The sequence below is a fragment of the Saccostrea cucullata genome, unplaced genomic scaffold, assembly GCF_032062105.1.
Source record: "Saccostrea cucullata isolate Sc308-1 unplaced genomic scaffold, CSIRO_AGI_Scuc_v1 ctg5431, whole genome shotgun sequence".
Classification (NCBI taxonomy): Eukaryota; Metazoa; Mollusca; class Bivalvia; order Ostreida; family Ostreidae; genus Saccostrea; species Saccostrea cuccullata.
Window position 1 is genome coordinate 1 of NW_026934070.1, and position 112627 is coordinate 112627.

The 112627-nt window shown below is 32.7% G+C and overlaps 3 protein-coding genes across 8 annotated transcripts; 2 read left to right on the forward strand and 1 right to left on the reverse strand.

The window, feature by feature from the left end:
- The first annotated feature begins 21582 nt into the window (after positions 1-21582).
- On the forward strand, positions 21583-65256 carry LOC134239893 (natural resistance-associated macrophage protein 2-like). 2 transcript variants are annotated; one of them, XM_062722024.1, is made up of 15 exons: positions 21583-21656; positions 31778-32024; positions 32339-32464; positions 33105-33270; positions 33994-34054; positions 40637-40775; positions 47519-47674; positions 48936-49094; positions 49211-49258; positions 50634-50666; positions 51332-51451; positions 57165-57388; positions 59669-59825; positions 61818-61868; positions 63270-65256. In XM_062722024.1, the coding sequence occupies exons 2-15, from the start codon at positions 31794-31796 to the stop codon at positions 63402-63404; spliced, it is 1806 nt and encodes a 601-aa protein (XP_062578008.1). In that variant the 5' UTR covers positions 21583-21656; positions 31778-31793; the 3' UTR covers positions 63405-65256. The 2 variants fall into 2 exon arrangements, with proteins under 2 accessions (XP_062578008.1, XP_062578009.1); XM_062722025.1 differs by lacking the exon at positions 21583-21656 and adding an exon at positions 62133-62182 and having other exon boundaries at positions 31594-32024; positions 63270-63395.
- Positions 65257-67663: 2407 nt separating this feature from the next.
- LOC134239896 (uncharacterized) lies at positions 67664-79046 on the reverse strand. Of its 5 annotated transcripts, none has more exons than XM_062722028.1 (6): positions 78697-79042; positions 76042-76127; positions 70309-70443; positions 69054-69168; positions 68443-68586; positions 67674-68217 (listed from the first exon to the last, which is right to left on the reverse strand). In XM_062722028.1, the coding sequence occupies exons 2-6, from the start codon at positions 76078-76080 to the stop codon at positions 67892-67894; spliced, it is 759 nt and encodes a 252-aa protein (XP_062578012.1). In that variant the 5' UTR covers positions 76081-76127; positions 78697-79042; the 3' UTR covers positions 67674-67891. The 5 variants fall into 5 exon arrangements, with proteins under 5 accessions (XP_062578016.1, XP_062578015.1, XP_062578012.1 ...); XM_062722029.1 differs by having other exon boundaries at positions 78693-79042; XM_062722027.1 differs by having other exon boundaries at positions 67675-68217; positions 76042-76130.
- Positions 79047-81975: 2929 nt separating this feature from the next.
- On the forward strand, positions 81976-108025 carry LOC134239895 (mitogen-activated protein kinase kinase kinase 20-like). The gene is made up of 18 exons (XM_062722026.1): positions 81976-82040; positions 84146-84370; positions 86973-87060; positions 87408-87506; positions 87764-87829; positions 88269-88297; positions 88671-88754; positions 94020-94073; positions 94419-94505; positions 96052-96181; positions 97270-97321; positions 98110-98245; positions 98740-98784; positions 99150-99177; positions 99647-99783; positions 100214-100276; positions 101000-101095; positions 107955-108025. The coding sequence occupies exons 2-18, from the start codon at positions 84215-84217 to the stop codon at positions 107970-107972; spliced, it is 1368 nt and encodes a 455-aa protein (XP_062578010.1). The 5' UTR covers positions 81976-82040; positions 84146-84214; the 3' UTR covers positions 107973-108025.
- The last annotated feature ends 4602 nt before the right edge of the window (positions 108026-112627 follow it).

Below are 112627 nucleotides of genomic sequence, written 5' to 3' on the forward strand. Positions count from 1 at the left end.
TATACTTATTTATGTATGTACAACTTCGCGGGTCTGTTAAGGCAGCACATGGATCAGAATTCGGCGAATTAACACTTTTTTAAATAATTATGTAACACTAATAAATCGGAAAAGTGAAGGATAACACTTTTACTATAATTACATGTATGCATTCTGTAGACTTCAATGGAACTTATACTACAGGAGGCACTTCACCTCGAAGTCACCACGTGACGTCTATAATTAGAAAATATGCCTTAATGAAAAAGTGAAAAGTTTAACACGATCCCGGGGATAATTAGTTCCAATTTATATAAATAGTTATATAAAAATATCTCTGTACCATGAAAAGTGCTGCTAGAATCCTACTACCCTCTTATAGAAATAATTATTCAACAATTTAGGACGAAACCTTCCCCAAATTATTACATTTTGTTCATAACATCAAAAAAAAATGCAACAATTTCCTTAAACCTTATGATTCTAGGAGCACTTTTCAAAAACAAAAGAATAAGAACTTTAGATAGAAACAAAAATTAAATATCAAGGTATGCGGCATAACTGTTAGTGTTGAACTTTTGCATCTTTTTGGTTACGAACGACAGAGGAAAGGCTGATCGGCAAGTAAACACCCTCCCTGATTTAATGTTACGAAGAAATTGCAGAATTATATATACCAAACTTTTACAAATATATACGCTTCATTGGATATTCCCACATCATACATTTTAAGTACCGGTACTGAATAAAAGTACTCAGAGAGCTACTTTGAGTTGATGGTATTGTTTTGTACGTTAACATCCCTCTCGAGAATTTTTACTCATATGACTAGGCATCACCACTTGCCAATGTAGAGCTGCAAATTTTGCCCTATCATACTATGCTCTGCACTTTACGGCCACTGATCAGTGATGGATCTTTTTTTGTGCCCGCACATACTGTGACAAAGGACCTCTATTTATACGTTCTCATCTGAAGGACCGGTCGCCGCACCACATAGTGGGATTCGAACGCACGATGAAGGATCAACTTCTTACTGTTAAAATGAGTTGAGGTTAATGATACAAATGTGTTATGGCTTATGAGTGTTATGTGCTCTGATGAAAAAAAATAAATAAAGCAGCTTTTCACACAAATATTTCAAGACGTTTCTAAGGAAGGCTAAACCGAAGATGTATTCAATCAACAATATTAAAATAGGGAATTATAAATTACAAAGAGCGCAAATGAATAAAATCATTAATATGCACATCAAATATTTTCATTATTTTCATAATTAAATTGACATATAATTTGACATTTTCAGTGCACATCAATATGTTTTATTTCTCGTGATTAAGCCACTTTTAAATTCCAAATCCTCTATTTTCATTGATATGCATATTACAAAATTCAAAATTTGGATTTGTTTAATATGGGTATTGAAATTCGGCTCCTCGTCTTTCAAAATTTGCATGTATATTTGATATTTTCTTGATTTTACCACTAGTGAAATTCAACTCCTTGCCTTGTATGCTCTTTGATATGCAGAATAAATTCTTATTATATAAATTCTCCCTTTTTAGATGCTCTTAAAATTCAACACTTTTTGACTTTTAGTTGAATTGAACATTTTACATTAATTTTATGGGTTTTTTTTGTTTGGTTTAGACACTCTTGAAATATATCTACTTGACTTCACTTCATTGATTTGATCATGTAATATTGCATTTCTTTCAATTAAGCTCTTTTGTAATTCAGCTATACATGACTTTCATTGATAAATTCACAAAGGATTAATATTTTAATTCTTTTTGGCTTTTTGACTGAAAACTAAAACTTTATCACAATCATGACAATGGCATGGTATATTTATCGTTTATATTATCTATTTTACTATTGAATATATTTGATTTTTTAGTCTCTTGATTAACATTAAATAGACAAACTTTTCTCATTTTATTTATGAATAACACCCGATTTAATCTTTCTGTATTTTTGTTTTGGTTATTTTTTCTACTGTTTTCTGTACTTTAAATTCACTGTATCACATTGCCAGCATCTGATAGTAAGACACAGCTGGATGTAGTAAAGGAACTCTCTTTCCAGAGTAGCGCAGACAATAAGATAAGAATCAAAGACATGTTAAGTGACATTTCCTTTATTTAAAGCTTGTTGTGATGCAGATCTAAATTTTGGAAGACAGTGGTTCTTTTATTGCTTGCACAAGAAGTAATTGCATTTACATAAATTAAAATATTTTATCAACTGATACGGCTCATTTCTTTCCTCTCAAATTAATAATTGATTTACTTCGACTATCTTAAATAGGTGTTTCTCGCTTTGTTTACAAACATAAGTAGTGTTCTATATATAAACACTTCATCACTATAGTTATCGCGGGAAAATTGCACTGGTCACTAGCATAATGGATCAGCGCAAGGATTAGTTTATCTATATACCACTAACACGTCAGTCTTGTAAAAATAACCTTGTTTGTACAATATTTAATTGTGTAAATTTTCTTTCAAAATCTATTTCAAATTACTTAAAATAGGTTGAAATAGTTAAAGATACTAGTATCTATTGACTTAGAAATCAAAACTTTGTTTGCACTATATGTCACAATTTTTTACTGCATGCATGCCCCTTGCACTATTTTCTCTCGCGGATTGACACAAATTCCAGAAAAATAAAAATAGTAAGTATTTAAGCTTATAAACACTTCAAATCATATCAGGAAACATATTCTGTAGTACATGAATATTGTAAAAAAGCCAATATTATACAAGAATCTGTATGCAAAATACTCAAACGAAAATGTGATTAGTGTCAACACATGGGGAATCCCTTATCAGTAACATAACTTGAGTTGATGCCATCAACTCGTAAAAATCACACATGATATACATTCTAAATGCTTTTAAAATCCGATTTCTTGTGTTTGTTTACATCAATTCTCGTTACTTTTCACTTTCACTCTGCTACTGCATGATCAACAGTTATGACGTCACGGGTTTGGTATGTAACCCCTGTGATAACTACAGAGGCCCAGGAACGACAAAATTCCGTTGATATTATTCCTCTGCATATTTTGGTTCATTTTTACGACCTCAAATCAATCCTAGATATTGATTTTAAGAAATTGTTATTTCTAAATCTCACGTCATATAGCCTATTATGACGTCATATCATATAGGCAGGTAGAATATTTGGTTGTAACCTTAACCTACCTGCGTTGATTAAACATAATAATTATAAACTGCAATATTTGTCTCGAATATGTGTTTTTAGCGATATTTTGAGAAGAAACTAACATCCATAATTCAACTCATTAAAGATTACTAATACCCCAATCTCGATTACTATTTTGTTTCAGACTTACTTACTAAAGACTTACATCTAAATTTTATCAAATATGAAATTAATTGCATGTGTAAATATTTTGCACGTACTCTGTTTAGTAGGACCCCCCTCCATATTTTATCAAATGCAGGCTATATCAAGAAATTTAAATTAATTTGGCGATACAGCATGATAATAATGGGGGGGATAAAACATTTTAAAACATTTAAATTCTCAGGTTACTGTCACCTGATCGACTCTTATTTGGTATTAAAATCAGTGCTTTTTTTAATTATTGGTAAGCTGTATTTTCAATGTGGTTGCTCATTGCTCTTTAAACATGCTAAATTTATAAGTACACGATAGACATGAAAGACAGAGGAAAGTCGAACAACTGAAAATTTGCCAGCGTCGTTTACTTACAAAAACACTTTTAAAATCAGTAAAAAGTGTTACAAAATGACTAATTTAATCACTGCAACAAATTATCAATCACATAGATGTTTTAATAAGATTAAGACTGTTTGATTTGTGGTCTGGCTGAAGCTCAAAGTTGCTCAACTTTGATTTGAAATTAATAACTCTTTGCACAAGAAATCAAAATTCTAACAAATACATTCTCTAGAAACATTTATTATTAATCATTTCTGAGAACTTACATTATTGCAAGGTAATCCAATTTTTTGAAAAAGCACTTTTTATAAGAGCACACTTTTCACGATTTTTTTTAACCGTTTTTTGATATAACTGCGCATGCGTGGACTCGTTCTGAACTGAAATTCTCACTTCCGTTAACGCCATTTTTGGAGTTCGTCTAGACTGGTGACTCACTTTACCGACCATGAAAAATCTTTACCATACTTACTTTCATTATCAACTACAGCTGTTAATACATGTACTGTGTAGTTCCCACAATTATCATAATGTCGTTTTTCAAAGTCAAAAGGCCAAGATGGTTTCGTTGTCTTTACTTCGATCTTGCCTTTCATGCAACGACTGTCAATGTAACGTCTGCGTGGGTTTGCACTAGGAATAACTCGGATGTCTCTCGCACCAATGGATACACCAGGTCACGTGATCCTCACATCAACCTAGTATTAGCTTGACGCGACCTCTAAATATAGAATGTCTCGCGAGAGCTCGCCAAAATTAATTTGGAGATATAAGTAGAGAATTTTAAAATGCTTACCGTCTTTAGCAACAATCGTTCGCTCTACATTTAACAGGCCGTATAATTCTTTTGTAATTCAAATTAGCTTTTTGATGACGCGACCTCTAAATATAGAATGTCATCTCGTAAACTTTGACTGGCTGAGAGTCAATTTGCAAACAAGTAGAGCTTTTCTAAAATGCTTACTGTTCAAACCAGAAATCTGAAAAGAATAATAACAAATTGTAAAGCATTTAACATAACTATTAAATTTTTTTGTAATTCTAAAGAGACCTTTTTATCTATTGCTATAAAAAATATCATATTATTAAGAAATAATTATTGCTGATTTTGTTGTTATTTTGTCATTTTTTTAAGATTGGAAATCTTGCAAAATTGTTTCTACGAAAAATAGATCATCATAAAGTTATCTCCCTTGCCTTCAAAAAGCATTTCAACGAATTGAAATAATTGAAAATTTTTATCATGCAATTTCTACCAATCACAAAAGAGATTTTTGCATATTTCATGAAAATTAAAAAACTTTAATATATACCAATACCTCTTCCAAGGAAGACAGTCTACTAAAAGCTTCATCTTTTAAAATGATTTTTAAACACAGAAATAAATTCGTAATCGAGTGATTTATTTTGCTTAATTCTTTGATTTTTATCGAGGCTGGAGAGTGATCAAGTTATTATTGTTTTGTAAAGTATATTTTATAGACACATATTAAGTAAAGAAACAAGGGGTGCAAACCTATTCGAGTTTTCAATCAATATTGACCTTTACTGGAAAGCAATATAATGAAAACGATTAAGACATTGCATATATGAGCTGATTTAAAGAAGAGAATTTCTTGGCAATTTAGCAAAGAAAATACACGGGAGTTGAAAGGAATAGTAAATAAATCAAAGTGTATGTTGTGTAAAGAGTCCAGAGAGTTTCAACGCATGTGAAATAAATTTTCCTTAGTCATCTTTGTCAAGATATGTTAGGTTAAAAGCCATACACATCAGAATTTTTTAAACACATATTCTTGCCTCTGTTTCGAGAATTTGTAAGATTGGCTGAATTGACCATTCCAATTAGAAATTAGAATCTATCTTTGGTTGTGCTAAATTAAAAAAATCCCTTGTCATTGTTTAAACAATCAGATAAAAATCATTTCCAGTCAGAAAAAAAAACCCAGAATTTGAAATATTATAAATATGAAGTTATCTTTAAAGTGTAAGTTACACAATTAATAAACAGTTATTTCATGCTACAACATGATACAACGAAATTGTTATTATCGTATGGTCATCTGTAGTAGTTTTCACAGTGTACCAAACACGAATATTGTGCAAAACTGATCATGAAATTAATTTTCCGAACAGCAGAGTGGTCGGAATTTACGGAGACATTTTTAGAGGGTCTGGTTGACAAAATCTCCTATTTACTCAGAATGCACCACCATGGCGGCCGAGCATGCGCATTCAAGGAATTTGGACTAACGTAGTTGCTAGCGCTCGAGAGCGCTAGCAATAAGCCAATTCTCGGTTAGAGTGCGAAGTTATTAAAGGTATACTTGCTTGGACACAGATTTAAAGTTATTATTTTCTCTATAATATTACCACTTATATATTTGAATAGCATTTCACACAAATATTAATTGAAAATCTTATTTCGTTTAAAAGATACTGAAATTTCAAATTTTTCGGCGGGTTTGATTGACATATCCTTGCACTCTCACAAATTTGATTTTATTCTTAATTCTTAGGAAAAGTGCAATCTCGTTTTGTATAAATGAAAAATATTAATACTATAATCCAGAAAATTCAGAGTAGACACGTTCGAAAGCAAAACAAACACACAATATATTGTCAATCCGTGCAGTTGTGGTAAGCAGACTGTGACGATTGAACGCATCCGGTGAATTCTAAATATAAACAATAACAGAACTCGAGCCATGTTTACAAAAACTGTGTACATAACACGAGTGTGCTCGATTTGCTAAACTCTGTACGCATCTCTTAATTAGTTCGGCTGTATAAATAGCGTAAAAGGGATGCATATTACCAGATGTGTGTTTAATTGTTAGATTTTTAAATTGTGTCATTCCTCTATCATTGTCTATATAGCAATTTCTTTTGAAAGTGTAAAACATTGATATAGTACAGGTCTTCATAAAAATAATAAAAACAAAAATAATAAAAACAACATGTGATGTAATACAGGGCAGTAAACAACAAATCAAACTCTTCTCCTCCACCACCCACTGTGTGTACGTATGTAATAATTAAGGATGTGGATGCGTGACCTTTTCATGTAGAGAGAACCCTCCCTGCTGGTGAAGGAATGAAAGACACCTGTATGCTAATCTATTTATAGTTATTTGATACATCAATAATACCTTTTGATTAAGGATTACTAGCAATTCATACAGAGATTTTAAAGCATTGTTGCGATCATCTGGGTTGTGGAATTTGACAGAAGACTTTTGGAAATAAAAATAACAAATAATTAAAAGAAATTGAAACAATCGAATATAATTATTATTTTTTTTAATGTAATTATGTATGTGACAAAGTAGAACATGTAGGCCTAGTCTTTAATTTTAAACAATGTGTAGTAATTTCATAAATATCCATGTAAATGTAGAAAATTGTACATGTATGTAAATTGTAGTCGTTTTAGTTATGTGAATTTAAGCTTAATATATAATGTTTTATCGAATTTGCTTTATGTAAAATGCATATAAAGGAGTTAAAACAATTTAAAACAAGATGTCTTGTAATTTTGGCAAAAGCAAAGATTGTTTTCTTGAATGCAAATTTAATTAATTGGTACAAAAAATATCTCATGTACAAATGTGAAATTTGAAGTAAGCTAATTGTTTTCTTAAAAAGTACAAAAATGTATGTCAAATTGTAGTCAAATTTTGCCACATAAAATATGTGAATTTAAGCTTAATATATAATGTTTTATCAATTTTTGTAGGTCAATTTGAAGGTAGGTCAAAATTATTGTTAATGCATATAAAAGAGATCAAACAATTGTAAAACAAGATGTGTTTGAAAGCACTAGCCCTAATTCTTTAAAATTTATGGTCAAGGTTTGCATGTCACAATGATTACATATATTAAGTATGAGAGACCTATCCCTTACCGTTCAAAAGTTATTTCCAATGTTATAGTTTTTTCACAAGTACGGAAATCTCCAAGGTCAAGGTGAAAAGGTCAATGTAATTAGTATCAAATGAAAGGTCTTGCCACAATAAAATACTTACGTAGAGCATGAAAGCCCTAGCCCTAACCATTCAGAGGTTATGGTCAACGTTCAATTTCTTAAAAAGTAGGTCAAAAACAATTGTGATTAATTTGAAAATCTTGTCATTAGGATCACATATGTAAAGTATGAAAGCACTGGACCTAATTCTTAAAAATTTATAGTCAAGGTTTGCTTTTTTAAAGTAGGTTAATCTCAAAGGTCAAGGTCAAAAGGTTAAAGTTCTTGGTATTCAATGAAGAATCTGTTCTCAAGAATTACATGTATGAAGTATGAAAGCCATACCCCTAACCGTTCAAAAGTTATGGCCAAGGTTAAAGTTTTTTTTTTACAAGTACGGAAATCTACAAGGTCATGGTCAAAGGGTCAAGGTTGTTGGTATCCAGTGAAAGGCCTTTTAACAAACATTGCATATGTGAAGTATAAATGTCCTGGTGTATATTGTTCAAAAGATATGGCCAAAGTAAAATTTTAAAAGTTCATGCAAAAGTGGGTCAAACTCCAAGGTCAAAGTAAAAAGGTCACATTTAGTGATACCCAAAGATAGGTCTTGTCACAAAAAATAGGCATATGAAATATGAAAGTCATAGCTTCACTAAATCAAAAGTTATGGGCAAGGTTAAAGTTTTTGCGGACAAACAGAGAGACAGAGAGACAGAAAGACAGACAGAGAGACAGACAGAAGATACAGCCCTAACTTCTTTAAAATTATGGCACATATACACATATAATAGGTATTGCATCACTTTTAATATGAGGGGGTTAGAATTTTTTTGACAAATTACCTGAAAAGTCTAATTGCATGACAGGCGAAAAAAAAGGGCGGGGGCGCGGGGGGGGGGGGAGGGGGGTGTCCAAACTAGAAAATCCTACATGTATTTCGTTGAGGTAGTGAGGCACCTTCAATAGTCCACCTTCTTTTCGAAACACATAAGCATATATTACTTAGATTTAAAAAAACAAAAAAGGGGATGAGGCTTTTCAGTTGATATGTTAGGGTTATGATTTTTCAAAGAAAAGAAAACAAAAGGGGGAGGGAATTATGCCCCAAAGTGCTATTGGCTGAAATAATTTTCTATGAAAAGGTCAATCGAAATCAGGATTGCAATTCAACCTAAAACTATAACGATAAATATTTTTAATTTACCGTTCATATCTTGGAATTTGCGCTCGACCTAACATCATTTAAAAATTGAAGGTTAGGGGATCAACCAGGATATAAGGAATATTTACTGTTGAAAAGTGTATAATACTCAGACAAAAGTAAGGAGGAGGGGGACTTCTACAGGCCCGTTTGCCGATTAATTTCATTTTATGATTTTACAGTCATTTCCTTGTTACACTGTATAATGGCCATAGATTTGGGTTGAAAAGTGTTATTACAAAAAACTTAAATTTAGTGTTTGGGAAATAATAAATTATTATTAAAATTTTATAAATACGAATTCTAAATGTAAAGAGAATTTGTTTTCTTTGAAAATATTTGCAAAATTGTGCTCTGTTTGGAACATGATTTATTTGCATTTTTCAAGAATGATAAAAAAGTTTTATATTCTTTTCATTTATTATCAAACTGCAGTATCCATTCCCCTTTTATTCATGACATTGTATGTAGATGTATTTATTAATTCACAATGTTTAAAAAGTCTTGGTGTGTCATTATGGTAAAAATTTATAGTCAAGAGCTAGGTCCGCCACTGATCATGTGTTTTTCCATAGCCAGGATTATTTGTCATTTTGAGTAGAGTTTTGTTATTTCATTTGGACAAATTTAATTAACAAAAAACAAAAGCGCATGTACAGAGAGTATATAAGTATATTCTCCGTATATCTGCTACTTTTTATTAAAAACGAAAACATTTATCAAGTAATCGCCATTGCAAATGAGGCCAACGCTTACAAGAAATATCTTGTTTTTATTTCGAAGTTTATAACTGAAAATATGAAATATTATGGAAAAAATCAAAACAAAAAGTAGGCTACAGATATCCAACCAAAATTGATATCGGATATTTTATAAGTTTGGATACATATGTAAATAGAAATAAAATATTTTTATGTTTAACATTAAAAATACGTTGTGTACATCTAAGGTTATCCTCACTTTTTAAATTTAAAAATGTACACATTTGTATACTCGTATATCCAGCCAACTGAATATTTAATTTCCTATTTGAAATGGGGAAAAAATCTCAAATTATCTTTTTTAATCAAGATCCTTGTCAGCCGTACTGTAGTTCATTTCATATAAGAAATTCATAGTATTTTCAAATTCAAAGCTTTTAAATACTCTCGCATAGATCAGATGGAAACACTTCATTCGAAATCGGATTGAAAAAAGCAACTTCCATTCTCGATAACATTCAGCTTAGCATACATGGAGAGATAAAGAGTACAGAAAACCAAGAACACTATGGACATTCTATGTGCATGGTAATGATATGCGCAGCTGTATGCGCAGTAAAATTGTTTGTGTAATTTTAAGTTTCCTCTGCTTGTGCAATTTTCGATTTTTGTTTGTGCATATTAAACCCTTTAATCGAGTAAAAAAAATCGGATTCGCGTATTTTTCGTTATGTTTGTGTAAAAATCTTTTAAACTATGTGCAATTTTTACCGATACCTGCATTTTTTTTTACTCGTGTATATTTTTCTTCTAGCTCGTGTATAAAATCGTGATCGTTGTGCAGAAAATAATTTTGAACCAATCGACGTGCCATACGTTGGCCCAAAAATTTTTTCGCCCTTTATGTGGTTCGCCCAATACTTATATTCACTTGTATATATAAACTTATATAAATTAAAAAATAACATAATTATATTACTTTTTTTCTATTTATTTCCTTAACGAGCATGGGAAATTTTTTCTCAAATTCTAGGTGCAATAATGTAGCCCTCTCCGATTTTTTTTATCTGATATTTTTCTGGAGAGGGCTACCGTTCCATCGCATCTCCGTAATGGTGCAAATATATTTTGTTGATTCGGGTGATTGGAGGCAAAATAAATTATTTTTTTTACATTAAACTTACTTCTTATAAGACGGAATTTTTATTCACTGTCAACAACATAGCCTGTTAAACTCGAAAACCATGTAAAATAAATCTGTGTCTTTCCCAGCTGCAATATTCAGCAGCCATGACGTTCACGCGTGACGTAATGAGACTTTCGCTTGAAATTTGGAACAATCAAATAAAGCAAATGTCGATATTTATAAACGATTGTGCTATTATATATTACAAAAACATAGATAAATAAAACCATTTCAAGTGTTATTTTTGCACAAACAGTGATACGTATGCTTAAAATAAGGGAATTCCTAGTAGATCCGCTCCTATAGAACCTAAATTCTCATTGACTGTCCCAAATACAATCCATCAAGGTCAGTAAACATGGTGGATAAATTTAAATTTAGCTGTTGACACACACGAAAAATAACCGATATATTGATCGTTGTGAATATTTTTGGATCGATTGATGTTTTGCATAATTACATATTTGGATTCCAGGTAAAAGATGGTAATAAAATAGCCGTTTACTGATAATTTGAGCCGAAATCCGTGCGGGAGTGATCCACTGCCGCATCTGCACCATTATAGAGATCCTAAGGAGTTGTAGCCCTCTATCCCCCCCCCCCCAAAAAAAAAAAAAATCGGAGAGGGCTACATTATTGCAGCTACTCAAATTCTGATACGAGGAACGATAGGGGTAACTGTCGTTTCACCCCAAAACCTGAACGCCCCATGCATGAGCGCCCCTAAGATTTTTACCGGCGCCCAAGTACAAATATCAGCGCCCCAGATATTAATAACGAGTGCCCCAAACGTATTTCATGAACGCCCAGAATTAGCATTTCGAGCGCCTCAAATAATATGCATGATGGTCACAGTAACACATGCAGGTGCTCGTCTAAATATTAATTTGTTTACTTTTCCTTCTTCAAAGAAATCTGGTGAAATATTCTTTTAAAATTTCAAGTTTAGTACATTTGTATTAAAGTCAGAGCACGACCGTAATCCCAAATAAAAGGAGAACACCACAATCCCCCGCCCGGGTACTACTAAACAGAGCACGATAGAGTACTATAGAGTACGCTAGGAACATAATGTTCTTTAAAGCAATTCAATTGTATACTTATTTATGTATGTACAACATATTTGAGGATCAAATTTTAAAACTAAACGGAAAATGTATGAATTTTTTCTGAAATTAAAGGCAGCACATGGTTAAATCTGGTGGTTAATTTGTGATTAATTTGTTGACCCCCCAGCCTCCTTAAAGCAATTAAATTGTATACTTATGTAACAACTTTCTTTAAATAATTATGTAACACTTTTTTAATAAATCGGAAAAGTGAAGGATAACACTTTTACTATAATTACATGTATGCATTCTGTAGACTTCAATGGAACTTATACTACAGGAGGCACTTCACCTCGAAGTCACCACGTGACGTCTATAATTAGAAAATATGCCTTAATGAAAAAGTGAAAAGTTTAACACGATTCCCTGGATAATTAGTTCCAATTTATATAAATAGTTATGTAAAAATATCTTTGTACCATGAAAAGTGCTGCTAGAATCCTACTGCCCTCTTATAGAAATAATTATTTAACAATTTAGGACGAAACCTTCCCCAAATTATTACATTTTGTTCATAACATAAAAAAAAATGCAACAATTTCCTTAAACCTTATGATTCTAGGAGCACTTTTCAAAAACAAAAGAATAAGAACTTTAGATAGAAACAAAAATTAAGTATCAAGGTATGCGGCATAACTGTTAGTGTTGAACTTTTGCATCTTTTTGGTTACGAACGACAGAGGAAAGGCTGATCGGCAAGTAAACACCCTCCCTGATTTAATTTTACGAAGAAATTGCAGAATTATATTACCAAACTTTTACATACGCTTCATTCCCACAATCAAAGTACCGGTACTGAAAGTACTGCTACGAGTTGATGGTATTGTTTGTACGTTAACATCCCTCTCGAGAATTTTTACTCATATGACTAGGCATCACCACTTGCCAATGTAGAGCTGCAAATTTTGCCCTATCATACTATGCTCTGCACTTTACGGCCACTGATCAGTGATGGATCTTTTTTTGTGCCCGCACATACTGCGACAAAGGACCTCTATTTATACGTTCTCATCTGAAGGACCGGTCGCCGCACCCCATAGTGGGATTCGAACGCACGATGTAAGGATCAACTACTTACTGTTAAAATGAGTTGAGGTTACTGATACAAATTTGGGTTATATGTGTTATGTGCTCTGATGAAAAAAAATAAATAAAGCAGCTTTTCACACAAATATTTCAAACTAAGAGGACCAACCATCAACAATATTAAAATAGGGAATTATAAATTACAAAGAGCGCAAATGAATAAAATCATTAATATGCACATCAAATATTTTCATTATTTTCATAATTAAATTGACATATAATTTGACATTTTCAGTGCACATCAATATGTTTTATTTCTCGTGATTAAGCCACTTTTAAATTCCAAATCCTCTATTTTCATTGATATGCATATTACAAAATTCAAAATTTTGATTTGTTTAATATGGGTATTGAAATTCGGCTCCTCGTCTTTCAAAATTTGCATGTATATTTGATATTTTCTTGATTTTACCACTAGTGAAATTCAACTCCTTGCCTTGTATGCTCTTTGATATGCAGAATAAATTCTTATTATATAAATTCTCCCTTTTTAGATGCTCTTAAAATTCAACACTTTTTGACTTTTAGTTGAATTGAACATTTTACATTAATTTTATGGGGTTTTTTTTGTTTGGTTTAGACACTCTTGAAATATATCTACTTGACTTCACTTCATTGATTTGATCATGTAATATTGCATTTCTTTCAATTAAGCTCTTTTGTAATTCAGCTATACATGACTTTCATTGATAAATTCACAAAGGATTAATATTTTAATTCTTTTTGGCTTTTTGACTGAAAACTAAAACTTTATCACAATCATGACAATGGCATGGTATATTTATCGTTTATATTATCTATTTTACTATTGAATATATTTGATTTTTTAGTCTCTTGATTAACATTAAATAGACAAACTTTTCTCATTTTATTTATGAATAACACCCGATTTAATCTTTCTGTATTTTTGTTTTGGTTATTTTTTCTACTGTCTTCTGTACTTTAAATTCACTGTATCACATTGCCAGCATCTGATAGTAAGACACAGCTGGATGTAGTAAAGGAACTCTCTTTCCAGAGTAGCGCAGACAATAAGATAAGAATCAAAGACATGTTAAGTGACATTTCCTTTATTTAAAGCTTGTTGTGATGCAGATCTAAATTTTGGAAGACAGTGGTTCTTTTATTGCTTGCACAAGAAGTAATTGCATTTACATAAATTAAAATATTTTATCAACTGATACGGCTCATTTCTTTCCTCTCAAATTAATAATTGATTTACTTCGACTATCTTAAATAGGTGTTTCTCGCTTTGTTTACAAACATAAGTAGTGTTCTATATAAAAACACTTCATCACTATAGTTATCGCGGGAAAATTGCACTGGTCACTAGCATAATGGATCAGCGCAAGGATTAGTTTATCTATATACCACTAACACGTCAGTCTTGTAAAAATAACCTTGTTTGTACAATATTTAATTGTGTAAATTTTCTTTCAAAATCTATTTCAAATTACTTAAAATAGGTTGAAATAGTTAAAAATACTAGTATCTATTGACTTAGAAATCAAGACTTTGTTTGCACTATATGTCACAATTTTTTACTGCATGCATGCCCCTTGCACTATTTTCTCTCGCGGATTGACACAAATTCCAGAAAAATAAAAATAGTAAGTATTTAAGCTTATAAACACTTCAAATCATATCAGGAAACATATTCTCATTCTGTAGTACATGAATATTGTAAAAAAGCCAATATTATACAAGAATCTGTATGCAAAATACTCAAACGAAAATGTGATTAGTGTCAACACATGGGGAATCCCTTATCAGTAACATAACTTGAGTTGATGCCATCAACTCGTAAAAATCACACATGATATACATTCTAAATGCTTTTAAAATCCGATTTCTTGTGTTTGTTTACATCAATTCTCGTTACTTTTCACTTTCACTCTGCTACTGCATGATCAACAGTTAGGACGTCACGGGTTTGGTATGTAACCCCTGTGATAACTACAGAGGCCCAGGAACGACAAAATTCCGTTGATATTATTCCTCTGCATATTTTGGTTCATTTTTACGACCTCAAATCAATCCTAGATATTGATTTTAAGAAATTGTTATTTCTAAATCTCACGTCATATAGCCTATTATGACGTCATATCATATAGGCAGGTAGAATATTTGGTTGTAACCTTAACCTACCTGCGTTGATTAAACATAATAATTATAAACTGCAATATTTGTCTCGAATATGTGTTTTTAGCGATATTATGAGAAGAAACTAACATCCATAATTCAACTCATTAAAGATTACTAATACCCCAATCTCGATTACTATTTTGTTTCAGACTTACTTACTAAAGACTTACATCTAAATTTTATCAAATATGAAATTAATTGCATGTGTAAATATTTTGCACGTACTCTGTTTAGTAGGACCCCCTCCATATTTTTTCAAATGCAGGCTATATCAAGAAATTTAAATTGATTTGGCGATACAGCATGAAAATAATTGGGGGGGATAAAACATTTTAAAACATTTAAATTCTCAGGTTACTGTCACCTGATCGACTCTTATTTGGTATTAAAATCAGTGCTTTTTTAATTATTGGTAAGCTGTATTTTCAATGTGGTTGCTCATTGCTCTCTAAATATGCTAAATTTATAAGTACACGATAGACATGAAAGACAGAGGAAATTCGAACAACTGAAAATTTGCCAGCGTCTTTTACTTACAAAAACACTTTTAAAATCAGTAAAAAGTGTTACAAAATGACTAATTTAATCACTGCAACAAATTATCAATCACATAGATGTTTTAATAAGATTAAGACTGTTTGATTTGTGGTCTGGCTGAAGCTCAAAGTTGCTCAACTTTGATTTGAAATTAATAACTATTTGCACAAGAAATCAAAATTCTAACAAATACATACTCTAGAAACATTTATTATTAATCATTTCTGAGAACTTACATTATTGCAAGGTAATCCAATTTTTTGAAAAAGCACTTTTTATAAGAGCACACTTTTCACGATTTTTTTTAACCGTTTTTTGATATAACTGCGCATGCGTGGACTCGTTCTGAACTGAAATTCTCACTTCCGTTAACGCCGTTTTTGGAGTTCGTCTAGACTGGTGACTCACTTTACCGACCGTGAAAAATCCTTACCATGCTTACTTTCATTATCAACTACAGCTGTTAATACATGTACTGTGTAGTTCCCACAATTATCATAATGTCGTTTTTCAAAGTCAAAAGGCCTAGATGGTTTCGTTGTCTTTTCTTCGATCTTGCCTTTCATGCAACGACTTTCAATGTAACGTCTGCGTGGGTTTGCACTAGGAACAACTCGGATGTCTCTCGCACCAATGTGTACACCAGGTCACGTGATCCTCACATCAACCTGTCAGAGGCCTGTTCAGCAGAGCGAACGTTCGCGAGAGCTCGCCAAAATTACTATTGGAGATATAAGGAATTTTGGTGAGCGCTCGCGAACGTTCGCTCTGCTGAACAGGCATCTGGTTAGTGTTAGCTTGATGACGCGACCTCTAAATATATACTGAAAGGATTAAGAAACGCACAAGAACATGATATGGGAAAATTTTCTGACTATGTGACCGAAAAATATTAGAATTGGTGAGATGTTCATTTTGGTTACTTTGCACTTAAATCACTACTCAAAACTGCTCAACCATGAAATGTATGGCATCACGTAGGGGAAATGATAAAAAGTCAAATACACGTGCATTTTAATGATGATAATTTTGTTATAAAATTTTGTAGTACCATACTATGCATTAGAGTTATAGACATCATTTTTGCATATTTGCAGTCAGTATAAATTTCTTGCAATTGTGGTATGGCTGACGGAATCTACTGTGGGTTTAGTAATTGAATTAAATATTGCACAAGTGAATAAAAAGGCAAAAACATGCTAATGTTCAGATTTTTTTTTCAACTTTTCAACCAAGTAAGTGTTTTTTGGTTGTCAGAGAGTGAACTTAAAATGTTTCCAATCAACCATGACGGTGACGTTGGCGCGTACCAACGTCACAACAAGATAGGGCTTTTCATCACGCCACCTCGGTTATTGTCAAGGCATTATCACCAAAACTGATATTTATACAGCAGACAAACATACTCACTTTTTTCACCCTAAACTGACAGAAACTCTCCACTCTATTTTGGGCCGCGAGCTTTGCCAGCCTACATCGATTTTACTCTCAAACGCGCACATACGCGTGGTTTGCGTAATGTTTTCAGCATGTTTACACTGGAAAATGTAGCTAATATTTGTCGATATTTTGTTTACAAACATTCACAAGTACCAAACCTGCTTGGTTCTGTATATTCTTTTTTTCATCGAAAATTCGCGGGATTCGATTGAGCGGGGGGATTGGTTGACTTTGGAATAGTACAGCTAATCTCAGCCATTATAAGACTACCGTCGAAAGGGTTGAATAATAATGCTTTGAAAAAATAAATGCTCTGGTAAACGCAATGCACAGGAAAATCAAGTTTGTTACTGATGCGAAAGGGAGATTATGAGAATTTTTAGTTTTATTTTTGGGGGCTGTCACCATATTGATATCAATATCTCAGGAACTATCACTCAAAATTGCACAAAATTTTGGTAACTTGTTGCTTAAAGATGAATTAAAATGTATGATAAAAATGCTGAAAAACATATCTGAAATAATTTTTTTAATTTAACTCAAAAGTTTAATATGCGTTTCTTAATCCTTTCAGTATAGAATGTCTCTCGCACTTGTCGACGAGTCAATCGGCAAACAAGTAGAGCTTTTCTAAAATGCTTACCGTCTTTAGCAACAATCTTAAACAGTAAACAGATCTACATTTAACAGGCCGTATAATTCTTTTGTAATTCTAAATTAGCTTTTTACGGGCATTAGCCCTACCACGGTTGTCGTTCGGTCATCTCCGTAAACTTTGACTCAATCGGCAATCCTCGGCTGACTCCGCTCCGCTCCATTCAAACCTCGGATGTGATTGGTGGAGGAATACGCAACTCCTTACATTTCTCGCCGGAAACTGCCTTATCACTCATTTCATATTTCGCTCTGCATAACGTTCTTCGAAAATGTTTCTTAATTTATGCAATTCTTTATCGTAAACAGGTTTTGATTACATCCTCATATTAACAGGCTTTGAAATCAAGAAAAAACTATTGAGTGTGTCACAAAATAACTCCGATTTCAAATGTATGACATTTGAATGAAATTCAAATAAGATCACATGACTGAAAGCAAGATGGAAGATCACCGTTGACGTCCGAGGTTAATAATAACTTTGACTGGCTGAGATCGGCAAACCTGTAATTCACTGTTCAAACAAGAAAGGTGAAAAGAATTATAACAAATTGTAAAGCCTTCAAGCTATAACTATTAAATTTTATTTATAATGAAATGAAAGAGACCTTTTTATCTATTGTTATAAAAAATATCATATTATTAAGAAATAATTACTGCTGATTTTGTTGTTCGTTTTGTCATTTTTTTAAGATTGGAAATCTTGCAAAATTGTTAAGTCGTACGAAAAATAGATCATCATAAAGTTATCTCCCTTGCCTTGAACAGCAATTCAATGAATGAAATAATTGAAAATTTTCTCATCATGCAATTTCTACCAATCACAAAAGAGAGGAAGTGCATAGTCCGAAGACTGTAAAAAATTTAAATTATACAATACCGTCTTCCAAGGAAGACGGTAACAAGTTTATCTTTTAAAAAGATTTTTAAACACAGAAAGGAAGATCCGTAATCGAGTGATTTATTTTGCTTAATTCTTTGATTTTTATCGAGGCTGGAGAGTGATCAAGTTATTATTGTTTTGTAAAGTATATTTTATAGACACATATTAAGTAAAGAAACAAGGGGGGCTGACCTATTGGAGTTTTGGCGCAACGGAACTTATATGACCTTTACTGGAAAGGGGGGCTCTATATAATATGGAGAAGATGCCGATTAAGACATTGCATATATGAGCTGATTTAAAGAAGAGAATTTCTTGGCAATTTAGCAAAGAAAATACACGGGAGTTGAAAGGAATAGTAAATAAATCAAAGTGTATGTTGTGTAAAGAGTCCAGAGAGTTTGGAACGCATGTGAAGTAACTTGGTCCTCTTGTCATCTTTGTCAAGATATGTTAGGTTAAAAGCCATACACATCAGAATTTTTTAAACACATATTCTTGCCTCTGTTTCGAGAATTTGTAAGATTGGCTGAATTGACCATTCCAATTAGAAATTAGAATCTATCTTTGGTTGTGCTTAGATGTAAGAAAAAAAAATCCCTTGTCATTGTTTAGAACAATCAGATAATGACTCGGGCTTTTCCGTCAGCAAAAAAACCCCAGAATTTGAAATATTATAAATATGAAGTTATCTCTAAAGCCTAAATTACACAATTAATAAACAGTTATTTCATGCTACAACATGATACAACGAAATTGTTATCGTATGGTCTATCTATGGCACGCCAAATTCACAAAAATGAGCAAATCATAGTTTCACAATCGATAAACTAGGTTTATCGGTTGTAAACTATAGTTTACGGACTGTAAACTATAGTTAACAACGTTAATCTATATTTCACATCTGTAAACCATAGTTAACGCGATAATCTATGTTTCACAACCTTAAACTATACTTAACACCGAAAACAATCATTTGCGATTGCAAAACATAGATTTTCTGATAAATACAGTTTCACGATTTGTAAACTATAGTTTACAAACCGTTAACTATAGTTAACGATCTGATAAATATAGTTTCACGATTTGTGAAACTATGATTAACAACTCTTAACTATAGTTAACGATCGTAATTTATAGTTTACAGACGTGAATCTATGTTTATCAACAAAATCTATTGTTAACGTTTGATTACAGACAGATAAACTTAGATTATCATTCGTAAACTATAGTTAACAAACGTTAAATATAGTTTTACAGATGAAAACTATACTTAACGAATCGTTAACTATAGTTTACGGTTTGTAAACTATAGTTTACAGTCGATAAACCTAGTTTATCAATTGTGAAACTATGATTATCTCATTTTTGTGAATTTGGCGTGCCATATCTATCTGTAGTAGTTTTCACAGTGTACTCAGATAGTCTCGCTCAACCAGACGCTCGGCTGTCTCCGTGAACTCCGAACAGCAGAGTGGTCGGAGATTTACGGAGACAGCAGAGGGTCTGGTTGAACGAGACTATTTACTCAGAATGCACCACCATGGCGGCCGAGCATGCGCATTCAAGGAATTTGGACTAACGTAGTTGCTAGCGCTCGAGAGCGCTAGCAATAAGCTAGCAATAAGCCAATTCTCGGTTAGAGTGCGAAGTTATTGAAGGTACTTGCTTGGACACAGATTTGAAGTTATTATTTTCTCTATAATATTACCACTTATATATTTTAATAGCATTTCACACAAATATTAATTAAAAATCTTATTTCGTTTAAAAGATACTGAAATTTCAAATTTTTCGGCGGGTTTGATTGACATATCCTTGCACTCTCACAAATTTGATTTTATTCTTAATCCTTAGGAAAAGTGGCAATCTCGTTTTGTATAAATGAAAAATATTAATACTATAATCCAGAAAATTCACAGTAGACACGTTCGAAAGAAAAACAAACACACAATATATTGTCAATCCGTGCAGTTGTGGTAAGCAGACTGTGACGATTAAACGCACCCGGTGAATTCTAAATATAAACAATAACAGAACTCGAGCCATGTTTACAAAAACTGTGTACATAACACGAGTGTGCTCGATTTGCTAAACTCTGTACGCATCTCTTAATTAGTTCGGAATGACGATACTTATATATGAAGGTGTTTTGCTTTCTAACATTTCTACTCTGAATAAAATTATTTTTCTTGATAAAAGTTTTTATATTTCTCATTAAAACACATCAAAATTGCCACTTTTCTTAAGGATTATGAATAAAGTTAAAATTTGTGAAAGTGCAAGGATATGTGTCAATCAAACCCGCCAAAAAATTAAAAGTTTTAATAACTTTTAAATGAAATAAGATTTTTAATCAATTTTTGTGTGAAATGCTATAAAAATATATAATTCGTGATATTATACAGAAAAAATGAGAAAATATTAACTTCAAATCTGTGTCCAAGTACCTTTAAGCGAACGTCTTTTAAAAGTCGGGATCGTTATTCACAAAATTGCGTACATGTAACTGTCATTCAGCCAATCTCTCACCAGAGGGCGTTTTTACGCTCCGCTCCAACACCTCTGTTATCGTCTAAATTACAAGAATCTTGTAAAACGAAAATAAATTATAGATTCACACCAACTTGGTTATTATATAAAATGAATCTAGAAACATCAATCTTTAGCACTTCTTCTGTACTTTTAAAATCTGGATATATATTAAAATAGCTTCAATATATACGGCACTATTTTGTTTAGAATTTTTTAACACATTTTCATTTTGAAATCAAGGAGTCAAAGTTAGAAAATATTTACTACCAGAGAGCTTAAAACACATAACATCATTGGTAAAACATACAAAACAATCAATGTTTATACAATTTTTGTTGACATTTAATTATTTGACAATCCACACTACTTTTTAGACGACAACAGAGGTGTAAGCGGAGCGCGCCCTCTGGTGAGAGATTGTCATTCAGCAAAAAGTTTCGTCACTCACCCACTCACTGTTAGTGTTATGTATTCATTGTGGATAATATTGCGGAAATAACTTGAAATATAAAGGTATTGTGAAGCTTTTATATAGAGTACACCTACCAGGTCCCAAGACAGATCAAGTTAAAAAAAATATTACGCTGGGGTCCTATGGTATCGCGGTAGTTAACCTGTTTTGTAATAATATCTACCATACCTGGGATATTTCAAGAAAGTAATATCATTTTCAGTTTCTTCTATTATTTATCTATATTTCTTGTTCTGATGTTGAATTTTCATCTTGTTGTTTATTTACTAGGAGCTATCGAAAAGAAGTACCACTGTTTACCTTACTACGCAAAAGAGTTCTATGGTATCGCGGTATCCGGTTGACAATAGACTATGGCGGCCTAGCAGTGTCATATTTGAAAAAAAAAATAAAAGTGCAATTTAACTATGATATGCCTATAATTTAATGACTTTGTTGTAATTAAACTTTTATGATATTGTACTTCAAAGTGAAATAAAAGATTATCAACCATTGAAGTATATGTAGATTTAAGAATGGGGGGGGGGGGGGGGGGGCAATTAGAAGTACTGTACTTCCCCTCCCACCCATTTCTACATTGAAGTGGAGATATAATTTATTTTCTTACTAATAGGATTTTATCCCTTGTTTTAACTTTTATAGGGTATTTAAGAACAAAATAGATTATAGTTGCTTTATAGACAGACATTCTTCATTTACAAACATCACATGTTCTCTCCAGACATGCAAAACTCTTTTGAAGTCTTTATAATAATATCTTTCTTTTTTCACTCAAAAATTAGGATATGAAAAGTAGTAGTAGTAGGCAAATTTTGATACAATGAACAATAATCTTTCTTTTAAATATAAAAAATGCAATAAAGAGAAAATTGACACAAATATTTAGATAGAAAATAAAAAAATTATAAGTAACAAATTGTAAATATTTAACAAGTATCTATCGGTTTGATATTTTTCCGGAATTTAAAAAACCCTGCTGATTTTTTTTATTTTTATTGGTTAAACTTTGAATTTTCAATTCTTTAACATTTCTTTCTCTAGTGAAAAATATTTTTATAAAGAAAAAAGAAAAAAAAGCTATGTTTGATAAATAATTCGTAATGTTTCAGGTCAAACTGCAGTGTTCAATTTTTTTTTTACCAGCGAAATTTTTGTTAATTTTTTACAAAAACTGTTTTCCATACTTTTTAATTTTTTTTCCACTTCCATAAAAGGAAATCACGTGATCTTCGAAGCCTCGTTTTTATAGTAAACACCAAACTATAGCATGTTCCGATTGAACTTTGTTATCTTAGTTTTTTCATCGTTTTCATGTTGGTATATATCACATAGTTTTCGTAAAATTTATCAATGTCGACCAAAGTGCGAAAATATTACAGAAATGAAGTAAACAAATCAAAGGATGCGAAATTCTGCTAAAAAAAATTGTCAGGGAATTCAACATGGCTATGTTTACAATGTATAAAAATATCGGGCTATCACGTGCCGTTTTCAGCGCGTGCCAGCTCATAAACAGAAATACCGCGATACCATAGAACCCGCGATATCATAGGAAGGGAGTATACATCTCTCATTTCCTACATCAAAATTATCAGATTATTATATTAAGTCCAGCACAATACCCCGGTAAAGGTATATAGCTTGATAAAGCTATATAGCTTTATCAAGGTATTTAAAATACCTTGATCAAGGTATTTTCTGTAATGAAAATTGAAAAAAATTTTGATTTGCTTTGATCAAAAATACAATTTATTGTATATGAAATGAAATGAAATAAACATTAAGGGATGGTATTTTATATCTTGCTTTTACAGTGTTTAATCCGGTTAACTAAAAAAATACTTATTGGTTGAGTATAGTACGCACAATTACAGCCAAGCCCCTTATCCCAATTTTCTTTCATGATTGATATACATCGGGATCGTTTTACTCGTCGTTTTGACTCTTTATTTTTGATGTTTAAGGAGGCTGGAGGGTCAACAAATTAATCCCAAATTAACCACCAGATCTAACTTATTTTTTCAGATACGGTTTCTTTAGCTGTGAACTATCATTTGACGAAGAAAAAATTCAAAAATTTCAGTTTTTAAATTTGATCAATTTCTATATCTTTATATGGAGCTCTCCTTTGAAATGAGATTGAAATAGTCTAAAAATGGCTGCCACCCTCAAGCCTCGTTAACTCGATGTCACATCAAACGTTCAATTGAAATCGCAAGAGTTATCTCCCCCAGTGTGTTGTACGTCTTTAAATTCACCCATGCACAAGTACAAACACAATGAAATCAGTAGAAAAACATGTTGTGTGAGGAGACATTATTTTATGCTTTCTTTTTTATACCAGAGTGTTTTTATGCACGAGTAGACACACTGACAAAAACTCAGAACTCAACTTTCAGTATTTGGGTAATTTTTAAAGAATTTTTTCGAATTTTCATTACATAAAATACCTTGAACAAAGGTATTTCAAAATACCTTCATAAAGCTAAATAGCTGTTTATCAAGCTATATACCTTTATCGGGGTATTGTGCTGGACCTGTATATAGGGCCAAAATAAAAATTACTTTTGTTTCCCCTAACGCGACCGACCCAATGAAATCGCGCCGACTGAAAAGATTTTTCAAATAAGATGATTTAAAATTTTTTTTTATTGTCAACCAAGTTTTATAACATACAATTCTATCAAAATCAGATTTTAAGAGAATGGCAAACATTGTTCTACCGTGATTTTCAAGTATTTGTTGGAAATAAAATGGCGAGAATTAGTTCTTCATAAAACAACGGCAACGCCTCAATCTTGTGCCTTTAGATAACAAGAATTCTTCACTCTTGAAACAATTTAAAAATAAATTTTACAATGACTAATTTAGAGTGTTTCGGTGTCTTGGCGTCTCCATGTGAGTAAATAAATTTTCGAAAGGGAGGGTAAACAAGGAACAAACAATTCTGTCTGTTGAATTCAAGATACGTTATACATGGAAAGGCCAGCCTCATGAGCAGATGAGGGTACCACCTATTAAACACAACATTCAATTTCACTGCATTTTATTCAATTTGAATTTTGATCTAATTACCAATTCATCTATGTTCCTGTGTTTACTATATGCCATTATGGAATCATAGGAGTTAATGTAAATATGTCTCGATATTCATCCTGATATAATTCAGTTGTCCTTTTTCATGCCTTTATTTAATGGTTAAATTTCGTGACTATGACATTGTATATAGCATTTTTATCATTTATAGATTCTGTTTGCTTCATTTAAATATTGTTGTTTACATACTCTTTCCAAAAAGTTTTGAAATCATTTCAATTCAGCTTCCTTCGACGTCCGGTGTATTTTTCTTTAATTAGGCCCTGGAAGATTGGCTGTTTCTTTGCTTATAACCCCTTCGAAATTTGTTGGGACTGCATTTGAACACTTCCCCATTGCTCCAAATTTAGACGCACTACGCTCTTTTTTTGCCATTAAGCAGTTTGGGGATCTTTTTTCAGCCAGCATCTTCTGCGACACTGGACACTTATGGTACCTTAATTTTGAGGGACCGTTTTCAACCTTCCTCATTGGTATTTTAACCCGTGGCTTAAAATTAGCCACTTAATTACGTCTCAACTCCAAAGCAAAATACTCCAGAATCACTGCAAATCTCACGGCCCTCAAAAAGGTACATTGATTGTATATAAGCACTGGAGGCTGATTGAAGGTTTGAAAAAATATACTCTGATGTCCAGTCTTTGCGTAGTTGAGAATCTTGTCTCTTTTATTCGACTTATATAAATGTACTCTTGCGTGAGATATTTCACAAGTTCAACTAAATTACAGTTGTGAATTTATTAATCATGAGTTTTGCTTTTAAAAGGCATATGCATGATACCAGTACTTAGCACTTTGTTCACAAATCAATTTGTTTTGTACTTTTCTTATTTTTAAATGTAACTTTCCATTAAATTTTACAATGTATTTTCAAAGCTGCTATCAGAAAATAAAATTGTTTACCTACCTACCGACCCAACTTGAGAATTTAGGGTCGGGTTAGGGGAAACAAAGATATTTTTAATTCCGGCCTAGTATATCAAATTGCATGATCAAGTCTCTGACCATGCATAATAAAATGGTGACTGTGTACATATGTGTTACTGTGTATATTTATATATATACATTAACATGGTGCTCTAAAACATGACAAATATTAGAGCTTTGCAATAAAGCTATGACACCAAACCAGAACTGTGCGTGATGTGTACAGCAGTACAGGGTGTGATATGAATACAGGTTAGTCATATTATGCTTTACTCATACTACTGTAACATTGCCTGAATTGTGTACGTGTAGTCCTTTATCAGTCTACCCTTACCAAAATGAAATCCATTTAGATACCATTTAAAAACCATTTCTTTTCCGACCATTTAAAGACCATTCAGAAGCCATTTATTTTGTCAAATCTTTCAAGAATTCTCAACAGAAAGAATGACCATTTAAAAACCATTTTTCATTTTATCTCCATTCAAACTCCATTCAAACCCCATTCAAACTCCATTTTTTTAGGCCCTGTAACATGCAAATTAACCATTCCAAAACCATTTATGCAAATGAGATAAAAAATGAAAAATAAATGGTTTTTGTTTTAGCCATTTAATATCCATTTTAAACACATTTTATCTATAATTGAAAAATGGAAAATTTAGCTGGGTCCTTAATTAATCCATATGCAAAGAATAAGCACTTTAAAAATCCATTTTCTTAGTTGTAGATCAGGCTGTGAGTCACAAAACGAGGTCACTTGCTTATGCAATTTTTATAATCACGGTTTTCAATCCTGGGATGTTTTTGTCAAAATCCTAACTTATTTGGTCTGAATATTGTGGTAGTCTCCATCTTTAAAAAAATTATATTTTGAATCCTGCATGTCCATTGTGGTGCTCCAACATGTCCAAAAGCAACCAGTACTCTAAAAAATAAAAAGAAATGCCAAAATATAGTTTATTCCTACAATTTACAATTGAAGTTCAATCAATAAGAATTTACAAAAGTAGAAATCCAAGTTCCCTCAGTCTGACCAATTGTAAACAATTAGGATTAATTAATTGGTTTAGAGATTATTGCATCAGCATGTTTAATGGGCATTCCTTATGTGTTTTCTTTGGAAAAAGAACATTTTTCTTTAGCTGACATTGATAAAAATATTCACTGATATTTATACTTACCACTCAAAAAGAATAATAAGGTCCTTTCTGTGTATGGTAAATGTGCTACATAAATCTTCTGCCAACTTAATTCCCAAATGTTGGAAATATGAAAAACTGTCACATATATTATATCCTCCTAGAAGTTAGTAATTCTTTTTCTGCTTTGACCATCAATGTACAGTTTTGTCAGCATCAAATATCACTAAAAACCTAAATACTCCTTGAAGAATAACTTCAGCCACCTAAACTCACTACCAGCTAGGTCAAAGTGCTCTTGTCCAATATTCAAACTTACGGAAAAGGCGGTCACTACAGAGCATTGGAGGAAATCTGATATCCAGTGCCCCATTATAAAAACCTGGCACATGGCATCAATTAAACACCAACAACAAATTCTACCTAAAGCTAACATTTTTTTCAATTCTCCATTTCTCAGAAAATAAATGGGAGAAAAATGGTCCACTCAAGCAAGTTTGATCACCAAACTGGCATTTCTTTTCCATTTACTCAAATAAATGGAAAGAAAATGTTGCATGTTCACCATTTATAAAGCATTTTCTAACAGAAATGGTTTTTAAATGGTGCTGAAAAAATGGCTTTCGAAAATTGAACGATAGAGAAATGTAAGAAAAATGCTTTTGAAATGAAAAATTGAAATAAAATGCTGAATGAATGGAAATAATTAAAATGGAAAAATACCATTTCTTTTTGCTATGGGTAGACAAACTCCAAAAATGAAGTTAACAGAAGTAAGAAATTGAGACTGAAAAAGACTCCAAAAAAAGAGTCAGCGCATGCGCAGATACACAAAAAATCTCGATTTTTTATGGGTCTACAAAAATTGTTCATGTAAAGTTTAAGAAAGTTAACAGCAATTATATCAATACATTGAAATAGTACATTAAAGACGTCTGAAGGGATCGTATTTGTTAGATTTTTTATTTTATTTGCAAAAAGAGAGATATTTACTTTCAAATTTCACCTTTCAAGTCTGATCAATTACAGAGAAAATTAAACATTTAGGAATTAAATATGTGTGATAAAAGGGAACAAGCAAATTCAAAGAATTGGGGTCCCCCGCTCTCGGTGTCTTTGTGGGTGAGATGTTATTTTTTTTATAACATAATGTGTGTAATATGAACATCTTATCATATGTCATTTATTTAGAAAGTTACATTGAAGTTGATTTATTTAAGTATGAAAACCCTAATCCTGACCGTTAAAAGTTATGTCCAAAGTAATTTTTTTTTTAAAAAATAAGTCGGCTCCAAGGTCAAGATCAAAGGGTCAAAGTTGTTGATATCCAATGAAAGGTTTTCTGAAAAGAATAACATATGTGAAGTATGAAAGCCCTAGCCCTTACTGTTCAAAAGTTATGGTCAAGGTTAGAGTTTTTTTCATAAGTACGTAAATCTTAAAGGTCAAGGTCAAAGGGTCAAAGTTGTTGATATGCAATGAAAGGACTTGCCACAAAGAATACATATGTGAAATATAAAAATCCTAGTATCTAGCGTTCAAAACTTGTGATCAAAGTTAAAGTTTTTTTTAAAAGTTGTTAAAAACTCCGATGTCAAAGGGTAAAAAGGGTAAAAGTTGTTGGTATCCAATCAAAGGTCTTCTCAAAATAATTACATATGTGAAGTACGAAAGCCTTAGCCCTCACCGTTCAAAATTTATGGTGGTCAAGGTTTAAGTTTTTTCATAAGTGCGTAAATCTCCAAGGTCAAGGTCAAAAGGTCAAGGTTGTTGGTATCCAATGAAATGTCTTGCCACAAGGAATAAATATGTGAAATATAAAAGTCCTAGTATCCACTGTTTAAAAGTTGTGACCAAAGTTAAAGTTTTTAAAAAGTAGATAAAACTCCAAGGTCAAGGTCAAAGGGTAAAAGTTGTTGGTATCCAATCAAAGGTCTTCTCACAAGGATTACATATGTGAAGTACGAAAGCCTTAGTCCTCACCGTTCAAAAGTTATGGTCAAGGTTAAAGTTTTTTCATAAGTACGTAAATCTCCAAGGTCAAGGTCAAAAGGTCAAGGTTGTTGTTATCCAATGAAAGGTCTTGCCACAAACGTGAAATATGAAAGTCCTAGTACCTACTGTTCAAAAGTTATGGCCAAGATCAAAGTGTGGCATTTTTTGTAAAAGTATGTCTAACTCTAAGTTCAAGGTCAGTAGGTCAAATTTGGTGGTACCCAACGAAAGGTCTTGTCACAAGGAATACAACTGTGAAATATGAAAGCCATAGCTCCACTAAATCAAAAATTATGGTCAAGGTTAAAGTTTTTTCATAAGTACGTAAATCTCCAAGGTCAAGGTCAAAAGGTCAAGGTTGTTGTTATCCAATGAAAGGTCTTGCCACGAACAATTAATATGTGAAATATGAAAGTCCTAGTACCAACTGTTCAAAAGTTATGGCCAAAGTAAAAGTTTGGAATTTTTGTATAAAAGTATGTCAAACTCCAAGGTCAAGGTCAAAAGGTCAAATTTGGTGGTACCCAAAAAAAGGTCTTGTCACAAGGAATACACATGTGAAATATGAAAGTCATAGCTCCACTAAATCAAAAGTTATTGGCAAGGTTAAAGTTTTTGTGACGGACAGACTGACCGACTGACAGACTGACGGACAGACGGACAGACAGACAGACGAATGAGATTTAATGTCCCCTCGCTTTCGCGAAAGCGGGGGACAAAAATCTGTAATTATAATGAATAATATACAAGATATATGTTGTAACTGTTAAAAATTGATCACATTTTATCACCATCATTATTTAATTTTTATGTAATAGTTATCACATATGAACATTGTGAACAGATATCATCATGAAAACATTTTTAGAACTTTAATCTATTTGCTAGCTTGTGCATTTGAACAGCCAACTTGTATTTGCGGTTAGGGGGGGGCATGGATAACTTTGTTGAGGCAAGGGGTATGGGGGGCAGCCTGAAGGCCCCCAGTGGGTCCAGGGCGAAGCCCTGGTGGGGGCCCAGGGGGCAAAGCCCCTGGAAGCTCCTGGGTTTTTGTGTATTTTAGAGTAAAACCAGGCACAATAATAGTGCTTATTTTTTATTTATTTTTAGCTCACCTGAGCCGAAGGCTCAAGTGAGCTTTTCTGATCAAAATTTGTCCGTTGTCTGTCGTCGTTGTCGTTGGCGTTGTTGTCGTTGTCGTCGTTGTCGTTGTTGTCGTCGTAAACTTTTCACATTTTCATCTTCTTCTCAAGACCACTGGACCAATTTCAATCAAACTTGGTACAAAGAATCCTTGGGTAAAGGGGAATCAGGTTTGTTCAAATGAAGGGCTGGACCCTATTCCAAGGGGAGATAATTATGAATTAGAGAAAAATTAATGGCATATTTAAAAAATCTTCTTCTCAAGAACCACTGAGCCAGGAAAGATGAAACTCATGTGGAATCATCCTCAGGTAGTGTAAATTCAAGTTTGTTCGAATCATGACCCCTGGGGTTAGGGTGGGGCCAAAATGGCGGATCAAAGCTTAACATTAGAATATATAGGAAAAATCTTTAAAAATCTTCTTCTCAAGAACCACTGGGCCAGGAAAGATGAAACTCATGTGGAATCATCCTCAGGTAGTGTAGATTCAAGTTTGTTCAAATCATGACCCCCGGGGGTAGGTTGGGGCCATAATGGCCGATCAAAAATTTACATAGGAATATATAAGGAAAATCTTTAAAAATCTTCTTCTCAAGAACCTTTAGGTCAGGAAAGATGAAACTCATGTGGAATCATCCTCATGAAGTGTAGACTCAAGTTTGTTCAAATCATGACCCCCAGGGGTAGGGTGGGGCCATAATGGCCGATCAAAAATTTACATAGGAATATATAGGGAAAATCTTTAAAAATCTTCTTCTCAGGTACCACTGGGACAGGAAAGATTAAACTTATATGGAAGCATCCTTAGATAGTGTAGATTCAAGTTTGTTCAAATCATGACCCCGGGGGTAGGGTGGGGCCAAAATGGCGACTAAAGTTTTACATAGGAATATAAAGGAATGATCTTTAAAACTCTTCTTTTCAAGTACCACTGGGCCAGGAAAGATTTAACTTATGTGGAATCATTCTCAGGTAGTGTATATTCAAGTTTGTTCAAATCATGACCCCCGGGGGAAGGGTGGGGCCAAAATGGCAGATCAAAGTTTTACATAGGAACATATAGGGAAACCTTTTAAAATCTTCTTTTCAAGTACTTCAAAGCCAAGCTTCATTATATTTATAAGGAATCATCCCCACGTAGTGTAGATTCAAGTTTGTTCAAATCATGACCCCTTTGGTGGGAGGGATGTTAAATTCAAGCCCCCCCCCTCCCAGTTTACTTTCAGTTCTGATCTGATCTGTGCTTTTTCCTACCCAATTGCTCAGGTGAGCGATGTGGCCCCTGGGCCTCTTGTTGTTTTAAAAGTGGCGTATAGTTTCGGGAGTTTGAATAATAATTGTATTTAATGTTTCTCAATTCTCATTGTATTGTAACCATGCCATCATAATAAACGATTTACTTACTTATTACTTACTAATAGTGGTATTGGTTAGCAATGTACCAAAGTACGCCGAGTTTAATACTAGTTATATCATACTTTGTAGGGGGGGCCAGCCCCTGGAAGCTCCTGGGTTTTTGTGTATTTTAAGAGTAAAACCATGCGAATAACATGGGTTTGGTTGGTTTTCTACCAAAATGTGGCATTATAAATATTAGTCACACCATACTTTGAAAATTTTAGGGGGGGGGGGCTTGGCCCCTTATGCCCCCCTTAAATCCGCCAGTGCCAATATTCACCAATATAAGACAGTTCAATACATTTAACCCTTTATCATATAAATTAACATTGATTAACGAGGTCGCCAAGGCTAGGAGATAAAAATCACACAACTTGTTGGATAAAAATCATATCCAACCAACTGCAAACCACATGTAAGATCATATATATGTTATATACACATTTAATATATTTGTCAGAGATAAAAAGAAATTCATGAATGAAGAGGCGAGAGAAATGGAAAGGACAAGTAAGGAAGAGGGGGATTCCAGGCCCAGAAAAGTTGAGATCTCGAGGTCACAGGTCAGGCCTGGTGAAGTTGAGGGGTCAGAGGTCGGGCCTGGTGAGGGGTCAGAGGCCCTGCCAATAAAACCCAGCAGTGCCAGCAGTACGAGTATAGCCTCTAGTTACTTCAACAACAAAATCCCAATACCAGAGGATGAAGACGTAAGATTCACTCAATCAGTATACAGAATGTCTAGTCCATAAACAAAATGTAAACAAGATTATCCTATTTTTTGACTTGTTTTGCTGCTTTTTTTTTTCAAACACTACTTTTTACTTTTGGAAATATTCATCCTTCCTTCCCCCATCTTACACCCCTACTCCCCCACCAAAATAATATTTTTCCACCTTTTCTTTAACTTTAATGAGGAAAATGTTCTTTCAAATAAAAGATTAAGAGATGAAATATGCATTTCTCAGATTGGATTATCATCTCTGAAATATTTAATCCTGTTCATAATTTCTTTGATTTTCAGCATCCAGTGTTCAGCTTTAGAAAACTCTGGGCCTTCACTGGTCCAGGGTTCCTTATGAGTATTGCCTATCTGGATCCGGGAAATATTGAGTCGGATCTCCGGTCCGGATCTGTCGCTCAGTTCAAGGTCAGTATCTCATTAGTATTAACGAGCTTTGGAGTAATTAGTGGATCAATTAGATTTAAAGATATGATTAATTATTTTATAAATATCATTTTAATAAGATTTGCTTATAACCACGCTATTCATGCTTTTTACTCATCTAAAATATGAAATTGATTTGAAAGCATTTTAGTTAGTGTAAACTCACATGTAGAAGTATACATGGAGAAACTTGGGCTAATTTAAAGCTACTTGACAATGAAGCTACAGGGAAGTTAATAATATATTAAAATATAACCAAGGGTGAAATGCAAAAAAGTCATATTTGCTATGGATACCAATGTCAACATATCTGTTTTAGTTGCTATGGAGACTGACATTGGCCTATTTTGTTATAGTTACTATGGATACTAATGTCTGTATATTTTGTTATAGTTGCCATGGATATTGATGTTGGCATATATTGTTACAGTTGCTATGGATACTGACGTCTGTTTTTAAAATTTTTAAGTTGCTATGGATACTGACGTCTGTGTATTTATGTTATAGTTGCTATAGATACTGATGTCTGTTTTTTTTATTTTACAGTTGCCATGGATACTGACATCTGTTTGTTTATGTTACAGTTGTTATGGATACTGATGTCTGTTTATTTATGTTACAGTTGCTATGGATACTGATGTCGGCCACGTTTCTGGGTCTCCTGATGCAGAGGCTGTCGGCACGCCTGGGGGTGGTGACAGGAATGCACCTGGCTGAGGTCTGCTACAGAAGCTATCCCAGGATTCCACGCTTTGTGCTGTGGTTCATGGTGGAAATAGCCATTATTGGTAAGGTGCTGTCAAGACTTTTATGGGGGTGTGGTTTGTCAGAGACAACCAATCAAATTCATCATTCTTGAGATACAATATCATACAGGATTCAAGGACATATCAAAGGACAGTTTCTTCAAGGTCGTTTTGATAATGCCTGAAATACTTGTCGTATATTACTTTATTAAAAAAGTGTCTAGTAAGTGAGTTGCAGTCAACTGAGGTTTTTCCAACAGACTTGGAATTGGAAGGAAATGGAGTCTTTATTGTTCCTAGACAGTAGTTGTTAAGTCAGGCCAAGCTTAGAAAATTCTTTGTTTGCAGTTGCCGACCTATAATTTTTAGTCTGGGTAGGTAGATAGGCAATTTTTTTTTTTTTTGAAAAAAAATTGTTTCCAGATTTTTGTTAGGTAACATAAAATAGAGTTTTTCATAGGCCTACTATACATGAATAAGCTGCACACTGGTATAAACTAATGATTGATGAAGACAAAAATTGAAAATGAAACAGTTTTAATATCCTGAAAAATTGGAGAAAAAATAATATTACAAAATGGCTAAAAAAAAGTTTGGGTCGGGTGCATTTTCAGTGAGCCGGTCAGCAACTGCAAAGAAACAATATTTTATTTTAGGCCTCATTATAAAAATATAATTTTACGATTTTTATTCCAAACTGCATGATAGTGCACTATTAATACACTGTACCATCATAGCAGTTTTATATTTTTGATTTGTTTACAGGATCAGATATGCAGGAAGTGATTGGAACAGCTATAGCATTTTACCTGTTATCTGACGGAAAGTAAGTTTTCCTTATTTACAACACTTAATCTGATTCAATCATATAAAAGATTTCTACCAGTTATTGACAAACAAAACTGATTCAGTCATGAAAACATTTCTACCAGTTATTGACAAACAAAACTGATTCAATCATGAAAACATTACTACCAGTTACTGACAAACAAAACTGATTCAATCATGAAAACATTACTACCAGTTACTGACAAACAAAACTGATTCAGTCATGAAAACATTTCTACCAGTTATTGACAAACAAAACTGATTCAATCATGAAAACATTACTACCAGTTACTGACAAACAAAACTGATTCAATCATGAAAACATTTCTACCAGTTATTGACAAACAAAACTGATTCAATCATGAAAACATTTCTACCAGTTATTGACAAACAAAACTGATTCAATCATGAAAACATTTCTACCAGTTATTGACAAACAAAACTGATTCAATCATGAAAACATTTCTACCAGTTATTGACAAACAAAACTGATTCAATCATGAAAACATTACTACCAGTTACTGACAAACAAAACTGATTCAATCATGAAAACATTTCTACCAGTTATTGACAAACAAAACTGATTCATTCATGAAAACATTTCTACCAGTTATTGACAAACAAAACTGATTCAGTCATGAAAACATTACTACCAGTTACTGACAAACAAAACTGAATCAGTCATGAAAACATTACTACCAGTTACTGACAAACAAAACTGATTCAGTCATGAAAACATTACTACCAGTTAATTACTGACAAACAAAACTGATTCAGTCACGAAAACATTACTACCAGTTACTGACAAACAAAACTGATTCAGTCATGAAAACATTTCTACCAGTTATTGACAAACAAAACTGATTCAATCATGAAAACATTACTACCAGTTACTGACAAACAAAACTGATTCAGTCATAGAATTATTTGTACTACAGACATGTCTTGATTCAATCATATCACTACTAAGTCAGAAACGTACTGACATTCCCATTTTTTACTGACAAACTTAGAAAATTACTGACAATGTGCTGTCGTTACTGTAAAACTTAGACAATTACTGACCCTTTTACTGCCGGTGCTGATAAACTTAAAAAAGTGCTGACAATCTTAGTCGGTACTGAAAAACTTAGACAATTACTGACCCGTTTACTGTCCCTGCTGAAAAACTTAGACAAGTGCTGACATTTACTGATAATTACTGTCCCTATTGTTCTCGGTCTCGGGGAGGCTGCAGTGGTGTGAAAATGACTGTGTGTTATACTTTGTATTTAAAACAGTCTTATTTTAATTTTTGATGAAAAAAAATCCCTGGCAGTTATTATTTTTTTTAAATCTAAATATTTTTGTTATCTGTAAAATAATTCAGAATATGAATTGAAATTAACTATGCGTAAATCAAGTTTAAATTTATGTGTTGAATATATCTATCCCTGTTCAATTAAAGAATTAAAATTAATTAATCATCAAGTTAATTTTCATCTATTTATTTCTTTGCAGACAGATATCTGACTTTAATGTAAAGTCCCCCCCCCCCCCCCCCCCCCCCCCCCGTTTTCACGATCGGAAAGTTGTATCAATTTTCTTTTCATAAACAGGACAGATGTCTCTTGCTAAAAAAGGAAATCTTCTAAATATTGAATAATTACTGATAGGTAATTCAGTTTCCTAATGTTCTCGGACATATCTGTACAAGTCATATAATTAATGTAACATGAATCGGTCACCCATCCAAGGGTTAAACAGGCTCGCCGTTGCTTAACTTGCCTGAAATAGAGGGAGACTCTACCGCATTACCAGAAAAGCTAGCTCACTAGCAAAGCAGTATAAGTTCCCTATATACTGTCCGCTACAATTATATACCCCTGTTTAAGATTTCCGGTTTCATTTGCTCATACGGGAGTTCCCCTATTGAACAGTGCAGTGTTCAATATCTAAACTTAATTTTGTCACTTAAAACATTATATCTAAATGAATGGTTGGTTGATCGATTACGCAGGGTTCATAAATACTCAATATCTGTAAGTCCGAGACTAATAAATAATTATCAGACTAGTAATAAAGATTCATGTACTAGCAATTATAGTAATCTTATGGAAAATATTTATATTTACTAGGTCAGCGGTAAGACTAATATTAGCAGTAGCACCATTTTTCTCCAATATTTTTCTTGTCTCTCTCCCTCCCTCTCTCTTTCTCTTAAAGATACAAACAGTATTGACACTTTAAGTTACTTAAATACTTGACAAGTGCTCCGTTTATTCACATTGCCGAGGGGGTTAGATCACTATTTAGTTTTTGAACTTAATTTTTAAGTATTTTTTAATCATGATTCAATTTTAACAAAAATATTACATGTTTCATAACTTCCAATTTCCTCCTGTAGCTATCGGTGAATTGGAATTAATTTAATTTTATGTGCTGAAATTAAATTTCATCTCATTAAAGTAGGTAGGCATAGGGGGTGTTATGATGTTAACGTAATAAAAAGGCAGAGGGCGGACTTGTCTAGTAAACTATTTTACGAAGTAGTGAAATTGGAAGTCATTAGTCCGTCGAACCAGTGCTCACAAATATTTATTCTGAACACTCTAGCATACATGTATAACCCCCCCCCCCTACACACACGTTACATGAAAAAGTATCTAGTACACCGGTACTTGAATATGAATTTTATAAAAATGTGCAAGTTTTGTGAATGATGCAAATTTCTTTGTCCATTTCATCAATTTATACCCGTAATCATTATTTATTTGATTCATGTTTCATTAACATCTTTCCTTTTCATAAGAGTAAGATTATTCGCTAACTGTAGGTGCCCATTATCTTCCGTGTTGAGTAACCATTCATCTCTCTTTCTCTCCCTCCTCTCTCTCTCTTTCTCTCTCTCTCCAAAAAATCAATATCGACCCAGGCAAAGTTTAAAATATATTTAAACTCCGGCTGTTTTTTTTTTTACTGTCATAATATTCTGCATATAAATTGTGTTTGATTTTTAATTATTCTTAATTACTGATAAAAAGTTGAGGAAATATACTATGAACTATTTTTTTACTTGATTTGATAATCAAACAAGTTCCTCACTCAACTGTCCCACACACACACTAACACGACTTAACAAAAAATATTAGGAACCAGTAATTTTTACAAAACTTTGGATGTAATGTATCCCTTCTCATATTTATTTTTGCTTACATCTTTAAACAATATGTGCCTTTCCCCGGTTGGTTTTTACATGAATCTTCTTTTTTTCATTAATCGTTAATTTTTTCTTACGTCGGTATATTAAAAAAAATATTTATTTAATCTAAGAAGAGGTTGAAGGTTTGTAGATTGCATATTACGTATGTGTTGGTGTTGAATTTCTCAAATTCAGACTGTCTTGAAGAAGAGTCTACCTGTCGCCGTATTGTTGCATAACTAACTTCCAGTGAAATCCGGCGAGTGGTCTTCTGTATAATGCTGCAGTGACACCTATTGTCTTCTTTACCCGCTACCGTACACACTCGGATCGCCTCAGGCGATTTCTTTTACACACAGGTGCTTCACCAAGTTTCCGATTGTATGTTGAATGATTATGTAATTCGGCTGGATACCAGCTAAACGACTTGAATAATTTTTGACGAATAAAAAGCACAGTGTTACTGTAAAATCATAATACTGGTTTCGATACCGAACAAAGCTATGAAACGTCGATTTATTAAGTTAATTTATTATGTTTACTTTAATTAAATTTATTAATTTTTTTTTTTACCTAAACAGATAAAAAAGAGTACAAACTAAACACGACAGTATTAATTGTGTGTTCTACTTAAGTAAAATAAATAAGTACATGTTCATCGTTCTACATTTTGTTCGCACGTGCCCCCCCCCCCCCTTTTAATTTGAAATGTGAACGTCTACCGACACTCTAATTGGAAAGAACATTGATATTAATTTCTATCAAAGTTTGTTTCAGGAGTATGCATTAGACGAATGATGATAATATAAAATGTCATAGTTTTACATGTATTTGAATTAAAATAACACTTTCAGGTGGGGTTCCAGAAAATCCAGATTCGAGAATCAGCTAAAAGATGTACATTATTTCAAAAGAATAGTGCGGACAGTAACTAAATCAATGAATGTCAAAGGATCAATGATCAATCCAGGCACCCCTCCCCCTGCCCAATAAATAAAAAAAATATTTAAATCCCCCGTCTGTCTTTTAATTGTCCAGTGGTTTCTTCTTGCAAATGCTTGGATTCGGGTACTATGTTTGACTGCACAAAAACAAATGTGGGCGCCCCCCACATTATTAAAAATTTTACATAATATGAAAACTTTAACAAACGCCTTTCCTCAAAAGAGGGCACCCACGGCCTCACCGCGCGCTATGAGTTTATTAAAATTATTCAAACTAATTTAAATAAATCAAATTAAAATTGAATAAAACACATCTAGCCTAACAGTTTAATTCTTTAAATTAATATTAAAGAAAGTCAGGGAGTTAATGTTAATTTAAAAAAAAAATAATATAAAATGCAAGTCATGTAATAACATTGTTTTATTATAAAAAGGAAAAGACCTCCTTAAAATTTCATATCTCACTACTAAACGAAGATTTTTATTTTTTTTTTTAATTGCTTATCTTTTTGAAGGTTTTGAAATTTTATCCCTTCTCTTGCAAATATTTTTTTTAAATCAATTTTCTATAAATCGATCAAATAAGCTTCTTTTTTTCAAAGACATCACCTGGACATAGTTTAAAATTATATGAAAAAACAAATAAATAAAATAATAATCTATGTTAAAAAAAAAAATCGATTCAATCAATTCCACACCACTGCAGCCTCCCGGAGAGCAAGAACAATAGGGACAGTAATTATCAGTAAATGTCAGCACTTGTCTAAGTTTTTCAGCAGGGACAGTAAACGGGTCAGTAATTGTCTAAGTTTTTCAGCACCGACTAAGATTGTCAGCACTTTTCTAAGTTTATCAGTACCGACAGTAAAAAGGTCAGTAATTGTCTAAGTTTTACAGTAACGACAGCACATTGTCAGTAATTTTCTAAGTTTGTCAGTAAAAAATGGGAATGTCAGTACGTTTTTGACTTAGTAGTGTATAAATCCGTGTGCTACTGAAATACAGTATTTACTATATGTTTTACTTCAGAATCTATACAGCATATTTTTAGCTAACCTAAGCAGAAAACTCAAGTGAGCTTTTCTGATAACCCATTTTATTATATACCCATCAATTTCCTGGTTTTTGTTACTGTTAATTTTACAGAGTTTGATCCGATTTTCCGGATCACCACACTGTGGTTTTCAGAATCCATATCACCACTCTCTGAAACTGATGACGTAGTACGCAAAAACATGACGTTATTTTTCTTGCGCGTTAAAAAGTCCCTTGTTATTATGCTTTGTTTTATGGATAAAAATTATACAATTGAGCTCTAAAGTTTTATTCTGTTATATTTAGCTAGTTATAAGGGGGTATATAATAAATGTATCATTATAACAGTAACTTGATCCGAAGAGCCGTATCACGTCTCGTTGACAGGGGCGGATCATCAGATCAAACTCAACGCTTCGCGTCTCGTTAGATCTGATGATCCGCGCCTGTCAAATCGACGTGATATGACCCTTCGGATTAAGTTACTGTCATAATAATATATATGTCTGGCATCCATTTGTCAATCTGTTTAACTATCCATCCATTCAGCCGTTTGTCTGAAAATATTTTCAACTTCTTCTCAAAATTGTGGGGAAATATGACTGAATAATTGCCGACTTGGCATATAAACAATAATCATGCAATCAATCCATTTTCTAAAGAACCACTGGGATACATTTAACAAACTTACTACTGTAGCACAATATTTCTGGGTAAAGAGGACTCTTAATTTTAAAGATGAAAGGCCAAGCTCCCTTACTAGGGGATCAAGATTATAATAAAAAAAGGAAAAAAATGGGTAAGGTCATTTAAAATCTTCGTTATCTTCTCAAACACCACTGGGCCAGAAAAACTGAAACTTATGTAGATACATCCTCAAATAGTGTTGATTCTAAATTGTTGAAATCAAGGCCCACAGGGGAAGGGGGGATGGGGGTGCAGATTCAGAAATTCAGTGTTTTCATTGAAATATGATGGGAATAAGGGGAGAATCTCATGTGAACATGGTGAATTATGTATTTATAGTTTATTTTTCTTCAGGGATTCCCTTATATTTTTCCTTTTGGATTTCCCACATGAAATATTTCAAATAAGTTTCTGGGTTTTTTAAACTTTGGTCTACCGGATCCCCCTGTATGCGGGTGTGCTGATCACTATCGTAGACACGTTGTTATTTTTGTTTTATTTCGTCCTACAGGATCCCCCTGTATCTTGGCGTACTGATCACTATTGTAGACACGTTGTTATTTTTGTTTTATTATTTCCTACAGGATCCCCCTGTATGCGGGCGTGCTGATTACTATCGTAGACACGTTGTTATTTTTGTCTTTTTATTTTGGCCTACAGGATCCCCCTGTATGCGGGCGTGCTGATCACTATCGTAGACACGTTGTTATTTTTGTTTTATTTCGTCCTACAGGATCCCCCTGTATGCTGGTGTACTGATTACTATAGCGGACACCTTTACCTTCCTCCTTCTGGACAAGTACGGTCTACGTAAACTGGAGGCTTTCTTTGCATTCCTTATTTTCATCATGGCTGTCACTTTTGGATATGAGGTCAGAGTTGTATAAATGTGAATACTCTAGTGTACTTTTTTCCACGGTGTCACAATTCGGTGGAATCTCAATTTCTGTTGAACCCGCAGGTAGAGAATTACGCGGATTTCTTAGACTGTCCCTATGTACCTTGCATGTATTTTAAGTACGCTTAGACAATTAATACCACACTGAAAAAAGTATTTCTACAGTATTTTAAAGGTACATGCTACAAAAAAATTTTCTTATCCCCCATACAGAAGAGTTATACACTGGTATATTTTTCAATATTTCTATTCAGAATTTTTTGGCTTCAAAATTAAAAGGTAAAAAATAACTCAGAAACTCCATAGTGAGAAAACTTCATACATTTCTAAATTTTCTAAAATAAGAGAGGCACCTTAATTAGCAAGGATATTTGAAATTCAGAGGAAAAAAGTTTGTATTATATGACAAAGCTAAAGATAAGATTACAATATTTATTTAAAGTCGGGTACATCAACAGAAAAATACATTAGCTTTGAACATGTTGAATAGCTATATTTTTTGACTACATAAAAATGTTACATATAATACAACAATCATACATAAAAAACATGAACATGATGAAATGGTACAATGTATTGAAATATTATACGCTACTAAAATATCGATATGACTCTTGGATGCTTTACATTGACAGATGTCATTATTCATCACATTAAGAACAACAGGTAACAGCTTTTTAAAAAGCTTGCCTGACTAAATCAATCGATATCTGCATGAGAAGATTTTGAGCAATACTTTTGTGAGCTTATTAATAAAATATGTCTTTACTTTATATTTTGAGAACCTTAAGTAAATGAAATCTTGATTTTATAGAACTTGTTGAAGAATCATTTCTACACTACAATACTGAAGAGTTGTTATTCGTGGATTGAATGCTAGATGGAAAACTGAGATTTCAATAAAAAAAGAAGCACTTCATAAATTACATTTGTGAAAAACTTCTCAGATTTTCTAATAACTTTTGAGGTAAAGCTGAAATAAACTATAGTTACAGTCTATTGAAGACATGTACATAGTTACACGTCTGTTCAGTTTAGGTCTATGGTTTTACTACGCAGTTAAATTACCGGGTAAGGACGTCAAGTCTCAACTCTGATATCTTGACACGTTGGATATCTCAACATATTCCGATTTTCAATGACATGCAGTTGGTCACATGATCAGACTTAAAGCAAATAGCCGGAGACATTTGGAAAGTCTAGATTGTGACGTCATATGAAGTCGCTATGTTGCACTTCAATAACAAAGTCTAAATTGTGCATTTTTCTTTGTAATGTGAATAGAAATAAAGATATAAATATAAGAAATAAAATATCATATTTTAGAGTGTCATTGGGATATGACATGAACATGATGAAGTTGGTACATGATCAAATTTACTAAAACGTCATACGGGCGTTATAGAATTTGATCACTTAACTGACTTCATGTCATATCCCAATGACACTCTAAAAATGAAATCTTATTTCTTAAATATCTGTATAAGGAATTCATCAAATTCATATAGTTGGGGATCCAAAATAACTTCGCTATATATCCATGAATTCGCGATATCCGTGTGTTCATTCTAAACAAGTTTTACCGTACTTAACCCTTTGTGTGCGGGAACCCAATATATTGGGTCTGACGTCACAAACGCTTGCGTGCGGGAACCCAATATGTTGGGTCTGAGTCTGAAATTAGCGCTTCGTCACATAAAACGTCGTATAAAACGTATAAATGAGCTGTGAATTATTCAGAATCTATCAAAATGTATTATACAACTACAACACATTGAAAAATAGGTAATTAAGATGTGAAAATATGCGAATTATTTGTGAAATTGTGATTTAAAGTGAAGGTGTTTGGCGTTTGTTACGATGAAAGTCAGTCCGCTATTTTTGGAAACAGGGAAAAAACGCGCATGTAATAAATATCTACCAACTTGCTCAAATATAAAGGAAAATAAAGAAACAAATCCAAAAATAGTTAAATATCAATAATTCTAATAAATGTGTGTTAGTAGACTTAAAATTACTTAGAAATTTTCGATATTTTTGCAGAAAAACTCTGGTTAACTTGACTTGACCTTAACCTTGCGAAGTTCTTCCTGTTAAAACGAAAGTAGGATGCACATGCTACTGAACTTCAGTCTGAAGCATATCGAGAGCTTATATATGGTCGCCAAAGTTCTATATTTTGGACATACCGTGGTTATTATTTGTTTATTTGGTGTTTTGTAAGTAGACATACATTACATCGTCTAAATGAAAACAATAATGCGCGAAATTGAACCTGGAAAGTCACAGACGTTTTTCTTTTCCTCAGTGGCCGTGCACGTTGTTTACATACGTAAATCAAGCTTTGCTTTGAAATAAAGGTTTGCAAAAAATAATTTTAAGCATCTTGTTAATTAAAAGCATTTGTTTTTTAACAATAAATAAACAAATAAATAAGTAAATAATTCTTTTTTTAAATCTAAAGACCCATTTCAAAAATGTTGAAAGATAAAAAAGGTTCCACCTAATAAAAGTAATAAATGTGGAGGACCTTGAACATTGTAGAAAATTTTCCAATGAGTTATTGCATTAATAAGTGAGTGCAAAAGAGATATATAGAGAATATATATCCATCAACATATTTTTGTGATCAAGCAAAATTAATTCATGATACAGGTATTCGAAATATACACAATATGAATTTTATAACTGACAATCATTGAGTCAATTAAGTGGCCCTAATTACACCTAAAAATTCTGGTTTAAAGCTGTTTGATGTTCCATCTATTTGGGAAAACTTTCAAATATTTTCTTATAACAGTATATGATCAATTGTAAAATTTTTAGCACAATTAAAAATTTAAAATAAACTTGATTTTTTTCTATATAGTGTCTTCAAATGTAAGCTAGTTATCAGAAAAGATGCATTGATGCATTTGATATTGTGCATATACATGAAAATGGTAAAAAGTGATGAAAAAAATTTGAAGTGCTGATTTTCCCTGAAATGACTGTCATTTGTGTAAATTGTGGTATTTGTTTTATTTAAGTATTGAGTAAGTAATAAAATACCATTTTTATTTCCTTGATGAGGATTATATAGACTCTCAATAATTTCAAAACCAAATTATGTTCCAGGATCTTTGGTATCTTAGAGTTAGATTTCTTCAAGGCATTTACATACTCTAGTTTACATGGGACCTAATTAGTAAGTGAAAATAATTGGCACTACATGTATCAGAATTTTTTTAAACCAAGTTTAAGAACATGTATCAGGGAGAAATTTTCTTTTTCTTTAAAATAGACTTTTGCCAGAATAAAGCATGCGGATTAAATTGCACGTTTCCTCCACTTTTTATTTTTATTTTATAAAAAACCAAAAACAGTGAGACTGCCCCAACCTATACATCCACACACAAAATTATAAAATTCACTGGTTAAATAAATGGTATCTCTACAGTTTAAAATTAAGATGAATTGTCATTTTTGTAGGCATAAGAAGGAGATCAGAGTCTTTAGAATGAGTAATTTGTAAATTGTATGGACTTGCATGTACATCTGTTCAATAAATTACAATAAAGACTGGGTAATACAGCAAAACTCCTTTAGTACGAACACGAATATTGCCAATATACGGATATAGCGAAGTCAATTTGGATACCCAGCTAAATAAATATATGCCTGAATGATTGAATGAATACAGAAAAAAGGCTTAGATTTACTGTGAGAATTTTTTCTTAATGATGGTCAAAATTTTTTTTTCAAAAATGCAAATTCCTGTACAATTACTTATCAACAAAGATTACATTTTAGTCTCCAAAGATATGTTTATTTTTAAATATGAAAATATGAATAGTTACTAAGAATACAAAGAAATCCCATAGTGAAATGAAATATAAATTTCATTACTGTATACAGGGTTATTTTTGCCCCATGTTATTTTCACCCTTTTGAACTTGTGAACAATTTTGCCCTGTTTTAATTAAATTCACCCAGTCATAGTTCTGTTTAAGAAATTATGAGGTGTAATTTGAATTCGCCCCATTTTAAATTCGCCCAATCAAGGAGAGGGTGAAAGGGGCAAAAATAAAACGGGGGCTAAAATTTCCCTGTATACAGTATTAGGAATAATATTTTATGTTGAAGTAAAAATTCAGGCACATTTAAAACTTGTGTAACAGGAAAGGAGAAAATGTATGGTAACTATGGTTGGACCAGAAATTGAACTCAGGAACCCAGCTTCACTAGTCAAGTGCTCTACCGAATGAGCTACCCAGGTTGATACCCATAGCACAACCATAAAATATCCCTCCTTAAAGTTATCTTTATCCTTGCAGACACAACCCAAATTCTTATTAACCCCTCACAGGACTTTCACTTGCAAATCCAGAGGGGTCAATAGCATCGAATATGTAACAAGGAAGGAAAAATGTACGGCTGGACCGTGAATCTATGAAGGGGCCCCTGCATCACCGGTCAGATGCTCTACTGACTGAGCTTACATGACCCATACCATTAGACTTGCATAAACTTAAAAGTATTTCATAATATATTGATTGATATTATGGTACATATCTGTCAACCATCATTAACTAAAATCAATTGAAAAAAATCAAAACTGTTATTCACCAGTGAACACATTGAACAAAGTCATTTTTGAAAACATTATAAATGACTGTTAAAGGTGCTTAAATTTCTAAAATTTAAAACACTAGTTTTCCTGCTGGCAATTATTGTTGCCAGCCAGGAATAAAACTTCTAAAATAAATGCCACATTTCTTACAGAGTGAGAAGTACTGTGGGAGGAAAGTTGATGAATATGTAAACTTTACAAATAACAGGAGAAATGCATTTTCTTCAATAAAAGCAAAATAAAAAAAGATTTGAGAATTACTAGAGTATATTTAGGGCTGTTAGATACCAGTCATTAGAAAATAAGACCACTAAAACTTAGTGTAAATATTATTTTATTTTTTTTTTCAAATTTATTTAACATATTGACTGCTTTAATTTGAAAATGAATACTAGTACACATGTAACAGCAATTAGTTCATTGTTGTGCCAATTTGCTCCAAGATTTCCCAACCTCGAAAACTGCATATTCTTTGAGGATCATACTTTCTTATATGATTGCCAATATTTCTTAAAATAATCACTGGTTTTATATTTACAGGCTAATTGAATCTTCAATTTATACTCTTTTTAGTTAAAATCTGAAAAAAAAATCCATTAACGTAAATCAGAATTCACTTAAACCTACATGAATATATCCCTTACTAAGATAAGTATACAATGACTTTTCACAACATAACGGTTATATATAACTTCGACTTTATCATAGAGTTATATATATTGTTTAAATTAAATTTATTTTTAACATAATATTAAACTAAAATTGAATTTTTAAAGCAATTGATATATAATTTTTTTCATCAAAGTGCAATATTTTCTCTGAAAAATATAGTTAAAATGCTAAAAAGTCATTTTAAAATATTTTTTTTGAAAATTTGGTTTCCATGGCAACATAAAATGTTAGATTTTTTAAAAAAAATAGTATAGATTAAAAAACGCAACATTTGCTATATATTTGCCAAATTTCAAGCAAATTGGTTTTCAACAATTTGAGATATTTGCATTTTAGTACACCATTGTGATAATTTTGTTGATATTACAAAACAACTCAGTCCTGAGGTTACAGCACACGTAAAACAAGTCAGCACACAAAGGGTTAATATATAGTTACTGCGCTAAATTTTGAATACCGTGGTATTAATTTACACTATGTACGCGATCTTGAATTTTCCACGGAAATTTGTCCAAGTGTACTTAATATAATTATAAGGCATACAGTAACAATCTAGGAAATCCTCGTAATTATCTACCTGAGGATTAAACAAAAATTGAGATTCCGCAGGATAATGACCCTCTGGAAAAAAGTATGTCTACAGTACTCCAATTTATGTACATGTACAGTACTCAACTATAGGCACATTTATTTATTTTTATTTTGAACATTGGTTTTGTTGTGTCTATTAATGTTTTTGACTGTTTACAGTTATTTTAATTGTTAAGCCTGATCAGCCTACATTACTTAAGGGTATGTTTATTCCATACTGTTTTGTCTGTTTACAGTATGTAATAGTTAAGCCGGATCAGCCCTCATTACTTAAGGGGATGTTTATACCGAACTGTTTTGTCTGTTTACAGTATGTTATAGTTCAGCCTGATCAGCCCTCCCTATACTTAAGGGGATGTTTATACCGAACTGTTTTGTCTGTTTACAGTATGTTATAGTTCAGCCTGATCAGCCCTTCCTATACTTAAGGGGATGTTCATATCGAACTGTTTTATCTGTTTACAGTATGTTATAGTTAAGCTGGATCAGCCCTCCCTCATTAAGGGGATGTTTATACCGAACTGTTTTGTCTGTTTACAGTATGTTATAGTTAAGCGGGATCAGCCCTCCCTCCTTAAGGGGATGTTTTTACCGTACTGTTATATCTATTTACAGTATGTTATAGTTAAGCCGGATCAGCCCTCCCTATACTTAAGGGGATGATTATACCGTACTGTTTTGTCTGTTTACAGTATGTCATAGTGAAGCCTGATCAGCCCTCATTACTTAAGGAGATGTTTATACTGAACTGTTTTGTCTGTTTACAGTATGTTATAGTTAAGCCGGATCTGCCCTCTCTACTTAAGGGGATGTTTATTCCGTACTGTTTTGTCTGTTTACAGTATGTAATAGTTAAGCCGGATCAGCCCTCCCTCCTTAAGGGGATGTTTATACCGTACTGTGAGGATTGCGGGCCGGAGCAGGTTCTACAGGCCGTGGGGATTATAGGAGCCATCATCATGCCTCACAACATCTACCTCCATTCTGCCCTCGTCAAGGTGTGGATCTCTTCATTAATATCTTAATAAACATGGCACAAAGTTTATGCCAATTACATAGAAATTTCCTTGTCAGTAACTTATTAGTTTTCAAGATTTAAGCACAGAATCTTAATATTGATCCAGTTGTACATGTAGAAACAAGGCCCAAATATAATTGGAAATGCCTTTTTATAATAACCCATACCTTTATCATGGTGAGGGATATATTTTTTGCATTTTGCCTCTACTCTAACATTCAAAATATAAGAAATTGATGCACATATCTGTCATATTGCCTACTCAGTATTTCTCAGTCATCATACAGTATGTAACATAATTATCTCATCATACAGTATAACATAATTATTTCATCATACAGTATGTAACATAATTATCTCATCATACAGTATGTTACATAATTATCTCATCATACAGTATGTTACGTAATTATCTCAGCATACAGTATGTTACGTAATTATCTCATCATACAGTACGTTACGTAATTATCTCATCATACAGTATGTTACGTAATTATCTCATCATACAGTATGTTACATAATTATCTCAGCATACAGTATGTTACGTAATTATCTCATCATACAGTACGTTACGTAATTATCTCATCATACAGTATGTTACGTAATTATCTCATCATACAGTATGTTACGTAATTATCTCATTATACAGTATGTTAAGTAATTATCTCATCATACAGTATGTTACGTAATTATCTCATCATACAGTATGTTACATAATTATCTCATTAAACAGTATGTTAAGTAATTATCTCATCATACAGTATGTTACGTAATTTCCTCATCATACAGTATGTTACGTAATTATCTCATCATACAGTATGTTACATAATTATCTCATTATACAGTATGTTAAGTAATTATCTCATCATACAGTATGTTACGTAATTATCTCATCATACAGTATGTTACGTAATTATCTCATCATACAGTATGTTACATAATTATCTCATCATACAGTATGTTACGTAATTATCTCATCATACAGTATGTTACATAATTATCTCAGCATACAGTATGTTACATAATTATCTCATCATACAGTATGTTACGTAATTATCTCATCTTACAGTATGTTACGTTATTATCTCATCATACAGTATGTTACGTAATTATCTCATTATACAGCATGTTACGTAATTATCTCATCATACAGTATGTTATATAATTATCTCATCTTACAGTATGATACGTAATTATCTCATCATACAGTATGTTACATAATCAACTCATCTTTTTTTTAGTCTCGAGATGTAGATCGATCTCAGAGGGATCACGTCCGAGAAGCCAATAAGTACTTTTTCGTTGAGGCAGCCATTGCATTGTTCGTATCATTCCTCATCAATGTGTTCGTGACTGCAGTATTTGCAGAAGGATTCTATGGGAAAAATGTCACGGAAGTGGTAATGGTCAAATATTTAATTTTTTTTCACTCAATTGAGGAATTTTGTTGTATGTTTTGTTTTAAAATAATTTATGGAAATATCTATTAATGAGTGTTGTTTAATTTTGTTTTCAGTATGATAACTGTTTAAAAGTTGGTAACCCTCATGCGTCCATTTTCAATGTAAGTATGACAGGGTGTAGCTTCCTAACATTGGGAGTTAAAAGTCTTCCATGTTCATGATGTCGCTAATGTTGATCAAATTTGAATGATTCATGCAATGGTTGAGATCTGACAACTTTTCTGCTTTTCTTTCATTCAAACTTTCTTAAACTAATGGCAGGAATATTGTAGAATAGATTTGGGGATATAGGGACCAAGTTTTACATTTTATTACTCTTTGTGTTGATTATATTTGATAATGTATATTAATTGTTATATAATTATAATTCCAATCTTAATTTTATTTATTGATTTCCTGTATTTTGATTGGACGAAAACAAATTCAAGAAAAAGTTTACACATCGATGAATTCTTCGATCAGAACTACTTTCTTGACTGTTGTAAAAACAATGAAAACAGCTAGATACTTCTAGTCTGTTTTATAGTTAAATTATGATTACAAGAAACTTGAAATAAAAAAAATGAATGAATGATCGAATGAATGAATGAAAAAGAGATAAACAGGACTGACAGACGGTAATATCATGTTTATGTCACTGTCGGATCACGAGTGTGAATTTTAAAAAAATCGCTGATCATGCTGTCATTTTCTCGACGTTCCATATCAGCTCAGTTGGTATGGTTGTGATAGGGAAAAGAAACGTACCTCAGACTCTTGCCTTTTTAGCATCATATTCATATGTTTACATCCCTACAGATCCCATATTCTCCCTAAATCTTTGAACGAACCAGAGCAAATCGAGGACGTCGTCGGTCTGCTACTTTCGTTATGACGTTGTTGTTTATGTCAACATGGCCATGGTCAAACACGAATTATTCTGGAGATGCGCATATTTACGATATTTGTTGACTTAAACAACAATCAATGAGTTTTTATAAGTTTATTTATTGATTGTTTTGAGAATTTAGGTTGGATTTTATCGATATTCATCTTGTATACGTTTCTTTGCAGCATAAAGTATTCCTAGGCCGTCCAAAATAACGGATTGTATGGCGGCCTTAAAGGGAAATAATTTTAATAATTTAAAAAATTCGTAATTGGAATTATAAGAATTAAACGTTCTTTTTTTCAGAATTTATTGATGTGTAAACTCTGCCTTTTTACTCACAAACTTTACTTTTGTGAGTAAAAAGGCAGAGTTTACACATCGATAAATTCTGAAAAAAGAACGTTTAATCCTATAATATCTGTATTATATTACACACTGAATTGTCCAAGAATTTTTTTCCTGATCGTAAACAGGAGCACACGGCCAGTGTGACCAATTGGCAGGAGATGCTCACTCCTCCATGGCACCTGATTTTTTGGAGGTCTATGTTTGATCAACAAAATTCAATAACTTGTTTTGAGTTTTTGTTTACAATTTAATTTCAGACCACTAAACTGGATGTTGATATATTTCGAGGGGTGAGTATACAGTAGTCTGCTTGAATATAAGAACCCATAAATCTAAATTCATTTTCTTATTTTTTTTTTCAAAAAGAGACATAAATATTAAATTTTTGAAATAAAAGAGAATTATTATTAATGTGACACAAGAAATATTTTCTGAATCTTTATATTTTATGAAATCAAATTGAATGTTATAATTTCTTGTTATTCATGTGACATTTATTTTAGCGCTCTACTCTGTGGTAATGAGTTGAAATACGTATATCATTCTGTACCTGTCATGTATTTTAATTGCATTGACTGTCTGTTTTCATGGATATGAACATGTTACTAAAACTTTTACCAAGATCTAATAATGAAAAAAGATTAATGAGTGATCAATGATTCTCCAAAATATTGCTGAAATACTGCCAATGTGATTTTAAACATTTATTCAGTTTCATAATCGCACTGAAATTGTAAAATTCATATACTACATGTAGTATTCAGTTTCTGGGATTTGTCATATTGAGGAAGCTGTAACCAGGCATGTAGCATCGTATGCCCCCCCCCCCCCCCCACGTTGCAACATCCCAGGTAACATATTAAATCTTGTCTGTCAACTAAAATGGGATGAATTGCTATCAAAGTGAAAAAAAAAACTGAATTCCAATTTCAATAAATGACTTTTGTATTATTAGGGCGTGTTTCTGGGTTGTCAGTTTGGGTTGGCAGCTATGTATATTTGGGCAGTTGGAATTCTAGCAGCAGGTCAAAGTTCAACAATGACTGGAACCTACACAGGACAATTTGTGATGGAGGTATATTGCACAATTACTTCATTTTAAAAGGAAAGGATGATGTGACATAACTGCTATCTGGGGCCCCTTTTTCCACGACGAATTATATTTAATCTACAACGATGTTAGTTTTCAAAAATGAGTGAATAAATACGACGCCTTTTGAATAGTTTCAATAGTTCAGAAACATTTTAATTATAAGGAATACTGCATTATCTTTGATTTTTTAGACCCTATCACAGCTAAATTCGGCCAGGTTTGTGATAATAGAGAGGTTGAGATCTTAAACTTGTACGCGTACGTGTACTTGTAGATATTTTGACGTACACGTTATTTTTAATTTGTCTGTTGAGATTTTTATGACGTGTAACATGTACGTGTACACCACGATCGGTGTCTCTGTTTGAACTATTTAGAAGGTTTTTCGTCGTCAGTTTGTAAACAAAACTTAATGAATATAAGTGCTCATGAAAGTAAATATTCTATATAATGTATAACAATCACATTTTCACACTTAAATTGGCTAATTTTTATTATTAAAGCTACACGTTTTCACTTACGTGTAGATTCCATTCTACAAGTTTTACGAACGTGTAGCAATCTTGACGTCACTAAAATTGATGACGTAATACACACAGAATTTCGGTTATTCCCCTACTAGACGTACCCGTACACGTACACGTTGGAAATCTCAACCTCTCTATTATTTTCTTTTATGGCAAGAGAATGGGCAGGTCTTAGTACAATAGAGGGATATGCGTGTCCGAGAAGACCTTATATGGCTGTTGTTATTATTTCGCACTTAGTCATTGTCCAATCCGATGACGGAACAACAAAACATGCTGGTTTACTACGTGTACATTTTTTCGCAGACACGTGGTTTAGGGAAAGAGCTAAAGCCACGAACCATCGAAATACGCCTTAACTAAAAAATCAATGAGAATTTCAATAAAGATAGTGTAGACTTGTAGCTTTTCATAACTGTTTTCCTTTTTTAGATATCTATAATACTTTTTCAAGAAGAGATTTGACAGTATGGCATTGTTTTGAATGAAATTTACATGAGGAACGTCATTATTTGTAACGTAACGTCATAACATCGTAAAAAGTCCTTTGCCATAGAACATTCAACATTAACTGCTTACTTTTGTACACCCGAGCGATACAATTATAGTTCTTTATCCAAAAATATAGTTTTAAAAGTATGTAATACTCTAGACATATGTCACTGCATTATATGACATAATTATTATCTGATATACATGTAATAAATTCTGAAAAGTTCAAATTTTGTGACTGGATAAATATAACGTGAAGCCCGGCGCAGTAATCGTTAAATCTTTTTCTAAACAAGAATCTGGGCCTATTATAACGAAATAGAATTATCAAAGTAGGTACGTATGTTTTTGTCTATGTGACGAACCCCGATTATTCGTGCAATTTGACAATGAAATATATGTCTTGCAGAATTCTTGAAGCTTTTAAGAAAAGGGGGGGGGGGTGCAAGTAGCATGAATTTGATTTGAAAGTTGAGTATATATAGAATGTAGCCCTAAATTCGAGTTTCTCTAGTTATATTACCAGGTTTGTCATAGTCCGCTAGTTAATATTGATATCACACGTATTTAGATTTAGATTTTTTTCTTTCAGGTAGGTATCTTTTCCTGTATGAAAAATTATACAGTGTATCACTTCTACTTTTTTTTGGGGGGGGGGGGGGGGGGTGACGTAAGACATGCGTTTTAATCCTTTAATCTTATATTATTGTGTACTGCATTAAAAAAAATCTGCGCCTATGTTTATTGTTGAAAAAATCAAGTAATCAGCAAAGGAGTGTTGCTTGTCTCCAATATTACACTGAGACTCGTTTGTATATAAACAAAAATTTCAAATCGCCATGCACACTCAGCATGGTTATAGAATAGTACTACATGTACCCGGTAATGGGACGAATTTTATTTCGACCACTTCCTCTACTTTTCCAGATTATTTATCGCCGTTTTTTTCCCTCTTCCTGCTCCTTTATCCGTGAAAATCACTACATTGCCACAGTTTTTTTTTTATATTTGAAGCGAAACCAATCTAACTACCAGTCATAGCGGAGGGGCATCCTAAGTAACAAAATTATATGTCCGAATTCGCGTTCACGGTACTGAGATATATAGGTGTTATGTATATAAAATGGAGTGAAAATGAAAGGTTAATTTTTTTTGTAATTACTTAATTTTAATATTTGTCTTCCCCGAGTTAACGCTTTACTACGTCGGCGTATTCGTGCCATTTTAACAATGTAGAATTTTTTTATTAAAATCGTTTGTACGATTTATTGAATCGTTTGTACGATTTGATAAATCGTTTGTACGATTTAATAAATCGTTTATACGATTTGATAAATTGTTTGTACGATTTAGTAAATCGTTTGTACAATTTAATAAATCGTTTGTACAATTTGTTTGTTAAATCGTTTGTACAATTTCTTAAATCGTACAAACGATTTATTAAATCGTTCAAACGATTTAATAAATCGTACAAACGATTTTTAAAAAAAGTTATACATTGTTAAAATGGCACGAATACGCCGTCGTACTTTACATCACTTCTGCAGATATTTTCTTCTATCTGTAGATAATTCAGTAATATGTCAGATCACTAGATGTGATTAAGAAAGCTGCAAGGCAAACCAATTACTACTAGAAGATAAATTAGGTTTCAAAATCCATGTTTATTTTTATTCATTAAATGTGCGCAAATCGTGAGTCTGACACCTTTTTATTTTAATCGGATAACCTTGGTATTTCCCTGAAAATGCATTCAGATGTTACAGAATTTCGGACACATACGACACTTTTTAATTTTAATCGGATAACCTCGGTATTTCCCTGAAAATGCATTCAGGTGTTACAGAATTTCGGACACATTTGACTCCTTTTTATTTTAATCAGGTAATCTCGGCATTTACCTCAAAATGCATTCAGATGTTACAGAATTTCGGACACATTTGACTCCTTTTCATTATAATCGGATAACCTCGGTATTTACCTCAAAATGCATTCAGGTGTTACAGAATTTCGGACACATTTGACTCCGTTTTATTTTAATCAAGTAACCTCAGTATTTACCTCAAAATGCATTCAGGTGTTACAGAACTTCGGACACATTTGACCAGTTTCTATTGTAGTTACGAGACGTACTTCTTCTATGATGTATAGTTGTGCAGATAGATCATCCCGAGTTATTCAATTTCAGAGTTATTAGATTATCAATAAATTTCTTTTTCGTTCGAGAAAAAAAAATCTGCGTCGTATTATTTTTTAAAGGTATGCCAAAGAAAAAGTTCTAAGACATCGTAAAAGGTTAATAAAGAAGGGAAAAGCTACGGAGAGAGAGAGAGAGAGAGAGAGAGAGAGCATGCGTTTTTGAGCTTCGAGTTTTAAAATAATGTTAGCTAACTAACATTTACTGTAATCTTAAATGCATAATATTCATAAATGCTATATATTTCTTCAATTGAAATATCAGTGTGTAAACTAATAAAACTATTTACTTTTCATGTATCCTAGAATAAACATAGAGTTGCGTGAATTTTAGATGTCAACTTCGGATTAGGCATTTTTTTTATGTTTATAAATTAAAAAGATTTGAAACAAGTATTACGTTCAACATCTAGTGCTGGCAACAAATTGGAAACACGACACAAATAAATTCTCAACACTTTTTTCTAATTATAAAATTATTTTGACTAACTTCTTCAAATTATTTTTGCTCAGATGCAGTAGACCTCACGGTCAAATTATGACGTCATCATTGTATCATGTACGTAAGCATGAAAGAAAAGAGCGTAATTTTAAATTTTATATGAAAGAACACACATTAAATGACAATTTAAGATATTCTATCACAAAATTATTGACAAATATTGGATTATATAATTATCAAGAATAAATCTGATGTACTAATAACTAATTTAGAGTATTTACGCATATAATGAACTTATAAATTACTACTGAAATGGAGGATCCTGCTTCAATTTCTGAAAGCTCAACATTCATAAATTGTAAAATTCATATTGGCCACACGCGAGTACCTCTGGGATATTTTGCATGAAGGTGCGTATATGTAATATTTTCATGCATGCAAATTTTGGAAAGGGTACTTGAGTGTGGCCACATTCAAATTTCGAAATAACTGCCGTAAAATCGGCGTTTTTAGACAGTTTTTAACTTCATAGGTATATTTGCTCCTGTGCATGTGCTAAGGACGGTGGCCTGTGTGACAAAAAATTATATGTAGCGTACCATGACATTGTGCTCTACAAGATAACATATGAAAGGCTTCTTGATTTTAAACTTAAATTTTGTCTAAAATTAAAGGCGGATATTGATAATTCGTGGCTTTAGCTCTTTTCCTGTTGTCCTTTACTACATTTCAAACTTTTATAATGATCAGCCAATCCTGTTTATACTTAATAATACGCATGGATTTTCAGCATTTACGGTTTTTAGGACAAGAAATGCATATGAAACTTGTATTCACCAATACTCGGGAATACGTGTATATAGACCTAGAGCGAACTGCTCACCAAACACGCTACAAAACTAAAATGTATATCATGTATATTTTCTATCAATTGTTTGTAACTGTATATAAATTTTACAGTGGTCTCGGAAATGGTACATATGTAGATGCGTGTCTAATCTGTGACTCAAATGCATAAAAAAAATATCGGAAAGCAGTAAAATTCCTTTTATGTTTCCATTCGGTAGTATTTTTGTGTTACTCACTCGTAACAAATTTCATTTAGCTGATTGGTCAGTAAGAAAGTATCGCCTGTACCTCGATTAACATATGAATTCATTCTTGCGTCAGAAAATCTAGTTCCGTCGATCTGTTTATAATGGGAAAGGCCAGCTAGATTTTACATTTTTTTAAAAAATAGCATGTGAGTGCAGTTAGGTACAATTTTCTCCTTTCACATATAGGTAGATTTCAATAAAATACAGTGACCAGCCAAAGGAGAAAATTGTACCTATCTGCGCTCGTATATTTTAAGGGCTTCAAAGAGTGGGGCGGGGTTAAAATGCAATGGGAATTGAATGTAAACATGATACCCCTACCCCAATAAAATATTTATATCTTTCAAATCACGTTGCTACAGTGTATTTTTGTTAAAAATAGTATTCTATCAAAGTAAACATATCAGTGATTAGTTACATACAAAAATTTGAGTAAAATTTTGACATTTAATTTTTTGTCAGTATACGAGGGGCCGCAAGTCACCTCATCCTTTATTATACACATATATATAAGAGATAATCAGTGAATAAATAGGGCATTCTCTTAGTACCATTGCGCCAGTTTTTTTTTTCAAGTTATCTACATTGCCCTAATTGACTTCCATGGAGAATGCACCTTTGGTACATGTACATAAATGTGCACATAAGATAAGAGTTGCATTGTATGCATATGTTACATGATTGTATGATATCTAAATAACTTAAATAGCCGTGTACATGTAAATGGGTTTGAATTCAGTCTATGCCTAAGAAACTGTTGCTTGAACCACTTGTACTTAGAACATTAAAACATTGTCATATTAATGAAACTACTAGATAAGTGTTTTTTCTTTAATATCACTCGATATAGGATCAAGTCTCATTTAAAAAGCACATTTGCTGAGATTAGCTTTACTATATCTTACCCTGTTTTTTACTTGACAATTTGGAATTTTTTGCAGGGTTTTCTGAATCTCAAATGGAAGCGCTGGATGCGTGTGTTATTCACTCGGAGCATTGCAATACTGCCTACCATTTTTGTGGCTACATTCTCGGGGATTCAGGATTTAACAGTGATGAACGACATGTTGAATGTGTTAATGAGTCTGCAGCTACCTTTTGCCCTCATTCCGATTCTCACGTTCACAAGTTCCGAAAATATCATGGGAGAGTTCAAGAATGGAAGGTATATACCTAGTTTATGTCTGTATACAGGTAAACTTCAGTATCTCGACATCGGATATGTCTACAACCTGGGATATGTCAATGTCGGTCCGCGGTACCGTCATTATTTACTATATAGATGATTTGCAAAATCTCGGATATGTCGACCTCGGTAATGTCGACTACCCCGCTTATCTCGACGTATTTCACAGCCCCAAGAGCAAAATTTACCTGGTATATGTCGACATCGGTGCAATTTTCTGCTCTACTTAATCTAATTGTTTGTCAGCTGGTTGCTCATCACGCTCGGACAACCTCGTTTATCTCGACATCGTCAGAAAATCACACCTTTCACACCCATGTTTTGACAACATACTGCTCTGTAAAAATGTATTTGTAGAGGAGTCCCAAGCCCCCTCGGCGTCTCTAATACATTAATTGTTCAATGTTCAGCGTGGGTAATTATCATTGGTAAATCTTCTCAATTCTGCTTAAATGTACAACGGTTTACCGTTTATTTGTGTCGAAATCTAACAATACTTCAACATTTTATTAAAAAAAAGGTAACTGAATAACAATAAATAATATACACATTGGATTCAATTTAACTTAAAAATTGTGGTAAAAATGCATTCAACATGAAACAATCAAACTTACGACATGCACGACTATTGCATTAGCCGTAATATGGATGCATAGGTAACGTTTGTTAACTGCCCAATTTCATCTAAATTTTGGTTTGAAAATGAATTGAAAATTAATGATGAATGATTATGAAATAAAAAAGATGTGAAATGAAATAATTGAAAAAATGTACGCATTAATTTTTAGCTCACCTGAGCCGAAGGCTCAAGTGAGCTTTTCTGATCACATTTTGTCCGGCGTCCGTCTGTCTAGCTGTCTGTCTGTCTGTCTGTAAACTTTTCACATTTTCGACTTCTTCTCAAGAACCGCTGGGCCAATTTCAACCAAACTTGCCACAAAGTATCCTTGGGTGAAGCGGATTCAAGTTTATTCAAATGAAGGGCCACGCCCTCATTCAAGGGGAGATAATTGGGAATAAATGAAAATTTGGTGGCATATTTTAAAAATCTTCTTCTCAAGAACCACTGTGCCAGGAAAGATGAAACTTATGGGGAAACATCCTCAGGTAGTGAAGATTCAAGTTTGTTCAAATCATGACCCCCGGGGTAGGGCTGGGCCAAAATGGCCGACCAAAGTTTACATAGAAATATATAGGAAAATTCTTTAAAAATCTTCTTCTCAAGAATGACAAAGCCATAATTCATCATATTTATATGGGAGCATGCTCAGGTAGTGTAGATTCAAGTTTGTTCAAATCATGACCCCCAGGGGTAGGGCGGGGCCAAAATGGCCGACCAAAGTTTACATAGAAATATATAGGAAAATTCTTTAAAAATCTTCTTCCTAAGAATGACAAAGCCATAATTCATCATATTTATATGGGAGCATGCTCAGTTGGTGTAGTTTCAAATTTGTTCAAATCATGACCCCCCGGGATAGGGTGGGGCCAAAATGGCCGACCAAAGTTTTTGAAGATATATATAGGAAAATTCTTTAAAAATCAATTTCTAAAAAAATAGCAAATCCATGATTGATCATGGGACTACTTTTGGATTTAAACTTTACAATAAAAAGCCATTTTTTACTTTTTCCTACCCTTAGTGCTCAGGTGAGCGATGTGGCCCATGGGCCTCTTGTTTTTGCGTATCTAGGAATTCGACTTTGCACCGTTCCGGTTCGGAGTTTATAAAGCGCATTTCGTATCCTGTTCTGACAGAGCTAATGGCTGCTATTTATGGCACGCGGATCGAATGCTGGATGGAAAACGGTTTTTAGTGAAATGAGAAGATTTCGATAAAAAAGAAAGCATTTCATAAATAACATTTGTGAAAAACTTCTTAGATTTTCTAATAAATGTAGAGAGATAGCTGAAACAAATGAGCTACAGTCTAATTGAAGATATATAGGTACCTGTAGGTACACGTCTGTTCTGTTTAGGTCTTTGGTTTTACTATGCAATAAAATTACGGACGTCGAGTCTCAACTCTGATATCTCGACACCTCGGATATCTCAACATTTTCCGACTGTCCCATCGATGTCGAGATAACGAAATTTACCTGTATTTATATTTGTACATGTACTTCATAATAAGTTTTGATAAACTTTCAATGCACTAAATTTTGAAGGAGAGTTGGAGTCTTGTTGAACATTAAAAAAATTTCAGGGTTTTTTGGTCAGACACTGAACTATGATTAAAGGCCACTTGTCCTTTTGCAGGTTTATGTCTATATTCACGGGTGTGCTGGCCATCGTTGTGATAGGAATAAACCTGTTCTTTATATCGGAGTACATTCAGGGCCTGCCTGACCATTGGGCCGTTTATCTAGCAGTGTCTACTCTAGTCCTTGTTTATATAATTATTATTCTGTATCTGGTAAGTTTTCCATTTTTTTATTTCACTTGATTCATGCAGGAAATATGCTAGGCCACCTTTAAAAATGTATTTGCTTGCTTGTCCTCTCCGAACTCATGGTAAAATTATTCAGTTGTTAGGTAGGTACATGAAAAAAAATTTGGAAAAATTTCAACATTTTATTTTGTTGATGTGATTAGAGGAATAAAAAGGTTAAAAAGATATTGTGTCCAGGAATGTTAAATAGATATTTTTACTTAGGTCATTTTTAGTCAGTCTAGAAAGGGCAAACAAACACTTTTTTAGCTCACCTGAGCCGAAGGCTCAAGTGAGCTTTTCTGATCAAAATTTGTCCGTCGTCATTGTCGTCGTCATCAGCGTAAACTTTTCACATTTTCATCTTCTTCTCAAGAACCACTGGGCCAATTTCAACCAAACTTGCCACAAAGTATCCTTAGGTGAAGGGGATTCAAATTTGTTCAAATGAAGGGCCAAGCCCTTTTCCAAGGGGAGATAATTATGAATAAGTGGTAAATTAATGGCATTTTTCAAAAATCTTCTTCTCAAAAACCACTGGGCCAAGAAAGATGAAACTCATGTGGAATCATCCTCAGGTAGTGTTCATTCAAGTTTGTTCAAATCATGACCCCCGGGGGGTAGGGTGGGGCCACAATGGCCAATCAAAGTTTTACATAGGAGTATATTAAGGGAAAAACTTTAAAAATCTTCTTCTCAAGAACCACTGGTCCAGGAAAGATGAAACTTACGTGAAATTATCCTCAGGTAGTGTAGTTTCAAGTTTGTCCAAATCATGACCCCTAGGAAATGGGAGGGGGGGGGGCAAAATGGCTGATCAAAGTTCTACACAGGACTAGAGAGGGAAATCTTTTAAAATCGTCTTCTCAAGTATTTCAAGGCCATGATTAGTGATATTTATGTGGAATCATCCTCAGGTAGTGTAGATTCTAGTTTGGTCAAATCATAACCCCCAAGGATAGGGTGGGCCACAATGTGGGATCCAAGTTTTACATTAAAATATATATTTAAAAAATCTTCTCAAGAATAGCAAAGCCATTATTAGTAATACTAGTATTTATATGGAAGCATTTTCTGGTAGCGTAGAATTAAATTTGTTCAAATCATAACCACCAAGGGTAGGGTGGGGTCAAAATGGTGGATTTAAGAATTACATAGAAAAAAAGGGAAAAAATCCCAAGAACAGAAAAGCTATGTGTAGTCATATTGACATTTAAGCATCCTCATGTATTGAAGTTTTAAATTTATTCAAATCATGGCCCTTTGGAGTAGAGAGGGAAACATGGGGAATCAAATTCAAATTATTATGAAGTTATATATAGGAAGAAAATGTTTTTAAAAAATCTTTTTATCAGGAACAGCAAAGTCATATGCTGTAGTAATTTGAAGGCAATCTCAAGTAGTATTAAAATTCAAGCCCCACCCCTTTCAATTCTGATCTGATTAGTGCTTTTTCCTAGCCGATGTGATCAGATGAGCAATGTGGCCCCTGGGCCTCTTGTTTTAGATGGCCCTATTGATATTCACAAGGGATAGAATTTATTTTTTAATTTATCAAACAGTATATAAAATGTACATTTAATGTAAGACATACATTGGCAAATCCAATCTTGAATTATTATAATCTTAAGATTAACTGAAAACTGGCATTTCAAGGATATGGAACCATGTGGAAAAATTAAAGCATGAACACTTTAATTGAATAGGCATTGTATATCATATAGATTAGTCATTATATGACTTTGTTTGATAATTAAATGTTATTCACCTTTCTTTTCTATTAAAAATTAATTAAATAAAGATAATATTATATGATAAAATTTGTTAATTAAAAAATTGATTTGACAATCATTTTCAATCAACGATTAATCATTTCAATTGAATATTTCATTATCATGTGATTATCTTTTTAATTTTAATTGTAGATTAGGCTTTGTTTAATATTTAACTTCATTATCTTTTTAATTTTAATTGTAGATTTGGTTTTGTTTAATAACCAATGGAATACAATTCCTTGAAAGAATACCTGTAAGTCATTAAAACTATTTTCTATTTTGTCTATATAGTAAAACTTTACCTTGTTTAATGCACTGCTCTCTTTTGAGAAAACATTTGCACAGTTTAGGCTCTTTTACATTTATGTACAGGGGGGAAATGAGTAGAATGTATTGCCTGTCAACTGGTCTTAAATGTAATATCTGCCATGCTTTTCTTAAGGGTTGAAGAGCACTATTAATATTTATCTTTTTTCAAGTTGCCCTTGTCAATGAACTAGCGTTGTTTATTTGATAGATAGGAAATTCTGCCTTAGACGAAACAACTCCACTTCTGTGATTTCAAAGGTTTCTTTTTGTCTAGTTTATTTTGTTATTTGCATGCTTTTATTTCTGTTTTCATTTCCGTAATTTATTTTTATTTTATTTTTTGCATGTTTGCAGTGATTGTCATTTATAATATAAAACCTCAGTTCTTGTTTTGCTGTTAAAACATTAGGATTTTTTTCAAAACAGAAAAAAAAAAATTCTACTCAAACCCTCAAACCTTATCATGCTTATTATGAGAGTGCAAAGAGAGAAAGAATATATGCCAACTTGTTGATCAATATCAGAATAGAAAATGGAAATGTTCACTGATTATTCAAATTAACATATTAAAGCATTCTCCTGAAAACTATTTGTTGGTTTTTTTTTTTTTTTTTGCACCAACCATGACTTTTTTGGAATTTTTTAATTTGCAATTATTTAGTGAGTATTAAGTACACAGATATAATAGATGAACTCCCCAAGAGTTGAGGGAAGGGGGTCAATTTTTATAAGAAGGCAGGAGAAGAATAGAGTCAAGAGAAGACACAACCTTCATATTGCACGTTTTGATTTGTTTCTAATTATAGAAACACCCTAACCCAGAAAAAAATTAAGCTTCAAATCAGAATCACAGCATTTTGTACTCACATGTTTCTGAAAGCAACTGATCTGACAGCTTTAATTAATGAAATTTCCTTGAATGAAACTAATATTGTTGATGTTATGCCTTGTAAATACATGTACAGTGTAATAGAAAATATGTAAAGTTATTTCTCATTGTTTTGTGGTATTTCTCATTAATTTTGCTTGTGTTACAGTTAAAAAATTTAATATCATTATGAGTGACAATAAATATTAGGTAGTTCTCAAATATCTAAAAATATACCAAATATTCATTTCATTTGAAACAATTCTGAAGAGTTTCATGCACAAGTGCTTAAAGAAATATCTGAAAATATACAAAATATATATTTCATTTATAATATAAAAGTTTAAAGCTCAAAAGCTTAAAGAACTATCAGAAAATATACAAAATATTCATTTCATTTATAATCCTGAAGAGTTTCAAGCAAAAGTGCTATTAAAAAGAAATTATTATTAAGTTGAACATTCTTTATTTTTTCAGTGTTTTACCTTCCTGAAACCAAGAGACACTACCTACATTCTCACTGAGAGTGTGTCTGGCACCAGATTAGACTTACAGGAAGGCGTTCCTGATTTTGGATCCACGTCCACTACTGCCGACAATGACGAAAGTTAAACCTAACCAATGAGGATCTTCCAGGTTTCTGTCTCCACTTCAATAAAGAAATCATGAACAACTTTACCTACTGTCATTATTAATCAAGGAAGATCTTCCAGATTTATGTCTCCACTTAAATAAAGAAATCATGTACCTACTGTCAATCTGTCATTATTAACCAAAAAGGATCTTCCAGTTTTCTGTCTCCACTTCAACAAAGAAATCATGAAGAACTTTACTTACTGTCATTCGGTCATCATTAACCACCTTGAAGGAAGATCTTCCAGATTTATGTCTCCACATTAATGAAGAAATCAGAAAGAACTTTACCTACTGTCATTTGGTCATTATTAACCAAGAAAGATCTTTCAGAATTCTGTTTCCACTTCAACAAAGAAATCATGAAAAACCTTACCTACTGTCAATCGGTCACATTAACCAAAAAAGATCTTCCAGATTCTTCCTCCACTTCAATATGATGAACTCTAGTTCTAGATGTAACCTTAACTTCAACTACTTCCATTGGTAATGAAAATCAAAAGACTTACGGACTTTCATTATCCTTGGTTTCATATTAACCACTGCCATTAATGATTAAAATTAACCAGAAAAGATCAATTCATTGACTGATGAAAATTAACCAAAGATGCTCTTCCAGATGATGCGTTTTCAATCAGTGTTGTCAAAGAAGGTGACATATACATTGTTGAATTTTTTCTCACTGTCTGGTAAGTGAATCTCATAATGGGTGAAGATTGCTGTACTGCTATTTGGAATGAAATAATATCAATGCTCATGTTATACTTTTTATGGATAGATTATTATCAATATAAAATATGATTATACTCTGTATTCCTAAAGTGACCTCAAGATGGTGCTTATTAGATGTAGAGATGTTCATTTTATCAAGATACTGACTTATTATTTTTTACAGGATGTTAATGTCTAGGGTGTGTGAATGATCATCCCTTTTAAAAATAAAATTAAAGTGATTTCTTAAATATTAGATAATTAGATTTTTTTAACAACAATGTATTTTCAGAAGACACAAATAAAGGCAATTTTATGTATATTTCTTGAAGATACAAATGAACTTTCAAGATAATTTAATGTATCAAATATATTTAGGTATATGTCTTTTTTGACACCTCATAATTAAGAAACAAATAAAATTGTGAAATACTCTAAATGATATTTTTTCATATTTACATTGAATCATGTTCCTTTCAATATACAGGTAGAGAAAGCCTTGGATTATTTTTGTATGTCTTCAATGTACTTCAAGATGGCTGTTCCAAATTTTTGTGGAACTTTTAATTATGACTGTGTGCATAGTGAAAATGAATCCTACGCAGAAAAAAAGATATATATTCAGTGCATCATTAGATTAGAGTTACATTTTTATCTGTTAAAGAAAATTCATTTGTTTCAAAGAAATAAGTTACAGTGTATTTATTATTTTTTATGATTTTGTCATTTACAACTATTTTTCATAATCATAATGGTCGTATGGACAGTTGTTAAACTTTTTTAGTCTTTAATGGTGAGCTTTTTTATACAATGTCATGTATATTCAATCCAATCAGAGACTATCAAAGTCAGTACAGGATAAAATTAAGTATAAGATATGTATATCATAAAAGAAAGTTGAGAGGTGGCGGTACTTATTACATTTCAAATTTAGAATAGTACATTGTGTTAACCTTTTCTTGTACAGTAAAACTCGGTTATAACGAAGTCACAGGGACCGTGTATGAGTTTACTTCGCTATATCCATAATTCGTTATATCCATATAAGAAATACGGTAAATTTGCATAGCTCGGGATCGAAAATAACTTCGCTATAACCGTAAATTCGTTATATCCGTGTTCGTACTAATATATATATTTATGCAATATATTTTTATTAATATATAAATTATATATTTTTGACTTATATATTTCTAATGCTTGGGCATTGTTATTAAGGGGGGTATGCACTTAAAATTGCAAACTAGCAAAGTTTGTAGATTTCAATCTTCATTTTGTTTTGGTGCATCTAATGTACATGGTTATGTTTTATATGTGTACTAGAGTATCCATAGTTTATTGTAGTATTTGTTTTCACGTGTAAAGATGCTTTATAATTTTCAGCTTTAAAGTGTATGATTCATGATTTAGAATCAAAACTGCAATCTCAACAATAAGTACATGTATTTGCTCATTATAGGATGATCTCCAAATTATCAGATACCGGGGTATATTTTAATGTAATTAAATCATTTTTTGTTGGTTTCTTTGTGTGTTTGGGTTCTAAGCTTTTCTTATTTTGACAATTTACTATGTTTTGTAATTTTTTAAATGTATTTCTATAGGAATACTGTGGTAATTAATTCTATTACACTTACAGTAATATTTTAAGACATTTGCCAATTAAATGCATTATCATTAAAATTTGTTTTTCTAAACCTTTGTACTTATTTGATGCAAAACATTTTCCCTGTTTTAATGTAATTGTACTGTTATTTAATTGTTTGTTTGTATTGGGTTGTTTTTTTTTGTGTGCCTTTTTTCAGACACATAATATGTTTTTTAATTCTTGAAAGCAAGAGACTTAAGTTGAAAAAGTCTCTTTTAGTCGGATTTTGTTTTTTTACGAAAATTACTAGAATTTTGCTATTATTGACAATAAGTTGAAAACAATCAATTCCATTTAACTTAAAAGGAAGACAAAGGTTTAATTGGAGTGTTGATGCATAATAAAAGCTCAATTTATATTGAATAAACATGAAATGTCAAGATATTTTCCAAAGAGGAATTAAGCTCCTTTTAAAAAAAGCTTTGAAAGATTTCATATACCTTTTTGGAACTTTTTAGAGTATTACTTGTTTTAGAGACATTTATATTGGAAAAGGGTTTATATAATATGAACAATGCATATTGTATTGTACTGTTAAACTGTACATTTCGTCTTTCAAACCATGGGTATGTACTATTTATACATGTGTTACCTGTTCTGGTTAGACTCTCATTTCTTAAACGTGTTAAAGGTGCTTTGAAATTCTTTTGTTTGTTGTTTTTATGCCGCCCTTCGAAGAAGGGAGGACATATTGCTTTGCATTGCTTTGCTGCTGTCGGTCCACTTAGTTTCCGATCATTTTCTTCACAACCATTGCACATTGAAATTTGGTAAACAAATATATAGATAAATATCTAGATCAATTTCTGTTTTGGGTATGATCACGCCATTTTTATGCCCCGGATTGAAAGATCCAGGGTGTATATTGTTTTTGTCCTGTCTGTCTGTTCATCTGTTTATCATATAACCTCGTTATACATATATCATGTGTACAGAACACCACCATTAACCATTTTAAAGACGATTTTGCTACAGCCTAAAAATGTAAGAGGACAAGACACTACCAATCATATTGGTGAATTTAAAAAAATGACCAAACGCATATTAATCAACCACATTAAAATACGGACAATGAACATAGATTTTTGTGTCTCAACATACATATATGTTTAGATAGCCAGTATCTTTATATCTGCAAAATATCTCGTTGATAACTCAAATAACATAAAATCAAAGTACTCAGAAGTACAGAGAGCCGGGCTCATTTACAGAGTAGAATGGATTTCTTACATGAATCACGTTTATATTCTGATGAAAAAATTATTTTCAAACTATCAATATTAATGATAAGACACTGACAGTGAGTTTTTCAATCCTAATACCACGGTCCGATTTTTTCAGAATCAGAATTAATCTGGTACCGCAGCTGACTGTAAACAAACAGGCCAGTCTGGTTCCCTCTCCTGCTTTACCTCGTATGTGTAGAGAAGTACGGTAACACTGATTATCAAAAATCTTTACGCTAATGAACTATGTTCTTTGACTTATGAAGTTTTCAAAGTCATTACTAGTTTACTACTAATGTTTATTTTATTTAGATAAAACTTCGTTGTATTTTTGTTGCTTTATTTAGCGTTTGTATTACTAGTATCTCAAAAGCGGTTGAGAGTAAGAACTATATTTTTGCACGTAACTTTAAAATGGCGACTATGGGGTCAACATCCTGCCTTGAACAGGATCACATAAGCCGGCAGTTGCTCTTTGAGCAATAAGCCCGGCTAAAAATCTATGCCCAAAATGATGCTAAAATTGTCACAAATGAAACCTTACATTAAGTACACGGTACTAAAAATAACTTTATATTTGAAATATATTTTATATAAAATGAAATAAAAAAAACATTTAGTGATGCTATATGCATGTAAATCATCGTTAATTAAAATAAATGCATGTTAAATGGTTATTTAAAAAAAATTATAATTGAGCTTCATATGCAGTATTCAATTTGTACTAGTATTCAGCAATAATTTGAGGTACATATATGTGAAGTCATTCTTCTTCCTCCGTTTATTTGAATAAATATCCATGAGGTAGGCTTACGAAAATGAGTATTCATCATTGAGGCGCATATTCTTTCCTTCTCTCCAAAGAAAATTATATTATATATTTAGGAGGTAGACTTGGATCTACACGGATTATCTCCGTCACAAACTGTATCACTCCGCTGTGATTTCCTGTTCCGGTAAAACACAATGATGATGAAGGTGAAGGCCAAAACTCCAGTAAGGACCCCAAGAGAAGCAATAAAAATAGAATACGGAAAATCAATCCGGTACACGAAAAACGAAATTATGTCCTCGATGTTCGTTATATCGGCTCCTCGTAACTTTCTTTCAAGATCAGCTAATTCTGAGCGGTGTATTCTTTTAAATTCGTCTGTCACTCGAGTTACCAGACGTCCAGTTCTACCAATGAGCACAGTCTCTGATACGACTGAAACACAGTATTTGATGTACGAATTATTTGTCAATCCATGTATGCCTCTTTTTTTTTCAAAGTCAACTCTTCAATCCCTTAAAAGATGACTTGTGAAATGTATTTTATTATCTTTAACTTGGAAACGAATATTATTTATAAGTACAATTATACACGTATATATACCATGCAGGCAGTTTAACTATATTAAATGTAATTTATTAGAATTCAAAAATAACCTACTTGCTATTAACATTAATATTGCACTTGTGACCGTTTTAGATGGATTGAGTATAAATATCCTTAAGTTGACCAGCTCTAGTACGAACACAGCTCCGCACAGAATGATAGCAAACGTACTCACTATCTGAATCTCAGGTATAGAGGCTGAAAAAAAGGGACATTGTATTGGTAAAAAAAATTCTTTTCAAAATTACTTTCATTAACTTTGATTATTCCAATCATATTTATATATTCAATGTAGGTTCACGTATAGATTTTCCCTTTTTTTTTTACACAAATGAATAACGTCAAATAATAAAAATATTATTATCCGCAGAAAACGTATGTCAATTGAAATCTGAATAGATATAACCATTGTATATTGGATATCATTTAAAATGTTAATTTTAGTCTTCAAATTTTTCCATCAAAAAGGATCAATACAAATTCCTCATGAACTTTGTATTCTGGATTGGCGTAAAGTTATTATTTTTTTTTTTTTGCACTAAATAAATAAGAAATTGAATTAAGATGAACTTTTTTCAAAATCTTGATAAACCAGTACAACCTTTAAGGTTACCACATTAATGTCATTACAATTCTGGAAACTAGAAAAAATATTATAAACTCACGCTTGTTTGGCGGGTAAGAACTTGGATCCGCCATATCCCAGGAAATAGCCAGAAGATCACATGTTCTAGTAGATTCACAGGTTACGTAATAAAATAGGCTCATTTTTAAGCTCACCTGAAATTAAAGTAAAAAAAGTAACAGTAAACACAATTATACATGTAATGCATGGTTTGATGAAATCACACTAACAGAGAAAAACGTTTATTCCATGTGCTTTTCTGTATAATTAATCAATAATTTTCTGTATAATTAATCAATAATTAATTAATTATTAATTTATAATTAATCAATACATGCCATCCCAAATTAAACGCATAATACATTATAGGTGCGTTTTGTTTTTTGTTTTGTTTTAAATTAATTATTTTTTTTCGGGGGGAGGGGGGGGTGGCATCATAAAGGTAGTTTAAACTGATTATCGCTAAAAAATAATTTTTGAATCGACATGCGTTCATTACATTACTAAATTACAAAATTTAATTCGTGATTTTATATTCAAGCTTTTTTTTTTTTTTTTTTTTTTGAAATTAAAAAAATTGCTTCACATGCGTTTTGCTAAAAATCATACTTATACAGTATCAAAAAAAAATTTATAAAACATGTCTCAAATATATCTTTGTTATATCCGTTTAAGGACGGATGATACAAACAATTTTTTTCTTTGGAGGAGACTTTAGTTCATGTCACAAGTTTAGAAAAGAAAATAATTTTTAAAATCTTTTCTCGTAAGAAGTGGCAAATAAGACTTGGAAAATATAAGTAATATTTCAATATACACTGTAATTACAAATATGGATATAACACATTCAGTACAGGTTTAAAGACGACAAAAAAATTCAGAAATTTAGTTTGGTGCTGTAGAAGCTTTTGAAAAATATACCAAGCCAGGTGAATTTTATGAAGAAAAGCAAAATGGTAAAAATCAGCCTTTCTAATATTGCTGATTTTTTGTCATTTTGTTTTTCCTCATAAAATTCACCTGGTTTGGTATATTTTTCTAAAGTAAATATTACATTCCAGTACCAAGGTAATATATTCTTAAATTTGTTTTCTCTGTAAACCTTTACAAAGTGTTTTTTGTCTACTACATTTTCCAGTACTTAGGAGAATTTTTTTTTAAAAGAATCATCTCCATTTCTAAACTTGTGACATGATATTAATTCTCTTCCAAAGAAAAAAATTGTTTGTATCATCTGTCCTTAAGTGGAAAAATAACTTGTAACATAATATAATTATTATTATTAATTGACTTACTCCAGTAGGATACAAGTCGTTCCTAACGTAAGCAACTATCCAGCCTGGAGTCGCCATGGCAACAAGCCAAATGATGAATGTTAAACCGACCATAATTAAACAACACATAACCATTGGGCGATTCTGTTTCTGTCTCTGAAATATATTAACATAAGTGAAATCTGCATCTTACTTCGGTTCATTGAATATACATTTTTTAAAAAAAAAAAATATTCCATTTATGAAGTAGGGGCAAAAGAAGCAGTTATCATGCAGAGAAATTATTTGAAACAATAGAAAGGGAAGGAAAAGCAAACACGGACCTCTAAAAACCTTAGTGGTGGGTTCGGGTGCTTTTTCCATGTCAACAGTTCACACCCGAAGTGACTCCTTATCAAAATCGGGAAAACAAAAAAAAAAAAAACAAAACAAAAACAAAAACAAAAAAATCCGTGGACAATTCTGAGTGTTAATATTGTTAACAATTTAAAAAGTTTACAAAACACCAAACAGTAATTTGCATACTAACAAAAATTTATTATATGATTGAATAATTTTCATCTCTCGGATTGGCTGAGATCCAACTATGTTAAAAAAATACTACGCTATATTGACCTGGACGTGACGTTCTAGGTGAATACAAGGATTTATTTCCTCTACATTGATCTAAGGATAGATCGGGAAATTTGAAATTGATTCAAATTGTTTTGGAAAGCTATTTAAATAATTATGACTTTTTTTCATGTGAAAAAAACATAATCAAATATATGTTATGTTATGTTTATTCACCAATCAAGGGTTCACGTACGGGGGACATGAACAAATAATTACAATATGATTACGCTGATTACAATTCTATATTATAGATGTTTAATGTAACAGAACTAGAGATTATAGGTTTGACATTGAGAAGTGCATCACCACACTGGATCAAAAGCATAGAAAACCATAGGATGATATATTTTCGGTTGAGTGTGGTAAGAAGGGATGCAGGAAACCCCCTCCAACACATTTACTGAACAACAATTTTAAGCTCACCTGAGCCGAAGGAGCTTTTCTGATCAAAAGGGGGAGTTTCGATAAGGCCGTTTCTCGGCCCACTTATTTTCATAAAAATAAATTTCAATTTATTTTTTCAAAATTAGTTTAGAATTTAAGATGAATATCTTAATTTTTGTTATTAATATTTCAAAAGTTAATATGAGATAAATTCACACCGTAGCCGACACAAACTTAGATGTACCCGCAAATGCGTTAACATTAGGCCTATGGGAAAATATAAGAGGGTGGCATTTATAAATCGATTTTTAGAATATGAAGTGCATGAGGGACACTCACCTAGTTTTGCCCAGTTATTAGATATACCCTGCACACTAATAGTTTACAGTATGATGAGTGTCGCGTGTGCACTTCATATCCAAAAATTGAAAATTGTCTAAAATTTGCATACCTAAAATTAGAACCTTCTGGTTACCTGATTATACACCAGGTTAAAATACTAAGCCAAAAGAAGCACATTTTTTAAAATCAAAGATAATTCTCGAAAATATGAACAACAGAATACATTTTCGGATACTGTCTTTATTTCCATACTTATTTCGTCGCCAGCATATAACGTCAACGTCATATTTTTAGTTCAACTACACGGAACAGGGAGAGTTTTCTTAATACCGTCGGCATTTGCGTGTGCAGTTAAATATTTTTCTTGCAGTTTTTTTTATATCATATAGTCCCTTGACAAGTAATTCCTTGTCATCTGTCGGGTTTAAGATGCTGTGTTTTAAGCTAATATGTGTGGAGGTCAATTTTTTTAAAGTAAGTTAAATTTTTTTAGCAATGCCACTATAAGTACTTGATGACCAGACATGCTTCAGGATGCATCTTCGGATACACAGTACCAGACTTGGTTCGAATGCTGCGTCTGACTTACATTTCATTGATGAATGCTCAGAGTAAAAGGTTGACTAAACATGCACCGATGATACATTAAGGGTTGCACATTACCAGAAATGGTCCAGATGCCAGATCTTACTTATATTTTCTGACTGATTGAACGAAAGATGTGAAAACGAGTCCATTCCGTAACGTTCTGAATCAAACATATATCAGAAAAAATATCATATTAGCTTTTTTCGAATAGAAACCCTTGCTCCAATCTGCTAGAGAAGGTTCGTTACGTTTTTCCGTGTGGTTGGTATTTAAGTAGGGAACGTAATTTTTTTAAAGACTCAATGTTTCTGCAGAATTTGGGATTTAACACATCTTTGGCATTTATAAATGTATTTTGAACTGCGATCTGGACAAGCACTTACTAAATGTAACTAAAATTGGTGAAGCAAGTACCTAGTTTCAGTTGCTGAGAACATAATGTGCATCTTTAAGTTGTTTTAAAAAAATACTTCTAACTTTCAGAATGAAATTGAGACACTCAGTCTATTTATTAAGCGTTTTTTTTATCATCTGGCTATTTATTTGAGTTAGTATTGCATTACCAATTATAGTTTTCTACATGCAAGTATAACCTGGTTTTTTGAAATAATAAAAAAAAACATGTAAATTCCAATTTAATAATTCTGCAAAAAAAAAAAATCATTGAAGCGAAACAAAATACAAATATGATCTCTTACTGATCGAGGTCAACTCATTTACCAAATCTTAGCACAATATTTACAAGCATTTCAAGGGGGGGGGGGGAATCATATTAATACTTAAGATAAGTTTATCAAATAAAAATGCAAGCGATTATAGAGAAAAGTGCGGAAAATCAAATGGGACAGACTGACAGACAGAAGGACGGACAGCTAAACAGACGATACGGAAACTATACTTGTAGTCCCTCTGGTTTTACCGGTAGGGGACTAATAATTACTATCTTGATTAAATATATTGACTTTTTTCAATATTATTGATACATTAATATACAATGAGCATTGCAATTGCGATTCTTTTGAATATACTTTTAAAATAATATAAATATGTACTTGCATTTCTTTAATCGTACGGAAATCTATTTGTTTTTCAAAGCATGGTTTAAAATTAAATTCAATAATATTACTGTATAATTTCACAATAAATTTACCGATATAACTTTAGTTGATGAAAATGTATTGCAAACAATTCTAAACACCTGTAAATTACACTCAAAGTTGATCTATCGCATGTCTATTTTTTTTTTTTTTTTACATTTGCTTCCCTACGTACGGGAAAACTGTTATAAATTGATTATTATGTTCAAATATAAACTGTCAGTAAATTCCTCTTGTAAATGTTTCTGTCTATACAGAATATATATGTTTTATAACTTAAATTCTCCCTCTTTTTAAGAAAAGTTACAATGAAAACTCGAGAAAAATCTTGCAATTTAAAAAAAAATCACATAAAATAAATGTTATTAATTTTCTGTAAAATTAATATAGACATTGGTTATTTGATGTCTTTATTCACATTTATCACATTTTATTTATGATTTGACGTTGAAATAACTTCAGTATCCCGTTTTAAATATGCCTACTCCTAAAATGAAGGGAAGGGGGTATACTTAAACTTTGATTTATCACGTGACCAGAAAATGTGCAGTATAAATTATTTTAATATTTTTAGGAAGATAAGACATTTATCTACAACATATCACAATTTCATAACATTTCTAGAGGGGCCGCAAAACAGCCTTATCGAAACTCCCCCTTTGTCCGTCGTCTGTCGTTGTCGTTGTCGTCGTAAAATTTTCACATTTTCATCTTCTTCTCAAGAACCACTGGGCCAATTTCAACCACACTTGGCAAAAAGTATCCTTGGGTGAAGGGGACTTAAACTTGTTCAAATGAAGGGCCACGCCCTTTTCCAAGGGGAGATAATCATGAATTTGTTAAAAATTAATGGCATTTTTAAAAATCTTCTTCTCCAGAACCGCTGGGCCAGGAAATATGAAACTCATGTGAAAGCATCCTCAGGTAGTTTAGATTCAAGTTTGTTCAAATCATGACCTCTGGGGCAAGGGTGGGGCCAAAATGGCCGGTCCAAGTTTTACATAGGAATATATAAGAATAATCTTTAAAAATCTTCTTCTCCAGAACCACTGGGCCAGGAAAGATGAAACTCATGTGGAATCAAATAGGTAGTGTAGATTCAAATTTATTCAAATCATGACCCCCGGGGCAAGGTTGGGGCCAAAATGGCCGACCCAAGTTTAATATAGGAATATATAGGAAAAATCTTTAAAAATCTTCTTCTCCAGAATCCCTGGGCCAGGAAAGATGAAACTCATGTGGAATCATCCTCAGGTAGTGCAGATTCAAGTTTGTTCAAATTATGACCCCCGAGGCTAGGGTGGGGCCAAAATGGCCGACCCAATTTTTACATAGGGATACATAGGGAAACCTTTAAAATCTTCTTTTCAAGTAATTTAAAGTTATGATTAGTGATATTTATAGGGAATCATCCTCAGGTAGTGTAGATCCTAGTTTGTTCAAATGATGATTGCCTGGAGGGGGAGGGGGGAGTAAATTCAAGCCCGATGTGCTCAGGTGAGCGCCGTGGCCCCTGGGCCTCTTGTTTTCTTTTTGGCAATCAGTTTTCCCTGATAATACTCCTTCTTTCAAAATCTATCCTATAAAAAAGACTGACATATTTTTTTTCTCCTGGGAACTAAAATTGATTTTAAAAAATTCAAATTGATACGACTGGTAAGGTTTATTTACATTCTAATTCTGCTTCTCTCTTTTATTTGGCTAGGACTTAATTAATTGCAAACAAGTAATGAGCTGCATGTATCATTTAAGCAGTGAATCATATCATAAAATAATTTAATTTCACCTGTATCAAGCAATTTCATTGGCTGAATCATTCAGAGGAACATATAATATTTTGTATAACATAACTTGCCTACGTCACAATGAGTTACGTCAAAAACGTATTATTCCGCTTGACGTTTCTTTTAAAATATGCTATATTTGAAGCCTTTTTAGGAGGAAAAATTGTATCTTTGTATATACTGAAATTAAATTATAAGGAATGAAGCTTATTTCAACTTATGTTATACGACATAACATAACTTGGTGCAGTTTACGCATCGCTGTTTATAAAGCGTAAACTGCCCCAAGTTATGTTATATCATATCATAAGTTGAAATAAGCTTCATTCCTTAAACAATTATCGCTGTTGTTTTCTCGGTCAATACCATGATTTAGCCATCTTTGACGTAAAATATTGTACTCCTCAGATGGCTAAATCATTATATTGACCTAAAAAACAGCAGTAATTGTATAATATTTGCTGCAAATAACTATATTGACTGTATGTTATAGTTGCGGAACTAGGTCATCACTTTTGAAAAGTGAACCATCACTTTGCGGCTAGTTTGCTGATATCTGTTTCATGAACTTGTTTGTCAATAGTTTGACCCGATTAAAAGATTGTTCTTAGTCAGAGCATGCACTTGCGCATAAAATCAAATGGGGGATATAAACTCCACACGCAGGTGATAAGATATATCTCTAAATGTATTTTTTACCGGGATAACGAACAAGTGCAAAGTTCATTTAAACAAAATAATCAGTAGCAGAGCAGAAGTAGGATCAGGTGTCATGGAGGAGTCGGCATCCCCTGTCGACCCGTCACACCTGCCGCATGATAAAAATCAGAAGAAATGACCATAGAAAAGTTGAAGCAATCATTTAATCATAAAATAATTAAGTTACGTTACCATTAATGACTCTTTCAAGGGATGTTTCTAAATATGAAACAGATGTAGAATACCTGATTTCGTTGAGACTGGTTTTCGTGTTCAGCTTCCATGATTGTAATAGAATTTTCTGTTTGCCTAGGTTCTTTCCTTGACTGTCCTGCTAAAATAAGTATCATTTTACCATTATTACAATTTGTCTATAACCTAGTAAAATATATAAATGGAAAGATACGAATTAGTCAAGAATTGATCCTTTTTGGAATTTTTGGGATAACTTCATTTTTTTGTATAAGAAAATTGTACTCGTATATAAAACTGTTCTTGTGCTCTTGCAGTTCTTTGCTTTTCTTTGCTCGTAAATTCGTTGGGGGGGGGGGGGGGGGGTTATAAAAATGGTTTTAAGTTTCATTGTCTGTTTGAGTCTAGGACAAACATTTTTTGATTTTTTTTTAAATAATTTAATTGTGTAGATGTTCTTGCACGCTGTCCTTTTTACTCAATTTTCAAAACAAAGTAACGTAACATTATCAGTAAGAATTTGTTCAAAATTGGCAAGCAGTACATTGGTTGTTGTAGGTTCTTGTGGCCAAGGTCGGTACCCATTTTAATTTTATACCCATTACATCATTTTTGTTCATTGAAAACCGCCAACTAATGTGTCTATAAAGCAGACATTGGTCGCTGTATACTTAATATATTTCAATAAATATAAATTTGGGATTCCTAACAAGTTTTACAGCAAATTTCATTTCACTCTAGTTAACTGATTCCTTACCAATCATTTTTAATGCAGTGTCTTGAATAACCTTAGTTCTCTAGCTTTTCACAAAAAACCATATGATGAAAAGTTGTCACATAAACTGTTTTCAATCCATTTAAGATTCAATCATGAGAGAAAGTCAAGCTTAATGTCATATGATCTCTATGCTATATTCATTATGACAGTGCTCAGGGCATTATTTATTGAACAGTCCTTGTATGGAAATAACGAATATTATTCAAAATCAAAATTCCACAAAGCAATACAAAAAAGGAGCTTCAAGCAAATACGGACCTCCAAAACATCAGAGATAGGATCAGGTGCAATGGAGGAGTGAGCATCCCCTGCTGACCGATCACACCCGCCGTGTGCTTTTTGTCATGATCGGGAAATAACGGAAAATCCGTCGTCAATTCAGTGTATAAATAATGGCTAACAATTCGTATGAAAAACGTCAGTCAGTATTTGCCTTAATGATAAATTGTATTTGCTGACAAGGACATTTTATCGGCCATGGAACTTACAAAATGATGACTATCGAATCACCTGAGTTATATAAACTCCTTATGCAGGTGATGAGGGTATATTGCTGAATAAGAAAGGGAAAAAGTTAAAGTCGTCACGTTCATCATAATTATAGCTTTCTTATTAGATTATCATTAACGTATTTTTCAAGTGTTTATATGAAAATATCCAAATATGAAACACATGTGTCAGATTCTGAGTATTTTTATATCAAGCTCACCATAGTCAGAGACAAATATATACCTGATCTAACCTCTGATGTTTTGAAGGTCTATGTTTGCTTTGCTCCTATTGTGTATTGTTAACAGACTTTTGATTTTAAATACTGTTTGTTATCTTCATATACTAGTATGTCACATTAAGGAAACTCTTAACACTAACCGCTAGAAACTGCTTTTTGAATTGGAGGAAAATATATCGTATTGAACAGTTAAATGTGCGCATGCATATTGCGACTTTTTCATTCACTTGTAACAGGGTTTCTGCAGGAAAAATGTTCAAAGACAGTGAACTTTTGTGAACATAAATCATTGCTGTTTACTTACATTGGGAAAATTAATGAATAAATAATGAATTCAATTACTTATTTTTCCATGGTCTCATATAATGCTAAAATAGTTTAGTCCACTGTATTACAAATCGTGTAATTAACTGTAAATAACTCTTTAAAATCTTACTTCTAAGGGCAGATCACTCTAACTGCATAAAACTACCCTATAGGTAGAGCTCGTTGGTATGCAGTGTTTCTACTTGCATGAGCTTCCTTAAGTTCATATACGCAACGTAGTTTGAACATTTTTGGATTCTTCCCTGAAGTCGAAGAGTTCCACTAAATGAAGGACCTGTGTGCAATTTTTAATGTCTATATATGGATTTGTACACCTCTTCTAAAACAATTTTTGATGAAAAAAAATCTGGAATTTGTTTTATAATTTTTGTACATTTTTATTTGAATAATGCAAAAATTTTCGAAATTCGATATCTTTTAAAAAAACCCTGGTAACACCTGCTGACTCATTGAAACAGAACATGTAATGATATTATAAGTTTGAATGCAGAATATCTTGGAAAATTATCAGTAGGTAAGGTACGTTGCGTATGTCCTTAATGTGGCATTCTTAATATTTGTAATAAGGTATGATATATGCTGGTGGCATTGTTAATGTTTACAATAAGGTATTTTATAAATATTTTAATTTATATCTTATATTTTCCCCTGATAAATAATATCAATTGACTTTAATTGAGGTTGATATATTCCTCGTTAGAAATCTGATTAACTGATATATACAAACTCTATGGTGTTGTTTTATTTTCTATGCCCTATATCTGTGCAGAAACACGTTTTACAACGATAAAAGATACAAGGCGATGTGAATATCTTAGCCACGGTTTATAAATAAATGCATTCCCATGCGTTTCAAAACAGAAATGTACTCACTTTTTCACAACGTGTAAATAAAATATCCGTCTCTTCTATATTCTAGCTCTTTTTTTTCGAAGGAAAACAATGTAAACAGCCGACAATCAGTGAAAAACAATGCCTAAAGTTTCAATTCTTTTATACATAACTCCGGCATGAGGTTTGTAATAAACAGTGAGGTGATGCTCAGAACTACACGTTTACTTAAACCTTGGCTGTAAAGTGTATCGCCAAGTTATTTTTGTTGTTTACATTCCGAAGAAAAAAAATACAGTGTGCCAATTAACGTTATCATAAGATTTTTAATCTAAACGGCATAAATAGCTTAAAGCAATACGAACTGCAAGTTTGACACTGGAAAATTTTGTTACAAATTTGTAATCAACTTCTCAAAGACAGAAAAATAGATCATTCATAAACATATATGTTATCCATATTTGCGATGGACGAACTTTTATAAATAATCTTTAAATGAAGCAAAATGACATTATTGTCATCCTGTACATTATTGATTTCTTATATATAATGCTTTATATTCGATTGTAAAGAAATACTTCTTCTGAAACAATGTAATTTTTTTTTTTTTTTTTTTTTTTTGGTTTTTATAATCAAAGGGATTTTTAAATTACATATAATTTAAACATAATAACACATTTTAACACCAAAATAATTTCCTAAAAAATGCAGCTCGTATTGCTTTAAAACTCGCTTTGCTGTGCATTTTCAAAGTAGATATATGCAAAGCAATTATTGATAATTATCAGTTTTGATTTTAATTTTCATCGGAGTTATATCTACATGTATTACGTACCGTTTCTAAAATGTTATATATTTGAGGGGAGGGGGGAGTAATGTATTTATTTTAATTTTAAACATAGAACATAGGTCGTGATACGTATAGTATCCACCATCATATAAGGCTAGAGCCCTATTATAATATACGACATAGTAAATAGCATGTTTCTGCCCCCTACATGCATGCTAGAAGATTACACAAAAAAGTTTTTTTTTTTCAGAATTAAGTCAGCGATATTTCTCATAAATTTACATTTAGAATGGTAACCTGAATTATGTTTACCAAGTATAATGAGAAAATTTTGTAAGATTTTGTCATAAAGTTAAAAATTTGTGCAAATTTTTGTATGGAATTATATATAGGAAGCAACACGAAGTCTCATAGCTAATTAAGCACCAAGGAAAACCTAAGTTAGACGATTTCTTTACATTTCAGGGATTTATTCATATTTATGTAATTTCAAATTAAAATCAGTCAAAAAATATATATGCGTCTGCAAATTGTTTGTTTGTGTTAAGTACTCAATTATGTTGACATGCAAGTTACATGTACCAGTCTTATAAGGAAATATAATTTTAAATGTGTAAATTTACTAACGCCTGTATCTGACATCGTAGATGCAGAGTCAACAGGCATATGCGACTGTATTTATGATGTCATTATGCAAGATAATTATGACAACATGCGACTTATGCATATCAACATGCAAGATAATTATGTTTACGTCCAAGACTTGTGTGTTGATTATATGCAAATTATTATCTTTAATATTGATATAAATAAGTCGCATATGTTTAATATTTACAAAAATAAGTTGCATCATATATGTCTATAAAAATATTTAAAAAAACAAGATGTGTTTGTAAAACACTGATGCCCCAGTATGGCAACATAGCTAAGATTAAGCTTTTCTTAAATGCAAATTTAATTAATTGGTACAAAAAGTACGGTATTCTCACTGGAAAACAATTGCAATTGTGACATTTGAAAGTAAGCTAATGTTAAAGGTTTTTAATAAGTACAAAAATCTCCAAGGTCAAGGTCAAAAGGTCAATGTAATTAGTATCAAATGAAAGGTCTTGCCACATAAAATACTTATGTAGAGCATGAAAGCCCTAGCCCTAACCGTTCAAAAGATATGGTTAACGTTCAATTTCTTAGAAAGTAGGTCAAACTCCAAGGTCAAGGTCAAAGGGTCGAAGTTATTGTTATCAAATGAAAGGTGTTGTCATAAGGATCAAATATGTAAAGTATGAAAGCAACTAGCCCTAAGTCTTTAAAAGTTATGGTCAAGGTTTGCTTTTTTAAAGTAGGTCAATCTCAAAGGTCAAGGTCAAAGGGTCAAGGATCTTCATATCCAATAAAGGGTCTTCTCACAAGGATTACATAAATGAAGTATAAAAGTCCTATCCCTTACTGTTCAAAAGTTATGGTCAAGGTTAAAGTTTTTCACAAGTACAAAAATCTACAAGGTCAAGGTCAAAGGGTCAAGGTTGTTGATATCCAGTGAAAGGTCTTTTAACAAACATTACATACGTGAAGTATAAAAGTCCTGGTGTCTACTGTTCAAAAGATATGGCCAAAGTAAAATTTTAAAATTTTTCTTAAAAAGTAGGTCAAACTCCAAGGTCAAGGTCAAAAGGTAAAAGTTATTGTTATCAAATGAAAAGTCTTGTCATAAGGATCAAATATGTAAGGTATGAAAGCACAAGCCCTAACTTTTTAAAAGTTATGGTCAATATTTGCTTTTTTAAAGTAGGTTAATCTCAAAGGTCAAGGTCAAAGGGTCAAGGATCTTCAAATCCAATGAAGGGTCTTCTCACAAGGATTACATATGTGAAGTATGAAAGCCCTATACTTTACCGTTCAAAAGTTATGGCTAAGGTTAAAGTTTTTTCACAAGTATGAAAATCTACAAGTTCAAGGTCAAAGGGTCAAGGTTATTGGTATCCAGTGAAAGGTCTTTTAACAAACATTACACATATGAAGTTTAAATGTCCTGGTGTCTACTGTTCAAAAGATATGGCCAAAGTAAAATTTTTAAATTTTCATGTAAAAGTGGGCCAAACTCCAAGGTCAAGGTCAAAAGGTCAAATTTGGTGGTACCCAAAGAAAGGTCTTGTCACAAGGAATACACATATGAAATATGAAAGTCATAGCTCCACTAAATCAAAAGTTATGGGCAAGGTTAAAGTTTTTGCAGACAAACAGACAAACAGACAGACAGACACGACAAAAACTATATACCCCCGAAACTTCGTTTACGGGGGCATAATAAATTTTTAAATATTAAAAAGCAGATCCCCTGAAATGAGTTGAACTTGCGAGTCAACATAATATTATCTAACATGAAGACATAAATATCTTGTATGTTAGAATGTTTGCATAATTTTTCCTGCATGTAGGGGGCAGAAATGTGCCACCATAGGTTCCTGATTCATAACACGGGATAAACTACCGGAACCGGTTTTAATTGTAGACATACCGAAGCGTGCAGCTGACATTGAGTTGTTTACAAGCGTCTAAAATATTCAGACTGTCAACATTCAGTGATCTCGTGTGACTGGTAAAGAAGCAACGTTTTCTATTTATTTACCGATGAATATCGGAATGCTTATGTTGATTCTATAGTTAAACATGTAGACTATGTATTTTTGGTTCCATATTTCTCAAAATGTGTTTTATACTTGATCACAAGGCAATATATGCATACATGTTCGTTACTTAGCTTATAATAGTTGTTCCATTCCAAAGTTTAACGTGATTATTACAAAGAAAAAAGAGAGTGATCACATATTTACGGTTGTATACTGGTATTTTTTTCACTTGATACTGAACTGTAGTTGTACACGTTGCAAGGGACATGTATAATATACAATTTATATAGTGGATACACGCCAAATGATTCTGATTTTTGAACAAAGAGTGAGATAGTAGAATAATCTACATTGATTTAAGAATGACAAGTCGACACTTGTGTTTGTAGGATATATTAATGATAATATGTTTGATGGTGTGACTGTTTGGGCAAGCACAGTTGTACCTAGTTAGAATAATCTAACTGTGTCTCGGGACAAGCCCTCACCACAGTTAGAATACCACCCATATACTCGCAATGTAGCAAAAAATTGCAGAATCCCACCGAAACGATTTTGAAGGATACAAACGGATTTGCACTGAAAATAACTTGTAAATTAATCAAAACAAACCTTTTTGGGGCTGCTTAAGTATTTAAACCTAAAGTTTAGTCAAAATAAAGACGAAATATTCAACTAATTTTCTCAACGTTTTTTTCTCGCTTCAAATTTCGCCATTGTTTACGTTCGGAACTTACTTGATTGTTTATAGTAAATGCACTAGTGCGAGTTATCGCCCGTGTTTACTTTGCTACATTGTGAATGCACGGAACGCATTCTATCCTTAAACCGGGTCCGTAGGACATTTATCATTTTTAACGATAGAACATTCTATCTAAGTTGTACCTTCAAAAATACACATCAACCGTTGATCCGCCCCATGTGACATTGAACAAGAGCTCGTCAGGGTTTATGGTGTAGAAGTTGGGGCTTTACGGACCGTGGATATCGGCCTGGATAGCTCAGTGGTTAGAGCACCTGACTAGTAATACAGGGGTCCCGGGTTCGATTCCCGGTCCAGCCATATGTTTTCTTCGTGCATTTCTCCTTTCCTACTACATTTGGTGGCCAGTGTGGGGGGCTTTGTTCAGGTTACAGTGTATGTGTAAATTAGTAATTCCTGGCAGGGCCCTAGAACTTGTGTCTTCGAGGTCGAAGACTGTTTAAGGAGGGAGGAATGTAGAAGTTGGGGCTTTACGGACCGTGGATATCGGCCTGGATAGCTCAGTGGTTAGAGCACCTGACTAGTAATACAGGGGTCCCGGGTTCGATTCCCGGTCCAGCCATATGTTTTCTTCGTGCATTTCTCCTTTCCTACTACATTTGGTGGCCAGTGTGGGGGGCCTTGTTCAGGTTACAGTGTATGTGTAAATTAGTAATTCCTGGCAGGGCCCTAGAACTTGTGTCTTCGAGGTCGAAGACTGTTTAAGGAGGGAGGAATGTAGAAGTTGGGGCTTTACGGACCGTGGATATCTGCCTGGATAGCTCAGTGGTTAGAGCACCTGACTAGTAATACAGGGGTCCCGGGTTCGATTCCCGGTCCAGCCATATGTTTTCTTTGTGCATTTCTCCTTTCCTACTACAATGGAAACAGCCAAGCATCTAGTTGAATCTACAGACCTAGTGCAATTTTTGTCAAGAGACATTGCGCAGAGTTATTTTTTGTTTCTTTTAAAGATTTAAAGCCTTTTATGCTTTACATTAATTTATTATTTATTAATTTATCTGTGCAAAGGGTATTGGGTAGCAAAGGAACTCTGGTTAGGTTTTACACAAAAATTTGCTTGATGTATGTACAGATTTAATTCCAAATTTCCTCTGTTCTTACATGTAAGTCTATTGAGCTCGCTTTAACATTCTCTCTGGAGTGAGACTGCTGATGAATCAAAGTGAAATGTACATAAATTCAATCTCCGTACCTTGTAATCTTCTATAAGCAAATATACATGTACATTATGATAAACAAATTTTTAATGTATTGTTATGTAAACCAAATCCATACAAGGTACTAATTTCTTTGACCTGACTTCTTCAGTTAACAGCAGACATGGGTTGAAGCTTCAAGACTCCCAGGCCCTGCTGCTGCTGGTACGTGTAGGAGACAATGAATCCCGCGATCTCTTTCTGTGAGATCGACCTAGATGATCTCGAGTTTTATGAGAGATGTGGTGGTGGATCGTTCGGGAGTGTTTACAGAGCCAAATGGAAGTCAGAAAACATCATTGTCGCTGTCAAGAAGTTATTGGTCTTGGATAAAGAGGTAAATCTTCAGATATTTCTCATTAAACTTTTTATTGTACCGTGGTACTTGGAAGTGTGTTTTAATTAATGTTTTTTAAAGGCCTTTTTAGGTCACCTGAGTAAACTCATGTGACCTATTGCTATCTGTTTTCGTCCGTCGTCGTTCGTCGTGCGTCGTGCGTCGTTCGTCGTGCGTTAACATTTGAACATTTTCAGCTTCTTCTCTGCAACCACTGAACCAATTTCAACCAAATTTGGTACAAAGCATCTATGGGTAAAGGGGAACAAAAATTGTGAATTTCATGGTCCCTGCCCCCCTGGGGCCTGGGGGGTGGGGCAAAAACCACTAAAATTAGTGCAATCTTTAAAAATCTTCTTCTTTACTCCTGGACATCAAGCAGTCAAACTGTTTGCATGATTGTAATCAGCATTGAGTCCTCTACCAAAATTGTGAAATTCATGGCCCCATGGTCATGGGTTCTAGTGCTAGGGCGGGGCCAAATAAGTATATAGTGAAAATGCATTATTTCTTTGAAAATCTTCTTCTCTGCTACTGGGTATTAAATAAGCCTACTAAGTACATAGTTATGATGAGCAAGAGTGCCTTTACCAAAATTGTGAATTTTATGACCCCAGGGTCAGGGGTTCTGGTGAAGGGGGGGGGGGCTCTATAAATTATATAGTGAAATTACATGAATTCTTTGAAAATCTTCTTCTCTGCTCCTGGATATTAAATAAACTAACTAAGTGCATAGTTATGATGAGCAAGAGTGCCTCTACCAAAATTGTGAATTTAATGGCCCCAGGGTCAGGGGTTCTGGTGTAGGGGTGGGGCTCTATAGATTATATAGTGAATATTAATGAATTCTTTGAAAATCTTCTTCTCTGCTCCTGGGTATCAAATAAACTAACTAAGTACATAGTTATGATGAGCAAGAGTGCCTCTACCAAAATTGTAAATTTTATGGCCCCAGGTTCAGGGGTTCTGGTGAAGGGGGGGGGGCTCTATAGATTATATTAGTGAAATTACATGAATTCTTTGAAAATCTTCTTCTCTGCTCCTGGGTATTAAATTAACTAAGTAAGTGCATAGTTATGATGAACAAGAGTGCCTCTACCAAAATTGTGAATTTTATGGCCCCAGGGTCAGGGGTTCTGGTGTAGGGGGGGGGGGGTTCTATAGATTATATAGTGAAATTACATGAATTCTTTGAAAATCTTCTTCTCTGCTCCTGGGTATTAAATTTACTAACTAAGTGCATAAGTTATGTTGAGCAAGAGTGCCTCTACCAAAATTGTTAATTTTATGGCCCCAGGGTCAGGGGTTCTGGTGTAAGGGGGGGGGGCTCTATAGATTATATAATGAAAATTCATGAATTCTTTGAAAATCTTCTTCTCTGCTCCTGGATATTAAATTAACTAAGTAAGTGCATAAGTTATGTTGAGCAAGAGTGCCTCTACCAAAATTGTGAATTTTAGGGCCCCAGTGTCAGGGGTTCTGGTGTAAGGGAGGGGGGGGGGGGCTCTATAGATTATATAGTGAAAATTCATGAATTCTTTGAAAATCTTCTTCTCTGCTCCTGGATATTAAATTAACTAACTAAATGCATAGTTACTGTATGATTAGCAAGAGGCAAGAGTGCCTCTACCAAAATTATGAATTTTATGGCCCCAGGGTCAGGGGTTCTGGTGTAGGGGGGTCTATAGATTATATAGTGAAATTACACGAATTCTTTGAAAATCTTCTTCTCTGCTCCCAGGAATGAAATGAACTAATTACATAGTTATGATGAGTAAGATTACCTCTTCCAAATTTGTGAATTTTATGGCCGTAGGGTCAGGGGTTCTAGTGATAGGGCGGGGCTCTATTGTTTATAAAGTGAAAATACATTGAATCTTTGAAAGTTTTCTTCTCTGCACCTTGGTATTAAGCAGATGAACTATCTACATGTATATAGTTATGATGAGCAAGGGTCCTAATCTTCCAGAATTGTGAATTTCAAGGCCCCAGGGTCAGGGGTACCATAAAGGAGGGAGGGGGGCTGTACTTATATACTGAAACTGGATGAATTGTTCGAAATATGCTCCTTGGTATTAATCAAATATTTTTGAAAAACAAGGGTGCCTTTTCAAAAATTGTGCAATGTGTGGATCTAGGCCTAAGGGTCAGGGGTTCATGTGTGATTGGGGCATTACTGATCATGCTGAATATTACTGATTACTAGAAATGCATTTTTTGTTCCCCTACCCTGCCTATGGGTATTAAGTAAACAAACTAAGCAACTGCTAAGTGTATTGTAATGATGATCAATGGGGCCTCTTTCAAAATTGTTAATGCCATAGCATCTGGATTAATTAAAACATGAATCAAATTCAATCACTGGAAAGTTGTTGCATAATGCTCAGCTGACCTATAAGGCCCATGGGCCTCTTGTTGTGTCTTTGAAGTACTTTCTTGCAAAATAGAGTTACATGACTGAACATGTCACTGTCATGTGTAATGTCCCAGTCATATGTATCATATGGGGAAAATTTAAAGCAGTACAAATTTTTATGCCATATTTCCTTTTGGGATTTACATATTTCTTGTTAATTAATACTTTATTTATTTCTTGGTACAGGCTCATGTATTGAGTTTGCTGAGTCACAGAAATATTATACAGTTCTACGGAGCCGTGATGGAGGAACCCAACTACTGCTTAGTTACAGGTTAATAAGACACTGTATTCATCAATATTCAGTCTTAGTCTTTGTAAATCTTATAAAAGTGGTCAATTAAGGTTCGTTGATACTCTGTACATAAGAAATTGTATTTATCAATATTCAGGCTTAGTCCTTATGAAAGTGGTCAAATAACTTGTTAAATATAATTTACGCACACATTATATCTACACTGTATTGTAAATAATACATGTACAGATTGTAAAATATGTTAGCTAAATTTCAATATTTTATTCAAAATGATAATTCACTCTCCTGTGAATAGATCCTGCAAAAATGATATTTTGTTTAATAATGTCTTTAGGTTCATTGTAATCTAATGTGTTATTCCTCAGAATTTGCAGAGAAAGGTTCCCTGTATGACTACCTACAGAATCCTGACAATGTCATGGATTTCCAGCAGATTCTTACATGGGCAACAGAGATAGCTCAGGGTAGGTGATAGTGATGGGGCAGGGGGAGGGGGTGGGGGTGGGTTACATGTCCATTTACCTGGTAATGTAATTGTCAAGGAAATGTAACATTTATATGAAATATTTAATGGAAGGATTCTTTTGATTTTGCTACATACATTTTTCTTTCTAAGTACATAAACTGAAAAGGAATGTCTCATACATGTATTAATACCAGGTAGTTAAAATTTTATTGAAAAATCTACCTTTAGAATTAACATTTTGTTTTAATATTTCAGGCATGAATTACCTGCATAATGAGGCCCCTATGAAAATCATACACAGAGACCTCAAATCCAAAAATGGTATAATTACGCCATCTTCCTGATTCTCAAATTTCAAAAAGACCATGGCAAAGACTTTAAGTATTGATGGAAAGCTTTTTATAAGAATAAGAACTTTTTTGATAGCTAGCAAAGTGTTGTCAGTGTTTGTTTTACTTATGCAATTATAGACACAAAATGTTAGGAAAAAACCCAGATGATATTTTATGAAATCTGAATTAGAAGGACAGGTCCAAATTGATAACATGCTGTTTAAAAAATGATATACATCATTACATGTATTACATGTATTGATAAAACAAAAGGGATTTTTTTTTATCATTTGCATTTAATCATTTTGGTAAACTTAATGTTTCAAAAGAATCAATAATTTTCAAAAAGTATCCTCAATTAAAAATGTAAAGGAGATACATGAAACAATTAGCTATTATTTGATTATGACGTTTTGTTTTTTTCGTAGTTGTCATCTCGGTTCAGGGTGTGTGTAAGGTAAGGCTTTTATCTCTCTCTCTCTCTGAATTTAAAGTTTTATATACATTACAGTCTTTTTCGTTAAATTGAGGTTTCAATGAGCTATATATCAAATTGCAAGGATTGGAAAAATTTGTTTTGTTATAAGTGTAATTCATTATTATATAGTTTAAGTGTTTAATATATATTTCAAAGTCAGGAGAATGAAAATGACTGTGCTGTAAGCATCAATTCATGATTTAATAAGCATGTTTGTTATAACCTTGTTTATTGTAGTCTTGAAATAATAACTTACTGTGGACAATCTTGCATTTTTTATGGATACAGCTAAGTCATTTAGACCAGTCTGCCTTAGTTTATTTTTGTTTTACTGTGTTTATTTTCTCTGTAGATCTGTGACTTTGGAGCCTCCCGGTTTATGGGCAGTACCACAAAAATGTCACTTGCCGGTACATTTCCCTGGATGGCACCAGAGGTATCAGAAGAATTAAGATGATTTAAGTAGAGTTGGGTATTGCGAAGGAAATCCATATTGCGATATATTGCAATATTTTACTTTGAATATTGCAATATATTGCAATATATTGTAGATTAATTATCATTAATAAATTTAGTAGAATGTTTGAAATGCTGTCAAGTTCAAAGACTATTTGAATTTATCTTTAAGTTTAAAAGCGGGAGGAGGGATAAGACATTGATTGCACACCAAATTAGCACTTTACTTTTAATCAAATTCCAGGTAAAATAGTAAACCAAGATGAACTCTCTTGGAGAATTTTCACATTGAAATAAAAATTTTTACAGATTATATAATCTTTTTTCATTGTCATTGAATTCTTTTTTTTTTGGGGGGGGGGGGGGGGTAGGGGGGGTGGGGGGGGGATAATGAAGTAGCATAAAATGTTATTAAAGATTAAAACAATATACAGATTAGGCCTATATGAAAATAATTTTCGTGTGGTTACAAAATAAAATTTAAAAAAACAGAAAGAAATTGTGACCTGTTTTCGTGCGTTTTGGTAATTTAGTCTAACCCGACCTAATTTCACATCAAGACGTACAATCAGGAAATGGCCTGTTTTAATACATACATGCTCCTGCTATAGCATAAGGTGTTTAAAATGGCATGAAAGTTATTAAAAATAATTAAAACTAGAGGTACTGTGAGCAATGAGCTCACTAAATGATACCCCCCGCCTCCCATATGAATATATTGGCAGTGTCCATATTTTGCTCTGGAATATCAAAAATATATGTCAGATCAAAAAGTAAAATAGGAGGTGCACAATGGCCATATGTAATAAAGCTTCTGTGAAAGTTTCATTAAATTTCCTTCAGTGGTATGAGAGGGGTTGCGGATAAGAGATGGGTATACCCCAAAGCGTAACAGACGGACGGACGGACGGACAGACGTACAGACGGACGGAAATACCGATTACTATATACCCTCCCGCTTTTCAAGCGGGGGGTATAACAACACTGCTACAAGTGAAAACATGGATGACCATTTACTTGTAATATGTACATGTATATTTAACTTGACATTTCACCGCGATGTCGATCGTGTAGATTCAATGTGAGATTTTGAGAACCGCAATGCATATGGTATACACCCTGTAAAAATGTTTTATATATTTTCTTCCTTATAAATTTTATTTTAAAATCTTATTAATTAGTACTTTTATTTCAAAGTAAGATATTCACAACTGCAACAGTGAATTCAAACTTCAAAGCTTCCACCCCCCTCTCTCTCTCCTCTCTCTTTCTCTCTCCCGAACGAAACTGACGAAGAATTCTTCAACGAAAAAGAAAAAAGACTTAGAAGTTTCCAGTTTTATTTTAACAGTTTCTACAATGAAGGAGGTTTTTATATATTTTTATAAATATCGTGAAATACTGGTATCTGATTTTCATATCCCGATATATTATCGTGGTGGATAATACCGCAATATACCGATATACCGGTAATATTGCACACCCCTAGATTTAAGTTGTATCATCAAAGATGGTGTTGTCTTAGAATTTAAACATTTACATGATTGTATGGTTACTACATTGAGTTGTCCCTCAAAACCCATAATATCCTGTAATACCGTATAAGCAGAAATTTTAGCGAGGATTTAATTTTGGCATTGTTAGCATGGGTGCCTAGATAGCTAAAATTAAATATAGATAAAAAATTAATTGAGCTTTATTTGTAAAAGCATCTTAATTAAGCTTTTTAAAATCGGTAAAATTACATCTCAGTAAAAATAAAATGCCAATTTTAAAGAACAAATCACTAAATTTGTGTCTTAAAGGTTTCCACATACAGTATTTTCTGTTTTGATATGCATGTAACTTGGAACTAATGCTGCACTGGAAGTCCAAGTGACAATGATAATGCACCTTACATGTGTTTTATTTACAAACTGTGTAGTCTGTGTGGTTTTGTTTTTAGCTCTTCTGAGCCAAAGGCTCAAAGAGCTAATGCTATGGCCATTTGTGCGGTGTGCGGTGTGCGTCGTGCGGTGTGCGGTGTGCGGTGTGCGTTAACTTTTCAGAATATGGGCCATAACTCAAGAACCCTTTGGCCAATCTGTTTCAAATTTGTCACAGGGTATCCTTGGCCCAAGGGCTACCATTTATACTAAAATAAGGGTTGGGACCCTAAAACAAGGGGAGATAATCAGGAAAACAAAACCAAAAGTACTGGTTGCAAAAAAATCTTGTTCTCCAGAACCACCAAGCAGATTTTCACCAAACTTACATACAATGATCAGGATATGTTGAAGATTAAAAATTGTTCAAGGCATGACCCTGGGGCAAAGGGAGTGGTCTCAAGGTCACTTCAAAGTTGACCTAAATTTACAATTAATGAAAACGTTTATATTTTGCTTACTATTAGGTCTAGGATCATCAAATCTTGTAAGTTGATGCATCTCAGGACTTCACATCATGTTAACTCAAAAGTAGGTCACGGTGACCTACTTTTTAAATTTTGTAAGCATTTGTTTTCAAATTGATTTGAAGGTATATTTCGGGTACTTTAAGGCCTATGATCATCAAACTTTGTCAGTTGATGCATCTTGGGTCCTTAAACAACGTCAACTTAAAAGTAGGTCACCGTGACCTACTTTTTGAACTTAATGACTAATTCTTTTTAAAACAATTAATCCAATTATTTCAGACACTGAGAGGTTTAGAATCATCAAATCTTGTAAATTGATGCATCTTGAGACCTTAAAACATTTTTATGAAAAAGTAGGTCACTGTGACCTACTTTTTGTATTTTGCAGGAATTTGTTTTTGAATTGTTTAAAAGGCTTATTTTGATTACCTTTAGACGTAGGATCATCAAACTTGGTCAGCAGATGCATCTTGTGACTTAAAAATTTTTAACCAAAATATAGGTCTCGATGACCTAGTTTCAACATTTTATGGTAATATTTTAGTATCTTAGGTATTTTTTGGCTTAGAATCATCAAACTTTGTGAGTTGATGCATCTTGGGTTATCGGTGAGTAACGAACAAAAAGTAGGTCACGGTGACCTACATTTGACATTTTATGGCTTTATTTAAATATCTATGGTAATTATTGGCTTAGAATCATCAAACTTTATGAGTTGATTCGTCTTGGGTTTTCGGAGAGTGACAACCAAAAAGTAGGTCATAGTGACCTACTTTTTACATTTTTTGGCTTTATTTAAATATATTAGCTATTTTTTGGCTTAGAATCATCAAACTTTGTGAGATGATGCATCTTGGGTTTTCTGAGAATAACGAACAAAAAGTAGGTCACGGTGACCTACTTTTGACATTTTATGGCTTTATTTAAATATCTACAGTAATTATTGGCTTAGAATAATCAAACTTTATGAGTTGCATCTTGGGTTTTCGGAAAATGACAACCAAAATGTAGGTCACAGTGACCTACTTTTTACATTTTATGGCTTTATTTAAGTATATTAGGTATTTATTGGCTTAGAATCATCAAACTTTGTGAGATGATGCTTCTTAGGTTTTCGGAGAGTGATGACCAAAAAGTAGGTCACAGTGACCTACTTTTAACATTTTATAGTTTTTTTTAAGTATCTACAGTACTTATTGGCTCAGAATCATCAAACTTTGTAAGTTGATGCATCTTGGGTTTTTGGAGAATGATGTCCAAAAAGTAGGTCATGGTGACCTACTTTTAACATTTTATGGCTTTATTTAAATATCTATGGTAATTATTGGCTTAGAATCATCAAACTTTATGAGTTGATGCTTCTTAGGTTTTGGGAGAGTGATGACCAAAAAGTAGGTCACGGTGACCTACTTTTAACATTTTATAGCTTTATTTAAGTATCTATACTTATTGGCTTAGAATCATCAAACTTTGTAAGTTGATGCATCTTGGGTTTTCAGAGAATGATGTCAAAAAAAGTAGTCATTGTGACCTACTTTTGACATTTTTTGGCTTTATTTAAATATCTACAGTAATTATTGGCTTAGAATCATCAAACTTTGTGAGTTGATGCATCTTGGGTTTTCGGAGAGTGATGACCAAAAATTAGGTCACAGTGACCTACTTTAAACATTTTATAGTTTTTTTTAAGTATCTACAGTACTTATTGATCAGAATCATCAAACTTTGTAAGTTGAGGTCAAAAAGTAGGTCATGGTGACCTACTTTTGACATTTTATGGCTTGATTTAAATATCTATGGTATTATTGGCTTAGAATCATCAAACTTTATGAGTTGATGCTTCTTAGGTTTTCGGAGAGTGATGACCAAAAATTAGGTCACAGTGACCTACTTTTAACATTTTATAGTTTTTTTTTAAGTATCTACAGTACTTATTGGCTCAGAATCATCAAACTTTGTAAGTTGATGCATCTTGGGTTTTCAGTGAATGATGTCCAAAAAGTAGGTCATGGTGACCTAGTTTTTGACATTTTATGGCTTTATTTAAATACCTATGGTAATTATTGGCTTAGAATCATCAAACTTTATGAGTTGATGCGTCTTGGGTTTGCAGAGAGTGACAACCAAAAAGTAGGTCACAGTGACCTACTTTTTACATTTTATGGCTTTATTTAAATATATTAGGTATTTATTGGCTTAGAATCATCAAACTTTGTGAGATGATGCATCTCGGGTTTTCAGAGAGTGACGACCAAAAAGTAGGTCACGGTGACCTACTTTTAACATTTTATGGTTTTTTTTAAGTGTCTACAGTACTTATTGGCTCAGAATCATCAAACTTTGTAAGTTGATGTATCTTGGGTTTTTTCGAGAATGATGTCCAAAAAGTAGGTCATGTTGACCTAATTTTTTGACATTTTATGGCTTTATTTAAGTATCTATGGTAATAACTGGTTTAGAATTACTAAAATTTGTTTGTTGATGCATATTTGGTTGTTAGAGAATGTATCTCGGGTTTTCAAAGAACGTAGACAAAAAAGTAGGTCACGGTGACCTACTTTTAAATATCTCAAATACTTATTGGCTTAGAATCTTCAATCTTTGATTATTAATGCATATTGAGTCCTCAGAAAACTTCAATCTTAATATAGGTTACCGTGATGTACTTATGGTTTTTATAGCTTTATCATTAAAAATATTTTCAGTCCTAATTTGCTAAGAATCATCAAACTTTGTCAGTTGATGCAACTTGGGTCTTAGGATACTCAGGGTTAGAGGCTTTAAATAGAAGTGATAGATTGTACAATTTATCAGAAGAGCGATTCAAGGCCCTTGGGCCTCTTGTTACAGGTGATACAGAGTTTACCTGTCTCAGAATCCTGTGATACCTGGTCCTATGGCATGGTAAGGATTACTGTACCGGAGGGGGGGGGGGGCATAATGAGAAAAATAGGATATTTGTGAGGAGATGAAAATAAAAAAAAAATTTATCCTAACTTGAGGAAAGTAATGTATTATGATACACATTTGCTTTTAATTACAGGGTAAAACAAATTTTAAGACAAGGCACATTAACTCTTTAAAAATTTCCAAATTCAATGATATATAAAATTGTTTTTTATTTTACTTATTAATAGTGTACTCATTGTGATTTTGATAAACATAGCAAAAATCTAGATACATGTTTGCAAGATACATGCTTGTAATTTTGAAATAACTGGTTCTGAGAAATGAGAGACGTAATTGCAGGTGTTGTGGGAACTACTGACACATGAGGTGCCATACAGGGGCATCAAGGGGTTCCAAGTGGCCTGGCTGGTCGTTGAGAAAGGGGAGGTAAATTTGGGGCAACTAACATAAGGTGGAATCATCATAATTCAGGGTCAATGTTCATTGGCAAGCAAAACTTTGCTGGTTTTAGGGGACATAATTTTGTGGGTAGCTTGTGTATATAAAAGATTTAATGTGTAAATAAGTTGTCAAAATAATTTTTTGATGGGATGTAAATTCATTGATAAAGGTGACCCATGTAATACGAGGGTTGTCCCGTAAAATCGTGGACAAAGTGTATTTCTCGAAAAGTAATGGACGCACTAAGCTGAAAAATTCAGTAAATGTTTATTTATTATATTTAAGTGCATGATATTTTTTTTTATAAAATATAGGCAAAAATAAAGATTTTATTATGCTTGAATGTGCACGAGGTATTGTCCTACGGCGCACGGTCAAAAAACCAAGGTTTTGTTAAAGAATACACAAATTTGAATTCAAAATAAAAGTATTTAAATACATAAGATTCGGATCAAAATTATCCTAAACAATTCCACAATCAATTTTGTAGTCTTTGTAAAAATTTTAAGGCATTTGCTTAATTTTGGCAGTTTCTCGAGCATTCGTAATGGGAAAGTGGTAAACACAACACACGAAAAATGGCGACGTTTTATGACGTTACGGCACACCGGAGAACAGTACAGTTTTATTTCGATGTTGTAATGACACCTTTAGAGACTTGAAATGACCATAGAAGAAAAAAAGATTATAAAAATATCACCATATCTTAATTATACAAATGAAATAGGAGTTTTCTTAATGAAGTTTTATTTTGATCAATTCCCTGGGTAGTACAAAACATACAGACAAACTCCTAATGTAATAGTAAAAGACGCTGTCACAGTAGACCGCCGATATATGAGATTTTCTATTAGTTGAATGATGTCGAGGATATTGTCCGTTACTTACTAATAAATCCTCAGAAGATCGCATGAGGGTGCCAATTGGTTCTTCGGCTGTTTATGGAGACGAAAGAATGTGTATCAATGAAATTCCTAAATTTAAGTCGGACTCATCCAACTTTATTTTCAGCAAAGATAAAATGTGACGTTGTTTTAGACCCTTTGACGTTATAATCCATGCGCCGTAAGGTGATACAATACATGGCATAAAATCTCATAATTTGTTTACTTATGCATATATTTATCTGAAATCTGCTGTGTATATTACTAAAATATGTATTAAATAATAGTGAACATTTCAAAACGCAGTGATGTTTATTTTTCACACTTGACAACTTGTCCACCATTTTACGGGACAACCCTCGTATATGAACTTTGATCTTAAACAAACATTGATGACTTTACAGTTTACTACATAAGTTTACTAAATACATGTAAATATGATAGAATTGATCCAAGTTAATGCATGAATAAATTATTAATTACCACATTAAGTTTTTAAAGTTATACAATATACATTCATTGCTTTAAACACACCAGTAGTATTTTATACTTTTTGTTGAACATTGTATTCAATCACTGAAATTTTTAGTAAATGAAATAAAAATTATTTCTCAAAATGAATCTACATCAATACAGATATTTTTCAGAGATTAACTATTCCCAGTACGTGTCCACCATGTTTTGCCAAGTTGATGAGGCAGAGCTGGAACACTGACCCCAAACTCAGACCCAACTTTAAGGACATCCTCCTGACATTACATTCCATGTTAAGTGATGGTATGTTGTCATTTCATGATATAGGTGTACCAAGCTCGAAAGAGCAAAGTTAAATAAAAAAAATGAAAATGATCCATAAAAATTTACACCTCATTGCATCTTTATTAAATGTAGGCCTTTCAACTGCCGCTAGGGGTCGGTGTTATGAACGATAACTCACTGCTGAAACTTGTTTAGAGCAGGCTCGTGGTATCTAACTGTTTACACGCAAGGCAGTTTTTAGCATTTCCCAAGTGTTTTTTGCTCTCAGTAGAATCCAGTGGTTTTAGAATGAAGCACCATTGTTAAGCTTATTGACTGTATACTTGCGGACACCGGTTTACTGAATATAATTAAAATTTTTAATTAAAATAAAAAGTGAAATCGACCCTCCTTCTCAGTTCTAACCTATTTAAATTTTTATACTCGGTCGTTCCCCTTCGTGCTTAGTAACACAAATAAGATGATCAATTGTTGCATTTACTTGTAAATATATACATATTTACACAGGAAGCGAAAAAGCGCGAATACAAAAAACATGACATTAAATTTTCTTCTTCATAATAATCGTCAAATAGAGTTAAATCTATTGAATATAGTCTGTTCCCCATTCATTTGACCTGTTATTTCAGGTAGAGTGAAGGCATTCTCTTCTCTTGGTCAAAACATTTTGTGTACAAAACAATGTAAGGAACCCTTTTGTGTATATAACAATACCAATGCTGAAGCAGCCTGTATGTCATTCCTATAAACGATAACCGATAAATCGGCAGTAAGTTGGTCATTTTTCACACCTGAGTTACCTGTCCTTAAATGTAACGTCGGAAAAGTCAATTATAAATGATTAAACTTTTTAATGATGTAATTTAAAGTATGCATAAGTTATAATCTTTTTTGATAATTTCATGTACCTATAAATCTATCTATACAATGTTTTTTTTACCATGTGTGCAACTTGAAAAATTAGTTGAAAGGCCTATTAAATGCTGCTTTAAAAGTATATGTTCAGCCAGAGTTCAATATAAACAGAATATCCTCTTACAATGTATTTTTTTAGGATCTTATTTTTTTTAAATAGAATAATTTGATCTTGTTTTAATTGGTTGTAGATTCCCTGCCAGATCAGACAAATTCCTTTCTAGAGCACAGAGAAGTGTGGAGGTAAGAATTTGTATTTACTTTACAGTAAAACTCACTTAAGATGCCCCTCCCTCTACTCAATTTAGATGCCTCTTCCCTCTACTCACTTAAGGTGCCTCCTCCTCCTACTCTTTTTAGGTGCCTCCTCCCTCTACTCACTTAAGGTGCCTCCTTTTTCTACTCACTTAAGGTGCCTCCTTCTTCTACTCACTTAAGGTGCCACATCCCCCTACTCACTTAAGATGCCTCTTCCCTCTACTCACTTAAGGTGCCTCCTCCGTCTACTCACTTAAGGTGCCTCCTCCTTCTACTCACATAAGATGCCTCTTCCCTCTACTCACTTAAAGTGCCTCCTCCTTCTACTCACTTAAAGTGCCTCCTCCTCTTACTTAATGTGCCCCCTCCCTCTACTCACTTAAGGTGCCATCTTCCTGTATTCAACTAAGGTGACTCCTCCCTCTACTCACTTAAGGTGCCTCCTCCCTCTTCTCATTCATATACATTTTTTTCTGGAATTCCTATGGTTATCCAAAATAATATACTGATTTATAAATATGCAAACCATGGAAACCATTCCAGTGTAGCTTTGAGGGCAATATTTGACCAAAATTTATATAGGAATGATAGAAATTTATCCAAGCTGGAGTTATTCCTCTTATAAGAGTATCAGTGAACCTTGATTAACTGATTACTAGATGATTGCACATTTTTTATAACATAAGTTGCATTGCTTTTTCAAGAACATTGATCTTTATTAAAAATTTTAAATGAATTTAACTTACTCAGATTAGGTCATGAATACATTTCAGAAAAGAAATACAAGCTACCATAGAAAGACTTAAGAGAGCAGAGAGTAATTTGACTGCCAAAGAAAGGGAGCTAATGGAACGAGAGATTAAATTGTTAGAAAGGGAGAAAACCCTGGAACAACAATTCAAAGCTGTGGTAAATATACACCAAGTAGTGTCATATGTTTTGATAGGACTGCTAGGTTTGCAGGATATACATGTAACATTATTTATATAATCATGTTTGTGTGAAATATTTGCTTAGTAGAAATATATTGTGTATACTGAATTTTTGTGAATACTGTATGCAGGGTTATTTTTGCCCCATGTTATTTTAGCCCTTTCACTCTTGCAAACAATTTTGCCCAATTTTAAATTCGCCTAGTCGTAGATTTATTAAAGAAATTATACAAGTGTATATTTTGAATTCAACCACATTTTAAATTCACCCAAATGAGAGTATGGCAAAAACTGGCGAAAATAAAAAGGGGTTGAAAATTTTCCTGTATGCAGTATCCCAGTGGTAAGTATTCTAATGTCATAATTTATGAAATTCCATGCGCCAGGTACAATTCACAACATTTTCACCTAGGGCCTTTTTTCACGCCTTTTAACTACACTAACAGATACATATACTCTGATTATTTACAGCATTTGGATTCCTATGATGTCAATTCATGGAGTGAGATAGACGTGGTAAGTTTTAATTGATCCTCATTAGTTACCATGGTATCAACTAATTGAAAAAAAAATTTTGTGAAATGTTCATGTATGATAGGGATATTTTGAGGGTTTTTTTTCTTTTTTTTGAATAAAAAGGAAGGGGGAGGGTTCTTCAAAATTCATGTTACATTTATAATGACTACAAGTATGTTTGGATCTTAATTTTCTATACAGTATCATTGCGACGAAGTAAATTGAGAAATGTTTATTTTAACAAAACAGAACAGTCATTTTAATTCTCATATATAATGATTGATATCTGTCCTTGATGATGTTTTGATTGATTTCAACCTTGGAATATTTTGCATATGTTCTTAATTATCTACTATTACTTTTAGTATCAGTGGATTCTCCAAATGCAGAATGGTGAGCATTTAAAACTAATTAAAATTTCAGAAATTTATAAATGAAATCCTTGCCCCATTCACATATTATAATGTAGGACATTTAGTAAGGCCATGCAAAGTTAATTACTTGGTTATCAGGCCTTTTTTCAAGAAATATGATGAGGGAGAGAGGGAGGCATTTTTTTTTCTTTTTTATTGCCCCCCAAAACATGATGAGGAAGCTTTTAACATTGTACAAAACCTCAATAAATGATGAGGGAGGTGATTTGATGTTTATATTTTATTGATTTAGCAATAAAAAGGGTCAATGAGGCACCCTTGGAAGAGATGAGGGAGGGCCTGAGAACCAAGAAATTAATTTTTTTTTGCCTAACCTTGCTTCATTTTTGTGCCCGCCTTGACCCTTATAATAACATAGGACATTTCACTGATCTAAGTCTAGTGACCTTGTTGTTTACTGTGTCCTTGACCCTTCACATTTATTATAGGACACTCTAGTGACCTTGCCCAGTATGCAGGCATCTTCCTTCAGCACAACATTACCGGCAAGCGACTGATGATGTTGAATCTAGAACGCATCCAAGCTATGGGCATTACCTCAACTGGGCACAGTATGGAACTAATGGTAAGTCATGGGCAGTCATAGATATGGGCAAACCTTTGTGGTTTATATAGTTTGTGTAAAATGATCATTATTTTTGTATACAGATTTTGCAATGATTAATGATAGAATTAACTTTTTAGTATTAAATCACTTCAGCTAAGTTAGAAATTGTTTCAAATCTGGCAAAGGAATTTTTATCACAGGATTATTTTATTTATTTTGATGTTTTTTTGTTTGAATTATACAAAATCCTTAATTATTTTTAGTGATTACAAAATAATAAAGTGATAACATTATTTTTTGGTGATTTCTTTGGTGTTTCTTTTAAATATTCCATTGTACTTTTTTAATTTATTGTAATTTTTCTGATTACATTGTTATTTTGGGATTATATTGTTATTGTGTGATAACATTTTAACTAAGTGATTACATTATAATTTTCTGATTATAGACAGAAATAGAATTGTTAAAGGCCCATAACCACAGGCTGCTGAATTTTCCACCGCTGTCTAAAGTAAGTTTGTCCTGTAAGAGTTATCCGTCCTTCAGCCTCTTCTTAAAATCATCTCATACTTACTTAGTTTTTATAATAACATTATTAAAATAGTAGTATCTGTTTGTAATATGATAATGAATTGCCATTACTTAATGTGAAATCAAATCATTATTTTATTGTGGGTTTGATTTATGTTCTTCTCCAAGAAATGTCAAATTTTGAAAATGTATTACTTCTTAACACTACTTCAACCATGAATTTATTTTTTCACAAACCACTATGTTTTGTTCAAATCACAAAAAAACCCAGACAACATGAAAATTTGTAATTTTTTGGTACATTGAGTAAAAAGAAAATCAATTTAATTAACAGAAGCTTATTTAATTTGTTTTATTTACTTTTTTTTCCAATTTGATATACCGTAAATCTGAAATTTTTTGCTGTAGATAAATTATTTGCAAATTTGAGAGTTCATTCTCTTCGCAAAAATATTTTTCTTAAAATTAAATCACCGATAAGGAAATGTAAACAAAGCAGTGGTTATTCGCAAAATTTTGAAATGTAAAAATTAATCAACAGCATTTTGACCCGAATTCATAAAATAAAATTGACATAAAAATTTCCAGATTTACGGTATTTATTTCATTTTATTTAGAATTTGCTTGAGTTATGATTTATTATTTCATTTATTCATAGTTCATTTTGTTCATCATTCTTTAAATGTATAACTGTTCTTTTCAGTCTGATGACATGCCAGTGGATACTTCTCCAGTTCATCGTCAGATTTCCCTCACCCTCATTTTTGGACATCATCTCAGGCAGGGAAAAAGTTTAGAGGTATGATCAGCCTTGTAAATGGCAGATATACTGTAGATTCCTAATCATACTTGTGGAATTAATTATATCATAATATCACAGAGAAACACCACCCTCAAAATAATATTACTCACTTTTATTTTTATGGTGCTTAAATATATGTAAAATCTCTTGATTAACTATCCATTCGCAAATTATTATTCTCGCGATTTGACGTTGAAGAGCCAATTCATGATTGTAAGTAATGACTCCCGAAAAATAAGGAATCTACAGTAGGTCATGCACAATAAAATTGATTGTCCTTGGTTTGTGACATCATCTCAGGCAGGGAAAAAGATTAGAGGTATGATCAGAGTTAATATTGACCGATATAATACAGAAGCAGAAATATTGGTGGGAATTAAATTTCATTTATTTTGTTGTTAATAATTATGAAGAAAAATAAATCCCAAAAGAAATTTTTCCATGACTATATTTTGCATTGGTTAAATTTAAGAACAATGAAATTTTATGTTCATGAAACCTTTTTAGATGACAAATCAATGAAATATAATGCCCACAATAATTTGTGCTTTTACAGTAGGTCATGCACTGTAATTAGGTTGCCCAAGCTTGGCTTGTAAATACAGAAAAGTCACATAAAGAATTCTTTTGATATAAACAAGCTAATAAGCCCAGGTTTCTTAGGGGAAAATAAAAAATATTTGGTGGAAAAAAAGTCTTGCATTTAAAATGAAGCATGAAAATGCAAGTAGAGCTATATTGTACCTGAAGTTAAGAAAGTGGGCTTCATATTTTAGCTGCTTTGGCACAGACATTGACGCTTTAATTCCTGAATACCACCAAGAAACATAAATACAATTTTTAGCATGGACTTGTGTAGCACTTTTATGATTATGCCAGCAACTCCATATCCATTGATTGCACTGAAGTTTAAATTTGCCAAATTATGTACAGTGTACACATAAGTAATCTATAAGTAACATGGAATTCATGTTCACCAGGGTTCATGACTTTCTATTTAATTTAGCATTTCCTCTTGGAAATTTAAGGACAAAATATATTATTGATTTTGTGGAAAAGTGGGAACATACTTTCCTTCAATTGTAACTCTGTAGTTTGTGTTGCTGAAAATTTGCTCATGTGTAAATAATTTGTGAGAAAAATGTTGTTGCATGAGCCATGATTCTCAGATGTCAATGAAGACCCACAAACATCTTATTATACAGTGACTGAATTTACTAATCTGTCGATCAAGGGTCACTGGGGGGGGTCGAAGGTCAACAAATGCCCAAAGCTTGACAGATCTGGCAGGAACAATGGTTGTTTCTTGGGGAGATGGAATTCTGTCTGACCGTTAGTGTGTAGATTTGGGACATGCTTGCTTTCTCCTACTCACATTGTTATTTCTGGGGGTTAATTTTATGACCCTCTGACAACAAGCGACTGAGGTATCTAACATCAGATCAAATCAGCTCACACAATAGAGGCGAGGTATTTTTCTCCCTTTACCCTCAGTAGGAGAAACCAACACAGAATGTCGGGCCCAAAGATAAACCAGGGGAATGCCTTAGAGATAAGATTTCAAGGCTTACAAAGAAGAATAGTTCTTTAGGTTGATCATTGTCTGTTAATGTATCTCGACTTATATTGACAAAGAAAAGGATTAAAAATAGTAACACCCTGTAGTTAATCTCTGTCATCAAGTCACATGACCTCCTCAGCCTCTCTTTGAGCTAGAGTCTGTCACTATAAATGTATTTCTACAGGTTCTAGGCATTTCACAAACTGTGTTGTTTTGGGCTTCGTAAACATCAGACTATATTTTTCAACTTTTATTTCTAGTATAAAAACACCCAAGCTTGAATATTTCTCAAGCTTGAAAACATTTTCTTGTCTACTTAAGTTACTAGGGATATTAGAATACTAGTAGTACAGCTAATTCATATGATACTGTACAAGGTACATGTAAAATTGTACTTTTGCATTTTCTGTTTTTATTAATGTTGCCTTTGTTGTTTTCTGATGCAAGAATGTCTGACCTGAGTGTGAAAATACCTTACAAAGAGTGAAGTAAGCTGAATACTCAGTTAAGGTGTTTTGTCCCTCTCAGGTAGAATTAAGGTGGTTCATCCCTCTCAAATAGAATGAAGTTAAGTTTACTTAGTTAAGGTGACTCATCCCTGTCAGATGTAGTGGATTTAACTCAGGTAAGATGACAATGTCCCTTTCAAATGGATTGAAGTTAATTAAGTTAAGTTGACTTTTCCTTTTAGATTGAATTGAATTAAGTAAGTTTAGGTGTTAGTATTCCACTAAGATTGACTTAAGTTAACTCAGTTGAGGTGATGAGGTCCAACTAAGATAGTGTTTACTAAGTTAAGGTGATAAGTTGTATTTATATAATTAAGTTAAGGTGATAGGGTCCAATTAAGATTTAGTTTACTCCCTTAAGGTGGTAAGGCCCAATTAAGATTAAGTTAAGTCTTTTTAGGTAAAAAGGTTCAAATAAGATTAATAAGTTAAGGCTGTTGAGGAGGCAAGGTCCAACTAAAATTTAGTAACTAAGTTAAGGTGGTAAGGTCCAACTAAGATGTACATAACTAACTAAAAGTGATAAGGTTTGACTTAGATATTGTTAACTAAGTTAAGGTGTTTACTGTTATGGTCAAACTTGGATAGCATTAACTCAATTAAGGACAACAGACCTAATTCGAAATTTCGCGCCACTGTGCAGGAAGTCGCGCATCTGCCTCGAATCAGATTGACGTAATTATATATTGCTAAAGATGATTGATATAAATTTTTTAATGTTTACAAAGAGTTTCATACCTCTATTCCATATTCAAAAATATTTTACACAATTCGATTTACATTCATTTGTTGATTCTATAAGTAAATGATTATTTTACGACATTTGCCATAAGCGCATGGTGAGTAAACAAAAACGTGTTGTGATGTTGATGATTTTCCTGCCTCGTCGGTTAAGCTGGCTTTGTTCATTTGAAGCTTCGTTTTTCATTAAAAAATGAAGTGCAGCAAGTACAAACATCGTCATAAACTACGGCCAAATGTACAACCCCTGTCTCTCATTATCGATACGATTCTAGAGCGGATTCTGGACCGTGGCCTGAGACAATAAGTTCAAGTTGATGTTTCTGATGGAGATGATTTGTAAGGAATTAAGATCTTTTTCTGAATAATGTCTGTTAGCCTACGTTGCCTTTTCGTCCGAAAGATGAACGAAACATGCATGATGCTAAATGAACATAAAAGTGTTTGTAAATGAAGGAGAAAACAGGTCCAGGAAAATCACTGTATTTAGCTATATAGGTAAATCTACCTATAGAGCTTTATTTACCTATAAAATATAGCTATATTTAGCTATTTTGGAATAAGTTTCTGTTTTATGAAAAGCAGACAAAAAGTCACATGTAAATTATGGCTGATATATTTTTTAAAGGTTTGATGAAAACAACCTAGGGCATAGACAGTAAAAACATTAAGTGTGATTGCCTTGCATTGTGCTCAATTATTACCAATCAATTATCTTGTTGACCAACACTGCTTTTCTTTGTTAAAGTAGCTGCTTACTCACAGATTAACTGTTATACATTATAAGCCCCAAAACTTTTAAATCTTTGATTGCAATAGCACAATAGGAGAAACATTTTTGTAAGTGGGTTTTGGGTGAATTGTTTTCAGTCCATTTCAAAGTTGAAAACTAATACTGCCTCATTATGCGATTTTTTGTCTGCCTTTCATAAAACAGAAATTTACTCTGAAATAGCTAAATATAGCTATATTATATTGGTAAATAAAGCTATATAGGTGGATTTACCTATATAGCTAAATATAGTGATTTTCCTGGACCTGGAAAACAAGAGCCCGGAATGCAAGGACCTAACAGCTGCCAAAGCTTGAAATTTCTTATGTGATATCAACACTATTCAGTATTTCATTAGGGATAGACATTAAATTTTATATTTACTTGTCCTTTTGGGCAAGTGAACTACAAATTTGACTTGTCCGAACCCAAAATTTGGTTGCCCAAAAATTTTAAAGAAGAAAATACCAGTTACCGTATCCTAATTTGTTACTGTAAATATTTAAGAGTTACAAATTAATTCCTGTTTTAAACTTAACTGCCTGGGGAAAAAAATTTTTTTTTGATATGACGATGATGCAACATTTTGTTACCGGCCGCCAGGAGGCGGTCGGTTACTTGATATGAAAGTTTGAAGTCGCCGTGCGTTTCTGCGGAGTTAGAACGATTTAAATAAAAATATTTAACATTCATATCATAGAATATTAAGCAAAGATATTTTTAATGTTTAACAAAAAGCACGATAATCATAAAATTAAAATTTTATAAATAATGGGGTAAATGTTTCATCCAATCCTGATTGCCAAACTCTGACATGATTGGAGTGCGGAGACGTTATGTAGGCATAGTCTATTAAACAAAGACCGATTTATTCATCAACAATTTTACTTTCTTTTAAAAAATTTAGCCTAATCAGGATTTGTTGTATCTATTTTAAAATGACGTATATTTAAACATTTTCTATGAAATTTTTTTCTAAAATTTGATGAAATCTTGATTTCTAAAAAGCACAGTCAGAATCTTACAACATTTTGGTTTAGGAGACTAGGATAATGCACGTTTTACAATGTGCCAAGCATTTTCCCGCCACATTTCAACACACTGAAAGAGAAGAAATGTAGTGGTGGATCTAGAGGGAGTTCGGAGGGGGGGGGGGGTTGTGTTAACATCCTCTTAAAGAGAGCGAGGAGCCACACATATTTCATATCTGTTGCGATTTTATTAAAGTTAAAACTATAGTTCAGTTTAAACTTTAGTTTTCTACTTTTATGCAAAAACTACTTAAACATCAAACTTCCACCAGAGTAAGTTTACAAGTACCAAACTGAGTGCAGAGACGCAGAGGTCTATGGACAGTTTGCTTATACATATAATATTGTACATGCATTATGCATGAAGAAAATCGGCAATGTTGCATGCAAGTGTTTCATTTCAAATTTTAAAATATCTCGCAAATTTCAATCTCTAATTACTTTATAACAATTAATTGGTTTGCGGCCGATTTTTGACGCTTGCGTCAATGTTTCTTGTAAATATATGTATCAACTTTCCTGTCATCTACTATCTTGTAAACACACACAGCAATGCACTAATAATATTTCCTTACAATTTTTTGGAAAATTTAATCCTCATCCCTCACGCTATTGAGGTCACACAAAAAGGAAAACAGTTACCATGTTTTGAATAAAGATTCATCAAACATTGAGAACAACTGGTGTTCTTTATATTCTGTAAGTGATTAAATAAACTATTCTATTATTATATTTTGTAAGAATTTGTCAGGCAAGCCAGTCTAATTGTTTGTAAACTACGAAAGAAACTGAATAACAAACCCGATTTCTAAATACAGGTACAGGTATGATCCATAAAGTTTTACGCTACCGAGGGATTCTGAATGCAAAACAATGTCACGTTTTTGGCAGAAATCAACTGTTCAATTTATTGGTTTGTTTATAATCAATGTAAGATAAAAAAAAATGTTTCTTTCAAAAATATCCACTTGCCCGATCGGACAAGTACATCGATGGTTTCACTTGCCCGAACTGAAGATTTACTTGTCCCGGGCAATCGGACAACCATTAATGTCAATCCCTGTTCATTTGGAACAGGTAACCATATTTAGATTTTTTGTTTTAGGCTAGATGTTGCATTTATCATTATGTTTTATTATTATTGTTGAATATATTTCTTTTAATGCATCTTTAGGTCTATGTAAAAATGTTAAAGATATTGGATGCAATTGCAATAGGTTGTAAATGTTAAGCAAAATACCTTTAGAGTAGCCGAGTTAATTTATAAGCATACTTAATTCTCAAAGAATATTCAACCAAGCTTAAATATAAAGCCATGCAGATAAACCTGGCTATTTACCTGCTTAGAGATGAATCAAGTAAAGTACCAGCTATGTTGAAACAGGCTGATCACTTTATTTTTAAATATATGTATTTTGTGCTAGCTTCATTCAATCATTGATAAAATTTTCCTATATAGCAATGAAATTAAACTAGCAAACTTCTTAAAAGATTTTACATGTGTGTTCTTGGTAATTCCCCTGTGTTACCAACATGTAATAATTAGAATCAAGTATGGCAGTATGCTATCTTATACGTCATATACTGTATAATCCATATTAACCGCCCCTGCCCCTATAAGCGCCCCTTAGGTCTTCTTCAATTGTCAGGAAATAAGGGCCCCCTGTATAGTAATTAAAATCAACAAGAATCGTATCAAAATATTGAAGAAAGTGAAAATTAAACTTAATATCTATTAACCAATATTTCAATGGTAATGAATAATTTAGCATAATTTGGGTGTATTATCTTCACTTTAAGTAAAGTTAGACATTATTTTATTGGTTCCTTGTATTTATTTTATTTTTTTTAAAAGATTTTTTAAAAGTTAAAATATGACATTGAATATCATAAATAGAGTACCAAAAAAACCGCCCACTTTTTACAATTTTCTAAGCATCCGGGGCGGTTAATAGGAATTATACAGTATTTGAACCCTTGAATCATTTGTTTTAATGCAAAAAGTTGTTGAATTATTAGTTGTGTATCATTCATAATTGTTTCCTCCAAAAAAGATAATAATAAGTTACCTTCATCTTTTACAGTACATGCACACACGGCTTTAAAAAATTAACAACTTAAAACTGAATCACACTGATAATACTATTTTATACAAATTCAAGATGCATGTACATGTATGTAGATCACAATACTCAAATGTATTTTGCATTTAAAATTTAAAGTTTTATTTTTTTTACCACAGAAAAAATCTGCAGACTGAGATACTTGTACTGAGGAAATACCTGCTGTTGAAGAAAAAACCCAAGACTTGTTAAGGTATGTTTTTGAAGTCTTTTAAAATGAAAACTTCACTCATGACTTTTTCAAAAGGTTAGATAAATGTTAAAAGTCATTGTCCTATTCTTTGTACACTGACAATGCTGATTAATCATATGCCTTATTCATGTTATTAGGGTGTGAATATTAATTTTTATTTTGAGTCTTTCAGTTTATTCTTTTATTTTTTTATGTGCCCCAATCGATAGATCAGAGGCGTATATTGTTTTTGTCCTGTCTGTTTGTCTGTTTATCTGTTTGTCTGTCTGTTGTCAACTTTGCTTTGGTTTGAACATATTTTATTGTTTTGATGTTATAACAACTTTAACCTTAGCCATAACTTTTAACAGATAGAGACTTCATATTTGGTATGCATACTCCACTAATTAAGTTTTCAAAAGACATCAAGGTAAAAATGACCCTTAGTTTGACCTTGACTGTGACCCTTAAGCTAAAAATAGCTTTTCAAATCTTTGTTGCCTCTGGGCACATGGTGTTTTTTTTTTTTTTTTAATTTTACCTTTGTTAACAAAATGCTAAAAATTGTGTACACTTGATATTGATTGAGTGTTATTTATTTATCTGAATATCACATAGTTTTTTGTGTATTTCAGGTAGAAACAACAATATGGTCGTCAGGAATTTTTCTTGAATTTCCAGCATTTCCAAAAATGCACCTTGCAGGCATGGATTGATTGTTGTAGCTTAACACTTGTTACAAGATTATTTAACCCTGATGAGAAGTCACAAGATGCAGTGAATGACACTTGGGAGCAATGAGGAGTGAGGGTTCTTTAGTGTGCCAATATCTGCTGTTCCAACCTTTACTCTCTCAACCAAAAGACCTCCAACTTTACAGCACCAGAATACATGATTAGCTACTGGGAAAATTTTTACATACTTTTCATATGTAACAATATTTAGGGAATAACTATCTTCTAACTTGGTATTTGCGACCGTTAATGCTGATTTAACGGTCGCAAACTGAGTTGCGACGCGTAAGCGGAGCCGGTAAAACGGATGTTTGCGACCCTTAAATCAGCATTAACGGTCGCAAATACCAAATTAGCAGATTAGTTATTCCCATTCTAATGCAACACATGCATTTTTTTGGTTGTTTACGTCTCATTTTGATGAATTTTGTTACAATACGTCACGGAGCATTGTGTTTTTGCGTCGCTCTATTATGACGTCACAATGAAATAGCTTTCACGCTCGTTAATGCTCGTTTTCTGCTAGAAACATGACGCATTAGCCAATCAAAAAGTGTTTTACAAATCTATTGCATTAGAATGCAAGTTTACCGTGTTGCTCTACATGTAAACAGCATGTACATCATTTTTTAGATATACAGATGTGATGAAATAATTAGGAACTCTAGTTAGTGTACGGTTAGTTTTACCCACATGTATATATGTTATATCTATAAAAAAATAGTTAAAAAAATTAAAGTTTGAATATAAGGTAAAAGCTAATACATGTAGCTATTTAAAATGACTGAGTGAAATCATTATAAACAAACCTATACAAGTAAAATATTTTTGTATATTAAATTTCATCAATACATGTTTTGGATACCGAATGGTACTGTCTGATATTCCATAGTTAAATCTGTCATACCTGTCATCATTTTGTCCTGAAATGTGAAATACTTTATTAATAAAGTATTTTACCTGTGTGTGAAGTTCTTATACTTTTACAATTATAGTAGCCTAGGCTCAGAGTAAAATAACACAGGTGCATTATTGTCAAATTTTGCGAAAACATTCCCAGATTACAAATTGATAGATATTTCAGCTCGGGTAGGGAGGGGGGGGTAAGGTGGGACACAATAGGGGATAAAGTTTTATCTAGAAATACCAAGAAACAAGATGTGTTGTGAGACACTGATGCCCCCGTATGGCAACATAGCAAAGATGAAGCTTTTTCTTAAATGCAAATTTAAAAAATTGGTACCAAGAGTAGGGTATTCTCACTGGAAAACAATTGTGAAATTTGAAAAGTAAGCCAATGTTAAAGTTCTATAATAAGTACAAAAATCTTCAAGGCCAAGGTCAAAAGGTCAATGTAATTAGTATCAAATGAAAGGTAGAGCATGAAAGCCCTAGTCCTAACCGTTCAAAAGTTATCTCCAACGTTCAATTTTTTAAAAAGTAGGTCAAACTCCCAAGGTCAAAGGGTCAAAAATTCTTGTTATCAAATGAAAGTTCATGTCATAAGGATCAAATTTGTAAAGTATAAAGCACTAGCCCTAACTCTTTAAAAGTTGTGGTCAATGTTTGCTTTTTTAAAGTAGGTCAATCTCAAAGGTCAAGGTCAAAAGGTCAAAGTTCTTGGTATCCATTGAAGGGTCTTCTCACAAGGATTACATATATGAAGTATGAAAGCCTTATCCCTTACTATTCAAAAGTTGTGGCCAAGGTTAGGTTTTTGTCACAAGTACAGAAATCTACAAGGTCAAGATCAAAGGGTCAAGAGTGTTGGTTTTCAATGAAAGGTCTTTCAACAAACATTACATATGTGAAGTATAAATGTCCTGGTGTCTACTGTTCAAAAGATATGACCAAAGTAAAATTTTAAAGTTTTCATGTAAAAGTGGGTCAAACTCCAAGGTCAAAAGGTCAAATTTGGTGGTACTCAAAGAAAGGTCTTGTCACAAGGAATACACATATGAAATATGAAAGTCACAGCTCCACTAAATCAAAAGTTATGGGCAAGGTTAAAGTTTTGCGGACAAATAGACAGCTAGACAGCTAGACAGACGGACGGACACGACAAGAACTATAAACCCCGAAACTTGGTTTAAGGGGGCATAAAAATCTTAGGTAGAAATATATGTACTGGTTCAAATGGGGGCCCCAGGGGTAGGGTTGGACTATAATGTGTGAGGGGGTGTCAAATGAATAAATTAAAAAAAAATATCTGCTCAATAACAGCAAAGCCAGTTGTTATATTTATATGGAAGCATCATCAGGTTGTTTAAAATTCAAGCCCCCCCCCCCCCCCATCCAATGTGAACTCTCAATACTGAAGTGATTTTTGCTTTTTTTTCTTTAGCCAGTGTGCTAAGGTGAGCAATGTCGCCCATGAGCCTTTTGTTTTTCTGTACTATTTTCGTGATGAATGCATCAGTATTTGACTATTTGATCATATACAGTAAAGCACGCATATAACGAAAAATCAAAAACACCTATCTTGAAACAGTCCCTTATACTTAAACTTTTACTATCTATGCTTATTTTTAAGGCTTTCAGATATTGATTCCCATGGGACGTGGGTCACAAAAATCGTACTTTGAGACAACCCTTGAATATTAAATACGCATTTATTTCACATAAATCCTACTTTATCACCATCCTATAGTTTTAAACAACCTTAAATTATTATTATTTTTATTTGGAATAAAAGTAAACTGAAGAATAGGGAAATAAAACAACACAATTTTTTTTGCCAAGGTATGTTCAATAAAAAAATCCTCCAAATTATGCTATTTACCGGAGATTGACATACCCCCTTTAAAAGGCCGATGACCTATTTTAAATTATTTTTTGGCATAATTTACTAGTAAATTATCTTGTTAACATTGCCTTTTAATATGAATAAAAATTCTATTGCAAATATTTTTTTTTAATTATCACTTTTATACGTCAAACTCGCATTTTCCCATTACTTAATTCCTATAGTAATCATCGATTTTCGTTGCCTACTTTTGAAACGCTCCCTATTAAAAATCTATATCGATGACCATATATTTTTTCATCGATTTTAACTCACAAAAAGTCACATTACCTCATATTAAAATTTGAGTAAATTTTCTATTGTAGAAATGAATTAGGTCCGTCGTCGTTAAATGAGTGTTGTTTTATTTTGTTTTCAGTATAATTCCAATCTTAATTTTATTTATATGTTGCAGGGGTGGTTTATATAGGATGTAATAACAACCAAACTCCTGTCTAAGGGTTCATATATGTTTAATATGGATGTTCATCAAGTAAATGAATGGCCCTATAAAATAAAACAATAACAATGAATATCACATGAAATAATAACAAATGTATACATGCATTCTATTTTACTTATTTTGATGTACAAAAGATAAATTTAACAGTTAAGAGTTATCTCTCTTAATTTAAATATTTAGCATAAAAATAAATCACTGTATAGTTAATCTTTATACACATATTTTACAATCACATTTCAATTAATGCAATGATATAATATTATTACTTTAAAATATACAAAAGGTAACATATGCTAATTACCTATCTATGGGACAAGGCCCATTCCTTAAAACCCAAAAACTACTGGATGCTTCAGCTTACATATCTAATAAGAAATACTATAAACTGTACTATATATAGTACAATACTCATGATTCAAATAAATATATATCTCTGAGATGATAATGTGGTAGTTGTACTTAGTTTTATTTATTTAAAATGTATATTATTTTATTCAGAACATTCACTATTATTTATTCATTCATGCATTTTCATAGCCTGGGATTATCATTTTGTTTAAAAACATAAACATCCCTTTTAAACTAGATGCTGTCATGAGACAGTAATACCCGCACTAAGGTGTTTGCCTCAAATACAC

What these genes read in the sequence shown, in the direction of transcription:
- LOC134239893 (XM_062722024.1), top strand. Translation starts at nt 31,794, where the DNA reads ATGAATGAAGAGGCGAGAGAAATGGAAAGGACAAGTAAGGAAGAGGGG. An exon ending in CTGTCACTTTTGGATATGAG is followed by an intron (nt 40,776 to 47,518) that starts GTCAGAGTTGTA and finishes GTCTGTTTACAG; the next exon opens with TATGTAATAGTTAAGCCGGA. An exon ending in ATGTTGATATATTTCGAGGG is followed by an intron (nt 50,667 to 51,331) that starts GTGAGTATACAG and finishes TTGTATTATTAG; the next exon opens with GGCGTGTTTCTGGGTTGTCA.
- LOC134239896 (XM_062722028.1), bottom strand. Translation starts at nt 76,080, where the DNA reads ATGGAAGCTGAACACGAAAACCAGTCTCAACGAAATCAG. An exon ending in ACGACTTGTATCCTACTGGA is followed by an intron (nt 69,169 to 70,308) that starts GTAAGTCAATTA and finishes CTTTAATTTCAG; the next exon opens with GTGAGCTTAAAAATGAGCCT. An exon ending in AATATTAATGTTAATAGCAA is followed by an intron (nt 68,218 to 68,442) that starts GTAGGTTATTTT and finishes ACTGTGTTTCAG; the next exon opens with TCGTATCAGAGACTGTGCTC.
- LOC134239895 (XM_062722026.1), top strand. Translation starts at nt 84,215, where the DNA reads ATGAATCCCGCGATCTCTTTCTGTGAGATCGACCTAGATGATCTCGAG. An exon ending in CAACTACTGCTTAGTTACAG is followed by an intron (nt 87,061 to 87,407) that starts GTTAATAAGACA and finishes GTTATTCCTCAG; the next exon opens with AATTTGCAGAGAAAGGTTCC. An exon ending in ACATTCCATGTTAAGTGATG is followed by an intron (nt 96,182 to 97,269) that starts GTATGTTGTCAT and finishes AATTGGTTGTAG; the next exon opens with ATTCCCTGCCAGATCAGACA.